Genomic DNA, 131710 nt, shown 5'->3' on the forward strand with positions numbered 1-131710 from the left:
CGTCGTCATCTCCCTCCCACATTCAGATTCCTGCACCTTGATCTTCTCCGTCGATTCAGTCTACGCAGGTACCAGTCCCCTTCCCTTCACTCTCTTTCTCTCTCCCTCTCTCTCTCCCCTTTTCAACCCTTGCCGCCGGCCTTCTTACTCCAGCCAGACAGTCGCTTGTAGCGTCGACCCAGGCCGCCTTCCGTCTCTCCCTTGCTTTTGGTTTGGGTCAACTTCTGGTTTAATTAACGTCTTTATGGTACGTATTCTTCAGCATGGCTAACTACGCCTGTTCCATGTCTTTCTTTTACGGAACAAAATAATTATGTTGTCTTCAGCATTTTCAGATTTATAACGGGGCTAAAACAGGACACGCTTAATCACGCACCCTTGGTCTCCCTTTTTCTTGAGTAAACACATGTTTATGTTTACATGAACAAAATTTCATATTAGGGATTTATGACATTGCATTGTCCTTAGTTGATGCCGATTCAGTTACAAGGTCTAGCATGATTCACAGCTAAGTGTATTAGGGAGGATTCATACTAATTAATATAATAAATTGAGTTTTTAGGTCATTTTTCTTTGTTGATCTGTTTTTTCTTTGATGTTAGCTTTAATCATGGTCAAAGATTTATAATGGGGTTTTCCTATGCCTTTTCAAAAGAAAAAAGGTTAAATTGGTTACTTCTGTTTATGAAATGATCTGCTAGATTTTTCTTATGAAAAATGTTTTCGTTAGTGGCTTTGTGGAGAGGCTCATGGTATCTGTTCTTGTTATGTTCCTTTAATGTTATTGATGCAAATGGATGGATTGCTGTTCCTTGAACCTCTGACAATGTATGCTGACTGGACTCTTTACTGGTGGATTAAGGACTTGTTGGCAAGGTTGATTTTACTCATTCCCTTCAAGTTGGACCGATTTTACCAAATATCAACCATGCATTGGGGCTGTTCTACTGTTGTACTTTATCATTGTGTCTTAAGAAAGCATTAGGATGTCCCTTTGAGATTCAATTGGGTCAGTAGTCAGATACTCAAGTTTTTCTATTTAAACACATTCTTCTAAAGTCATCCCCTATTGGTTATATGTTTATTTTTTCAGTGTGCTGCCTATTCTTTTGAATATGATATATTCATGCAGTTTCTTGATACGTTTTATCTGATGGTATTGTTAATTTGGTTTAGATATGTTTATTTTGTGTTGACATATGAAATGCTTATGTTGCATTACAATCCTTACAGTACTCGTTCAATATGTAGTGGAATGATGTCCAAGAAACAAACTCCTTATCTCACATATACACGTATACAAGAGAATGATATTCAAAGCTGTAAAGTAAAGCTCCAAGAGCAAGGAGTCAAGAATGTCTTACTACTACAAAATGAGAGAAATTTTTACAGTTAATATTAATGATATAAACTGTCTTTTAAATAACATTGTTGAAGTTAAATGTCATGTAGCACGACAAGAATGATATTTACAGAACCAGTGGATAAGAAGGCTTTTGTGGTTTATCTAGTGTATGTATGTGGTTTATCTAGTGTTGCATGTGGTTTTATCCTCCTGCTTTATTGCTCATTTTTGTTATGTGTGTTGCTTCGTTGAAGACTTTTGTTGTGAGCGCAGCTGTGATTATAGTTGGGTTTGTTTTGTATCCTAGCATGGAATATGTGAAGAATAACAAGTGGCTGATGTTTTATTCCACGGTTTTACCTACAAGCCAAGTTCATGAAGCTGCTCCTGCAGTCTGTGAAGGCAAGGAAGTAATAGATGAAGCATCAGTGTGCTTTCTCTCTGAACCATCTTATGCTAAGAAGGAAGTACATAATGAAGATAGCAGTATGGAAGGAGTCTTAACGTTTGACTAAAGCTTTCTCGAGCATAAACTATGCCATTGTCCAAATGATATATTTCATTCTGTTGAAATTGTAAATTTTTCTGTGTTGAGTTATGGGCTTTCCATAGAGGGAGAGAGAGCGAGAATAGTGATTTAAGAAACTCTATCTATAGATTATGTAAATCTGCAAATATGTTTCCTTATTATCAAACTAAGAAATAATTTTCTGGAAATCTAGAAATATATTTCTTTTTCATCAAACAGAGAAATAAATTTCAGGAAATTTATTTCTCAGTCATCACACATACATCAAAATGAGAGTTGGAAAGATTTTTCTCATCCCTCTTTTCCAAGAAATTTATTTCGAAAAATATTTTTCCAATTCCAGGTTTCCAACCCGTCAAACAGCCCCTCACTTACTCGCCTCCGTGTGACTCTACTCGGTTGTGGACGCAGCATATGTGTCTACCGAGGGAATTGCCCTTACGCACGTGCACCCCCGTGCGCATCCAAACGCTACGCGTGGGGAACCCAACTGATTCACCACTGATGGACTTGTAATTCCAAAGGGACTGATGACCATGATGCATTTATATGCTTCGTCGCTGCACCACCGCGCTACACATCCACGTGCATTGCTTTCTACTTAACTTAGCATCCGATTGGATCCCACATGCTTTCCGAGCAATGCCTAAACTGGCCAAGCAGCATCTCCTTCTACTGGCATGGCCGGCCATACACAGTCAGTCCACAACATTCTTCCACCACCAAATCGTCAATATCCTTACTGACTATGCCCTGGGCAAGAGAAATTCTACAGCCATCCCCTTCATTTCCTTTCAACTGAGCCTACATCTGTCTGATTGACGCACCCGTCACGTCGCAGCTACCAGCCTTATCGGGTGTTTTTCCTCTAGTCAATCCTCAATTTCTTTAAACTTTTCTGTCATTGTTCGCACTTTTCTTTAGTAAAGTCTGGAACATCTCCGAAGACCACTAAGTCTCAAATTTCCAAAATGTGTTGCCAACTTGTACTTTACATGCTCCTTTCCTCAAGTCATGTTAACACCAAGGGCCACTGCCCTCCTGAACAATCTTTTTTCATGTCGGACCCCTCTTTTTTCATGTCGGACCCCTCACCCTATTTGCCTCAGCGAGCGGCTCTCTTGGCCTTTCTGCTCTTGACACCCAGATACCATCTTCGGAGCGTATGATCTCCATCTGGCCAACACTAATGTGGTCACTTGAACTCATTTTCGACGAACATGCTCAAAACGTAGGGCACCAATAACAAGCCAATGTTTTTTCAGAACCACTTGTTGATTGTCTTCGCAGCTTTCTCATTTTTCAAGTTCTTTCCGAGAAATTGTCTGCTCTGATACCACTTATCACGGGCCGACTTTTTCAAGCATTATTTGGCCCCCGTGACGCCGAAGGTTTCCCCAATCCTTCGGCCAGCCTGACTCAATCTCAATATAGCAAAAGCTTTCATCTATTTTTCGGGACTCTGGACTAGACGAGGAGTGCTATGCATTCGACACACAATCATCCAGGTTTATTCCATAGTAGACCATCAGCAAGCCATGGGCATGAGACCCTGTCAGAACATTGTCATTCCTCCAAGTGTCTATCTATGTGACCATGAGGCCCCGCGTGACTCTACGCATTTGTAGACGAAGCATATGCGTCCACCGAGGGAATTGCCCTTAACCCATCGCACCCCTTGCGCATCCAAACGCTACGCGTGGGGAACCCAACTGATTTCCCATTGACAGACTTACACTTCCAAAGGGACTAATGACCATGATGCATTTATATGCTTCATCGTTGCACCACCGCGCTGCATATTCACATGAATTGCTTTCTGCTTGACTTAGCGTCTGATTGGATCTCACATGCTTTCCGAGCAATGCCTAAACTGGCCAAGTAGCATCTCCTTCTACTGGCTTGGGCAGGCCATACACAGTTGGTCCGCAACAAACCCAATGCCATGTCTTAATTGTTGCATTCCATATCTATTTCAGATCCTTTCCAAGTCCTATACCAATAAACTTCTTATCATATGCCTCCACCAACCTCTCCTCTCCCCCCACCCTCCCAAATACATTTACTTTATGGGGCCCTCAAATTAATTTTTTGGATTTTATGTTTAACAAAATTACCAAACTAGCCTTCAGGCGCCTCTTTTACAAAAAAAAAGCCCTCCAGCTAACCACTTCCCATAAAAAAATAAAAAAGAAAGAAAGCCACCATTGGCTCATGGCTGGGGGTGCTACGAGAATATTGATCTTTAGTGGCACTCTTCAAATGTCAATAAAGCATTTGTGGGGTGCACCACAAAAAACACAATTGAAAGTAGAGTGAATGATTCCCTTTTTGTCTGCATGTACCACAGGATAATGTGCCACTGAAAACATATCAATGATGTGCGCCATTGCAGAGTTTTTTACAGCTGCTAGAGTATGTCATTAAAGTGGCTTTCAGTGGCATTCAAAAAATGTCATGGCAAAGAAAAATGCCACTGAATGGTTTCCTATGACAATGAATAAATTTCATTGAGAAGTATCAGTGCGACACGCATTTAATATACCATTCTCGACAATCTAAGCACCACTAAATACCATTCAATGAGACACTCTATATGCCATTATTTATGTTTGATGGTGGATCAAAAGTGCCACTAAAGATTTTTCAATAGGACATATTTATATATGCATGCCGTTAGTGATATTTTATGACAACCCAATAGCGCCACAAAAAACCTTTCACTGCTTCTAGCAATGGTTTTCTTGGTTTTTGCTTCTTATCCAGGTGGTCTATTACTTACCAGTCTCTCTCACTTATATATATATATATATATATATATATATATATATATATATATATATATATATATATATTCCTACTGAATCCCAGATACTATCAGATGACTACATTTTTTTAAAAGTTTTGCCAAAATTATTCATTAGAATGATACTAACCATGGTTTAGTATGCATGCATCTTTTCTTGCCCTTTGTTATGTAGCTTTTTGCAGAAAAAAGAGCTGCCAGGCCTCCCTTTTCAGCCAGCAGAGAGAGAGAGAATGAGAGAGCCCTTAAGTTTGTCTTGCTGGAACATTTCCATATTGTTTAAAATTCAGATTTTATATATGCTACTTCAAAAAGCAAATCTTTGTAATTGATAGCTGCTTGTATTTCCAAAGTTGATTTTGGTTTTTCCAAATAGAATTTATTTTGAAAGTGCAAAAACGAGAACCTCCATGTTGGTATGAGGCTTAGCCGTCCGTTGTGCCTTTATTGAAAGTAACTAAACCGAAGCTATCTTCATTTTTGATTTATTTTCATGTTCACTTAAAAATTATCATCAACTCTACAGGGTAGTACATGGTAAAGATTTTAGAGTGTCATAAAAAACTAAAGTTTTATAAAGCGAAGAAAATATGAAAGAGTAATTCTTTGAAATAAGAAAGCCATTCTAAACCCTTCCAAAGAATATAACTTTTTGATAAAATGGCTAGGGAAATGTTTTGGATAATTATTTTGATTTTGGAAAAGCTTTTCAAAAGGGGAGTTTAAACTCTTTGAAAATCTCAAAAAATAAGGAAAATTAGAGTTGGTCTTTCAAAATCTTTTTCTAAATATACAATCAATTTGGTTGGATAGTGTTTTCTGTAGAATATTAAGTAGGTTTAGAGTTTTACTCTAATTTCTTTACTACTTAGTTAAAGCTCAACATGGTCTTTGCATAACCTTCATGGAGGAGTGTTTGGGATCATTCATAAATCCCAATAAGTGATTGTGTATGATTGCATAAAATTCCATATGGTTCAAAATAAATCATTATTTCTTACCACTACATTTATCTAAAAGCATACTTACCATGACATGTATCTAAAGTTTTATTTATTGAGACTATTCAAGGAAAAAGTTTCAGAAAATTGATTGGAGCTATAGGCTACTAAGTATAGCCTCAATGCTGGACATATTACTTTGGTTTTGGCTTGAGTGAAGTTGGCAGATGGGATTGTTTTGGCTACGAATCGAATTTTCTTGAATAAGGTAGGGTTCGGGTTGAGGTTGAAGTTTCAAATCACAGATTGGATCCGTGTTTAGACTTGAAATACTGATTTTACATCCAGTTTTGGATTTAAAGTGTGAAATTGAGTTCAACAGTGATCTAAATTGAATTATGATCCAGGAGATTGATTCTTGGGCTAGATTTTGGGCATTTGGATTTGCACTTTGGGTTTGGATTCGGATTTTGGTTTTTAAATCTAATTTGGATATGAGGGTGATTTTTTAGAACTAGAGTTTTTTTTTTTGTTTTGGATTAGATTTCAATTTCAGGTCCAGTTATGGATCTTGGACTGAGTTATGGATCTGCTGTCTTATTATAGATCTAAATTTTGGATTTAGATCCAGATCTAGTTTTTGTTTTTTTATGTAGATCTGGGATTTATATTTGGATCTAGATATTAAAATTAGACCCGGATCTAGATCTAAATTTCTATTTTGGATCTTCATATGAATATTTGGATCTGGGTCGAGATATTGGGTTTGGATTTATATATATGGATCCAAGGTTTTGTTTGGAGGTAGTGCCGGGATTTGGATCCAGATATGGATCTAAGCTGTGATTTGGGATATGGTGCTTGGATTTTTATCTAGATCAGGATCTAGGGATCGGGTTTCAACCTAGATCTTGGATTTAGGTCTGTATTGAGGTCTGAGGTCAGGTTTTCGATCTAAAGTTCACATTTGGCCATTTGTGTGAAAATTTGGACGAACTCAAGATCTATATTTGGATCCAAAATTTAGATGGCTGTTGGGCTTGGGTCAAAAGTTTGCAAATTAGATCACAATGGACTCGAAATCAAGTTGACAATCAAATCCAAGAAGAAATATATCAAAATGAGTATACATTGAAGCATTTGAAGCTCGAATTTGTTGAAAATGAATATAAAATATGAAATTTGAGAGAAAGAGAGAGAGAGAGAGAGATCAGTTTAGGAAGGATGTTTAAGTGAGAAATCAAAAAGAGAGAGGGAGAGGGAAAGGGAGATGAGATTAATAAAAGAGAGAGAAAATGGTGATTTTAAGAAAGAAATTCAAGAGATAAAGAGACAAAGAGAGAGAGAGAGAGAGAGAGATAAAAGGACAGAAATTGAAGAGAAATAGAGATTATTACAAGAAAGAGAGAAGATATTTTAATAAAAAAGAAGAAATATAGAAAAAGAGAGAAAATTTGAAGTGAGAGAAAAAATTGAATAGAGCGAAAAGGTAGGGAGACGAACAAAAGTGAGAGAAAGAGTGATTTTAAGAGAGAAATCGAAGAGAGAAAAAATAAAGAAAATCAAAGATAAACAGGGAGAAAAAGAGAGATAAATCGAAGGGAGAGAAGGAGATTAATGAAAGGGAGAGAAAAGGGATTTTAATAATGAAAAATAAGATGAGGAAAGAGATATTAATGAAAGAGAGACAAAGAGATATTTAAGTAAGAAATCAAAGAGCGCGAAAGAGAGATTTTGAGAGAAAAATTGAAGATAGAGAAAGACAAAGATTTAAAGGAAAGAGATCAGACAAAGAAGGAAAGAGAGAGAGATTAGTAAAAGAAAGAGAAAAAAACTATTTTAAGAGAAATCGGAGAGAAAAAGAAAAGAAAAAGAGAAAGGAAATCATATAGAGAGAAATTAATAAACGACAGAGCATAAGAGATTTTAACAAAGAAATCGAAGACAGAGACCGAGGGAGAATGAGATTTAAAAGAGAGATAAATTGAAAGAAGAGAGAGTAATAAAAGATGGTACAGAAAGTTTGGGGATATTTTAATTTTTTTAGAAATTAATATTGTAAAAGATTAATATAAAAGAGAAAAAGTTCTACCCACCATTCCTAGGTAGGTAACCGAGATTTGCAATGCAAATTTTCATTGGTCTAGACCATTAATGGCGAATCCATTTCGTTGCTAAAACTTGAACTTGAGTAACGATTATCGTTTTTGCTACTAATATATTTAGTGTCACAACTTTTATTAACAAGTCTCCCTTGTTAGAGTATGGAGAAAGTAACTAGATATTTTAATTTTATATAGCAATTAAGTTTGTAAGAGATTAATAAGAGACAGAGAGAGAGAGAGAGAGAGAGAGAGAGAGAGAAAGAAATTTGGAGAGAGAAATCAAAGAGGGAGAAAGAGAGATTTTAAGCGAGAAGCTAAAGAAATAGAAAGATAAGGATTTAAAAGAGAGAGATAAATAGAAGAGAGGGTAAGATTAGCAAAAAAAATAGAAAAAATTATTTTAAAAGAAATCAGGGAGAGAAAAATCAAAGAGAGAGAGAAAGAGAGATTAATAAAAGAAAGAAAAAAAGATATTTTAAAAGAGAAATCAAAGAGAGAGATTGAGAGAAAAATATATTTGAAAGAGAGAGGTAAATTAAAGAAAGAGTGATTAATAAAATATGGAGAAACTAATGAGACATTTTAATGTTTTGATGGAAATTAAGACTGTAAGATTAAGAAATAATTTTAGCAACTTACAAACTTCATCATTTTTATGTATGCCAGAGAGAAACTTGGGCTCCCTTAAGAGCTTAGGCTAAGTCTACCAAGGCTCCTTAATGACTATTTTGAAACACTTACGAAACCAATTTTTGGGTTACCAATACATAGATGTATGAAAAGAATTTTTATATATCTTAAAACATTAAAGGAAATATCTCATTCAATCTTAAGGAATAGAACATTCCCCTCACATTGTTGAACATGGGATGCAACTTAGATTTAAGTATCTAGAAGAAATTGATGAAAGAAGTTTTCTCATGCTCTTTTTGTACTCTAATCTCATCAAGGATGCACTTATCAAGGAAAATCAATGGTATCAAGAGGTTAATGAAGATTAGAAAGTGTTTAAAGATGTAGTTTACAAGAAAAAGAGAGAGAATTATAGATTTTAAGAGAGACGTTGAAAAAAGAAATTGAGATAGGAAGAGATATTAATAAAAGAGCGAAAAAAACTCAAAAGAGAAATTGAAGAGAGGTGAATGATTTAAAAGAGAGATAAATAGAAGAAAAGAAAAGAGATTAATGAAAGAGATACAAAGAGACATTTTGAGAGAGAATGATTAATAAAAGCAACAAAAATGAGAGGTTTTAAGAAAAAAATTGAGGAGAGAAAGATCAATAAAATAGACAGAAAGAAATTTTAAGGGAGATTAAGAACGAGAGAGAGAATATTAATGAAATAGAAAGAAAGGGAGAAACAAAATAGCGAGAGACATAATGAGATAAACAAAATAGCGAGGGACATAATGAGATAAACAAAAGGGAGCAAAGTCGGATATTAATAAAAGAAAAGCGGAATTAAAAGGTTGAGATAAATGAAGGAGAAAAAGAAAGACATTATTAAAATAGAAAGACAAAGAGTTTGTAAGAGAGTTGAAAAGAGAAAAAATGAGAGAGAGAGAGAGAGTGATGTTAATAAAAGAAAAAAAAAGATTTAAAAGAAAAGAGAGACAAATCCGTTAGTGAGAGTGTGAGAATAATAAAAGAGAGAGGAAAAGAAATCCTAAGAGAGAAATCGAAGAGAGAGAGAGGGAGGGAGAGAGACAGATCAATGAAAAAGATCTAAAAAAAGATTTTAAAGAGAAATGAAAGAGGGGAAAAGAGAGATCAAAGAGAGAGAGATTAATAAAAAAGGGACAAAAAAAAAATTTTTAAGAGAGAAATTAATGAAAGAAAGAAAATGAGAGATTTTTAAGAGACATGAAAGATAGAAAGAAGGATTAATAAAATAGAGAGAAAAAGATATTTTAAGAGAGAAATAGAAGAGAGAGACAAAGGGTGATTAATAAAAGAAAGAGAAAGAGAGATTTTAAGGAGAAATAGAAGAGATAAAGGGAGAAATTAATAAAACGTTGAGAAAAAAATTAAGGCTTAAAAGAGTGATAAATCGCTGAGAGACAAAGAGGGAGTTGAATAAATTAAAAGTGAGATATAAAAAGATTCTAAGAAAGAAATGAAAGAGTGAGAGAAAGATTAATACAAGAGTGCGAAAAAGGGATTTTAGGAGAGAAATTGAAAGAGAGATAAATCGAAGAGAGGAGAGAGAAAGGGAGACTGGGAGAGTAATAGAAGAGAGAGGAAAAGTGTAAGAGAGAGATCCAAGAAAGACAGAGAGATAGATTAGTAAACGAAAAAGAAAGATTTTAAGAGAGAAATCAAAGAGAGAGAGAGAGAGAGAAAGAGAGTGAGAGAGAATGGAAGAGAGTGGGAGAGTATGAGGGAGAGAAATTGAAAAAGAGAGATTAATACAATGGAGAGTAAAAGGGATTTTAAAAGAGAAATTGAAGATAAAGAGAAATTAATAAAAGGAAGAGAGGTTTTAAGATAAAACGAAAGAGTGAGAGAGACCAATAAAAGGGAGAAATATATAAGTTTTAAGGCATAAATAAAAAAGAGAGAGAACGAGCGAGAGAGAGAGAGAGAGAGACTAACAAAATAGAAAAAAAAATTAAGAAAGAAATGGAAGGTTTGAGAAATAGGCTTAAAAGAGAGAAATTAATCAAAGAGAGAGAGAGTGAGATTAACAAAAGAAAGTGACAAAGAGTTTTTACGAGGGAAATCGAAAGAGGGACAGAGAGAGAGAGAGAGAGAGAGAAATAGAGATTAACAAATGGGATAAAAAAATCTAAAAGAGAAATTAAAGAGAGATATATGGATTGAAGAGAGCGAGAGATAAATTGAAGAGATAGAGAGAAATGAAAGAGAGAGATTGCGAAATGGAGAGATCAATAAAAGAAAGAGAAAGAGAGATTTTAAGAGAGAAATCAAAGAGAGAGGGAGGGAAGAAAGAGAGAGATTAAAATAGAGAAAGAAAATGAGATTTTAAGAGAGGGAGAGATTAAAAAGAGAAGGGGACATAAAAAAATTTTAAGGGAGAAAACAAAGAGAGATAGAGATTAATACAAGAGAGAGAAAAAGATATTTTAAGAGAAAAAATCAAGAGAAAGAGATAGTAATAAAAGAGAGCGAGAAAGAAAGATTTTGGAAGAGATAAAAGAGTGTGACATATATATATATATATATATATATATATATATACATGAGAGAGAGAGAGAGAGAGAGAGAAAAAGAGGTTAATAAAAAGGGATTTTCATAGAGAAATGAAAGAGAGAGAGAAAAAGAAGATGAATACAGGAGAGAAAACAAGAATTTTTAACATAAAAGTTTGATCGAGCAAGAAAGCGGAAAAGAGAGAAATTGAGAAGAAATAGATTAATGAAAGAGTGAAAAAGATATCTTAAATGAGAAATTATAGAGAGTGAGATCGAAAACAAGGAGATTAATAAAAGAGAAACGAAGAGAGATTTGCATTAATAACAAGATATTTTAATTTTTGATAGAAATTAAGATTGTATGTTAAGAAATAATTTTAGAAATTTGTTGAAGAAAGGAACTTGGTCTCATAGAAGAGCCTTGGCTAAGTCTCCAAAGCTTCCTTAGGGGTTGAGTTTGAAACCCTTGTGAAACCAGTTTCAAGTTATCAATATATTCATATATATAAATATTTTTGCATATATATGTAAATATTTTAAGAAAATATTTCATTTAATCTTTGTTGTTATAAGAATATGCCCCTCCATCATTGAGTATAAGAGGAAGCCTAGATTATGAGGAATAATCATATGCTCTAGAAGAGGTTGATTAAAGAAGCTCTTCTTGTGCTTCAATCCCTTCGAGGATGCGCTTCTCAAGCAAAATATCTCTTTAAGACTATTAATTATATGGTCAACAGTATCAAGAGAATAAAGATTAGAAAATCATTAAAAATGTGGATTAAAACTATTTGTAAAGATGACATGGAAATATGTATTAACTTATACAAATTCATAGGGATTCACAGGTTAGACAAACTCCAACAAAAAAAAAATCAACATAATATATGAAAATTATTCTCATTCTCAAGCTCTTACAATCGTCTTTCATTCATTCACAAATGGCAAAATCATCCATTCACATGTACTGCATACCATCTATTTCGTAGAGAGCAATAAAAGAGAGAAAGATCTAAATCTTAAGGCAGAAATCAAAAAGAGAGAGAGAGAGAGAGAGAGAAGAGAGAGGGAGGGAGGGAGAGAGAGGGAGAAAGAGAGATAAATCGAAGAGAGAGAGAGAGAAAGGGAGACTAATAAAAGAGAGAAGAAAAGTGATCTTAAGAGAGAGATTTTAAGAGAAAAATAAAAAAGATAGTTATATTAATAAAAGAAAAGAAAGACATATTTTAAGGGAGACATCAGAGAGAGAAAGAGACAAAGAGAGAGGGGGAGAGAGAGAGATAAAGAGAAAGAGAGAAGAAGTAATAATAAAGAAAAAAAAGAGATTTTAAAAGATAAATTGAAGAGAGAAAGGGATAGAGAGATTATTAAAAAAGAAGCACAAGAATTTAAGAGCGAGAGGGAGAGTAAGAGAGATAGAGAAATTAAAAGAGAGAGAGAGAGATTAATACAATAAAAATAAAAGGGATTTTAAGAGAGAAATTGAAGAAAAAGAGCTTAATAAAAGGGTGACAGGTTTTAAGAGAAAACAAAAGTGTGAGAGAACAATAAAAAAGAGAGACATAAATTTTAAGGAAGAAATCAAAAAGAGAGAGAAAGAGAGAGACTAATAAAATATAAAAAAAAATTTAAGAGAGAAATGGAACGAGAGACCTGTAACAACCTTACCCACTCCCAGGCTCTTGGTTCGAGGGATCCCAACCCACCCCTAGCAGTTTTGGTTTCAATTTTAAAAAGGATAGGAACCAGGACAATCATCTTATTAATAGTCTTCCATTATAAGTCCTTGAAGATCCCTCACAATCTTCGATACGGGACTAAACTTCTGGGGTGATACAGAAATCAAAAGAGGGATATATATATATATATATATATATATATATATATATATATATATATATATATATATATATATATATATATATATATATATATATATATAGAGAGAGAGAGAGAGAGAGAGAGAGAGAGGGATTAATAAAAGAGAAACAAAAAAAATTAAGAGAGATATATGGATTGAAGAGAGGGAGCGATAAATTGAAGAGGTAGAGAGAATTGAAAGAGAGATTGCGAGATTAATAAAAGAGACAAAAAGATCTTTTATGGGAGAAACTGAAGAGATAGAGAGATCAATAAAAGAAAAAGAAAGAGAGATCTTAAGAGAGAAATCAAAGAGAGAGGGGGAGAGAGAGAAAAAAAAAAAAGAAAGATTAATAATATAGAAAGAAAAAGAGATTTTAAGAAAGAGAGATTAATAAGAGAAGGGTACTGAAAAGGATTTTAAGGGAGAAAACAAAGAGAGATAGAGATTAATACAAGAGATTGAAAAATTGAAGATAAAGAGAGAGTAATAAGAGAGGGAAAGAAAGATTTTGTGAGAGAATAAAGAGTGCCATATTGAGAGAGAGAGAGAGAGAGAGAGCAAGAAAGAGAGAGATTAATAAAAAGGGAGAAAAATAGATTTTCAAAGAGAAATTGAAGAGATGTAGAGATTATTGCAAGAGAGAGAAAATATATTTTAATAGAAAAATAAAAAAATAGAGAAAAGGAGAGAGAAATTAAAGTGAGAGACAAATTGAATAGAGTAAGAGAGTTTAAGAAAGAAATCGAAAAAAGAGAGAGATTAACAAAAGTGGGAGAAATAGTGATTTTAAGATAGAAATGGAGGAGAGAAAAAGAAATAAAGAAAAGTCAAAGAGAGAAAGGGAGAAAAAGAGATAAATCCAAGGGAGAGAAGGAGATTGATAAAAAAGACAAAAAAGGGATTTCAATAATGAAAAAATAGAGGAGGAAATAGATATTAATAAAAGAGAAAGAGAAATTTTAATTGAGAAATCAAAGAGAGAGAAACATAAATTTTAAGAGAGAAAGATAAAGATTTAAAAGAAAGAGATCAATCAAAGAAAGAAAGAGAGAGAGACTAGTAAAAGAAAGAGAAAAAATATTTTAAGAGAAATCGGAGAGAAAGAGAGAAAGAGAAAAAAAGATAAAAAGAGAAAAGAAATCATATAGAGAGAGATTAATAAAAGACACTGCAAAAGATATTTTAAAAGAAATTGAAGATAGAGACTGAGGGAGATTGAGATTTAAAAGAGAGATAAATTGAAAGAAGAGAGTAATAAAACATGGTTGAGAAAGTTTGGGGATATTTTAATTTTTTTAGAAATTAAGATTGTAAAAGATTAATATAAAAGAGAGAAAGTTCTACCCACCACCCCCAGGTAGGTAACCGAGATTTGCAATGCAAATTTTCATTGGCTTAGACCATTAATGACGAATCCATTTCGTTGCTAAATCTTGAACTTTAGTAACGATTATCATTTTTGCTGCTAATATATTTAGTGTTGCAACTTTTAATAACAAATCTCCCTTGTTAGAGTATGGAGATAGTCAAATTTAAGTCAATTTGCTGAGCATCTAACCAGTGGAATCTCTCTCTCTTTGTAAACTGAAACGTGTCATATCAGCTTTTATTGATCTGTTGAGAGGACCATCAGATCTGACTCGGTAGAGAATAGTAAAGCAACAGATGCAGTTCGATTTTTTCTTCCTTTTAACTTTTGTACACATAGTAGACAATGAAAAGAAAGACTTAAATAAAAAAGAAATTCAAGCAGGAATTGCATTCTGCAGTAGCTAAGGAGGCAAAAGTTGCAGAGATGGGCTCAACGACAGCACATTGCTTTATCAATGTGAGCAGCAACCAACTTGATGAATACTGGATTTTATTTTCCAAAAAAGCTAAAACTATAAACCAGAAAAACAGCTTTATAAAATTTCGTATGGTATTTTATTGACATATAAACAAACACATTTAGATCTTATTCCTTTGTATGATGCGCTAATCGTGGACCGGTAAATTTTGTTGTGGAAAGGGACAACAAAGAGCAAAAGAGGGAGATAAAATAGTGAGAAAGAAGAAATGGAAATGAAAAACAGAGAGAGAGGGAGAGAGAGAGAGAGTCAAGAACATTCGCCAGCCTTTTCCAGTTCTAACTATAAAAAAGTCACATAACTGATTAGTTTAGATGGCCAAATTTGAAGATCAATCAATAATTATCTGGTATAACTTTAATTAGGTGTACTTATCTTGGTCAAGAAAATGATTGCTAATTGATGGACAGCCATATGATATTGTTACAATATAAGTAGAGAACGCAATGGGAATGTGGTTCAATCACATGAACAAACTAACAATAATGTGTAATAAGGTTTGTTACGCTTAAAGAAATGTTTGCTATTAGACTCTTAAGCAGGAGAGCGCTTTCTCCAAAAAAATTGTGGAACCAGCTAACTGAACGTAGGAATGAAGATGATGCACATCAGACTTCACGGGATGCTGACTTCTATATTCTTTGTGCCAAGCTTAGGACATGCAGTTCATGGACGCCTTGAAGATCATGAAGAGAAAGACATTATGAAGGGAAATTCAAAAAAGAGGGCAGACATGTTGATAACCACCTATTTACACATGTTCAATGGGTAGACTATTGGTTATGTAAGTTATACTGCAAGGTTTGGTGGTGTTGAAACTGACATCTTGGATGTGCATAGTCATTCATGCATATCTATTGACATCTTGGCCTTGAATTTTCCATTTATATGAGATGTGATGCCTGTGGCTCATAGTGCAGAACTTGTTTGGCTACCTGGCATTCAACAGTATATTCATAACATAAAGAACTTCAAAATTAATGTGGGGGAATGAGGAGAAGGACTTGTTTTCAGCTACACATAGAAAGTGAAATTTTACCCTCTATTATTGTCTTGGGAGTTAAACCTTGCTGTGACATGTCAACATGAAAAGGGGAAAAAATTGAGGGGTGTCATGTCAACATGAGAAGTGCTTCGCTAAGAGTAACATGGCAGCCATGTGTAAAAACAAGGTGCAGGGCCTCGCCATCCAGCCAAAACTTCTTGGTGGTTGGGGCCCCTGAGGCAATATTTCTTTAGTGAAGAAATCTCATTCCTCATGGGTGGACTCCTTTTTTGTCACTCAAGTGTCTCCGTTTTTGCTCTCTCTATCTCTCTGTCTCTCTCTCTCTCATACAAACTTCTGTCTCTCTCACATACACATATGCATGTGTGCATGCATATTCACACATACTGAGTAAAGAAGAAAAAATTGAACTCGGAAATGTCAGATGGAAGTTTGAAGTTTGATGAAATGGATAGAAAGTACTGCAGTTGCTGCTTCAGGCCATGCATTTGTTAAGCTGCGCAAACTTGCTCCATAGATTGCACTTACAGAAAAAAGATGAAAATTGGGCCATGTTCCAGAAATAAAAGGAGGCTATGTCACCCAATCAGTTGAAGTTACCATATGGAATGAAGACACACACACATATATATATATATATATCACAAGAACAAGGAAAGTGGAAGGCATATATATATATATATATATATATATATATATATATAGAGAGAGAGAGAGAGAGGTAGTAGACATTTAAATGCCAAAGGGATAAGGAACAATTTCAGCCATTGATCTCTTGTAGATCAATAGTTGATAAAGTGTGAACTAATAATAAATTTCGATGTTGACCTATCATCTTTTTCTCTTTGCTTTTCTTTCAACCACGGATCAGGAAAAGATTAATTTGTATTCTATTCAGGGCTGCAACCAGCTTGTTGGAACAGAAGGTGGGCCTCATCTTGAAAGCCGAAGACAATTTCAAGGTGTTCCGAATGAAGATATAATGCTGAACTGCATATATAGATCATCGAGTAGCATGTGTAAATATGTATACGAGACTTTCTATTCAGCAACAACATAATTGCATAAAGTACAACTAGCTTGACTAAGAAGCAGCGGACAAAAGCACATTTTGGATGCACTTTGGTGGAAAAGAAAATGCCTTTGCCAATGTATAAAGCATACATTTTTTTATCAATAATTGAAGATTTCAACAACAGTGACTATCCTAACCTTAATCTAACATAAATGGTAAAAGAATAAGCACCATAAAATTTTATATATTCACGACCTCAATCTACTATTGTTATGTAAACAATGTGGTCATGAAATCCATAGTGGATAATTGTTGGTTTAGGTTCATTCTTAGGCTTGGTTCTCCTAATTGGGTGTCAGTTTCAAGAACGACAGTTAAGAGAGATGTCATGAAATTATATGAAGATGAAAAGAAGAAATTGCTTCTTGTCTTCAAGGGTGTTGAGAAGATTGCTTTGACTACAGATATGTGGACATCAAACCAACAACTTGGATATATGGCATTAACAGCACATTTCATTGATAAAGATTGGAAGATGCAACATCGTATCATCAACTTTACCGAAGTTGAGCCACCTCATACTGGGGTAGTTTTAGCAAATGTAATTGCTAAGCATCTTGCAGGAGTGGGAGATTAAAAAGAAAATAATATCTATTACAGTTGACAACGCTTCATCAAATGATGTTCTTGTCAGAAAATTAAAAGAAAACATGGAAAAGAGCGGCATCAACTTGTATCATGGAGGTAAATTTTTTTCATGTGCGATGTTGTGCACATATTTTGAATATAATGGTACAAGATGGGTTGAGTGCCATTAAAGATGAAATCATTAGCATTAGAGAGGCAATTAAATATATCAAAGTGTCACCTTCAAGACTTCATGGTTTTGCAGCTGCAGCTACAGAGTTGGATCTTTCAACGTCAAAGAAGTTAGTGCTAGATGTACCAACTAGATGGAATTCAACATATTTTATGTTGGAAAGAGCTCTTGTATATAAAGATGCTTTTGCAAGATATAGCATGGAAGACCCAGGTTTGGTATGGTTGCTTGGACCCGAGGATTGGGAAAAAATTGCAGTGATATGTATTTCTTTCAGGTTGAGGACGAATCAAGTGAATATATATCATTAGAATGATTCAAGTTGCCTCTTGGTAATGCTTTTTTTTTGTTGTTTTGTTTTCTTTTTTTTCTTGATCTAATGTGATTCTAGTGTCTGTTTCAGTTGCCTCTTGTAGTTTTCTAGTGTCTGTTTCTTTGATGTCTTTCACTCTTTTTTTCTGTTGCTAAGTTTGTCATCCATAGTTTCACTGTTTTTCTTGTTGAAAGCTTAGAAAGCTTTAAGTCAAACTAGTTGATATTAGTATTCCATCTCCAATGCAGAACCACGCAGGAGAGCTTTTTTTTCTTGCAGATCTCTCACTCTATGGATTGCTGCCTAATCTGATGACAGAACATTGCTACTTTACCTGTTTTGTCTCATCCATTTATTGGCACCTATGGCATAACTTGAATGGGCATCCACACACTTTTTTGCTGTCACAATATCAGATTCTATGACTGCTGTTCCTTGTTGAATCTTAGAAGTGTAAACATTGGTTTTGTTAGAATATATATATATATATATATATATATATTCCATCACATAGTATTGTTTTGAATACATAAGCATGTACATGTGTAGATCTTTTGCATGTTTGTGTTCTTTCTCACTGTTGTTTGTGTTCTTTCTCACTGTTGTTGGTGTTCTTTCTCACTGTTGTTTGTGTTCTTTCTCATTGCAGTTGTTTGTGTTCTTTCTCACTGTTGTTGGTGATAGGAAGCTGAGTAAGGTAATGGTTTGTATTCTTTTGCTACTTCGGTACAAATGATCAGTTATCACTAAGCCATGCTGAATCATGTCTAAAATTGTAAGTGTCTTTTGTTTTTTGGGTCATGGTTTTCTCCAGGTTGTTCAGGAAAATGTTAAGGAGCTGCTGTATTATGTTGTTGCTTTTCTGCAAATGACTGAAGAGCAGGTAGGTTTTGATCTCACAAGTGAATCCATATTCTATACTTTACTCAAAGATCCAGTAAGAGATGACAAGACTATCAAGGTTGGTTGAATATATAAGTGTTTGATATTACCTAAAGATGGTTGCTAATCTCTTGTGTGGGTAGGTGTGGGATGCGGTTATTGGTGCTAAACAATATACGTTTGAGGGTCATGAAGCTCCTGTTTAGGTACTTGCTTCAAAAGGGTATGTTAATCGACATACCCTCAAAAGGATGCTGAAAGGGTATGGCACCTGCGTGCTTCAGGTATGTTTTTTGGAATCGAGATGCAGATTGTGCCATAAATTTTGCTTTTTCATATTAAGTGCTCATAATACCTTTGGAATGTTTTTTCTTCTCCCCTAATGCTTTTTTTTTTACTTTGTTTCACGTTGATTGCTTCCATGTTCTACGAAGAAGTGATCCACCATTTGTCTCTTCGGCATCTTTCCTGCAGCAAGGATTCTCTTCATTTGTACGATAACTATAGCTTGGTTAATTATGTTGTTACAAGTTGATTATGATATCTTCACATTCTTTATTGTCATATTATATGGCTTGTAGATGATTCTATTATTTATATTTTATTAAGCTCAGTCATATTGTGCGTCTGGTTTAATAATTTCTGTTTCTATCAGATGGAAGAAATAAAAAATGTTCCAAATGTAGTTTCATCGAAAGGGTATGTTAATCGAGCCTTAAACGAGCTCGATAAGGATACGAGTAATAATTGAGCTCACGTGTTCGAGCATTAGTCGAGCTTCACGTATTCGAGCCTTAGTCGAGCTCACGGTCGAGCTCGAGCTCAACAAGTATGGATGACTCAACTAAACGAGCTTATTGAGCTTAATCAAGCCGAGCTCGAGCTCGAGCTCGACAATTGACTATCGAGTCGAGTTCGAGCTAGGATAGTCGAGCTATAATCGATTTTGAGCCGAGTCGAGCTCATGTCTTACTTAGTTGAGCCGAGTTCGAGCTGACCGAGCTTGGGCTCGACTCGGCTCGTGTTCAGCCCTAGTTACGGAGACAGTTCAATATGATGTTGGAGACAAACATTATTCGACCGTCAAAGGCACTGTTCGGACCCCAGTGTTATTCCAAATGAAGCATGGCGGCTCGAAGTGTCTGTGTATAGACTACCATGCATTTCATAAGGTAACGGTCAAGAACAAATACCCATTGCCACTCATTGTTGACTTATTCGATCAGTTGGGGAATGCACGAATCTTTTCGAAATTGAACCTTCAGTCGGGTTACTAGCAAGTCAAGATAGAAGAATAAGATGAATGAAAGACTACTTGTCTCACTCATTATGGTGCTTATGAATTCCTCGTTATATCATTCGATTGACTAATGCCCTAGTGACCTTCTCAACATTGATGAATAAGATCTTCTACTTGTACCTTGACAACTTCATGGTGGTCGATCTTGATGATATAATGGTCATTAGTGGCAGCATGGATGAGCATGTCAGTTATTTGTAGATAGTGTTTCAAGTATTGAAGGAAAATGATCTGCACGTGAAAAAGGAGAAGTGTCACTTTGGCCAACAAGAGAACATATTTCTCGGCCATGTTGTTGAAAAACATAACTTGGGTTTGGATGCAATCTGCTCTGAATGCTTCTGAAGGTTTGAAAAGAACTCTTGTGCCAAGGGATTGGGCTAAATTTGTATGACCACTTAAAATAGGTTTATACTGACACTTCTGACTTTGCCATTGGCGGGTATTGATGCAGGAGGTCCTCTAATTGTTTATGAGAGCCAAAAGCTAAAGGAGGTAGAGAAGTGCTATACTACGCACAAGAGAGAAATGACTGTTATCGTACATTGCCTTTGCTTATGAAGGCATTATCTGTTGAGAGCTTAGTTTGTCATAAAGACTGACAATCTTGCCACAAGCTACTTTCAGACATAGAAGAAGTTATCTCCAAAGAAGGCTTGCTAGTAGGAATTCTTGATCGAGTTAGAGTATAAGGGGGGAAAGACCTACATCATTGTTAATGCATTGAGTCGAAAGGCTATAACTTGCAGCAACTTAGGTAGAGTCCTTCGAAGTACAACTAGAGGGTGCTCTTCTCAAGCACGTTAGCAAAGGGATGCGATAGGATACAATACCTGGTGGCCTTGGCCGAAAAAGAGAAGACTCGAAGGTTATAGTTGCAAGATGGACTCCTCCTCACCAAAGGAGTGTCACCACCCTGGCCAAGAGCACACCCTAGCACTCCTTGAACGTGGCTATTATTGGCACAGATGTGAGATGTGTTGCAGCATATGTGAAGATGTGTCTCATCTGCTAGCAAGATAAGGGGTTGAACTAGAAACATGTTGGCCTTTTAGAAGTGTTGCCTATTCCAGAGCATCCATGAGAAAGCCTCTCTATAAACTTCATTGTGAGTCTACCAAAAGCAGATAGCTTCAGCTCTATCTTTGTTATTGTGGAAAGGTTTTCAAAGTATGCTACCTTTATCCCAACTTCAAATGAGTGCCCCATAGAGTACACAGTAGAGTTCTTTGTGAAGAATATAGTAAAGCACTAGGGCATGCTGATTAATTTACCCACTTTGATTACATATCTCTTCAAATTTAGAGGGCACTGACTCACCGGAAAAGGTCAAGGCATAAAGGTACATACGCAGGCTTGCATGGATCTAATTGTGTCTTCATTCTAATGTCTTCTATCATTTTCTTCATTTGTCGGATCTTAAAAATTTAAGGACATGTTACATTTAACCTTCAAATTTTAGCTTACCGGCAGCTCCATGGTTGACACAATGTTGCCAAAATAATTTTTGTAATTTTTTTGAAAAATTAAATCGAAAATATCAACATTATTTAAAATTAGAACAATTATTAGTATTTTAAATTTTTAAAAAGTTACATGGCATGCTCTTGAACCAGCCACTGGATTGAATTCATTTTGTCCAAACTCTTGTCCATTTAGCTTGGTGTCCAAAATTACACCCTGTTTTCCACAATTTTCCACCCACAGACAAACAGCTAGACGGAGCGTATCAATGCCTTGTTGGAACAATATTTGTGTCACTTCATCAGTGCAAACCTGAAAATTAGGTGAAGCTACTCGATGTTCACCAATTCTGCTACAACTTGCAAAAGAGCGAGCCTTCTGGGCACAGTCCATTTGAAATAGCTATGAATTACTGATGCCACACACTTTTGCTACCCCTGAAATGGGAAGGCCTACATTTGCCTACTGGTTTGTCAAGGACTGATAGGAGCAGACGGAACTCGTCAAGGAATTCTTGCCTAAGGCTGCCAAAAAGATATAAAAATAGGCTAACAAAGATTAACGACCTGCCGAGTTCTGAGTTGGAGACCAGGCCCTCGTGAAGCTGTATCCTAATCTCACTAGTATCTTTCATGGGTGACATTGTGCTTTAATCTGGAAGTATGAAGGGTTATTCACTATGGCCAAGAGGATTGGGAAGTTGGCGTACAAGCTAAGTCTGTCGTCAGACTTCAAGGTGCATCTAGTGTATCACATATGTAACTTGAAACCATTTTGTGCTGATGTCGATGATCTAGAGCGAAGCCAACTGTAGTGGGAGTCAATCTTACAAAAAGCACATGCAGGTAAGTCTGCAGCCGACAAGTAGCTGGAGTAGATTTTTCGACACAAGATCAACTATATTGGAGAGCCGAAGAAGTATTTTGTCAAGTAAGCATATGAAGAGCAACTGGGAGTATGCGTTTTGAATGAAGCAACGTTACTCAAATGAAGTCAGAGCATACCATGACGCAATGGGCACCAAGGACAGCGAATGATTTTAAAGGAGAGAGCTTAATTTCCAGTGTCTATGTTTGTATAGTCTTTTCTTTTGCTTAGAAGAACCATTTGTATATACATGTTTACTTGTATGGGAGTACCTTTCTACCAATCTGAATGTCATGTTTGGGATTTCTTATTTTGGCTGTTCAGCATGAGGATCCTTGTATAAGCCCTCGAGCACCCTTGAAAGTAAAGTTGAGTCAATCTACTTGCTTACTTTCTTTTGTGATGTACTGTCTTTCTAAGTGAATGAAACAGCTCATTGTAAGTTGTTCTCCTCTTTGTCTTTATTTACGCACTCTTTGTTTTCAAGTTATTTGCATACTTGCTTACCCCCTTTAAGCTTGCGGTGGTTGGGAGGGCCGTCGCACCGCTAGGCTTGGGCGCTGGGCCGAACCGCCATCGAGTACCCGGTACCCGGCCCGGTCCGGGCCCAGGTTCAGGTCATGGTTTTTCACGTTGGGCCTTAACCCGTTGTGCCGGGCCTGGCCCGACATCGTAACGGGCCAGATCTGGTGTAACCAATCGGCCCATTGGGGCCCGTTCGGCCCATTAAGTCGGATGAGTTTGAAGTTTGAACGAAAAACATTTCGACACATCACTTACGGTTTTCGTTTGGAATTTAGAAAAAGAAAGAGCTAAGTCACTGCCACCGTTACCGCACCGCCGCCAGTCCGCCACAGCCACCATCGACCTTTGGTCTCCACCACAGCTTGAACGTTGTTCTCCTTCAAGTAAAGGTGGCATTGATTCAAATAGGGAATCAAAGAAAATACTACTGGAAACTTCAAGTTTCTTGCTGGATTTTCAGAAACATCATTTAGCAGTAGCAGATTTCGAGTTCTCTTTCAAACCTGAGCAAGTTTTTCAGTTTTTCGCAATTCTTCATTCAGTCGGTGGTAGATTCAATCCTAAGATTATTTATGACAAGATCCCTAACTTAAAGGAATTAAAAACCCTATATTTAATGTTGAAAATTGCATGTTACTGCCGTCAAGAGGGAGGAGAACATACACAGAGAAGCACACCTGAGACATGTACCTTTTACCAGCGAAGCAACGGTGCTGAGGAAAAGGCTCTGCCGACCAAGACGTGATGTGAGGAAGAACATCTCACGAAGCTGCTGCTGCAACGAAGCGAGGAAGACGAGAGGAGAGAGACACCCAGCCCGGCTATCAATTTAGAAATGGGTCGGGCCGGGCCTTAAGCTGGGAAGACGAGGCCCGGTACCAGGCCCGGCCCAGCCCATTAATGAACAGACCGGGTAGCGGGTCGGTCAGATCCGGCCCGTTTTCTTAATGGCGCTTCTAAATCGGGCTGGGCCGACCCGGCCTGGCCCAATGCCCTGGCCTATGCGTTGCACGGTTTGGCGAGAACAATTGCCCCGTGACAGATTATGATATAATTAAATATGGAACCGATTCGACTCTAACCAGAGTTGGCATATATCCCGATTAATGAAAAATTGGCGATAGGATCGAAGAATGGTAGCCCAAATTGTGGCGGTGAAGGATAATCCCTTGATCGCAAATAGTTCACTTCTCCCAAGTCAATTTCATATGAATTAATGATGTGAAGTTGTCCAAATCCAATCAAGTCATAGCATGTTGTTATGCATGTTCCATGTTTGCTAAAAACACTAACAATCTACTACTTTATATATATATATATTCTTCAACACATACATATGTGTGTGTGTGTATATATATATATATATATATTATAGTGAATGGTGACTCTAGCTTATCAGAGTTACCCAGCCATCTAACCAATGTCATTCATCTGAAGCAAATTGATGGTTGAGAGAAAAATATGGGAACTAATACTAAATGACAAAGTTACCCATTACTTTTTTCTCATTGTTTTTTTCTTAATTATCAATTATGATGGATCGAACTACCCTAGTTAGATGGCTGAGTAACTCTAAAAACCCAGAATCACTATATATATATATATATATATAGTGAATGGTGACTCTACTTTTTTTGAGTCACCCAGCCATCTAACCAAGGTTTACCCATATGAAGCAAATGGGTGGTTGAGAGAAAAACATGGAGAAAAATATGGGAACTGATACTAAATGACAAAGTTACCCATTACTTTTTTCTCATTATGTTTTTCTTACCTGTCAATCATGATGGATCGAACTACCCTAGTTAGATGGCTGAGTAACTCTAAAAACCCAAAATCAATATTTAATATATATATATATATATATATATATATATATATATATATATATATATATATATATATATATATATATATATATTATATATATATATATATATATATATATATATATATATATATATATAAAAGGTGGCATCATGAGTATGTAAACCAAATCCAAGGATAAAATTAAAACCTCTCATGCAAAAAGCAATTAAAGAAATGAGAGAAATGGTCATCATTTTGAGTAGGTTAAAACCAAAACAGAAGGATCTGTCAGCAAATAAAACACCAATTCAGTTCGACGACAAGGCTTCAATTAATTCCAATATCCAAATCAAACAAGTGAGAGAGAGGGAAAGAAAAGAGGCAACCAAATGGAAAATTGCATGTTTAACCAAATAATTAATTACAATTTGTCACCGGCTTTGCAAACCAAACAATTTTACAAAATTTATCTAAAATGAAACACAAAACAGCTCAGTAATTACATGATATAACAGCACCTCTTTTTATGTATAACCTTCCCTCAATACGGTCTGTTAACTCCTTTGTCTTCAAGCTTTAAGAGGCAGGTGATCTGTTCCTTTAGATACCGTTTGGTTGCAAAAACAATTGTTCTTAGAACACTTGTCCTTAGAACAAGTGTTCTAAAGACAAAGATTCATTGTCTATATAGACAAGTTGTAATTTTGTCCAGTGTTTGCTTATAAAGACAAAATTTTCAACTTGTCTTGTCTACCGTTTGTTTAAATAACTCGATGAACAAGTTAACACATAGAAGAGGTAGCAGCAAGGCCCATAGGAGTCGACAGGATGTAGACGCCTCCTTTCTCATAGCCGCCACCAATCGTCTTCCTAGTTTGCAAGTCCTGAAATGAGCATGAATCAGGGTCAAAAATAATATGACAGTGTAAATCAGTAGTCAACTGTTTAACCGAGAGTAAATGAGATGGAAATTTAGGAGCATATAAAACATGTGGAATAGTCATAGACTTTGAGAGTTTCACATCTCCAGAACCCAATATGGGTGACAGTCTACCATCTGCAATTTTTACATGACGTGGCTGGGGAAATTTATGCAGAGTAGTAAAAGACTCGTGTCTGCTGCAAAAATGTCTTGATGCTCCTGAATCAATAATCCACGAAGTACCTGAGTCAAACATGGAAGGACCCGCTGAGAAGGCTCGATCAGTCACCGCTGTAGCAGCTGAAGCCTGTGAGGCTTTGTGTGCCAAAATTTGCTCATACTCAACTCTGTGAATGCTAACTGTCTCTGGAGCTATACTAGGCGAAGAGTCCTCCACTGTAGGAGTGGCAGTCTGTGCAGAACCCATAGACGAGTAAGTAGAGCTCTTGCCCTGTTTGGTGACCATATTTCTTCCTTGTGACAAGGAGGATGGGCGACCATGTTTATCCCAACAGCGATCCTCTAAATGACCAATCTTACCACAATAGGTGCATTGGAACCTCCCACGGCCCCCAGTTCCACGACCTATACCTCTTCCTCTTGTACTATAGGTGGAGCCATGACCACGACCACCCCCCACAGCAAGTGCAGAGGCAGGCGTCACACCAGCTGGTTGAGACAGACTAATAGCAAGACGGCTAAGTCTGTTGTACGCATCAGAGAGGTCAGGAATTTCACTTCCAGTGAGCATCTGATCCTTAGCAGCAGCATATTCAGGAGAGAGACCAGCAAGAAACTTTGCAACCATAGTAGGTTCAAAGTGTGACTTATAACACGATTTGCACGGAGGACGCAAGAATTTCAAACGTTCATAAGTGGCTTTAACTGTGGCAAAGTATTGAGATAAATCCTGACTTTTCTGTCGGAGATTGTGCAATTCTTCTTCAACTTGAAGGATTTTACTCACATTCTTATCTTGAGAATATGTCTGTCTAAGAAATTCTCACATCTCCTTCGCAATAGTATAGTACGTAATAGTAGAAGCAATTTGAGGTTGAACACTATTCATAATCCACGACATTACCATGTTGTCGTCCTCTTCCCAGGTTATGTACTTCCCTAACTTGTTAGTAGGCTCATCCTCTTCAATTATGTGTCTCTTTCGATGACCTTTAACAGACAACATAAAGGATCTGGACCACAGTTCATAGTTGTGTCCATCTAATTTAACTGTAGATCCATAAGAGAAGGGATTTCCACCTCCTTTGTGATCGTTACCACCCTCGGAATTTCGGCTCTCAGCCATAATAAATCACAGCAAGGATAAGAATACCAAGATAAACTGTATATAAGCAGCAACTTCACGAGGACAACAGGAATAACACGAAACGAAGGAACATGCACACGTTTCTTTCACATCCCCAAACAGCAAATAAAAGTAGCCTGCTGAAACCACACCAGAAACGGACAGAGAATAACTTGCTGAAAATAGTGACTTGCTGAAAATAGCCTGCTGAAAAACACACCAGAAAATAACAACTTGCTGGAAATAGCTTGCTGAAAAACACGCCAGACAAGAACAGGGAATACAGCCTGCTGAAAAACACGCCAGAAAATAACTTGCTGAAAAAAAACCTTACAAACAAGGTCTGCCGCTGCTTCTACCATTCCCAACCTCAACTCTTAAACAGCACGTCCATATCTTTCGTAAAAAAAAATCAGCAAAACATGTTCTGCGTCACCAAAACTTCTGATCATACCTTACACCGCAGCCACTAACAGCATAACGTTCCACTCAAATACTCTCAACAGCGTCCATCAACAGCCCATAACCTTGTCCACGCACTCCACTAGAGGATCTGATCACGCCTTCCACATAGGCGAGATCAGGTCCTCTTCCACGCAAGAAGAAAAATAGGGGAAACCAGCGATCACGCCAGCAACAACTTGAGATGCTCACGTACAAGAAGTCTGAGACGATTGGTTCATGCCAGCAGACTTGAAGGTTCACGCCAGCAGACTGAATCAATACCGCAACAAGGAAGGCACGAGAGGAGCACGCCAGCAAACTTGAGTCGATCACACCAGCGTAGGCTCTGATACCATGTTACGTGATGAAGAAGGGGAGAACGAGAGAGGGAGAGAGAGAGAGAGAGAGAGACGAAAAAGATATATTGATCTCGTGCTCTAATCTCAACTTAAAGGGAGATTAGGGCACGGCTGAGGCAGTTACAAGAGAAGGACAAATAAAATATTAAAAGGACAGAAAGGAACCCTAACTCTTAAATAGTCAAATAACTACCACATTTAAAAACAAACTTTCTAATTTCAACAAATAGCTCGGGTGACATCTAATAAATGGCGATTTTTATGTTCGGCCACGTCATTTTGGGGAGGAGTATAACTACAGGACGTCTCATGAACAACACCCTTGCCCCGCAGGAAGTCATCCAGAGATTGGGAGACATACTCCCTGGCATTATCAGTACGGAGTGTCTAAACAGAGGTCTGAAATTGATTTTCGACAAAGGCAACAAAATTTTTGACAACGACAGGAACCTCACTGCGTTCTTTCAACAAATACACGAACGTACAATGGGAGTAGTCATCAATCAGAGTCATAAAGTAATGGAAACCACGACAAGTGGGTACTCCCGAAGCACCCCAAACATTAGAGTGAACCAAAGCAAAAGGACGAGTGGTTTTATTGAGAAAAATAGGGTACGAAGCCCTAACATACTTAGCAAACTGACACACTTCATATGTGAAGGAGTCCATGGAAACAGAAGTAAACAACCTAGGAAACAACTTCTTAATCAACTGGAATGGGAGATGTCCAAGACGCTCATGCCATCTCATAATGCTAGACCTGTCCTCCACGCCCGTCGACTGTCTGCTAGTGGCTGAGATGAGAGCAGAGGCAACCTGTACGGGGCAGTCTGTAGAGGCCATCAATAACCGAACCAATCCCAATCTTCCTCCCCGTCACCAAGTCCTGCAGGGTACAATGATCAGCAGAGAAAATTAGATTACAATTGAGTTCTTTGGTGATACTACTGACAGATAACAAATTCACAAGAATATTGGGAACATGAAGAGCATTATGCAAAAGATATTTATTTAATAAGGACAAACTTCCTTTTCCAGCCACAGAGATCGAGGACCCATCAGCCATAGATACGCGTTGCTGCCCTGAAGACAATTTGTACTCTTGAAACATCTTAGGGTTCCCTGTCATATGATGAGTAGCTCCACTGTCAACTACCCAATCACCAAGTAAGGGATTACCTTGATCACTTGTGGCAACAAGAGCTTGGGCTAACTGAGCTCCCTCAAACGTGGAGGCATCCTCCTTAGTAGTAGATAACCGGCTGATGTAAGCTTGTAATTCTTTGATTTGGTCAGAGGAAAGCTTCGGTTTTTCAACACTGGGAGAGCTAGTATCAGCCATAGGAGGACCCCGCCTACCAGAGGGAGGACGACCATGGGTGAGCCTCTTCTCAGGATGAAGATCCCAACAAAAATCAACTGAGTGTCCCAACTTGTTACAATGACTGCAACACTGAATGGGACGCTACCCAGTCCCTGGAGCACGGCCAACAAAAGCAGAGGGTGAACTACCATGACTGTAGTCAATATGCATCACGTGACGGCGTTGTTCCTCAGATTCCACCCGGGCATACACCTCCTCAATTCCAGGGGTCTCGTCACAGTTGAGAATTTGACTCCTAATGGATTCAAACTCATCACGCAGACCTCCCAGAAAAATAAAAGTGCGGTCCATCCATTCTTTCTGCCAGTACAGTTCATGATCAGAACCACAATGCCAATCATCATTCACATGATAATCCAGTTCCTCCCATTTAGTCTTCAGGGCTGCATAGAAGGATGCCACAGACAAGTCACCATGTTTAAGAGAATAGATGTTGTGTTTAATCTGGTATGTACGCAGGACTCTCTTTTTACGACCATACATCTTCGCAAGCACAGTCCACATGTCATATGAGGTCAACTTTCGCAAAATAAGGGGCTGAATATCAGCAGAAACAGAACTAATAATCCAAACCTTAACTTGACTATCTTCCAACGCCCAAGTCGCCCATCCAGGATCAGTTTTACTAGGCGCAGGTTTCTCCCTCGTGATATAGGGCAGACGATCGCGACTAGTGATCCCAATTTCCAGCGCAGCAGACCAAAAGAGATAATTGTCTTTGTTCAGCCGAATAGAGGTGACTTGAACAGACAAGTTTTCGCTCTTGGTATTGCTGCCCGTATCAAAGTTAACATCGGTCTTGGAGGTCATCTCTTCAGCCATAACAACCACAAAAGAAATCCAACAGTCAGAGAATACCAAAAAAAAAACGCAGGAGGAGGACCCGGGCACTATGGCACTTTGCCTACAATGGAGGACGGGCAGCAGCAGAGTAGCGGGATTCCCGGCAAGCAGTCACAGGGCGTGGAACAGGCCAGGCGACTGCGGGCGGCGTCGAACAGCGAGTGGCGTTGGCGCAGCGGTGTCAGACCGGCGGACGGCAGCGGCGCACGCCAGGCAACAGCGGACGGCGGGCTGCGTCAGCAGCGGGACGTAGGGCGACGTCAGCGGCGGTGGGACGGCGGTCTACGTCGGTGGCGGTGGGACAGCGGGCTGCGTCGGCGGCGGGGCTAAGAACTCCAGCAAGATCAGACTTAGGGTTCAAAAAAAAAACTCTAAATCACACACGAACGAAGAAGCCAAACAGCACGATTTTGGCTATGATACCATGTAGAAACACGCAGCGGAAGAAGAGAAAGGTAAACAAACACAAGATTTACGTGGAAAACCTCGGGATTAGGTGAAAAACCACGGGGAAGCTCTAACCTAGGGGCAAAACCGCAACCCTAGGAGAGAGAAAACTTAATTCACTTAATCAACAATAACAATAAGTCATTAGAATAAAAGATGGAGGAAGAGAGACCCGCCTAGGGAACCGAGCCCGTCCTCGGTTCCCGCACCCATGGGTACCGGGTCCATATCCGGACCCGGTTCCCTATTACACGGTATTCTAACATAACTTAACAGCGAAGGATATTATAATGGTTGGAGCAGATATGGCATTTAACTCAGGAAAATTCAACCAGGTTTGTAACAAGAGACCCTTAGCTCTAATCAGTATATCAATGATCTAATCTAACAAGTCATTCCTTCCACAAGTCGAATCAAGAACCAAGATAGAAACAAATGCAGAGAATCATCTGGCCCAGATATGCAAACCTGATTCTTCCCAATCAAACTAAGTAATGAACAGAAGATTGGAGACGGTTATGAGCTTTTATAACATATAATCGAATGGACCTTGGAATTTGAAATGGCAATCAAGAGCCTAGGATAGGTCTAACAAATTCTAGTAGGTTTCTCCTGTAAAGGTTCAGACTTTGAACATCTTATTTGTCTGCATTTCAATCATTTCCATCATTTGTTCCCTTCGTTTTGTTGTCTTTGGTAGCATGTTGTTCTCATACTGATTGTCCCATTTGCAAGGTGACAGCTTTACAAGTTTTATTTCTTTGTCCCTCTCTCATACATGCTTTTATATGTGTTCTTAAGATATGAAATCTCATCATGATCCACCAATATCATCTGTACTGGAATACCTTCAATCATCACGACCTCACCTGCCTAAGTTTATGAAAATGCTTGATTGTGATGTTTTGGTGTTGGCTGTAAAAATTTCAAACAACAAAATGTTATAGATAACTAGGGGTTTCAACAGGACAGATTCGGATCAAGCTATATCCATTGGGAGCCATATGTAACTAAATGAAACACCAGAAAATCCACCTAGAGAATCTGATGCATTTGCATGCCTAGCCATGAGTTTTTTTTTAACATTAAATAGTGAATGAAGAAAACAAAAAAAAATGCCCCTTTTACCTTAATGCAGAAACTTTTAGCATGCTGAAGATGATGAGCCAGAAAGGCATTATCAGTACTGAAAAGTTTAACAGCAATTTGCTTTTGAATGCAGGTAACTCTCACCTATATCTCTGCTTCTAAACTTGACTGTGTCCAAACTATTGAGGAAAACAGAATCAGGAGACATGATGTCAGGTGCCATTAACTTGTACACTTCTTTTTACAGAGGAAGCAAGTTGATCTTTCAATTCAAACTTTTGTGCTACAGAAAATAAAAGCTGCAGTTAATTGTGGGAAAAAGGTTTCTGATACATAACGGATTTGCATTGTGGACTTTGCACATGATGAAAGTATATGCTTCATCGTTACAGCAATAGGACCCCACATTCCCATAATTTCACATCAGCACATACAGTGAAATACTAGTACAAAAAAGATAGGGTTTTCTATGAACTAAAAGGTAGAAAGTAAACCATCCTAATATTGTAGCCTATAATATCCATACAAATCGACAAGCCACCACCACCTTCTTGCCATGCAGAGTCTAATATTTGTACAGTTGATTTTTAACACTTTACCTTCAAGATGGTGCCAAATGCCAACCCTACCAAGCACCAAGCCCCACATGATTAATCACTTCATAAGTGCAGGCTACCTCCAGAAGGCTGTAGATTTTATCAACAATATGACTTTTCCAGATAACACTTGTGTCTGAACATTGATGCCAACTGCAAGAAGAGCTCATGGATAAGAATAACTTGCAGTGGAGGCAGGAAAGCACATTCTTCACATTGATTTTGAAATATCTGTGGCATTCCTGCAGCTTTCTGAGATTTATGCTACTTGTTAAAATAAGGACAAGCATCATAAATAAGGAAGCTGAGCACAACCTTGTTAGGCTTAAAGCTACATTGATCTTCTTCATCAGACAGAACTTCAGGGTTTGATAACTATCCAGCTTCCTTCATCAGATAAGTCAATAAGTGTAGCATTTCATAGATCTCTTCAATCTGATAATGAGTCTTGTCTTCTGGTGCAAAGTAGTGTCTTCTGTTTCTTATCTCAATCCAACTAAGTGCCGGTTGCTTTTTCATTCCCCTCTCCTTTATAAGGACTCGTAGCTGACTAACATGCTTCCATCTTCTAGCACCAGCATAGACGTTTGATAGACTCACATACCTCGCAACATTTGTAGGCTCCAAACTGAAAAGGGACTCAGCAGCTTCACTAGCAAGGTCCGCATTGCCATGGATCAGACAAGAACCAAGCAGTGCACCCCACATGCCCACATCAGGTTGAGAACTGATGCTTTTAAGCAACTCAACTGCTTCATTTAGACGACCAGACCTCCCAAGTAGATCAATCATGGCTGCGTAATGGTCTGATCTAGGACGTACTCCATAGTGTGTCTCCATCAAGATCCAATATTGATGCCCTTCTGATACTAAACCAGCATGGCTGCATGCAGCTAGAACACCAAGAAAGGTAACGTCATTTGGTTTCACACCTGATGTGCTCATTCTATCAAAAATTTCCAAGGATTCTCTTGCACAACCGTTCTGTGCAAAACCAGTTATTAATGCATTCCATGAAACAATATCTCTTTCGCACATCTGTTTGAAGTGTATTAAGGCTGAGCCTATGCATCCACACTTCGCATACATGTCAATCAAAGCATTTGAGATAAAGGTGTTGGCCTCAGGCATTGTTCTAATGATGTGTCCATGAAGCTGCTTGCCACATTCAATGAGGCCTAGACTTGAGCATGCACTTAAAACACCAACAAATGTAAATGCTGTAGGAGGAACAAACTCTTTTTGCATTTCAGAAAAGAGCTCCAATGCCTTTTCACCTTGATCATTTTGAGAATGCCCAGTGATTAATGCAGTCCATGAGACCTCATTTTTTACTGGCATGCGCTCAAATAGCTGGCGTGCCTCTTCTAACTGATTTAACCGAGCGTAGCTAGAGAACATTGAAGTCCATGATATTACATCTCTTTCCTCCATTCTATCAAAGACTATCATTGAAGTCCTTAAATCTCCGCATTTTCCATAAGCATCAATGAACGAATTTAACATGATCAGGTTCAGCTTAAGCCCCATAACCACAACAGCACCATGAATCTGCCTGACCCATTCCAGAACCTTGAATCTGGAACAGACATTTAGTAGGCTAACAAGCGTGAACTTATCAATCCACATTTTTTCTTTCTGGAAGCTGCGGAAAATACCAATGGCGCCTTCCCAATTTCCACATCGAGCAAACCCGGATATCATTGAATTCCATGTGACTACATTCCTCTCAGGCATTTGGTTAAAAAGCCCTTGTGCATCGACTAGCAGCCCATTTCTTGCATACCCACCAATGATAGTGTTCCATGTATATGCATTTCTCTCAGGCATTTCGTCAAACAGTCGGCGGGATGATGAAATTGAGTTGCATTTTGCGTAGACTTCGACCAACCGGTTAGCCAAGAAAACATTCAAATCAAGCGCAGTCTTAATAAGAGCAGCATGGACTGATCTGCCCAGTTTGAGATTGGTCTCTTTGATGCATCTATCCAGCAAGTATGTGTACAGCGAGCCACAACCTTTCTCACTAGCATGAGACTGCATTCCTCCTCCCAATGCAAGCTAAGGAGGAGGCAGAAAACTAAATTAGAGAGGTAGAATAAAATGGAACTAATAATAATTTTACATATCGATCTAACAAAGGTACGTCTCTAGGAAAGAAACCTTTAGATAGTTATTCCAAAGCATACCTTATCAAACATCTTATATGTGCTTGGTGTCCTGAAAACCATTTCTAATCAATTCATTGCTGGCAGTATCAAACATGTCGTGGTTAACTTTGCTCTTTGAGTCCTTACTTCTTAACTATTCCACAATTCGTAGTTCTAACACGAGGAGCCATGTTAAGGGGCTGAAGATATGACCTATTCAACAATAAATCAGCTACTTTGTGACATGTGACAAACTCTGTTGTGTATACACACTTGCACTCTTACCAAACAATCTTTTATGCTTGCGTTGATTTATTTTTTCCTTGATCTTTTATGTATAGTTGTATGCTTCATAATTCTTTTGTTTTTTGTTTCACGTCAAATATTTTTCTTTCTAGGTCTAAAGGGTGCCCCATGTTCTTTGTTTAACACGCCCCCTCGTGTTTTACTTTTTTAGATGAAGCGACATTTTTGGTATTCAAACAATGGGCATTTCCATCATTTTATGTGAAAAGTGACTTTTGTTTTTTATTTTGGGTTTCCAAAAAGTAGATTTCACTTTCTATTTTTGGTGACGACGTCAATGAATCCAATAACTCAATTTGGATTAGAAATCCAATCGAACCATTCCAAATAAATTAATATCTAATTAAGAAATTGAATCATTTTCGGATATAAAAAACAGCACTTGATTGGAGTAGGATTCAAATCGATTTACTTTTAAATAAATATTCTATATTGAACACTCTTACATTTTCAAAAATGGTCCAGATTTGGTTCAAAATTCGGATTCAGATGTGAGTTTTAAGATTTGATTTGTGAATCTGGATTTCATAAATTTCTTCCCTTATATTTGAACTTTAATTTAAATATATGTAAATATCCAAATGAAACAGATACAGTCAAGAGTATATCTGATTCAAATCTAATCTATTTACATCTCTAATTTGTAAACAAACTGCCCACTATTAGGGCCTAAGGATCCAGCTTAGCTCATAGAGTTGGCCAGTTGGGCTTAAGAGATGTTAGCTGCCTTTGACCAAAGCACACAAACGGATCATTAGAATCTCGTCCCCGAATATGCACAGATATTAAGGACGTCCAAGAGACGACACCTTTGTAAACCATATCATCGAACACTTTGGTTACCTACTTGGGCCTAAGGCCCGCCATCGGGTTGGTTACAGGTATCAAACCCGAAACGGGCCAGGCTGGGACCACAAAATCGCCGTCGGCTTCTTCGGGCTGGGTACTAGCAGCCTCATAACCTATATAATTCTAAGAATATAATGGCAAAATTTGCATTAACCATTAAGTGATGGCTGTGATAAAACAGTTTAACGACGAAAAACCGGAGGAAGTGTTCAAGTAAAGAATCTCAATGATCAATAAAAAAAGTTTCCCACTGGGCTTTACTATCAAACTGCAAAACTAGCTTTTGGAAAGAGGAGCTCATCTGCTCATTCAGAAAAACTCAAAACATCTAGTTCATTCTCCTAATCAGCTCATTGATCTTGTCTTCGCGGTTCCCAGCATCACCTCCCTCCACGTAGTGGTTTCTCTTCTTTTTGAGGCCACCAGATGGGGCACTAAGTTTAAATGGCCACAAAAAGTTGTTGGCTTCTTTAAAATGAGGTCCCACAGTCATTATCTCGTGAATCAAATCTTCAACACAGATAATGCCATACTTGCCTAGAGCCTGAAATAAACAGAAACTTCAGGTGAAAAGAAGAAAAAAAAAAGAAGAATAGATGGCAATGACTGTGAAACACAAACACAAGTTGGTCGCATAGGTACCTCTTCCACAATGGAATTGTCTGTCAATGGGATCCGCTGATTATTCGATTTGCCATAACCTCTCTTGTAAATAAGCTCTTTTACACTCTTCAAATTAGGGTAACTGTCACATGAGAGAAATTATCAAACATGCAATAATCATATCATTTGCATTATCCAGATGCAAATGAAAACATACCCGTATGTAACATAAGGCTCAACCTTGTGCAACATATTCATCGTGGCCTTGTTTACCTTCAGGAAAACGCCATTGAATATCTGCATGAAAAGACACCGTCAAAGTCACAGCAAAGTCGTCTACATAAGCAGAAAAGTTGAGACAACACTCCCTATGTTTTACCTGTCTCAAGCGCAACAACTGCAAAATCTTTCTTGTCTTGGGATGCATAGCATTGATACTATAAAATGCAAACACAATAATCTAGGATTAGATACATTTGAAATGAGTACATCACATCAACTCAGAATTAAAGCATATGCCATTCTGGTTTTTAAGGAATCATAAGACCAGTCCAATGTCCCCTGCCAAGGAACAAACCAAGTAGAAACCAATTTTCCAATTAAACCCCACAAGTGTAACTGAACTCCACAGCCCTGGGGAGGCAGCACTTGACGTTTAAAGAATATAGTTATAAAAGCATTAATCAGTTCAAAAGAAGAAGATTTAAAGTCACGGTTAGGTAACAAAACTCTCTAAGTTGTAACTAAAAGATCAATAGTTCCTTCCAGACTAAAAATGGTCGGCCAGGATTAAAACAAACTCTTTGAACAGAAACTACAAGTCCAAACTTCATAAATTGAACCACTCGTCAAGTAATAAGCTGTCATAACCAAGTTAAACCACATCAATATCTTGCTCAAACTTGGCTGGTTGGATCTACATACGGAAGTAGGAAAAAGATTGTAAAGCAATAAGCCACTACATTTCATGCAAGAAAAAAAGTAACACTCACCCTCGAATACGGATGATGAACAGCAGTTTTGCTTCTGGATTGACATAAAATCCACCTTTCAGTTTTGCCTCTCTCTTCAACCTAACGAGTTCCTTATCCTATTAATTCAACATAAGTATCCTATTAGGTCTCGGGTAGGTCGTTTGCAAAACATACATTCCCAAAAGTAAAGAAGAATGGTTTTGGGAATGATAATCTCACGTTCTCCTCATACTCTTTTGCATATGCTTGAGCCCTTTTGAAAATCAGCTTACGGTTTTCACTGTTCTTTTTCCTCTTTGCTTCGATCTCTTGCTTCTTTGCTAAGTTCCATTCCTCAAGTCTCTTTCTTTTCTTCAAAACAGACTCTGGAATTATTACAGCACCTTTCTTCTCATCCTCACCCATCTATAAAAGGAACATAAACTCAGAAACAAAATTCACATCCTCTTAGTAATGAAATTATAAGATTAGCATCTGTCCTCATAATTCTTGAAACAAGTGTACTTCATCAACAAGCTATTAAAGAAGGAAACTGCCAGGACATCTTAACAGTGTAACAGCATACAATTAGCAAGAACCAACATCAAGGAAAATTATAATACAAATTTACATACACTATAAACTATAAAGTTCTGTGGGAGCCAATAACGTTAAAAGACCAGGGTTACTTAAAAAATAACACTTCACGGAACTAGTTGATTCATTTACAAGACTAAGAGTAAGCAATTGTGGACAAGAGGAACTGCAAACTACGGCAAAGAATCCGCAAATGCAAAGGTAGCCTCTAATATGGCAAAAAATCGATTTACCATTGCATTAAAAAAAGGTTTCAGAAATCACTTCAACCACTACACAATAAAAAGCCAAAACAGGCAGAGGAACAATGGAAGTTTATCATTCCTTTCTATTTCTCGCAATTTGAAGCTCAAGATCCCACACAAGAAAGAAACAAACTTATAACAAGAGAAATGGACACTCTGCCCTCATTCCATTTTTTTTGCATCAAGGAAGAAAATAGAAATGAAATAGAAGAAAAGAGAACACAAATTTTCGAGTATTGAAAGGAAAATCCAGAGTTATGAACAGCAGTTCGAATAGTGGTAGAACTGTGGCTCCCCAGATAGCACGTCTGTTGAAAAGGGTCCCGAGGCAAGCTCCCGAAAACTGACCATAATCGTTTTGTATTGGCCCCAAACAAGTTTTCTCTTGAACACTACATTATTAGTCTGGGCTCACACTTCTGCTTCACAAAGGTCGTGAATGAACACAAAAAAAATACTTCAACGGTGGCTGGAAACAGAAACATAAAACCCCAGAAAGAGCATGAGAAACAACTCAACACCCATTCCATGGCAATCTATTCAATCTATAATATACATTGCTGGAGAAAATGAAGGCTCAAAGACCCTCTTCAACCAACGAGAAAGGGAGGACTCTGAGCCCTCGACTTCAACTGCCGAAGAAAATAAGGCTCAGAGTGCTCGGCTGAAGAAAAATGGCAGGGGGAGAGAGAGAAAGAGAGAAGAAGCAATGAGAGGGTAGCAGCCTTCTACTGACGGTGGGAAAATGATGGAGGGAAAGAGATAGAGTTACCTTTCGCCGCTGCTGAGACGCTGCGCTGGTGAGAAAATCCCCACAGGCCACAGCAAGCCGCTGTTGAGAGGAAAAATAGTACCAAGAGGAAGAAGGGAAGCGAGATGAACGATGAAGTGCGCGGACCCTTGAACGAAGCCCTAACCGAACAACAAAAAAAATACCCACAAAAGGGAGGGGTCCGAATTTTTTTCTAGGAGAATTTTCTCCGAATCCGACTAACGTTTTCTCCTTGTTTGATAACGTGGGAGGAAAAAGCGTCCACTCCCGCAACTCTTTCCTAGTTGCACAGTGTCTTTTTTCCTGTGCATCAAACGCCCATTACAGGGAAGGCGTTTTCTGAATTCTGTAAACTCTGAAAAAAAAAAAAAAGATGAACTTAGCTTGTGTACATGGGAGTAGCACAATTAGGTCAGGGTGATCGAAGATCCGTGGATTCAAAATCGAACCCTCCCTCATCTAAGTTCATGGTGTTTAACATGTCAAATCTATGCTATTAAAATCCTCATTTTGAACAAATTGAGGATCTCCTAAAACACCTCTTTTTATGCAGTCTTAGATGATGTAAGATCTGATGTAAGATCTAATGCTATCCAATGCAACCTTGTTAAGGGCCAATTGAGCATAAGCAGTGAATCTCCAATTCAAAACCTAGGCTACTCTTCCTACATTGTAAATGATGACAAGCACACCGGACACCCAAGTTTAAAAGTGTCTTATACTCATAAGTCCACATAAGTCCAATAACAGCATCGGATCTCAAAGGCCGAACATATTTAGTAAACCCAAGAATCAAACTCTCCCATCCAGCGAGGCAACCGATTCTTGACAAAATCACCCAAGTTTTGGGACTTAAATGGACCGGAAGGTCCCATGTCTGCAAAAACTTAATCATGGACCTGGGGATCCGGCCAACCCTATGTTTGAAACCCGAGCTCCGGCTTAACCTGGACCCACACAGTTACAATACAAAAATATTTTTTAAATATAAAATAATGTTTGTAATATAATTTGTTATTTTTAATAATAAAATATATATTATTAAAAAAATAAAAATAATATTTAAAAGTTTAAAAGTTATCGAACACAATCGAGCCCCTGTTGGATCGACCTGGAACGGTTTTTTAGGCCCGAGCCCAACCAAGCCGGGTACTGGGTTCCCGTCCCGATGCCCAGGTATACATGTAACCGTTTTCTTGTCAAAACTTATCTCGAACTTGTTAGAATTTTGTTCTTTTAATATCTTGAATAATAACGTTAGAGAATACACGAGTGTCTTACGCCTATATTTTCTGATGTCTTGAAAAAGTACCACAAGAATTTACACTTTAGGTGCTTTGTTGATTGCCGGAGACGTTAACATCTTCAACAATAAAAACCGATAGATCATGACGTCCACCTTCCAAAGGGTTGGATTTGCTCAAAAGGTTCAGAAAATATTAACATCTGATTGACACAATTGGAAGGACTAGAATTTTTAAAAATGATATAACATCGGATTTAAATGAGAATGATTTACATTCTGTCTTAAATCAGATTTGTTTTTGAGTTCAGTCTCAGCTTTAATTTTTAAATAACGTCCTGTATTTAATTTCATACATTTCGAAAGTCAGCTTTCAATATATAATGGAATGGTTTGGACTCAATAGTTTATTTAAAAGTCGAATTGGGTTGTGAATTTAAAGTAGGAATTAGGAATGGCATCAAATTAAAATTTAGAATTCAAAGTACTCACTTCATTCATATTTGAATAAAATTTGAACCTAAATATATGAATGCTTTCTTCATTCATATTCGAATCAAATTTAGACCTAAATATATGAATATCTGAAAAATTAGATACCACAAGTTGATAGATCCCATCCGTTTACATCCCTACAGTGTCGCCGTTCCGAAAAGGAAAAAATTGCCTTGTAAGTGCAATGAACTCCATTAGCTTAAAAAAAATAGGATCAAATTCATTTTGCAATTCAAATTTTAGTAAAACAAAGAATTCCAAGACTCGCAGACATGAAAGAATCGGAGTTTTCAACATAGCATAGGCCAAAGCATACATAGGACCTCAGCGACATACTAGCAGCAGAGTTTCTGCTCTCTAAAAGACTATTTGGCAATAGGAATAGTATGTTACTGTTTCATGTATTCATGCTTACGCTAACAGTTTGGCACGATACAAAAAGATTGTTTGGCAATAATAATAGTATGTTTCTATTCTATTTATCTAAAACAATACATACCGTTCCTGTTGCCAAATGCCTCCTTAAGAAATGCATCTAAGCCTCGCCATCTAACAAAAGTTAGAACTGACCAACCATTGAATGTACTTTGACTTACAGCATTCAGATTCTGTAAATTAGATCAGATACATGGCCAATAAACATAAGTCTGGTCAGTGTAATCAGATTGCAATTGGTTTGAAAAAATGACCAGCCGCGTCAGGACTCGGGCATCCGATCTTGAGCTGATGAATCTAACCAGCTGATTACATTTGCACGAGGTAAACGCATCAGTTTTGTACCCAATTTGGGAAGTAGAGCGCCATAAACAGAAAAACCAGGCTCCTCCATTTGTCCTATCTGATGTTAATAGATAGCAATCGGAAAAAATAAATATGAATCAACACATAGATTGCAGCTGGCACTTCCCTTATCAGGGAAAATTGTTAGTTGACAATGTTCAAAGGAGAGCAGGCAATACATATGGAGAAGATGATTAGGAACCATGGATGGAAATGGGAGATCCAGAATTCCATTAACCTTTAACAGTTCAACCCCCTTTCCATGCAGCGCACGGAGCCATAGTTTTTGACAAGTCTGATTCTAACCACTATCTACAGGAAAAAATACTGATTCTGATCCCGTTTTGGGAGAAAGCAGATCATCATCAAGAGTCTAGCTATCTTCTCCGAATGTCACTGGTGAATGGTTAAAGCGTCCAACTTAAACAGATGTTAAGAAGATGAATCATCAGAAGTTTGTTAGCAGATCCTTAAAACATGAGGATTATCTGTGCAGGTTTGATTTGTACAGGCTCCGCAGTACGTATGCACATCTTTGAAACAAAGAAAGTGGAACCAATCTGTCATTAAAAGTCAGTCATCCCATTATTCCAAAAAAAATGTAGCCCACCTTGTCAACACCCTGTCAAGCCTTCGGCAAATCAGTTGTCAGCATCTCCACCCACGTCAGATAAGATAGCACCTCTTGACTTGTTAGTTCTGCAGGGGAAAAACCATTGTAAAAAGATAAGAAAATAATATGCCAAACTTTGGTACTTAACAATATCTCCTGTTTACCGGTGTACAGTTGGAAATGCTTTGTGTTTCCCACTTGTGGACTGGGAAGGTGCCTTCTGGTTGTCAACTTGATTATCTGCACAAAAATGGGAATTGAAACAAGGCTTGAGGAATATCATTCATTGGCATCACCAACTCAGGTAAAAAAAGTTTCATCAACCGAAAGTAGTCAGTTAACAAAGCACACATACCGAAAGTAAAAATTTTACATCTTCCTGATTCTCCAATCCATAAGGATGATATACACGGTTTGTTTAGGATCCACGATAACTAAAGACAGCCTAGAGAACAAATTTTAGGTTCGTTCATTCAAAAATCAGATGGATCAACTGAATCACTCAAATCTCCCATACGTCAAACCAAAGAAAAAGAAAACGACCAAAGGACCAGTTTCTCAAACATGTGTAGCAAACTTGCAATTCTCAGAATAAAATAAATATTTAGAAAGAAAAAAATAAAAGAAGCATAGTCTGTATGAGAAACTTAACGACATACACTTAAATAAACCATGAAACTAAAATATCATTGGCAGTGAAGGATGGACGAGACACTGACCAGTAAAAAATTATTTCTACTGAATATACTCAAGAAGAGGAATCAAGTAATCATTTAAGTCATATAAATGATTTGCATGACGATTCTCATTTTCCAGTATCTATGTGCCATGATTTCTCAATGTGATTATAACTTACCCCATCTACAAGGTGAGTCCTTGATGAGTCCTATTTCCCCACTCCTGTTACTCCAAAGTCCAAAGTCCAAACTAGACCATCAGAAATCATTTCCCAGTTTGCCCCAAAAGTCTCGGCCAACTTACTTTGCCCTATTCGATTCTCACTTTGCCCCAGAAGGTCATTTCTTCCTTCCTTTAGCTACACTCTATACTTCTTGAAACTGTTAAGCACTGAGTTTTTTCCCAAATGTTCCTGATATTTTTCTTCCAGGGACATAGCTGAGGCTGACTGGAACATAAGGATATCCCAGAGATAATATAAATTATCCTGCTTGCTACTATTTATCACAGATACAAGTATCCACTGCCAAATTCCATAGATAGTCGGTTGCTTGTTTTTGCTCCTAAACCACATTGAGAGAAAAAGCCATCCAAGGCATATCGTAGAAATAGGATTTGGGAATCAAATTGGCGCATTCAGCAATACAGCGGCTCAATCAGTTATAATCAGAAAATATATTTAAAAAATTAGATTTTTTTGAAAAAAAATAGATGAAAAATTATATAAAAGTTAGTTAAAATAAGAAAACTCTTAAAACATTTAAAAACAACTAAAAATTTAACATGTGGCATTCTTTGAATCGGCCACTGAATTGAATGAATCAATTCTGATTACACTGATCCAAAGCATGGAAGTCTCAGTTGCACGATATAGCATGAAAGTCTCAATTCCATTGTGTATAAAAATGTTTCTTCATGTGCATTTTTTCCATTTGTGGATATAAGGCAATATAATATAACTTTTATGTTTTAACACAGAACAAAACAACATTAATGACACTCATGAAATTTTTTATACTGCTAAAAGTATTGAAAGACACAGCTATTCAAGAAAAGTTTTACCTTCCTTGCATTGGAAGAAAAGTTTTACCTTCCACCTAAATATGAATTTAGCATCCTAATGTTCATGTACCAGAAAAAACATTCTACGATTCAAAATTTCTAACAGCAATTTGGCTTTGCAAGCAGATAACTCACCTACAGAGGTTTCCAAGCTACTGAGAGAAACAGAATCAGAAGACTTGGAATCTGATGCCGTCAATTTGCGAGCTTTTCTTTGATTGGAGCAAGCAAGTTGATCTTTCAAAGCCTCATTTTTACCCTATGAAGAAAACAGAGGCCTCAGCCAATTGGAGGATATGGCCCTTAGACATAAGACTTACATTATCAACTCATGATATGATTGAACTAGCAGTACAAAACAAGTATCTTTGTAACAGCAGTGCCCATGACTAGCAGTAGCACCTTCACATCTTGCATTGACACACTACCACAAGAAAAGAATTGCCTTTGACATGGCAAAAAGGGTCTAAAGACGAGCCACATACTGACGTTATTATGTATCCATGCAACTACACAAGCCACCATCAGCTTCCGAGTTCTGACCATAGCAGAGACAAAACTTCATAAGTAGTGCCTTGCTACTTCAAGATGGTGCAAACCCTACCCGACCCAGCATCTCTGACATGCACAGGATCATGTTCATATATAACTATGAGATGGAGTTCACAAGGTGTACAAGGTGCCAAAATGGTATTTCTAGCAGCATTTTCACAAATTTATCCCCATATGTTCAGGACCATCCAATATATAGGAATTGACTGTTGAATTATAAACCCTTCAAAAAACCATGAATTTATAGGTTTTAAATTTTAGGAAAATCTTTAGACTATTGTCTTGTAAATAAGATACCCATTTCACATGTTTCAACCAAACGATTCATGAAAAAGTTGGTCTGAAAATGAGCACGTCAATTACATCTAGTAGTGTTTGTGTGTGAACCTGCAAATAGCAGTAACACATTCTCTATGGGTACAGAATCACCTTTTCAGCTGAAAGCATAGTTGTCAATTGAACTGTTTGTCTCTGCTCTGCTGACACACAAGACAAATGAAGAAATTGTTATTCTAAATTTTACAAGTGCAGACAAGCATGCAATAAGTATAGATACCAGAAGCAGGTTAGAAAAAAAATAAGAACAAACGAAATGACAGAACTGGACAACTAGAACAATGAAAGAGATGCATAGCAAAAGTGAGCACTTACAACTGCCTACTTTAAAAAACTAGCTGACATCCAACACATACCTTTCCTATTTATGCATTAGTTATTCTTGGCCTAAGAAACATGTGGACTTTCATTTCGCCAATTCAAATGGCTAAAATGGTGTACAATAAATCCTTTAGCAAAAGAGTGTTAGTTATCTCATGAGAAACACAAAACAAGTTATTTCCACTTTAGGCAGATATCTGAAATGTACCCAGGTAACACAAGTGCTTATCTGTAGCAACAAAAAATGTGTGAGGTCCTATGTAAGTCTAGTTATGTACTATGGTGAATTTCTCAAAAAATATCTTCACCCATAGAAAGGAAATAGAAGAGATTCAAAAAACAGAGGGAAAAGGGAAAGATGTTTTTATTTAAGTTTCGGTCTCTCATATCCTATGTTGTCAAGGCACCAAGGCACTGCCTGGCCACCAGGTAACGCCTAGGGCCTAGGTGTGCCTAGGCAAAAAAAGGCATCCGATTTTCTTTAATTAATTTTTTTAGGTATGTCAACTATTTCATAAAAAAAATATGTAATTACTGACTGAACTGTAAGCTTCTGTTCCAGGTGTGCCTATCACCACTAACACAGACGTGTAGTACAAAAATGTAAAACATGCAGAACTGTTTTGCTCTTGTTTACATATTAGAAAACTGTTCTGTTCTGTTCTAGCCAATACCTTAGTTTGATGCACAAAAGAAGGCACATCATTCTTGTTTACACTGGACACAATACATACTGGACACAATGCCTGCATTTCTTAGGATGAGATCCTGTCAGAATCCAATGCCAGACACATACCTCAAACATTCTGACTGTAAAACAACAGTTTCTCTAGATAAAGTACCGCAATAGAAAAACTAAATATGAATTCTGGTGTAAATAACTGTATATGCTGCTATGAATTGGAATCCATTTTATATAGGACCTTATAGACTATTTCATTTGAATCCTTTCAAACAAAGATCGTATCAAATCAGCACATATAATATACATTACAACAGACTGTACATATAACATACAATATACATTATAACAGCTTGTACAAATCAGTACATACCTTTCCATGGACTAGGCGTGCTGATGCCTAGTCCAGCCTAGGCAAATGTGCATACATGTGGGAAAATATGAATGTGCATGTATATACACGTGAGCAAATGTGAATGTGTGACTGTTTTTGGTAAAAGCCAATTGCTCTATGTTCTCTTTACATGGAATCCAGTGTTACAAATAATATATACTTATCAAGTAACTGTATTTACTTATAAATTATGCCAACTATGTAAACTGATGAGCAGAAAGCAACCCATGATATCAAAAATTGAAACATTCTTATGCAACCTCACAATAGTTAAATCACATTTGCCACCTCAAACTTGAGCCAGGATTGATTCTAAACAGCTAAAGGGACAAGCCCAAATAAGATATGTTCATTAAATCACTCGGGCTCAATGCTGACAATCACAACCTAATTTCAAGCAACTCAAGTAAATTAGTAAACTGATTACATGCTTGTTCTGTTTGTTCAGTTCACCTTCCCAGCCCTAATTTAACATTAGAATTTAGATGACCTGAAACAGGAAAAGCATGGAAAAAGAAAAACTTTACATATGTTTGTAACTCAAGAAAGCCCTTCTTTTAATAAATTCCCAGAGTTCCAGGTGACAGATTAGTATCATGCAAACAAATTCACAAAAATTACAGAAGACTAGTGTTATAAATTACCATATGCGTTGCCAGAAAATACAATGTTTATAACAGTGAACTGTCCAACATTTAACTAAAATTTTTCCTCAATGTGCATAGAATAGTAGCTTCTCTCTCATGATCAAAGAATTATGGCTAATCCTATCGTGAAGGCAAATTGTAAGTAAAATATTCATTATCATAAGAACAGAAAAGGCGATTTGCAGAAAGCAATATTAACACAGAAGAATTTCCAGAGGTGATTGGCAAAGAATACATTTTCAAGAAGAAAAATTAACCACCTCTAGCAACATCTTTGCATTTCTTCTTGTAGCTCCTGTACAGTTCAATTGCGATAAACGCAATAGCATCCTTTGCACTGGACTCTGGAACTCTCTCAAGAGGTATAGAAATGCGAGGCATTCCTTTAGACACCTGAGCTGTTAGCTTTGCAAATCTGGCACCTAAACGGTACAAATGCACAAAAAGAAGATATCAGATGCCACCTGACTGGTTAACTATGATCTGTTTGAGCACCATGACGCATACGAGCATATGAACTTAAGCCGCTCTAAGCAACAGATATGTACATTTGAGGAATAACTAGCAAACAACTTAGCAATGATATCATCCTCAATCAACAAAAATGGAAAACAAGGGAGCTAAATTAACAGATAGATCAATCCGAACCTGAAGGAAAAGGAAAAGTTCTATTATCAGTTTCCAGAAAAAAACCTTTTAACTTGTCAACCCTCTCATTTTTGCTTGAACGAATTGTCACAGAAATTAATAAAGCATACTTCAATTCACACAAAAAATAGTTCAGCCACCAATGACAAGTTCAGCAAACAAGTATAGCTGACTGCTAGTAATAAAGTAACTTGCAGAAAAGTGATCATAAACAAGACATTAGTTAGAAAAATGATCCCCAGGGCTTCAAGCTAGTTCTCTTTACATACCCTACAAAGTCAGATGTATAACAGGAAACAACACAGTAATATAACTGCATAATTCATCTGCTAATCTATTGTCCTTTTGTTGAATTGATGATCAGAGGGCAAATAATTGAAAGATATTCCTGAAAAGAATAGAAGAAATACTGGTAACTTCAATCCATACTTATAAACATGCCAAATTCTTGAATTATTGAATGATAAAGCTACATATCCACATACAAAAAAATTCCAAGGAAATTACCCTACTCCCAAAAACTTGAAATGCCCTGGTGGATTTTGGTAACTTTCAAGTTTAAACTGTCACACAACTTCCAAGGATTGCCAAAGAAATTATATTTATCAAAACAGACTTTTCGCCTTTCCATAAAGTCATATCAACCCCCGGTTGCAGTCCTTTCCTTATCAAGGCAACAGCATTAAATGCTACCTGCCTGCCCCATAATGCATGAGCTGAACTTTGATTGCAAAGAGGGAAACCTCCTTTTAGTATATGATTTATGAGACCATTTCCACTATTCTGGAGAGAGAGAGAGAGAGAAGGTTGCCAGCCACAGATACTTTCCAGAATTTCTTTCTCAAAAAAGAAAAGGTTTCCGAATTATCATGAGACATTCTTTTACTAAGAATATTCAAAGAATAAGATCCTTGTCTTACTCCCAAAACTTTGAGATGCCAAGGTGGATTTTGGGAATTTTAGAGTTTAAAATGCCATACAACTTCCAGGGATGCCAGAGAAGCTCTACTAATTTTAAAAGGGACTTTCAGCCTTTTCATAAAGCCATATCAAATAAAATGGAAAAAAATAGATATGTATCCGTGCAACTACACAAGCCATATCAAATAAAATGAAAGTGCCACATAAAGCTATATTTATCCAAGGATCCCGCTTTTCTTATTTAACTTAAGTAACATTAAATGCTTAAATTTCTATTTATCATTCTGCGATATGGTTTACATGATTCATACTGATACTTTATGTCTTTTATCATCTTTGGACTTTAAAGGTTATGTTTTTATACTTATTGATGTTATTTAAGTCAATTAACTCTGTCAACTGGTCTTAAAACCTTTAGGCCTTCACTGACTTTTCTGACTTCCACTGTTGACAAATTAGATCCCGACTTTTGCAAGCTTAATAACCCTGACCACTATGCCTAACTCTCTTGATGGAGTATTTTCTTAAAGCACTTGCCAAAGATAGAGGTAGACATGGGGCCAAGGTGGTCATACATACATGTACATACTATGTACACATAATATGTATGTCTCGTGTCTATGTCACTTGAGTGCGGGGTGCGGGTGCTGGTGTGGGTGTGGATGCAGCAATTTTTCATAAAAAAAGATTCGGTGCGGGTGTAGCAAGTGTGTATATGTCTGTGTGTATATATATATGTACATAAAATTATAAATCATTATATATGTATATAAAATTATAAATCATTTGTTACATAGTTATTTAACTGTTTGGTAGCCTTATTTATTTATATTTATATATAATTTTTGTTGTATTAAAGATAATTTAGTTATGTACAAATTTAAAATGGTTAGTTTTGACCAGGTTGGGTTGACTGAACCGAAAGTGCTGTGTTAGCACCAACACCAGTGTCAACATGGGTGCGGCAGCCATTTAGAAGCACCCATGTGACATAGGTGTGAGTGAGTGAGTGTGTGTGTGTGTGTCTGTTAATATTGGACTCAAAAGATAGGATGTTTTAATCCAATTGAAACAAGCTCAAAAGTTGAACTTATAAATCCAAATTGAGTTAACAGTGAAAAGAAAATGAAATATCCTATACACTACAATTCCTTTTACACCAAATAACAAAGAAAATAAAAGAAAGAAATTGACACATAGAATTTTGGGGGTTTGCACTTATGGAACCCGGCTGCACCAAGTCACAAGTATGGATAATATTTTAAACAATGAAAATGAAAAAAGCAGCAAATTTATCTTCCACAGATCCTTGGATTCTTTCGACATTTTAACAGACATTGCAAATTTTCACCAATGTTTTTGTAAAAAAGTTAGCAAACAACCTCATAATTTCTTAATGTTTATTTTTTATATTTTTTTACTTTTTCAGTTCTCAAGATTCTTCCGACAAAACAAACTTTTCAAATTAATGCCTGAGAAATATTCACCAATAAAAGCTGGTTTATTTATTACTACGGCTGCACCCAGTTTATGCTACTGTTTCATATGCAACATTCTAACTGTTACATCAGCTTTTGACTAAGGTATAACCTAAACTGGCAACATCCTTCCCAAGCTATTCAAGGGATCCCCTTCCTCTCCAATAACAAGACGGTCCTATCAGGTCGTCAACTACTTTAAAATCTGGGTCCTATATAACATATAATTGTGCAAACACAAGACAGGAAGAATGGGAAAAGGAGTAAGAGCAATACCATCCGACTTTGCAGGTCCTTCCAGCATAAGCTTAACATTACTCGATGATATAGAACTCACAAGATAATTTAGAAAGTCAAGCCATGAACCACCAACTCCAACATCATCTTTCTGAATAGGAACAGAAAAATAGTGAAACACCTTAGTTCCATAACCAGGAAAGCCATAACTAAGCAAGTTGTTCCTCAACCAGAATGGATCAGTATCAGTGCTACCCTAGAAGTTATAAAATGAAAGTTTATCAAATGAAACACCAAGTAATGGCTAATGAAATAGCTAGATTTAGACCATTGTTTTGAGATGGACTTAAAATCCTAGTGAGGTTGAATGCCTGCCACTTTCAGGCAGTTTGATACATAAAATCTTATGGCTTTCTAAAAGAACACAAGGAAAGAGAAAAAGCACTTAACTGTACCATTTCTAAATAAGTCACATAAGAAAATAAACTTCTTATCTTTGCTTAAAAATATTTGCTATTTAAATGTTTTGTATATCTTTTATCATGAAATCTAAGAGTGATGACCTGTCAGGTTCATGTGAATAAAAATAAAAAAATAATTGTGTCATTGCATTTGAACTTTTGAATAGAGTTCCATGACAGAGCCTCATACAATGGCATGGTAATAATTCCACAGAAATATGCCGAAGCTCTTCAAACGAAAGTGGCTTATCATGCTTATAGGGGAAAAGAAGCAAAACCATCATCCTTTTTAATGTGTTTCTTCCATGTATTTCCTGCCAACTGATAAAACTAAGACTGGCATATTCCAAGAAGACAAGGACATCCTTTAGGTCATAATTACAGATATACAAAAGATGTGTGAATCCATAGGAGATGTGACAAGAAGGCTGTAAAAAGTTGTAAGGAGGGGATGATCTTGATGCACTTGTGTAAGTGAGAGAAAAAATGCAGAAGGCTGTAAAAAGCAAGACATCAACAATAAACTACATAAAAATGAACTTGAAGAATGGTAACTCAGTGAGAAGGTCATTATAATATGCCTTATAAATTTACAGTACAGAAAATGCGCACTGAAATAAAGTATAGGAAGAGAGGCAGAAATTAAGATAAAGAGACAAGCGGTAGGAAACTTAATAGGTGACAAGGAATTAATTAACAAAAACAAACTACGAAGCACGACAGAGGAAGCGTGAGCTTTGATTAACATAAATCAAGCATCACACTAATGAGAGACAAGTCCCTCTTCGGAAGAAGAGTTTCCTGCATGTCGGCAGTTGAGACAGCTACTTGTAAAAAACATAAACAAGAAACGCTATCATACTATTTCGTGAACAAATAACTAAGAACATTTGCCTACAAAAAACCATGAAAAAAAAAAATCTACCCTGAGTACTTCCCAGAACAAAACAAGATAGAGAGAGAGAGAGATGTGAAAAAGAAAAATTACTCACCAAGTCTTCAAGATGTTGAACAGTACGGATGGCTTGGAATGTGTTGGAATGAAAATCTGTGACCTGTACGCATAATCTTGATTGGTCTAAAGCACGAACGTGAAAAACGTACTCCCGCAAAGGAATAGAGCTTGCACTCGACCACTCGGGTTCACATTCCCCAAAAATGGCCTCGAATCCCTTAAAATTATTCGCCATCGGAGCTCCAGAAAGCAGACTGTCAGGCTAATAGCTCAATCGATGGATATCTGCATTCCAACCGCCTATATAACAAGCATCAAAATGCAACCAAATGCGTCATGGTACAGCAAATAAACCTTGTCACTTGGATCAAATGAAACCTACATCAAGGAATCAAAAAAAAAAAAGCATAAGCAAGCGAATCAAACAAGACAATACCCAGAATGGCAATCCAGTAAAACCGATGAATGTGAGAGATGGGACTCCCAAACCAAGATACATACATGGATTTCAAATACATTTACACATACAAACAAATTTAACTGGGAAAAACTTAACAAGAAGACAGAAGAGTATAATATGTCACAACCTGAATCAGAAGCGGAAAAAGTACAAAAACAGAGGCAAGAACAAAGGGAAAGCATGCAGCAAACATGCTTAGAAACGAGAGATAAACCTTCTCCAACTTGATATTAGTTCACCAGAATGAAGAAAAACCATTTGGGTCGTCTTCCGCGAAAGAGGGATGGAGGCAATTGGAGCTTTATCATATCAGGGAATTCGTGTTGTTTTACTGCGCGAGTGATTGTAGCCGCCTTAACGAGTGTACATGCGGAGAAGGACGTGTGGGGCTTTAATGCCGGCTGCGTGATTATTCCGTTCTGACGAGCGGTGAAGGCATTTTTGTTTTCCTGTAAAAAGCAATTTTGTTATTCTTCCGATTTATAAAGTTTTTTTTTCTTTTTTCTCTTGGTTTTTCATGAGGTTATAATGTGGGGTTTGCTTGTCAGAAGGTATTTTTGTCTTTTTCAGAAAGAAATTAATTTTTTACTCTTTCAATTTTATCCCCTTTTTTTCCTTTTTTCCCTTTGTAGAACCTGACGGTTTTTTATTCTTTTACCTTTAATGGTTACACTGTGACTGCAGAAGGTATTTTATAGTTAAAGCCAATTTTACTGTAATGGTATTTTTTCTTTGTGTGAGGTTTCACTCTTAAGGGTTCTTTTTCTCCTTTTCCTTTTCAGGTGTTTCTTTTTCATTTTTTTATTCTTTTATTTGAGCCATTTTCAATTTTTTTCTTTGGTATTTCTATTTTGGTGTGGTCACTTGTCCAAAACCCTAAAAAAAAGTTATTTTTTGAATAGAATGGAACTACATATTTAGCGTTTTTAAATAACAAAAATAATTTTTTTCTCCCCTCGAGTTGGGACCACATACAAAATATCTTTTTAATAAAATGAAACAAGAAGTTCCCCTCAACATCAACATTGACGGACGCAGGTTTTATAACTAAACCCAAAGTATATGTTAGAATTGAAATGGCTCAATTACTCTTGCTGGTTAAATTTTTTTGCAAAAAAAAAAAAACTTTCCTTAATAAGTTTCAAAATGAAATATGATTTTTTTCTCTCATAAAAGTATCATAATGTTTCTCCAATAAAAGGTGGAAACATGTCACTTCATATTATTTTCATGAAAAGCATTCTTGAGTCTGAGTGAGGAGTAAAAGTATTTCATCGTTTCACCCAAATTAGATAGGAAGCTTCCATTTTGGTTGGAGGGAAATGGATGGAAATTAAAGAAAACAACAATCAATCAAAAAAATGAAAGCAAAAAAGTTTGTTTAGTTGCAAAGGGAGGGAAAGGAAAAAGAGCTCTAATGTAAATCTAATTCATTTAAAATTGAAGGAATTAAAAAGGAAACGAAAAGTTTATTCCTTTTTACCGTGTATACCATTTCCACTCGCCTGTAGAAGAGACATCAACCGACCTTGCGTGGCTCTTTCTCTCCCTCTTTGCCGCTGGTCAAGACTTCAATAGGCATTGGGCTTGTCTCTCTCTTCCTTCCCGACACTGCTCAAGACTTAGGTGATATTTTACAATGGCTTCTTTACCAAAATCAAGTTTTTATCATTTTTATGTCATCCAATTAGTGCACCTGAAAATTTATTTGATTGATATAAATTTTTATCATATTTATTACTATAGAATGAAAAATGTCGATATAGGATGTTGTTTTCGCCATAGTTTAACTTAAACTATGTAGTGATGACCTCTTTTTTTTGCAGCATAAAGAGTTATCATTTAAAACGAATACTAGCCGCTTATCAACCTCCACACCATATGTTGCGCCAATCCCTTAGGAACCTCGAGTCTCGACTTGACCATGCTAGAAAACAATGTATTGAAATTTATTGCTGAATCTTGCAGTTCGCCATCGGGTGAACATTCGATTTCATTGCTTGTCCTTGCTGCTTGCCAGAGCACCAATGCTCTCTTTCTTTCAAAAACCCTATTTTCTTAACCCAGCAATTACTTGCAACCAAAGAATTACCCACTGTTGACAGTCTAAGCAAAGCGAGTTACCACCAAAACCTCCATTATTGACCCAAAGAAAAGAAACAAACAAACACAAAAGAAATTAACTTCACATTGGTTGCAGTGTGAACATTAACCAAGAACAACATTTTGATTTACGTGACCACAATAAGAAATCAAGACTGAAAAAACAATGTTAAAGATCAAAGGAACAACGTATAATATCTATCACATTTCCAAAAAGAAAAAATCAAAATAAACTTTTAGGGAAAAAGTAAAAAGGATGATATGTAACATTGTTTTTTTACAATCTTAAATATAGCTTTTTACATGGACTTTGATTAAGATGATCAGTTTGTTTAGACTGAAGATTACAAGTTTATTTAAATGAGGATCTTTCAAAGCACACTTTTTGATACGGTTTGAAATGTAAGAAGTGAGACTATATAGTGACATTCTTTATTATCCCCTAATTATCCATACCTTGGATTGAAAGACCTTTAAGAATGTGTTTTGATGGATGAAAACAGATGGGGGAAAACAGAATAAAGGTGAGGGAATTTGGATGGAGGGGAATGGAGGATGAAATGGAAAGAAAGTTTTTTTTTTTTTTTTTTGTGTGTAGGTGAGAGCTAATAGAAAAGAAAGGAAGAAAACGAAAGTTACCCACTTCCCCTTCTCAGGTTAAAAAGAAAAACTTTTTTGAGAGTGACAACTTTAGAAACGAAAGTTACCCACTTCCTCTCACCCCATTCGCTCCCCCACTTACCGTCCTTCTCCACCCTTCAGTATGTTGATGATTTTCTTTTGTTCGGCAGTACTTCTCGCCAGCAGGTTGTGAGAACTTGGCTCATCCTTCGGGTCTTTAAGCTCATCTCAGGTCTTTCTATCAATTCCGCCAAATGTCACCTCTCCTTCATTCACGCGGATCCGGCCACGGTACTTCTCGCGGAAGCTTGTTTTGGGTGTAAGGCTACTAGTCTGCCCATGGACTATCTGGGGCTTCAGATTACGTTGTCGCCTCCTGCTCCTTCTTTTTGGGATGGGGTGGAGCAGAAGCTTACGGATCGCCTTCAGTGTTGGCAGGGAAAGCTGCTTTCTCTTCCAGGTCGGATTACTTTGGCTAAGCACTGCCTCGCGTCGGTTCCTCTCCATGCTTTGTCTGTCTTTCGGCCTCCTGTGGCTGTCTTGCGTAGGTTTGATAAGCTTATTCGTAAGTTTGTTTGGGATGGTGATCGACCTTCAGATCGCCTTGCGCCTTGGGATGTGGTTGTCTTTCCGCGTCTTCTTGGGGGTGCTGGGGTTACCAACCTTAGTCGGGCTTGTGAGTCTTCCCTGTGTTCTTGGTGGTGGCGGTTAGCTACTGAACATTCTCCCATCACCCAGTTCATTAGTTCAAAATTCGACCTGCCTTCCCCTAGCGTCTGGCATAGTTCTATATCTCACATCTCCCCTTCCCACTTTTGGTCCGACATGCTTTCTGTCCTTCCTCTTTTCCTTCGCCTTGCTGACCTCTCATCGTTCACGTCCCCATCCTGACCCCTTTCACCTACCCGTGAGTTCACTTTTTCTTCTTGCTACCTGGCCTCCTTTGGTCCCTCTGTCGCGTCACTCCCCCCTCGGTCTCTTTGGTCTCCTGGCCCATCTCATCGAGCCATTGCTTTTGTCTGGCTTCTTCTGACTGGCCATATCAACACTTTTGATCACGTACAGCGCCTTGGCATCAGTTTGGCTAACCAGTGTCCCTTATGTCTTGTTGCGACTGAGTCTAGGGTCCACCTTTTTACTTCTTGCCCTTTTTTCTTTAGTGTCCTTGCTTATACTTGGCCTTTCCTTGTTAGTAATCTTCCAAACCCACCATCCATTCGTCTTTTCTTCCTCTTTTGTCCTTCCCCCCACCTGACTGCTTCTTGGGGTCATGTCTGGAGGCCGTGGCTCATTTCAGCTTGGTGGCGCATTTGGGTGGAGCGCAACAACAGGGTCTTCAGGGGCATCTTCTCTTCACCAGATTCTGTGGCTCGTCTTGTGCAAGGGGATATCCAGTTCGCCATTCGGATAAAGCGCCGCCGCCTGACTGCGGTTGGGTGACTGTGCCGTTTCGTCTTTCTTCTTCTCTCTTATTTTTCTGTGCATTGTATTGTTTATTTGTTCCTCCTGCTTGCGTAATTTTGTTCTTTGCGGATTGTTTTTATATTTAGGGGACCTCTTGTCCCAAATTTTGTTATATATTCCCATTTTATCGGCTCTCTCTCTCTCTCTCTCTATATATATATGGTTCTTTTTAGTTTTATTTCAAAGTTAATCCCAATATTTTAAGTATTTTCCATAACATGTCTCCATTAGTTATTTTCTTTTTTTTTTTTACATTTTTTGTTAAGACATTTTTTGTTAGTGTTACATATAGGATTAGATATTTAATTTGCTTTTTCAACTACAATTTTTGCATATCATTTTCTAAGTTAATTACATTTTAGTTAGTCAATTTTTGATATTTTATTTTATGTTTTACCATATTCGAAATTGTTTTGACTTAAGATAAAAGAATATATCTGCAAATATATTTGAGGATCGTAAGGGCAATCTTGTAAATTAAATTAGATGTTTTCATTTCCTTTCCTTCCTATGAAAACTTGCTTTTATAATATAAAAAGTTTTTCTTTTCTTTCATTTCCATTTTTCCCCCTCATTAATCTTTTTCTTTTTTTTGTCCTTCTTTAAAATCGTTTCCTTTCCAACATTGTGTAGCGATTGGTAAAACCCTTCTTCAATTGCAAGAAAGTCTTGGGGAAAAAGAATCACAAATTCTCTTAAATATTCTTGGACATCGGAAATGACCCTAATGGCATGCTCAAGGGCCCAGCTCGTCCTTCACTCGCACCAACGAGTTTTCCAACTATGTCTTAAGTAGCTCTTATGCCATCTCACAATAATTTTATCTATTGACTTCCAACTTTGAAACAATTTGGATCAAAGGACATTGCCTCACTTGTATAGTTTTATCTTAAAAACGGCTGCTCGATTTAATAGGTTATTTTTTTCCGGTTGACTATATCAAGTTTTTTGCGGATGAGTGATGAGCAATTGGAGAAGGAAGTCCAAGATTTTGTTCATTATTCTAGAGTAGGCAACATGTTTCCCGTTGTGTTCAAGCTATCTGGTCGACATGGTAGTGGTGTGCCATTGTTGTTCTACATGATTCTCTGGTATAGGGGTGGAGCCAGGATTTTCTTCAGGGGCGGGCTGACAATCCAACATATGAATTCGGATAGAGCCAAACTGAATTCTAATACATAAAATACATTATGCAATTAAAAAATATTATGTTTTTCAATGAAAAAAAAAAATCATTGGTTGGGGTGGGGCCATGGCTTAACCCCCTCCGCCCTATGTCGTGTCAGGACACGACATGCAGAGGCCACTCAATGGCTACAATAACATAATTTCAATCCCATGCAAGGCATCCTCAAACATGTCACTTACATTCATAAGCACAACAGTTACATGCACATCAATCATGTACATTTCCATCACATACATTTCAGTTTCAATACTATCAGTGAATTTACAGTTCCTGTGGGTGCAAATACAGGCACGTGCACACCGCGGGCGGCCTACAGTCGAGAGACAACCCTCGTGATTATGTTGGAGAAGCGTTGATTCATGGCTATAATGATCATTTGCGTATGATGGGTTAATTTTTGAAGCAACAGGGAAGCATGGTAAAAATTGAGATGTTGTGGGGAAAATTTAGAACCGTTGTTGCGAGCACGTGGCGCATGCTTTTGTGAATGAATGTATTTTGGCGTTATTTAGGGAAGAATACGTATATTGGATGTATCTTTGGGGTAGACGCTTTAACTATAGAAAGCATGTAAGAAGTATTAAGGATGAAGTGATTGAAGCATTGTGTTTTGACGTTAGTAGCATGCAACGGCAAGAGGTTGGGAAGTGGCCTATTGGAGAGCTTGTACGTTGACACTACTAGTCGACACCCTCTTGAGGCGATGACACGCACATTCATTCACGGAACAATCAATCAATTCACATCACAAATCCTAGGATCTCATGATCCTAGGAACACACATTCACACACTTGCCCAGGCAGGGACTTGCCTGGAAAGTCGCCATACATGTGGCGTGCTCACAACACTCTTCAAAATGCCTTGAACTTCGAATCAGGTAGCTCAAGGTCGACGGGACGTGCCCGGTGCACCTGAAAACATAAACAAAAGATAAGATTTCTACTAGTTATCATCCTCAGGTTCCCATGTGCTCTCATTCAATCCATGGTACTGCCATTCCACCTTTACTAAAGGAATTCTTTTCGTGCGAAGCACTTGCTCTCTTTGATCCACAATTCTAATAGGCCTATCTTCCATCGTCAAATCATCTTGCACTTGAATACCTTGAAAATCAAAGTACCCACATCTGTTCTCTACGACGAATGTCGGCATAGCTTTTCTATCTATTCTAAGCAGTCAACAACTTTTTCCTTATCAATTGCACTTGGTCGGTGTAGTGTTTCAAAACTAAAGGGTTTTCGATCTTATCATCACCCAATTCGGTCCAACCAGCTGGCGATTTGCACGGCCTTCCATACAAAGCCTCAAAATGTGTCATCCCAATACTAGAGTGGTAATCTTTGGTAGGTATGGATATACAACAAGTTAAGCTTACTCGGGCTTGACTCAAAATCACCTATGTAAGCTCAACTCAAAGAGTGATTCCTTCAATAAACAAGTCAAGCTTGAGCTTGAGCTAAAACTTGAGTTATAAATGAGTCAATTCAAGCTACACCAACTGGACTCATTGAAGCTCGACTCAGATCATGTCTTCCTTGTTTGTTAATCTTCATGGTACGTTGGTAATTTTGATGAATTTTAATACACTTTCTGTGTTTTTTATTTGCATTTAATGAAAAATAATATGAATCAAGTGTTAAGAGCTTAAACTAGTTGAGCTTGAGTCCGGACTCAGTTTACCGAGACAAGCTTGAACCTGCCTCATAAGGCTCGAGTCAAGCTCGAGCTTAGCAATATGTGACTCGAGCGGAGATTGAGCTGGCTGAGCTCTTGCTCACTCATTGTACATTCCTACTAACAGCGCGAAGGAGACAACCAACTGGATTCTTATTTGCCCTAACATCATTGGTCACAAAGGTTTTGAAGGCTTCCCAAGACTTGGTGGGCATTGCCTACTCACTTAGACAATGTTATATCTTCACACATAACTCAGGCTGAAAAAAGGGAAAGTTGAAATAACTTGAAGCTTATTTTCTAAACTAGCATTTTCATAGTCATTCTTAAAGACCTGTTTGAATAGAGAGGTCTGCCATGACAGCATTTTTTACAATCTTAGTCTCCTATATAGGGGGAGAGCCCAGGGGCCCCGCAGGGACCTGACCCCCACTAAAAAAAAAACATGTAAATTTTAGAAAATTTCACTTGTTCTGTATAAAAATTTTGAAAATTGATATTTCGGCCCCTGTCAAAATTTAAAAACTTTAATTCGGTTTCCCTCATGAAAAATTTCTGGCTCCACCCTTGCTCGTATATGTGCCACTCTAAGACAAGATTTAATGTTGTTTTTAAGAATCTTCTTTTGCATTTTTATCATCGTGTCTCTATTGCATTGAAGAATATTTAAAACTTGTTCTTCACCAATATGGCCACCATTTTAGTGGAAGACATGGTATAGTGTACCTAAAACGTCCTGCTGGAGGTTGTGCTTCCTCCTTTTATTAAGGAAAAAATGAATGAACAAAGAATGAAGGAGAAAAAATTAACAAATCTTCCACAGGTTATCTATCCTTGATGGAAGATAGGAAACAAACAGCAACATCTTTAGAAGGCTGGTCATTATATATTGTTAGAACAGGAAGAAACCTGCTGATAGCAGAAAACCCCCCTTGGGAGAGCTCTGTGACCTTCAAGGCAGCTATTGAGCCAACGATTCCGATTCTTGTGATTGGAGATGGCAAAAAATTCTGTGGGTGGTTGGTGGAGCTCTCTTCCACTCTGCACAAAAGTTGATTTAAAGGAGTTGTATTTGAATCAAATCTGTTATCAAGGGGGTCATAAAACTAGACCCTGCAAACTTTTAGTAAAATAGTTTAAACAAAATATAAGCATCCACATATCTTTTAAAAATATTTTAATGTAAAACATGCTTTAATTCAAGTTGTTTTTGTGAAAGAAGAGAAGTCGCACTATGAAAATGTTGACATTATATAAAGGGTTCACCCTTGCTTATTATAAAAGGACTATTAAACTCCAAGAAACAATGAACTTATTATATCTTTCAACCAACATTTTCTTAAGGTTATATCTGTAAGGTTAGATTGCATTAGATAAAAAAAAAATTAGTCGGTTCCATAAGCCGTCTAGTTTTTGTCCCTGATTTAAGGGCCTCAGATATATATATATATATGTGTGTGTGTGTGTGTGAGACTTATTTTAACAAACAGGAATGATTTCTGTCTCCCACATATTTTAACTTATGTGCAAACGTCAAGTTACATACAATGTGCAATTAAAAGGTATACAACTCTACAAACTTTTCATTATACAAGAAACATTTTTACTATACCAGAAACAACATCGAAAAGCTTGAAGCAATGTTATTACATTTTTCTTTCGAAAGCTGACAAGCAATGCCAATACATTCAAATGAAGAGGAGGGAAAGAGAAATACGAACAGGCATTAGACAAAACAAGGAATGTGTTGTTCAAATTGGTGTTGTTGAACAGGCACTTCAGCAAAAGCTTCAAACAACACTGAAACGAGAAAGGATGGCCTCCAATGAAATTTGTCTTCTTTGAAGATGAACAAATTAAGTAGTTCCGTGAACCACAGAATCGGACGTCTTCGTTCCTGCATAAATTTCTACACCTAATTTACTAAATTGGCGTTCCACATTCAACCTCCACATCTACTCATTCTAGAGAACAAGGATCCATGATTATGCAACTGCTTTCCATCTATCCATGAGTTCAGCAAGAGTTCTATGAGAGTCTCCCGCCACGCCGATCGACGTCGGCCGGGCACGCTCCTTGACATGCTTGTCTCCCATCCACAGTCTCAGTTGCCTATCAATCTCCTCGCCCTTGATCAGCTCTCCTCCATTAGACCCTCTCCAACTCCTTTCCCAGAACTCCAGTCCATAAAAAACAGAGAATGCACAAAAACACAGCAGCAAGATTTACGTGGTTCGGCTTAGATGCCTACATCCACGGTAGAAAGTGGAGAAGTTTTGTATTATTTTCACACATTGGTCGAGAGTACAGTTGCTCTTTAAATAAGATTACAATACAGCAGTTAGAGTGACAAGGAAGGCAAGTTGGAGTCTTTCTAAAAATTAAACTTCCTTAGATGACTCCAACCTTCTTCTCAAACGGTCCTTGATCTCCTCCAATCTTGCGTGACAGTCCACTCCTCTCAATGGGAGACATGAAACTCCCACCTTTATCATTTCTCATTCCAAAAATGGCAGCTCAGATACCAAATGCAACAAATGATAGGATCTGAATGCACATTTCTCCCTCCAAGTTCAGATCACCACTTAATGATACCGATCTTGGCATTGGTCCAATGGATGGACTTCTTCTCACTCGCTGAGTTTCGATGACCATGGCCTCCATCAGTTCATTCACAACCTCTGTCATGGTAGGCAGGGACAAAACCTACTTGAGCCAAATATGGCATTTAAAATAGTTCCTCAGCATCGTCCCTAGTAAAAACAAATAGTTCCCAATGAACCTGGCCCAAACCCCTTTTATCTCTTGAGCAATGTTCATATATCTGCCTTTAATCATACGCAAGTTTTGACAATCTAGAGGCTCCAAATGATTTGGTGAAAAGTCAGCAATTCTTTTGTAGCTGCAAGAAGACCGTCATCTCATTTCTCCAATCAACTCTCTTCAAGGACTTCTTCTTTGAAATTTTGTGGAGTTCATCTTCAACATATTAGCAGCCAGTTTTCAATTATGAGAACACGTGACGCAGATTCTTTCCTGTTCTTGCAGACGAAGAACCGATTGGCACTATATAAAAAAAAAAGACATTCACTGACTCCTGGGAAAAAAAGCACGTCGCTAAAAGGCTATTTTTACCCACGTCCGGCTTTAAATGTGGATGAAAGCAGCCTTCACCAACACTTGACGCTAAGATGTTGTTGAAGTTGAGCTTTTACAGACGTTCAATTCTAAAACGTCGATAAATATGTCACTTTTATCAACGTCACAGAACAAGACATCGGTGAAAAGTAGCATTCCCCATGGCCAGCGCAACTCCTCTCCTTTGCAAACGATCAAGGGTGGGAAGTCTATTGTGTTCAGAAACATAGACAAACCACCTTGATCTAGGATGACATTCCTTCCACGAGATAATTTCTCTCGAATCACTAGGCATAGTGGTGCAATCTAAAATCTTATACAAATATGCAAATTTAAGATTGGTAGCATCATTACGGTTAACCAAGAGAGCATCAGGTTTGTTTGCTAGCATTTGTTTATGAGCCTGGGCGTCGGGCCCAGCCGGCCCGGCCCAGCCCAGGCCTGGGCCGGGAAATACCTAGCCTGGGCCAGGCCGAGACCCGGGCTATCGGGCTGGATTGGGCTGGGCCCACCCTTAGTTTGAACTCATCTTCAAGAGAAGACATTGTATAGAGTACACTTTGTCTTACATGGTGTTCTGTTCCATGCAATCAAAACACACACCTAAAGTTGAGACAAAAGAGTCTCAAGACAACCAATCTTGCTATAATGAATCATCTCTCCCTCTCAAGCATGCCGAACTTGTTTAAATAAGACACCAACCTCATTTATCTTAACAACACATTGAAAAACATGAAACAAGATATGGTGTTTTTATAAATCTATCTCATAGATGTGTTCCTAAGGGTGTGTTTGATAGCCTTGGATTTGAAATCCGAGATGATTGGAGGTCATTGTGAATCTCAAATACAAGGATTTGAGGTCAAACCATCTCCCATCTGCCCTCAAATATGAAGTTCTATACATAAACTGAGGATCTCAAAGTCTATTTTTCATATGATGGTAAAATCCGGTGGGTCCCATACAGATCTAAAATCCAAGGCTATCAAGCACACCCTAAGAGTTTTCATGAGGGACCTTTCATCACACTTTTTTCATTACTTAAACACACCATGAAGGTGAATGTGGAAAAGTTCAAATTTTTAGTTTGATTAAAAGTTTAACCTTAAGCTTTTATTATAATGTTTCACTAAAAGAATGACTATAAATAATTTCCCAATTTAAAGGAGTTGCAGAGAACAATGTTGGAAACAATCTCCTAAATAAAAGAAACTATAGAAACTAAACAGTAATTGCATATATTCAGCCTAATTGTCGCCGTGTGTTTAGCTTTGTCCTCCTTTGTGATGAACTAAAGCAAACTATCAATCAAGTGCTAAATTCGTCGACTAGCACTGGAGTTAATTTACAGTCAAGTCATTATAAAAGAAATCAAAGTATCTCATTCAATTCCCAAACTTATGATTCAACATGGGATATCATAAATGTTCCTTAAGCAAAGTGCAACAAAAGTCCAACTAGGGTTTGACTCAAAGTCATTTGATTAAACTTGGCTTGAGCTCGGCTCGTAAGTTAAACGAGTCGACTTCAAGCTGAACTGATAACTCGAGTTTGTAAATGAGCCGAGTTCGAGTAAATGGCTTAAATAAAAATGTAGAAATTTTAAGCACAAAATATATATTAAGGGGCATAAGCTTAAAGCAAGTTGAGCTTGAGTTCGGACTCGATTAATTGAGTCGAGTTCAAGTTCACCTCATAAAGCTTGAGCTCCAGCTGAGCTATATGTGATTCGAGTTGAGTTCGAGCTGGCCAAGCTCGAGCTCGACTCGCTCATTGTACATCCTTATTCACGGGGTGTCACATGCATATGTCTGCATCTCTTGAGCGTAGAGTATGCTTGTGTTTGATAAACTGGGATCTCAGATCCAAGGCTAATTTGTGATCCGCTTCATGTAGGGCATAGAGTAAACAAACACTATATATATATGTGTGTGTGTGTGTGTGTTTGACTCTTACGTAAAAATGAGGATTTGGGATCCTTAGTTTGTGGCTAAAACCTCAAATATGAGGTTGGATTTTGGGGGGGAGGGGCTCGAATCTAAGGTCCCCTCATATAAAAGCGGATCTCTGATCCATTTTTAACAAACACCCCTAAGAGAATAGTATCGTTCTTGCAATACTGATCAAACCGGATTCATAGTCATGCAGGCTTGAGCCCGATTTGGTTACCAATGTTGTTAGAATCGGACGACTCGAATCAAATCACTGGCAAGACAATTAGATTGAATGGCCAATACAAGAGTGCGACATTTCAGCTTTTAATTATTTTCTTAAGACTCTGAGATTTTAACTTTCATATATTAAATCCAACCTTCAATTAAAAAAAATTAATAATCAGGACTCAGATATTAAGGTTATCTTTGTTTGGTAATTCGAACGCAGAATTCTTTCGACTCAATATTTCTGAAATATGAATGTATAACTTATTATACCAGAGTAAACTATTTAAACTATAATATGTATCTAGTAATCAAACCTCCCTTTTTTTTCTTTTTTCCATAAATGATTTTTACTATTATTGGGTGATTCAGAACTCATTCAACTCAACCAATCGGTGAACTGATTTTACAGCATTGGTATCATTTAAATCATCCATTCTAGATAGATCGAGATCGAGATCGAGAGAGGTTGAGATAATCTCAGATTCTCAACTCAATCTGGAAGCCTAATTAGGATACCCAGTTAATCTAACCCGATCCAATCCACATCCATTTATGTTCCAAATTGTGCCTCGTAAGTCATAAGGAGCCAGTGGCTGTTGTCATCATCTGCATTCCAACTTCCAAGTCATTGATGACTTTTCAAAGTCTTTTAACCACTCCTGGCGCTTTCAACTTGGACTTGGACCCAAGGTCTTATATATATATATATATATATATATATATATAGAGAGAGAGAGAGAGAGAGAGAGAGAGAGAGAGAGAGAGAGAGAGAGGTAAGCTGGTAGATTCCAGACGGTCTCATAGATGAAAACCATACCGTTTAATTTCTTGCTAAAAACTGTTTTAAACAAACTAAAGACATCCTAATATGTTTACAAAGACTAATTCGATTCCAAGCATACTTTAGTTCAAGTCATTTTTATGAATGATGATGAGCCATTCAATTTTACTAATTATAAAATAATTAAAAATACAATTAAACTTGAAAAATGATTAACATAATATATGTTTTTCATTAATTTATTCTTAAGATCATATATGTAAGCCTAGATCATAAAAAATACACCATAATCATTCCATTTAAGCAGTTTGGTTTTTGTACATGACCTAGTGGTATGGGACCTATCAATTACCATATATATATTTAGGGAAGGGGTTCTTCACTCACATTTGGGAAAATAGGGTTTATGCTTATATTTTTGAAAATGTTCAACTTGGCATATGCAAAAATTTTGAAAAAATTGTTTGGCCCCTGTACAAATTTTAAAAATACTTTTCGCCCTTCTTTAAAAAGAAATTTATAGGTCAGCCCATATATATATATATATATATATATATATATATATATATAGAGAGAGAGAGAGAGAGAGAGAGAGAGAGAGAGAGAGAGAGAGAATGAGAGGTTGAATTGTTTGCAGTAACATTCTACCTAAAGAATAAACAAACATGGAAAGAAGAAAGCCACAGCCTTCTGTGCTGAATTTGGGAAATGAAAATGAATGACATCCACAAATTCCAGAATGACGGTTCCATATTGGCATATTCAACAATTCTGTCCCTGTCGATTGATATCACAGGCATCAGAAAAAGCAGATAAAGGAGTCTCATGACTGCCGACTTATTCAAGTTCAAACCAAAGCTGTACATATTCCGTGTGGACCACCACTGCTTGCTGTTCTCTGTTTTTTTTTTAGGTAGTGCGTGGGCTTAGGTTAATAAAATAAATGCAAAAAATGTGAAAAAAAAAAATTGAGTCAACTAATGCCAAACCGCCAACATAAGATATGTACGAGTGTGCACGCACCCACCCACATGTACACACCTAATTTTAGGTTCTAATTTTTTTTTCTTCAATAAAGTAAGAGTCATTTGGTAAAGAAAACAATATATAACTATTACATGAATATAACCCAAAAATTGGAACAGATTCGATATAAATGTTGAATAAATTTACCCCAACTTTTGAAATAGACTCCAAGTGCATTTTGTGACATCAATATTCATAAGCCAGTTTTTTTGTCTTTTATATAATAAATAAAGACGGGAAGATTATAGTAAGAAAAAATTTTCATTTACACAACAAGATCAAAAAGAGACTTACTCGTAATTATTTTTTTTCACACATTTTTTCATGAAATTATCGTGCGAAGCCCAAAATGGATTTGCATTAATTTCAAACATGGATAATGTTAGCTGTAATTTTGTTTAAGAAATTCCTTTTTAAGAAATTTATTGACAAAAATAGACAAAAAATGCTCTTATAATTATCTACCTAAAAAAAAGTAAAGTTGGGATCCGAAACAATTTAATGGATGAGTCATAGATCCAGATCCAATCTACCTTACTTAAAAAAGCAACAATATCCTTCATAATGGATCCAACCCATTTGCACTATACAAGAGTTGCTGCACTAGTCTTGTGTTATCTTAACCAAAGAAACATACTTAATTAGGGAAAATATCTTCATTGAGAGACAACAGGTTTCCGGGTCTCAATTTCGATCCAAACAAACCAAGCATAGCCCGAACTTCGTTCAAGCTCGGCGAGTCGAATTGGGTCGAGTCGCAACTATCCTCACCGAGCTGTCGCTTAACTAAGCTCGGTCTGATAAAGTAGGCTGAGTTGACCGTGCTAAGACGTGACTCGACCCAGTGGGCCAAACGAACTGGACCCAGACCTGGGTTTGATCCAACCAAGTTAATGATTTGCTCTCCCTCTTTAATAACTAAAATGGGGCAGGTTAGTCATTATTGTGAAAGCGAGGGATGAAGGAGGCTGCCCGTTCTGCAAGCAAAGGCGAAAAACACGATTAGATTTTCGGAACGGTCCTTGATTCGAAAAAAAAATTCTCGCCCGGGCGCCGACGCGGCGAGGAAGAAATCGACACGAGGTGGCGACCGAGCGTTGAACGCCTCCTCTCCTCTTCGTCGTCGAGATTGTTCGTTGGCCATTTGGTGGTGTTTCTGCAGGTACTCCGTCAATCATTTAATTTTTCTGGGCCCTTTCCTTTTGAAGTTTTTGATCCTTTGTGTGGGAAAATCAGTGTGCCGATCATGCCGGTCGTCTCGACAGAAGGGGGTCTCGGATTCACGGGATTTCTGTCTCAATTGGTATTCAGTGTTTCTTGATGAATTTCTAGGCCTAGAAGATGGACGAGAAAGGACAAAAAACACAAATTGGTGATGGTTTTTATTGTTGTTTAGGATAAAGCCTTCGTCCATTTTCGTGGTAGTTCCTAATGTTGGTGTTGTCTTCCTTAATTGTGAAATTTTGCTTTCATGCACGAGCTCCTGAATGTGTTATTGCTGATTGATTGTCGTATTGATGGCTCCTTTTGATCATTCTTCTTGATTGGTTTGTTGGAGCGGTTTCATTCTCATGCTAGTAAGCTCATTTGACCTCTCTATTAATGTTGATTCGTATGCACGTATATTTCGTTTGTTTCCTCTTGAGCTTAAGAAAAATGGATTAAGAACTTAAAGTTAAAACCCTATCACGCTGGTGGAGATTTTGTGTATTTAGTTGCTTGCTCCATCGCAAACTTGTGCCATTTTGTTCGCATCAGGAGAATCACATGTTTAGTTTGATCCGCTAAATATTCTCTGCTGAATTGCTCTTGGGGTTGAATTTGGGTTTGTGCTCTAAAGCCATTGTGCTCTCATGGTCATCAATCTGTATCTGGTTGACTATGAGTAGCCTTGGCTAAGTCACAAGGGGCCCACCCGCACCTGCATCAGTGTGGGTGCGGCCTGACACGGCATCAAATGAGTTTTGGCCATTCTGAAAAATGTTTTGACCGAGTTTTCATTGATATATTGATTCAAGGTAACCTTGATAAAAAAAAGTTAAAAACATAGACAAATAAAATTACTTATATAACAAATAGCATGTGTGTGTGTGTGTTATATATATATATATATATATATATATATATGTATATATATATATATATATATGCTCTCGCTGCACCCGCACCAAATTTTTTTTGGAACTTGCCGCATCCCGCACTCGCACCCTGCACCCGTGTGACATAGCTCGGTGGGGGCTGTTGGGTGATTAATTTAAGAGTCAATTCGATGAGTACCTTAAAATACGAACTAATCATATAGTTAGCAATAATAAGAGTGCTCCCTGTTATCCTTGGTTTTTTTATTACTGATCTCCTGTTCGTGTTGGTTCACCTCTTCATTAGCAAACTCATGGATTAAGTTTACAAGTTTCTGATGTTGCCTTGCTCTATTCATCTTTCACATGAATATGCTACAAGAATTATTACGTGTTCCAATCCAAATTTTCATTGACTGAGATGCACATTTTCTTTTTGCAACTATGGTGCAGTTGTGAGACATTGATTGGTTGGTGGAAGTATGTCGACTATTGCGCCATTCATTGAAAGGGCAACAAGTGACATGCTGATTGGTCCTGACTGGGCAATAAACATTGAGATATGTGATATAATCAATGCAGATCAAGGGTATCAACTCTAACACCTCTATATTCCTTCAATGTTCTGGACCTTTTATAATATGCTATTCAATTAGCTTACTAGATATCTATGTGAATGCTAGTTGATCTTTTTGGTTGTTCATCATATTTCTTTAGAAGAAACTGGAAGTGCTTGCTCGATTCACGTTTAAGTAACAGTAATGTAGCTTGTTGTTGTGCCTGAACTCTAAACATTTTATGCTCGATACCATGGTAAATATAAAGTTAGACGCATATATGGAAGCAAGTAAATATTTTACTTGTTGCGATTTAGTCTAATAGGTGAATAGACATATTTTCCATGGACATTCCTTGTCAAATCTATTCCTTGTTGTAATTAATTGTTGACGGTCTTGCTTGATGTGAGTGGACTTTAATGGATTTTTTTCCTTCTTATTTTTGTTGCAGAGTTGTTTAATTAAAATTTCATAATTCTTAATTTGGTTGTGATTCCATCAAGATGAATAAGGTATAGGCCTACCACATGGGTAGAATTCTATTTCTACCTCATATCATTTTTGTTCTCCATGGTGAATAAGAAGAAGAAAGGCAAATGAGAGAATGAAGTAATGAGCAGTCCAGCAAGATCAAGATGCATAATTCCTTGTTGATGAACCTTGTGCCACCAAAAAGCAATTGAATATACTGTGATCACTTAAGTTCTTTAAAGAGCTCAAGTAAATCTTTTCAGCTCCAATCTATGTGAGTTAAATTATATTTTTTTTCCACATAAAACTGACCCAAATGGCCCATATGATAAATCTTAACCTACCTCATAACTGTTTTTGTCTCATATGAAGAAAGGGCTGCAAATGAGGGCAAATAGTAATATGAAATATGGGCATACAAATCCTTGAATATTTTTTCTCAATCTTTCATATAAACTATTTTCATGTCCTATGTACATGAGTTATTATGACTGCTGACTGCCCTTAAGGAGTACACACATCCTCACTTTTTGGACTCTATGTTCAACAGTACAAGTATAGTACGTACTTTGATATCAACTGTAACTATTTGGGTCAGACTGAACAAGTGCCTTGTCTGATTGATTTCAGTCTGCTCCCTATCCAACTTCATTTCATACATCAACTTTTGACAATTGATAGTATAACACAAGTGTATAAAAGTTTTTCGGAATCTTCAATATATGACTATTTTTAAGTCCTTCCGTAGGATGTTATACAAATGTATGGTGGAAAGCTCCAGATAAGAGCACAAAAGTGAGATACATGCATAAAAAAGGGAGAAGAGAATGGGCTACAAAAGCTTCTAGATGATGTGCTCAAAGCACTAATAAGGAATCATGATAATACTATTTCATTGCTCAATTATGTGCAAGAGAAGCATAAATTATGATGAAGACAATAACTAGCTCTTGTCCAGTGCACTATTAGTACAAAGCTAGCTGTTGGGAACTGGCTAATATCTATCTCTTGCCCATCTACATATCACCAAAATCCTAAAGCCGAAAAGGAAACTATGGAAAGGAACAGTAAACTAAGAATGAAAGTTCAACATAATATTAAACAGAGGAAGAAAGAAGAAGAACAATTCAATTGATGAAGAAGGAGATTACAAGAGGAGATGATTACAAACGACAAAAGGACTACATTGCATTGCTCAATTGGGGAAGCTCTAAACCTATTTATAGTTGCTAAGTAGGTGAGAGTTTATATTAATGTAGGTTGGTGGTTACACTAATCATGGTGGTTGGGAGTAGTGATTCTGGACTTCTCTGAGAGCATGTGAAATATCTGATTGAGTTAAATACCATAGCTTACATGGTGCTTGCAACAACACTAGCATAAGGAATATGCGACATATACTGCTTTTCATGACTAGTTTGTGGAGAGGCTTCAGTAGACAACTTTCTGAGCCGAGCATCTAAAGGCAAGGAGATTGGAGAAGCCTTCAACATTCCAAAGAGATGCAAGACTTTCTTGATATATGCTTCCTGGCTGAGATATACATATTTCCATTCCTAGTATCTTCTTTGCTGCTCCTAGGTCTTTCACCTTGAATTCTTTGCTAAGCAGCTGCTTTAGTTTATCAATTTCAAACCTTTCCTTGGTAGCTGTAAGCATGTACAACAACAAATAGATCAAGGAGCTATTAGGTAATATATTAAAGTAAAAACAAGAACCATAGTTGCTTCTTACGAAGTTGTGGCTAAACATGAAGGAGTCGAATCTCTGGTACCATTGACTTGGAGACTGCTTCAGCCCGTATAGTGGTTTCTTCGGTAGGCATACATAATCTTCTTTCTTTTTCGTGACAAAACCTTCAGGCTGTTGCATGTAGATTTGCTTGTCTAGGTCTCCATGCAGAAAAGCCGTCTAACATCTAGTTGCTCTAATTCCAAGTCAAGTTTTTCTACTACAACCAAAAGTAAACGAATAGAGGTATGTTTAACGGCAAGAGAGAAGATGTTATTATAGTCAATGCCTTCTATTTGATTGTAGCTTTTAGCAACTAGACGTGCTTTATATTTAATCTATTTGTTGTCAGTCTCTTTCTTTTTGAAGACCCACTTGCAGTAGTCTTATACTCTTTATCTTTTATTTCGGTCAAGGCACTAAGACCCATGGTTTGTTCTTGTGAAGAGATTGTAACCTCTTCATGCATAACCTGCACCCATTTGTCAGAATCTGGACTTGAAATGGACATACTTATGTTCATTTCCCTCATCTGTCTCCTTTGTAGCTAACAGAGTACAAGCAAGGCCACATTCAAAATATCTTGATAATAATTGAATTGTTCTCCTTTGTCTATCTCTGGTGATAGAATATGGTTCTTCTTCTGGAATAAATTCTACTTGATCATCATCTCTAGATCAAGGACTTGGCTTATCATCTAGATGAGGAGAATGACTTGGCAGTTGGCCAACAGGTGATTGATCAGTCTGCAACTCCACCTGCTCATTAACGTCCTTTTTTTTTATCCAGATGCAATTATCTTTCTCGTGGAATACATCTTAGATTCATTAAAAGTTACATTTCCTTCAATAATAATTCTAGGACTTTTGGAATCAGGACACCAAAACCTATATCCTTTTCTCCCTGAAGTATACTCGAGAAATATGCATTTCTTGGACTGAGGCTCAAGTTTCCCTTTATTAGAATATATGTACGTTGATCATCCAAAAATTCTTAAATGAAAAATAATTAATGGGCTTACCTAAGGATACTTCTTCTGGAATTTTAAAATTTAAAAGAGCAAAAGGAGAGTAGTTACTAGATATGTTGCTGTAGATACGACTTCTGTCCAAAACTCTTTCTACAGATGTTCGCATTTAGCAGCATACATCATCGAGGTCCCTCTAAAAGAGTTCGATTCATATGCTCAACTACTCCATTTTGTTGTGAAGTTCCCTTCACAGTTCAATGTTGAGTGATTCCTACCTTCTTGTAGAAGGCTTCCAATTTGAGTGAGCAAAACTCAAGACCATTATATGTTCTCAACCGTTTCATTCTTTTACTTGTCTAGTTTTCAATAAGGGTCGTCCGCTGCTTAAAATAAGTCAAAGCTTCTAACTTCAACTTTAGAAAATAGACCCAGACTTTCTTTGGGAAGTCATCTATAAAGGTGAGTGCATAGCTTGCACCACCTTTAAATGGTACTCGAGAGGGACCTCATAAGTAAGAGTATACAATCCAACGTACTCCCAGTGTACCTTTTGTGCGATGGATGATAGTGTCAAAGCTTACTCTCTGTTGCTTGCCAAGGATGTAGTACTTGTAAAACTCTGGCTTCCCGTTACTCTGACCATCAAGTAGCCATGCATGGAGAGTATGGTCAACCCTTTTTCACTCATGTGTCCTAACTTCGTATGCCACAACTTGGTATTATCTTGACTTGTTGTAGATGTCATGGCAGCTCCAGTAATTGTAGATCTGAGTAGCGTATATAGATTTCCAGATCTAGCCACTTTCATGAGGACCAAGACACCTTTGCTCTTTGCTGACTTTAAGAACTCCACGTTCTGTATACTGGCACCTTTTGACTCTAAACCACCAAGAAAGATGAGGTTTTTCATAAGTCCTACGACATGTCGAACATCTGTAAGCGTTTTGATTATGCCCTCGTGCATTGTAACTCTAACCGTTCTTTTCTAATATTTTGCATAATGAAACATTTCCCCTAAGAAGAGCTCTACCTTCAACCGATTCGTACGTAGAGAATCATTCTCTATGGGCCATGACATGGTAGGAACTGCTAGAATCAAGGATCTACTTATTAATCAATCACTTGGACATGGCAGCTAGTAGGACAAATTCATCTTCCTGTGCGATGTTGGATTTAGCAGGCTGCTCCTTTTCATTTTGCTTCTTCTTCCTGTCTATTAGTTTGTAGCACTCCTCTATTATATGACCTTTCTTCTTGCAATATTTGCAAAACTTGAATTTTTCTCTTGATTTGGTCCTTGATTTAGATCTAATATTTGTTTGCTTGCTCCCTAGGCCTTCTTCTTGCAGTCCAAGCTTCCGGTTGGCTTTGGGCTGATGTTTCAGTAAGCTCTTTATCCATAAACTCTTTAGAGAAAAGAGCTGCTTTCACCTCTTCTATGGAAATCGTGTCTCTTCCAACACATATGGTCTCCCTAAAATTCTTATAAGAGGGTGGTAGCGAGCATAACAATATGACGGCCTGATCTTCATCTTCAATCTTAACATCACAATTCTCTAGATCCATGATGATAGACTTAAACTCATCTAAATGAGCCTTTGAAGACACTTTCATTCATTCGGAGGGACCATAACTTATGTTTTAATTTTTAAATAAAGCTTACTTGCGAGCATCTTAAATTTAGTTGACATTTTTTAACTCTAGTAGGACCAGCAGGATAAATGGATCATATCGCAAACAGGTGTTTAAATATTCAGATCAGAGTATAGCCCAATGGGTTGGATTGGATCCAAAATAGAAAACAAGTAACCCAATTGCCCAAAAGGTCTGGACCAAGTAAACTGGGCGGGATAAAAATGGATCTAATTAGGATCCAAAAAGAAAAGATCCAAAGCCAACCATTGGGTTGGGTTGGTCTGAATGGAAAGCAATGTTGGACTAAAAAGAATTGATGTTGGTCCAACAATAATGGATTGGATTGTAAAATCTTGACCCAAATAACAAAAAAGGTTTTATTAGACTAGATCTTAAGAAAGAGTTGGACTAGATTAAAGAAAATCAAGACCTGTTAATGGCTCCATTGTGGGTAAAAAATACGGATTTAATAAATTATTAGAATCCAAATAAAAAAACACTTTCACCCTTTTCTCTCTCCCTCATTCTCTCTCTCACCCTCTTCCCTTCCTTTTTCCCTCTCTCATCCTCTTCTTTTCCTTTTCCTCTCTGCACGTGTGATGGCCCCTCTTTTACATATTTTCTCTTCATTTTTTCTAATTATTTTTTCTCTCTCCTTTACATTTTCCTCTTGTGATGGCAGCTCTTACCTTTTTCTCTTCTCACCTTGTTATTTCTCTTCCTCCATTGCTTCCTCTTTGCCTTTCTTCATTCACCATAGAAACACCATGAGACTGACAAACACTACAAGCAATGGACAGCCAATGGTTTGATGGTCTCCGGTGGTGCGAGAAGTGGAACGCCTGGCAGAGGACACACAATGAATGACCGGCGTATAGGTGTGGCTCCAGTGAATGAAACTGCAGCGGACAAGGTGAACTATGACAAGGCAAAAAAAAAAAAGCTGTTTATGTGTTTTCAATAATTATCGATGGAGTAAGAGGCCTGCATCGGATGTAGAGCAGCAATGGTGCCAATAGGAAAGAAAAGGACCATGATGTCGGACGAGGGAAAATAGGGCACTAGAAGAAGAAAAAGCTATGGTACCAGTTTTTTAGGGTATTGAGCAGAGGAAGGGAGAAGAAAGAACAATTCTATTGATGAAGAAGGAGATTAGAAGAGGAGATGATTACAAATGAGGGGAAGAGAACTACACTGCATTGCTCAACTGGGGAAGCTCTAAACCTATTTATATAGTGACTAGGATCATTCTAGATGTGATTAATCGCTAGGTAGGTGAGTTTATCATTATTGTAGGTTGGTGTTGGAAGTAGTGAGTCTAGAGTTCTCTACATTAATGTTTATCTGGACACTTCTCTAATAATGATTGTAAAAGAATATATATGTACATAAGATTATATGATTGTAGATGTCTGCATATGCAGTATGTTGACATACATATATATTATATGTGCACATATGTATTTGTTTTTTAACAGTTTTATCATCAAGCCGAATCTCTATAATTGTGTTTAAGTTTTTTGAGAAAGAGCAGAATTGGTTCATCTTTGCAACAGAATGTCTGTTTTTTGCTTCTTCTATCCCGCAGTTATGTACTCATCATAACTCTCAAGTCCATGCATCTAATTCAAGTGTTGTATTCTTCTGGTTTTTTGTGTTTCTTAAGATTAAGTACTTCTGTCAGAATTTGGTTTGGTATTTGCTTGTAACCTTATTCAACAATTTGCAAGTTTGTGTCATATTGCACTTTCTCATTGCCTTTTGGTATCTCTGGTTGAATGCCAAATTTCTTTTTGGACTCCAGGCAGGCCAAAGAAGCCATAAAAGCAATCAAGAAGCGTCTTGGAAATAAAAATTCTAAAATACAAATTCTTGCTCTTACTGTGAGTATTTTCTCCCTTTTGTATTCGCTCATTTGTTTATTATCAGTTAATTGACTGAATAAAGGCTTCCTATGTTTTGTATTTTGCGACAGAGTATTTAGATATGTGGCTAAGTTGGATGATCAGCAGTAGATTGTAGCTAGGGCTGCAGACAAGCTGTCACAACTTGTGCTCAAGTGAGCCCAGAACTTGTTGACCATACTCCATCAGAAGGTCAACAACTGGGTAGCTCTGTCCTACCTGTTAGTGCATGGCCAACCTTAACACACACACACAGAGAAAGAGAGAGAGAGAGAGAGAGAGAGAGATTTTAAAACCCTGTGACTCAGGATTGAACTAGGAGGCAATTGCGCTTGTGACTCAGCCTGGTTTTCAATTCATTTTTCGAGAATATTGATATACGTATAACGGCACTTTAAGCACATTATAACATTGATGTATGATATACTAGTGGTCTAGTATTATAATATATATGTATATATAGAATGAAAATGTTCTTAATATATTTGTTACAATTTTTATAGTCAGAAAAGCACCTGGGCAGGTCTTTCTGACTAGACTGGGTGGCCTAGGTACCTAGATAAAAAAAATGTTTTACTTTTTTCTCCTATGTTCTTCTAGTTTTACCTTTTTCATTCTTCTTCCTTTCCTTTTTGACCTATTTTCCTTTTTATTTTTCTGTTCCTTCTACTTCTCCTTCTTGTCAAATTCCCCTTCATATACTGTTTTTGGACCCACCTAAGCGCTGGCTAGGCCTTTCTGGAGGGTCACTGCCTAGGGCCCCTAGCGCTTTTGATTACTAGGCTACAACTAAAGCATTACTAATTTACTATATGTATATGCATCATTTATGTGTAATATAGAGTGAAACTTTGGAAGAAGATGTAAACCCACCCATGATATTTAATGTCATTTGCATAGCATGTTTGTGTAACATACATTATACACATTATGTATGCATGAATGACTCACTAACTGGGACTTGGGCTTGCTCAAAAAAATTTGCCTGATTTGGGATAAACTCCGGTGACTTGGCATGGTCATTCCCTAACCCATCTGAGCCTTGTTAATAACTTAATTCCTAGTTTTCCCTTTCCTTTGTCCAGGTTGGGAAAATGAGTACTGGTCAGCCTAGTCAACTTAGTTAGCAAGGCTTAGTTTCTAAGAACTGGCCATCTGTGCTTCAAAATGAAAATGTTCTGCTTCAGTTTATATGACTGTTGGCTCTTCTAAAGCATGCAATGTTACGTAATTTTTAAGTTTGGGAACTTGATAGTTTTTGGTAACATGTAAAGCTACACAAAGTTAAAGATAATACATTTGGTCTACGATCCTTTATTACTTAGGGCAGGATCACAATCAAAATAAGATAAAACTGAATTATGACTTGATTGGGCTTAAATGGGTCCTTTGGTCCAAAATTGAAGATGGCTCCTAGTTTGCTGGTCCTGGTCGGGCTCCATCTATCTGTTTGATTTTGATCCTGCTAAACAGTTAAAGTGTTGGGTGAGCATGGGACAGGCCAGTCTTGAACTGAGATTGAACCTGAGTCATTTATGAACACACTTGGTTCTAGCATTATAAAGAAGAAGATATTTCATTCCACTTGTTTGGATAGAATTACCAGGTCTCATCAAACAAGTACTACTGAAAATCAAAGAACTCAAAGCAAATAAGCCTCAAAACTTATCACTCATCTCTTACTAGGTGTTTGTCACAGTGCAACCTGTTTTAACAGGCTGTGATCATTGTAAGATGGTACTAGCAGTTTACCAATAGAAAAACAACTGATGATGCATATGATGGCACATAATAACTCTTTGGTTTTCCTTCTGTGGACTCAATTACTGCAGATGAGTGAATTATTTGAAATAGCCTATGCATCACATGTTATCAATTAGTTTAAAACTTTTATGCTGGTTTTCAAGCCCATCTAGTGCCTTCTTGGCTGGTATGTTTTACATTTTCGAGCAGTTAGATGGGCCAAAAATAAATAATGATGATAGTGGTGATTTCCCTGTGTCTTGGACTCTACACTGTTTACTTTTTACTGGGTCTTGGTGTAGATATCTGGTCTCTTTAGGTCTACAAGAGCCATTTATTGCTTGCAGCCCGTATGTAAATGTTCTCGCATGTGTGAAGTCCTAGTGCCTTTATGTATGGATTGACTCTAAGACTGATGTACACTTTTGGTCGTGCCCTAGGGCTATGATCTACTGCATTCTGGGCACAAATTGTGAATGAAAGTAAAGTGGTTAGTAGCTAATTTTTTGTTCACTCTCACCACAATATTATGACAGCTTATAGTTTTCCTTTCTCCCTCTCTTGCATTCATTAACTTGTGTTCTTCAAAGCTTCCATGAAATGCAAACTGCACAATTGTGATCAAAAGCTTGTCGCGTTCAGTTAGGACCTTCAACACCATACAGGCTGAAGGAAGATTGGCCTAAGAGAGTGATGATATTAATTAAAGATAAGAACAAAAACATGACCAAGAATATAGTGATGGTGAGGATAAGATAGGGGTTTGGTGCATTAAGCCCATAATTTTGCATTTAGGGAATTCTCAGATTTTGGTGTGATGGATATGAGATGGCAGCATGCGATGCCACCACAGCCTGTCATGTCTGAGAATTGAGTTCTTTGAAATGTGACCTTAGTGTGTATCATAGACACAGATTTCACATTGTTAAAAAAAGAACAAGCAATCTTGACATTGAAAAGAAAAGAAAGAACAAATGTTGAAGAGAAACATTTTTTGAAAAGAACATGAAAATAAATTTATTTCATTTTTATCTTGCTTTTCCGTTTTCTCTTTTTTTTTTTCCATTAATATATTATCATGGATTCAACTTTAAACTTAAATAGATTGTTTATCATTATCAAGACATTATTTTTATCATTTTGCCTAGTTAGTTTTTTATAACTTCTTATTAGTGTCCCATTTATTTTATTTTTACCTAATTTTTAGTTTTTTTTTTTAATTTTGCCAAGACTTTCTTGTGGAAAACAACTTTACTGAAAAATACCCGAGGAAAATCTTGCCATATCAAGAACAGTATTTATGGCTAGGGTGTGTGCGTAACATAATGGTTTTTTTATGATGAATATCTTTTGCAGTTATTGGAAACAATTAGCAAGAACTGTGGAGACTATGCTCATTCTCAAATTGTTGAGCGCGATATTTTGCCTGAAATGGTGAAAATAGTTAAGAAGAAGGTGATATCTCTCACTGATGATTTCTAGTTTGTGTTTCCGTGTTGGCTCTTTGATTAAAATGTAGTGCTTTTCTGTAATTTTTTATGTTATGCAGCCAGATTTGCATGTAAAGGAACAGATATTATCTCTTCTGGACACATGGCAGGAAGCTTTTGGAGGTCATGGTGGAAAGTATCCACAATTCTATGCTGCTTATATGGAACTCAAAGTACTAAGTCTCCAACACTGACATCCACTTTTACATGCTTTTTCTTATGATGGTTTAACCATGTGAAACTTTACTCTTCTGGTGGGATCGATTTGTTTATCTATATTTCTCCTTCATGGTTTATGCAAGTTGTCTTGTGGTCTTTTGTTGGTTGTTTCTTTTTTTTTTTCTGGGTCTGAGGGTTTGGAGGGGGGGGTTGTAGTTTCTTGTAGAGAAGGATTTAAAGAGGGCCACACATTCAAGTTATGTTGTTCATACTAGTTATCCAAGGTAGTTATTTCAATCATGTTGCATTGATTACCCTCTCCTGTTCTGAAAGGTTGTATGGATACTGAGACAAAAAAAAGTCATTTTTCATCTCGTTTCAAAGTAACAGTTTCTAGATTTTAATGATCATTTCTTTCAGAATGGTCGTTCAAAAAGCATGACATTTGTAAGGTACCAAATTTCATAGGGATCTTCAAGGCATTAGTTTGTAAAGAATGCTATTTTCTGTGACTCTGAATTATGCTCACATGATTGAACTTTTCTGGAAGCTAAACAATCTTGACACTTTAATTAATTATGATGCAGAACACACACACCTGAGCTTTTTCTCAATCACGCTGCACTCAAGTTTAAAACTTTGTGATGTTAGTCTGAGGTTTCAAATCATGCAACAGACTTAAATGCTCAAGTATCTTCACAAAGTTGCTTAAGATTTTATACCTGGTGAATCAAAAGGCAAGCTCTGAAAGAGAGATGAAGGCTTTGATGTTGACTTCATTTTAAATATCTTTATGGCTAAGTGATGTCAAAAGATGATTTTGATTTGGATTGCAGAATGCTGGGATAGATTTTCCTCCACGAGTAGAAAATGCAGTGCCTCTATTTACACCTCCACAATCCCAGCCTGTAGTACCAACCTCATCTCATGTATCAAGATACGAAGAGTCAACTGTCATGACATCCATGCCATCTGATGCGTCTGATCTCAGGTACAATCCTAGTTACACCTTGCATGCCTTACCTGTCAAAGGCCTTTCTGTTTTTGAACTTTGAAGGTGCAATCCTTTTCTTACTGCATAGCTGTTTAGGCTCAGATGCTGTTTTTTCCTTTTTCAATATGTTTTTTTGTGTGTGTGATCTTTTTTTTCTTCAACATAGAGTCATAGACATTGTAAGAAAATTTGTCAACTATGTGGTTGTGAACGTATATAATTGTCATCCCTTTAATCCTTTTCCAATTTGTTTCATGCTGAGTTTTTTTCCAAGGAGCCCACAGGATTTGGACACAGATATCAGTGTTTGATTGATATTTCACTATGCAAGGAGTGTTAGAAGCTGCAATGAGTGTTGAGTGCATGGTGTTAGGCAGTTTAGAAATGGGTTACTCTTTAATTCCAATTAAATCCATAAATAGTTCTTATTTTCTTGTGCAAAATGAAGCACATTGAAAAAATTACAAACAACCACTCAATATTTGTGCCATTAACAAATGAATGCCCAACTTTTCAGGGCTCACAAATGTGCACTGAAGTTTTCCCTGTATTTCTCAAATTACCTCTTATAATAAAAAAATATGAAGCTAAAGGCATATTTTTTACCATTGTCAAAAAAAATGTGTACGGGTATTATACGGCGAGGAAAAAGATAGGTATAATACGGCAAAGTTATATATCTCGGGAATAAAACGGAAAAAAGACAGCAAATTTTTAAAAAATAATTAAATAATCCTGATAATTATATAAAAATAAAGTACATGAGAAATGAAAAAAAAACATTGAAAAATGACTAGATAAGCAACAAATTAAAATTAGATAGTGAAAACTAACAATTCAGAACTCACTAATTATGAGACCCTTCGCTCATCTGGAGCCTTCTGAACCAGACCTTATTAGAGCAGGACACAGAAATACTGCCCTACACATTGTGATCAGGTTGCCAGAAGAATTCCTCGTGATTCCAATTAACAGTATGAAAAATGAGCCTCCAACACTCTAACAACCAATTGGTTAAGCCAACTTCTGTTCCCACTAAGACGACACCCAAGGATATCCCCATGTGGATATCACACAAGAAGAAGCCAGCAACAGAATAATCGCAACAAAAAATTTATCTTGATGTTGCAAATTACAGAAAATATGGGAACTTGCTTATTGCTATTGTAACTGTAATGACTGTATAAAATCTAGGGAAAGGAAAATCAAAACTCGAGAGTGAGAATCATGAGTCATTTTCTCATGGATGTTCGTTCATAATAGATGCAAACAACACAGAGCCCTCTCACCATTAATGCTCGACTAACCAACAAATAACATAATAAAAGTAAAGAGTTAAACTGTTGTAAAACAGAGCCCTCTCACTGCTTGTCCGTCCGGCGACTCCCCTTTTCAGTCGAATGAATGAGAACGAGAAGGAGACGAAGGAGAGGACAGCGATTTCGTCAGCCTCTGGCGACTCCCGTCGACCCCTCTCACCGCTCGTCCGTCTGGCATCCCCTCTTCAATCGAATGCCCTCGAATGAGAAGGAGAAGGAGACGAAGGAGAGGATCGATTTTGTTTTTAAGTTTTTAACCTAAGCTCTCTTTTCTTATCTAAAAATACATTTTTGCCATTAAAAGGGATGATCAAGTTTAAAAGAAAACCAACTTTTCATAAAAATTACACGTTGTGCCATTTTTTTTACTCGTGCCTTCAAAAAAAGGTGAAAGAAGTGTATAAGACGCGTTTTATATGCTTTTTTATTTTTTTCAAAAAAACGCGTCTTATTCCCATTTTATTCGCTGGAAGAGTTTTTGGTGAATAATACGTTTTTTTTTTACAATGTTTTTTACAAGATTACCCCTCTTGAAAACAAAATATCTAAATAAATAAAAAATATAAAAACAAATAAAATTGTTGTTCATGGTGCCTCGCTGACAGCAACCCTCGCCAGATAGTGAGGGTTGGTCCTCATTGTCTACAATGATTTTTTTTTATTATATTATTTATTTATTTAAATATTTTGTTTTTAACAGGGGCAACCCTCTGTTTCATGTTTTTTTATTGGAAGCTTTGGTTGAAGAAATATAGGTAAAACTTGGTCAGACGTGTTAGCCCTGAAAGTTTAGGTGGTGATTTGTGAATGGTCCAAACGCTGAGCAGCTGTTTGTAATTTTTACATGTATAAACTATGGAAAGTACTTTATTTTGGATGTGAGGCAGATGCCTTGTCGTGATTTTCAATTTTTCAAGTCTGTATTTATGTAGATTTTTTTTAACAATGTTGATAAGACTGTACTTTTATGTAGAATATAGAGTATAGAGGTGCTTGCTGGAGAATAAATTGTCATTGGACGTAATTGAGGACTCTCAGGTCCAAAATCAATCTGGGCCTATTTCCACATGCTGCTAATAGACAAGGAAAAAAAAATTACAAAGAATAAGATGAAATGGTCTAAAATGGTTGTGATAGATGGAGACTATAGTAGTGCTGGAGCATCTGCATTTCCAATGGTAGACTACATATTTGCTATGAATATCTGGGAATAGTGACATCTTTTATATTTGCTGCTGGGAAACCATGACATCCAGAGTTGATCAACTGCTTTTTTTTCTAATATTTCTCCAAATACACAAATAGTATTTGAAGTTTTTATTGAATGTAAGCTGAGCAAACTGATAATTTAAATTCAATAAAAATAAGATTAATTATTTAGAATATAAATTTGCTATGATAATAAAGTTTGTTTGTGGTTCCAAATAATGATTCCTAGGATTAGTGTTGCTAATATCAGTATGTTTTGGCCAGTAAGCATAGTATTGGCTTCTTGCTGATACAAGGTAGTGCCTGTATGGATTTATATTCTTTTTTCTATTTGTAATCAATTTAAAATGATTTAGAATATTTTTTAATTAAAAAATAACAAGGGAAATACATGCTAATACAAAATGATATGTATCATTGACCAAACCAGTATGTGGCAATATCCATATTCAACATTGCTTTGGATGTTCATTGCAATAAAGAGGTTGTAGTTGTGTTTAATTGATGTTGACATTGTATTAAAATAGCATGCACATGATAAAATAACTAGTTAACGTGCACATAATAAACAAATAGAAGGTAGTAAATGTGATTTATTTAGGGAAAAAGAGGACTTTGTTAAACTTCTATTCAGTAAGTTCAGTAATGCTGGCATGCCATGCTGAAGTTGAACAAAATGGCATCAGTTTCACTAAAGAAATGGAAGTTTTACATTCAACAATATCTTGAGCCATAAAGAACCTTTTAGAATTCTTGTATTTGAACTGATAAAATTCTAATCATGTCAATATATGGATAGATTCTTCTTACAAAGCATATATCTTTTGTGAATACTGTATAACTGTCATTTGTGCGATTAGTTGTAGAACCATTAATCAGTACTTCCTGTTCCTTCTTTTATTATTTATGATTCCCCAGGCAGGAGCGCTGAAAAAATTGCTGGTCTCTTTTTCACTTTTAATTTCTTGCAATCTAATTGCCGTCATCTTGAAACTTTGTCTTCCAATACCATTTAAGCTTTCTTCAGGTCTTGTAGAATGTGGTATATCACCATTGAAGCCTAATAGTCTATTTCTTATCTTTTTTTCTGTTTGTGTCAATTAAGTTTTATGCTATATGAAATTAGTGGGCCAGTGGCTCTTTCTAATGTGATCTGTTATTGTTCATTCAAGGAGCTTGTATTTGACTGTGTTGTCCCTATATCATAATGTAGTTTGGCAGAAATTCAAAATGCTAAAGGAATAGCTGATGTACTAATGGAGATGCTTACTGCATTGGATCCTCGTAATCCTGAGGTAGGATTAGCTCCCAATCATGTCAATTTTTTCTTTAAATTTTCTTGGTTTGTTGCCAATCCAACTATTTACTCAAATACCAATGGGTTCAAAGTGCTACTCTTTGGATGTACACTAGTACACTTCTGTTTGGTAGTGTTGACTTTTCTTGTGCTTTTAATGATATTATTGGAGGCACTGAAGCTGATGCATATATGGATATAGTTGTTCTTTAACTGAAGAAAAAATAAACTTCATTAAGGCTGGGTTTGGGTCTGAGTTCTATGATTATGTGCTCAAATGGTCACTCTAGTTGAGGCCCAGCACAAACTTGTGGGTGGACCAAGTTCTTTGAAATTCCTTGAAAACGTAGAAGTGAGAGCGTGCACATCTCGACATAATTGCAAGGTAAGTAAATTTTGGTTCTGTAACCTCCTAACTCCTGTTGTTGGCTTCAACCTGACTGTCTAACTATGTGTGTTATTGGTGAAACATCCAACCAAACTCCATGAAACCCCTTCTATGTATCTCAAGCATTAAGATGCTGCCGCAAGATTTGAATGTCAAGCAGGTGTGGCGATGTGTTAGAAAATGTATATAATTATATATATATATATATGTAGATACACACACACACACTTATTTTACTTATCTATGTATTATTATTATACATGTATGCATACCTAAGCATGTACATATGTGTATGAAGTAATAGCTATCTATATGTATATGCAATGTTATAAAAGGCGTAGTGTATAGCGTATCGCATATCGGTCAGGCCGACCTATACGCCGTATCATAACGTATGGCAAACGTAGCGTAACGTATCGTAAAATTAATTTTTTAATTGAAAAAAATATTTAACGTATCGATAATATCTCCCCAAATCGATGAATCCTCGGTTATTTTTGATGAAAATGGGAAAAATCTCTCCCTTCCACGTCTTTTGGAGTCTTTAAATACAAGAAGAAAGAGAGGGAGGAGTGTTTAAAATTTTAAAAATTAAATAATTTTTGTGTTTTTCCACTTATCATACAATAAGGTGTCTGTATCGTACGATACAGGCGATATGATTACGATACACGAGCGTATCGTGTATCGTAAGCATATCGTATAGGTTTTTTAGACCGATACGATACGTATCGTACGATACGGATAACATTGTGTATATGTATAACATGCATTGTATATAGGTGACTGGAAGGGTATTTCTGTAATGCTCATATAATCAAGCTCTTTAGCTTCAGAAGACAAAAGGAACAGATGAAAAACCTGATTTGGGGCTGCTCCATCCATCACTTGTTTTGGCCAGTTGATGAACATCTCCATTGCTTGCCATTGTGTCACTAGAAGGGTCCAACAGAGAGACGAAAAGCTCTGGGTATCCAACTTTTTGCTAAAAACAGAAAAGGTAAGTCCTTTGGGTTGGGTCTGACTCAGGCCCCCACCCAAATTTATCAATGTGTGTCCCAGTACGTACACCTAAAGTGTGGTGTGACAACACAGGCACGAGGTCATATCCCCATGGCCATGTTACTTAGATGTAAGCTTTGCATTTGCTTCCAATGCAGCTAGTCACATTTGTGGTGGAAAATATATATGGTAAGATGGGGGACAAGTTCATCAGGAGGATAGATCAAGTTTAAGAGACAATGCTGGATGGATCTTGCATAGGTTTATTTATGTCCATTGTCCAGAAACATCAAAGGAAATTTGATGTTAATGTTAACAATAAATGAGGTACCACAATAAGAAATTCCTGGTCCACATTAGTCGAAGATTGTTTAATGCCTGGTTCAATCATCCTGTTGTTTAGTTATGGCCAAATAGTTATTGGCTTTGATTACCTTAGATTTTTAGTGCCTTACCAGGTCCAGGATTGAGTAGATGGGAAAGATTCTTAATTGGCTAGTTTTGGCATGTATGGGACTTGCAAAAGAATTGCAAGTGTACATTGTGAGATTAAATTTAATGAAAGGAGGGAGGAGAGAAGTGAAGAGCCAAAGCAAAAATGCCAGCCTTATGTGATTGAGTTGATTATTTGCTGGTTAGTCTGGTGATGTTTTGGGTTTTGCCAGCCTAATGACCCAAAGCTTTTCCCACTATTTTGGACTTGGCTTCATTAAATATCATGTATTAGATGTATAAAGGAAAAGCTTTATTTAGTTATAGAAGGAACTGTGTTTTTCTATGCTGATGATAAAATGCTATTTTTAACATTATTTTGTGCAACTATGATTCCACTTGGCTTTTTGTTACTTGGAGTTGGAACGTTATTATGCTTTTAATATCACATAAAATACAATGACTTTTACATTTTTCTTTTAAGCACATCTATGTGCATGCATATGGACATCTGTGCATATACGCACACCTTTTAGTGTTTATCCATTTTTCTTTTCTCCAGATGGAGATCCCAATGATTATTATGCTTACTATGTAGTTAAGAACGTGTGGCTTGTGTCATAGTCAATCAGAAACTTTTTCCAAGTTGTACTCAAAATGCCAAATTTTCCTATCCGTTGTAAAGATAATTCCTTGTATGACTTGGACACTTCTCAAGTTTTTGCTGATGAACAAAGCCGTGTAGTTGCATGGTGCACCATTGAATTTTTCCTCCCTTAACCTTTTCCTTTCCTCTGTGCTGGAGGTCGTTTGTTCAACTTGGAATGTCACAATCATTTTTTATATTTAGCGAGCCATGTAGTGTCTTAGTTTTGGGGGAAAAAAAAAACTTTAAAGGCATGTCTTGGTTCAATGTTTTTGAAGTCATTCACACATTCTATATCTATTTTTTTATGTTACATAATTGTGTGTTGGGATCAAGATCTGCATAGTTACTCATTCTACAACTATTATCCTCTTGTTTTTATATATGCTTTTTCCATTCCATAGTCTGACGCAAGTGTAAGTAAGACAAATTGGTTGCCTGGTCATTTATCTTATTCACTATTTGTCTTCTTCTTGTGCTAACTTCATTTTCCTCCATGTGCAGGGAGTGAAGCAAGAAGTGATTGTTGATCTTGTTGAACAGTGTCGCAATTATCAGAAGCGTGTTATGGTTCTTGTAAATAGCACAACGTAGGGACAATTGCATGTTCAGGTTCATTCTTAATAATAGTAGAATAAACTTCTTAGTGATTGAGACAAGGATATGGTATTCTGGCAGGGATGAGGGGCTGCTTGGCCATGGCTTAATGTTGAATGATGAGTTGCAGCGGGTATTAGCCAAGCATGATGAGATTGCAAAGGGAATTCCTAGTGGACCAAAAGCACCAAAGACATCTGTCTCTCCTGTTAATGTTATCCATGAGGAAGATGAATCTGAGGATGATTTTTCCCAACTCGCTCATAGGTAATTTTTACATGGAAACGCTGTTACTGCCAGCTGGAATTCCAGTATAGGGTCTCAGGTGGACTGCTTATTTAATGTGCCTTGAATCTAGTGGGTTGATAAGCACTAGTTTGTGTTCCACCAAGTGTTTGCCTGTTATACATTTGTATTCATTTCTTTGCTACTTGTTATTTTTATGATCTGTATGTTGTATCTGGATCTGCAAAACATTTTACAAACCTCTCTGTGTGGTCATGCCAGGTCTTCAAGAGATGGTACACTAGGACAGAATAGGTCTTCCACTGCAGTGAACGAGCACACAAGGATCAGCCCGCTACTGCCTCCACCTCCATCTCAGAAGGTGAATAAACCTGGTGCTAGTTCTGTCGATTATCTCAGTGGTGATACATACAAATATGAAATGCCTGAAGCGCCCAAACCCGAGCAACCTGTGTTGCCTCAGTCTTTGCCGAGCACCAATTCCAATTCTGGCTCGCAATCTCCACCTGCACCTTTTGTGTCTTCTCCTCCACCTCGCAGCACTGAACCAAGCACCACATCTTCATTTGAAAACCCATGGGGTAGTGATGGACCTTCAGTAAACTCGAAGGACGATGAGAAGCTTCCAGCTGTTTCAAAGGAGTCATCATCAACCTGCCTACCGCCACCCCCTGCCAGGTATAGTCAGAGGCAGCAGTTCTTTGAACAACAGCAGCAACAAAAGCAGTATGGTTCAGAATTTCCTAGTACGGGATTAATAAGCAAGACACAGAATCTGTCGATAAATCCATCAGGCACACAAGAGTCATCAACACCATCTAAGCAAGCTAAGCCTGAAGACAATCTATTCAAGGATCTGGTTGACTTTGCCAAGGCCAAATCTTCAAAACCTAGGAGTCCTAGATCCTCTTGATATGAGTCCAGAATTTCAGCTAGTACAGTTATTGTTTCTTGAGTTGAGGTGGGCATTATAAACATGTTTCTGGCTGTTCTTTTATATGTGACAAAGAAAAGAGAACCTCTGCTTTGTGGTGTATGGTTATTATGTGGATGCGTTCATCACTTGAATCTACTAGTGTTCTTTGCTTGTATATTTGTGAATTATGACATTGTTGTTAAGATTTATAGATTTTCTAATGAAATCTTGTCCAGTAGTTGCAGGCTAAAGATTCTAAGCAACCTGTTTGCCGGCTGGAAATTTAGAGTATTTCAAGAAAAAGCTAATACAATATAAAACTTGCTTTATGCCTAATTTGAGATCAGGTGGAACCCTTAACCTGTAGGGTTTTGGCAGTGCAGAACTCGATAAAAGTCTCGCTGAGATAATAGAATCTTGCAGAGCAAAATCATTCATACCCCTGTGAAAATGTAACTTGGAAACAAGCAATTCGTATTACAGGCCGGTTCGTGGAATAAAACAAGCATGCCACATCTGCATGTGTTCACGCACGCATAAACACTTGCATATATGACATGCATGAATTCATGCATGTGCATGTAGTCACACATGAACATATGCACACACAAACAGACATACATATATGGCACGCATGATTCATGTATGCATGCGCTCAAACACGCCAACCCTCCTGAAAAAATCTGTTTCTCCAGGTAAGGAGGTTTGAGACTTCTCACACTTTAAAGCTATGGACACAATAGTTGTATCTCATGAATATCTAAACTTTATAAAGCTGCTGGATATTGCCTGATATGACTAAATATTTAAAAACAATTACTAAATACAACATGCAATATAAGCATTAAATGGCACAGTGATGGCTAATGGTTTTTTGGGGTCCTTTGGCAGTAACAACATCATGTGAGTGTTTCATAAATCTACTTCAGAATTGGAGTAAATTCATAAGACACTTAGACACTTATTTGAGTATTCCATGTATTTATCCTAATTTTGGTGTGGCTTGCGACACACTTACACCATGTTGTTAATACCAAACAGCTCCTTTAAGACCCTGAAATGGAGCAGCGACAATGTTTCTTATGTCTTTACGTGTTTGAGAAGGGGTTATAAGACAATTTGTTCCTTTAAGTAGCGATCGGATCCTCGTACTTCTTTTTGTACGAGTTTTCATCATCTAGTACCAAAAAGGAAAAGATAACGTACCAAGATGCGAGGAGAGAGAAAAAAGAAGGGATGTGGCTTTTGGTGCCAGTTTAACTAATCAGAACTATCTTAAGATCTTTGAGAGACATTGATTGAAGCACGTTACGATGTGCACGAGTTACAGATAGAAACATCACATGCATTTGTTTTCTTTTCTTAATCCAATATGCAAGTTTGTATTGCAATTACCATTGAATTTCATCACTATGTGAGTGGAGAAAGATGAGATGCTTCTTAGAAGATGAAAGTCATAACACGTTTTTCAGCACAAGACAGTGACATGCTGAGTTACTTGCAGCTCAAGGAGATTCTTCTCACTACAACATTTTTTATATTTCCCATTAGCCCCAGCCATCGCCGGAGACCTTTAAAGCCATTGGGAAAAAGAGCTCCACAGTGGCAGAGCCAATGTAGGTTCTCCATGAGCCCTGGCTCCACCTCAAATTTTTTTTAAAAAATTCACATGTATATTTTATAAAATTTCACTGTATTCTATATAGAAATTTTAAAAAATGATATTTCAGCCCTAATCAAAATTTTAAAACTTTAATTTGGCCCTCCTCATGAAAAATTTTTAGCTCTGCGCCTCTATCTCAATGAATGGGCCAAAATCTACATACCCATAAACCACACATATGAGAGAAATAGATCTCCCAGATGCGAAAATGATATAAAGATCAAACACGTTGGGAGAGCGGATTCTTGGTTGATGTCTGGCTACTTTTGGCCATACAAGACATTGTGTGAATGTTAGAACATGAAGACTTTTGATAGAAAATTCTGTAGAAAATACGAGCTTTGGGACTTTTGAAGGAAGCTTCTTTCCTCCACATAATCTTCTCAGTGTAAATAAAAGTAGATCTGCATCCCCTTCAAAAAAAAAAGGCGAAAAAAAGAGGGTGGGAGGACCGTCTCCTTCCATATTTCCCTAATGTTGTAGAAATGGGAAGTGAGATTCAAATTCTTTTTAATTAGAATGATTCTATTAATTTTATCTTTGGCAGTCCAGAATACCAGTATATATCTGTAGGCATGAATCGGCTGAGACACATTGTATCAGTTTCACAGATCGGTCTGAATCCTAGAGGAACTCAGAAGTCAGACAACCCATGTCCTGAAAAAAAAACACCAACCTTCCTTCACCGTGTTTGAATGGGAGAGTACTGGAGAGATGATTTATCCACTCCTCTATGCACAACGACACAATCGGGACGCGTCCAGATTCACTAGAGAGAGAGAGGGGTGTGTGAACACATGGAAAATATGCAATCACGAGGGTGGAAAAGGGAAATCGAGGTAAAGCCAAACTTTGCTTTCCTGTAAAGCTTCTTCTTTTATATGTGCAGTTGATATTATTATTATTATTGTGCCTTCCAAAGCTTTTAAGCCTCAAAATTTCTATGCGGACCAAACACAGTTGTTTGCAAATATGTTTTGAGAACTAGGATGTCAAGAAATTCAATTTAGATCCAATATCAAATCGAGCCGTATAAACAAAATAAGATATGTGATAAATTTTGACATTCGGTTAATAATTCGGATAGGATTCTATTATAAGAAATCACATTTGATCAGTTCAGAATTTGGATTCGGATTTAAGTACATTTTGGTCAGATTTAGATTCCGATTCAGATATATTTTTAAATAAATGTCCTATATTTAATGTTTATAATATGGTTTTAAAATCAGATTTAGACTCGTATGGATATAATTTTAAATAAATACCATATGCTCAATGTCCATAATAGGGTTTCAATTTGGTTTAAAAATCATACTCGGATTCACATGTTAATCTAAAAATTGGACACAGATTCAGTTCAGATTATAAATTCAGATTTCAGATTCGGATATAGTATACATTTTTTTCATCCGAATTCAAATATGAGTCTGAACCCAAATATATAGATATCTGAAAAGGCAGATGTGGTAAAGTATATATCAAATTCAAATCCAGTCTATTAACATCCAGGTTGAGAACACACTATTTTTTATCCAAGAAGCACGATATAATTATATCAACACCCATAACTACATTGTATTTTCTAGCTAAAATAACAACATGGTGTTTCCAAAAGATACATGTGTGTACACATTAATGTTTCTTATCAAATGGCACCTTCTGTTCACCAGTTTCCACCCAAGAAAGAAAGAAAATCTTATCTCTGGGCCCCAATCTATATATAGGGTCCACACGTCTTCAATCGCACCGCCTACCGCCGTGTTTGTAGATTATAAATTCAGTTTCCACTCAAGTGTACGCTTCACTGCCTGCATTCCAACATTAATTCTGATAAACGTTCAGCTTATACTATATATATATATATATATATATATATATATATATAAGAGAGAAGTTTGCAGCAGACGAAAACAAGAAGTGCAGATTGAAGGGAGAAATAAAAAGTGCCTTGAGAAGTATAGAGTAACTGGTAGCGCTGGCAGCTATATGTTGTCTGAATGAACTAAAGATATACTATCTCTACAACCAAACGCAGAGACAACCCTGGTCCCTGGACTTTAGAGGCAGGAGAAAGGTGATGAGAGAGAGATAGGGGCATGCATTCGCCCACATGCATAACATGTACACATGAATCTATCCTTCACAATAAATGAAGTTTTTATTTATTAATGTCACGGTTGACATTGGCCGATACTAAGGGCTGGCTTCACCTCTTAATTATTCTTGTGGTTTTGATAACCAACAAACATCAGGCCCATGCAGACAAGCATACGTCTCATCTCGTCTATGGAAATGAATAACTTTAGTCTCGTTTTGTGGATTTATTTTTCTGATTCTCTTCTCTTTTAAAAATCTACCAATTCCAAGTTTAATAAAAGAGAGACAAAAAACTTGGCAAGAGGGATAAGAAAAAAAAAAGTCCTAGTCGGCTGTTTGGCAAACATGAGTCTTAGTGGGCTGTTTGGCAAACATGACAAATTATAACTGTCCAAATTTGTCTCAAAAGTTAGGAGAGATTCATGAAACACAATAATAGAGTATTATATGAACGATTCATGTTAATGTTGCTAAACGGTTCTTAAAAATGCATTTGAACACAATAATTTATGAGCATGCCCTAATTTTTAGAATAGATTCACAAAACATAAACATCAGCAGGGGCATAGATGGGTGGAGCTTGGTAAAAATCTAAAACTTTGAATTTACATGTTGGACCTCAATGAATTTAGGTCCAGTTATACAGGACAGCTCTACGAGCCTCAATACTAATTGAAATTTTGTTAATTATATATTTAGTGCTCCATAGAAAAAAAAAATTAGTTAATTGAAAATTTGTAATTATATATTTAGTGCCCCTGAACAACAGTATCCATGTTGCTAAATGGACCAATTTTTCAGTTCTCTGAAAATAAGTCTTGCAAATTTCTATAATAATGTAACAAATTAAAGCAACAGAACACAAGAGGTCCTTTTGTTCAATCCTGATTTAGGCTATGAGAAACAAGAAAATGTGGGGTTCAAAGCACGCACCTGAACGTGAGCAGCACTGGAAGAAGCGACGGATGCTGTCGAAAATTTTTTCCAGAGCCTGCTGCTTGATCTTATTCTTTGACTTCCTGTGTGCTGCCATTTTTTTTCGGTCCAGATAGAAGAGCAAGAGGAAAAGAAGAAGAAGAAGAAGAAGGATGAACTCCTCAACTGGTGAGCGGCTTCTGAGTACTATATATGGAATTCTAAGGTGCATCTCCAATGTCGTCAAACTCATATTTTTCGTAGAAATTTCCCTGGGATCAGAATCTTTCGGCCGTCTTTGCCTCCGGGGGGAATTTTTCGAAGCATCTCCCATTAATTTTAGCACGCAAGGGGCAATTTCTTTTTAGTTAAACTGCATTTTTTTTTTGTTTTGTTTATGGGTATTTTTCATCCAAAAGTAACTTCCTTTCTCCGTTCTTTTCCTTGGACATTTATTTTTATCTCCAGTAACAATAAAAGTGGATTAACTTCAGTGCATCTTCACCTTCAACTTGATGTCACACTTTATCCTTAGCGCAAATATATAATTTTGGCTAATAATGGTCGGGCGCCTACCTCATTGCTGATTGGAAGAACGGTAGGACTCGAGGCGCAGTCCCACTCTGTAACCAAGTTCAAAGAAAGATCATGGAAAATTCCAATGGCATATTGATGCAAGCGTAGGTTCACGAATCTAAACTTGCAACTTACGACACTAACTAAGCTACAAATGATTGAAGTACGAGTGAAAGACTCAAAAGAGAGAGCGATTGTTTGAAACATAGTATAAAACATTATTTGGTGCAAAGAACATGTCCTTGAAACGTACATCCATAAAATGCATATTCCGAAACGGCCATATTCTTGTTGTAGAAAAAAAAAATTATACTTATATTTTGCATTTAAAAATATATATAGTTACATCCTAATTTTTAAAATAAAAACATGATTGCATTAAAAAACATGTATTTCAAAAACAGAATATATATATATATACATATATATATATATATATCAACTGACTAAAACCAGCCAATATCCATTGCTGGCTAAATTTAAATTTGTGAAGTTAAAATGGGTGGCAGAAGGCCATTTCTTAACGGTAAATCATTAGCCTCGGTTTCACCACACAATGCACCATTCACGAGAAATTTAGCATCACAAAATTAAAAAAAAAAAAAAAGAACCATCTGATGTTGACTGATTTCAAAAGAGGGAGAGATTGAGAGAATTTTATATTCGATAAAGCAAAGAACAACAACAAAAAAGAGGCTAATCCTGCGTGCCTTCTTGAACGAGTGGAAAGTCAGGAACTAAATCTGTGAGGCTAGCTTCTTGCAAGGAGGCCCACTTGCGGAGAGAGTCCATAGCTGCGAAGAGTATATTGTTCACGAACGCGTGCCTCCTTCAGATTCAGTAAGATTTGGCAATCTAGCAAGATCTTTGATTTTGTTTTTTGGCATCTCAATTTTCAGCGGAAAAGAAATTGAAAACTCATTGGCATGTATTTACAAGCATTCGTTTTTCTTTCATGTATCTAATGATGTTGACATTTCCGGAAAATTATCTTTGTTGTGCTAAAATTGTGTTTTATCTGAATATGCTTGAATCTAGTGTTACTAATAAATGTAATTAAATAGATATTTACTTGCTAATTTAAAGTGTTCCATGACAAATATTTTGAAATCATTCTTTGTTAAGTTTCCGATAATTTGTATGTCATGATAATTTAAAGTGCTTAGAATCAATATTGTCCATGCATAATTTTTGGATTTGACTACACGAAAAAAGTTCCATGAAAGCTAAACAAAAACTATCCGGGTGAGTAGGAGTGCCCACTGTGAAGGCCCTTCACTTCTCTCTACATTTAGGGTTTAAGGCAGCTTCGAAACCTAGTGGACCTACGATCTAAACACCCTTCAACTTGGGTGTCTAGCGCACTTCCCACTATTTGCAATCCAGAAAATATAAATATAGCTTAGAATTCAAACTGGTGATGCCCCTTAGGGCATTAAACAAAAACTTCTTTGCAGTAGGACCCAAGTTCTTGAGACACTAGGTTTAATCACCGTGGACCCCGTCCCAACTCAGCTTGCACACAGCTCTACCTATTTGATTTATATCCAGGTTAGTTTTCAGGCTTCCTTGGCGAAGGACCGCCCCCCATGCCTACATGGAACTTGGACCTCTCATGTACAATTATTTTATTTTATTTTTGAATGAAAATATTATATATATATATATATATATGTATTATATATAAACATCCTAATATGTTTATGAATAGTAATTTAATATAAAATATTATTTAGTTCAGGTAGTTTTTGTGAAAATAAATGTGAAAAAATTACAAACAAGTGCTCGACAAAAATGTAAATAACAAGAAGCTCACTACAAGAAAAAAAAAAAGCATTTACTAATGCAGCTACTGTGTTAGTAAAGTTATCATCTAACACACTTATTGTGTTACAAAATCTGTTACTAAAGGCTACAAAACTGTCGTGCGTCAAGTATAATTGTTAGTAACGAAATTTTGTAGTCAAATACTCACTAGCAACAGCTGCCATTCGTTAGTGATGATCTATTACAAAGACAAAATGTGCCTTACCAATTACTTAAGATTTTTTTACTCCAGCTTCTGAAATGAGTTTCTTGTTTTTCAATACCTCGGGAAAGCCACATTTAACGAAGACAAATAATAATAAATATAATGTGTGTGTGTGTGTATATATATATATCATGATTTACAGTGTTTGGGTTAAAAGAGACAAAATATCATGAGTAGGTTGTTGTTGCAGAGGCGACGCCCTTCGAACGTGGCCCGAAGTCTTCTAAGACAATGCTTGTTGTTAGAAATCAACAATATGTTCTGAAATCCGTCCAAACCACCAACCATTAAGAGCTGACAGAGGATGGCATCTTCAGGAATGACATTGCTGTCCTCCCACCACTGTACTCCCTGGTCAAGGGGCAGTCCTCTCGAGTCAGTAAGCAGAAAGGCGACCAGCTTTCTACCACTAGAAGTTATAGAGGCAACTTGAAGACGAGGCAACTTGAAGACAAGCTTGATCTGTCAATATAGGGGGGCACTTGTCACGAACAATCCCCATAGACAGCCAAACCTATAGGTTTTTCCTGTCATCAACAGAATTCCTTAAGATAGTATAGAAGCCATCGACACAGACCTGCCAGATGCCATGAGAGTCTTGTTGAGGAGTCATGGTTTCTTTATTATGGATTGTGGAATTGCGTCTACACTAAATTCTTCATAGTATAATGTGAAAACAGATTTTCCAGCACTTCATAAGCCAACCTCTTTTGAAACTACAAGAGAACTAATGTTTTAATTCCATGACAATGGTGCGTTTGGGGAATACACTTCTTTTGAATTTAGAAGCAACGAACTCCCAATTTTTTGAAGAATGCGGACAGGAAAGTAGAACGTGGTGAGCAGACTCTTCATCTTTAAGGCAAAGAACACATCTGTTAGCTAAAGAAATGCCACTTTTCTTTTGTCTATCGAAGGTAAGGAGGCGATCACTGCAAGCCAGTCAAACATACCACTGCGCTCTAGGATGAGCTTGGGGGAACTAAATCAACCTCCTCCAAGGCTCTTCATCATATTTCTTTCTCACCACCTCCCACACGTCAAATGTTTTGATGTTGGATGCAGAGAGTTTTGCCAGAGAAGGAGGTCTTGCTGTGGTTCTAATTTAGGTCTCTCCATACCCAATCGGGATAGAAAATCCTTGAAGTTGTCAAGAATAGGCAGGTCAGAGTCAAGGACCTGCTTAATGAAAAATTTCAACAAAAATTCAAAAGCATATTTTCCAACAGCTTCAACAGAGAAATGAGGGGAGAACCACCCCAGTTGTCCGTCCAAAACCGAATGGAGCCAATACCAATAGACCACCTGACTTGATCTTGAATATGAATCCAGCTCTTTCTAATACCTTTGAAAAACTAAGACTCCTTTTTGGAGCACTTTAAGGTCAGAGGCTTTGGAAAGAGAAATATTTCTTCTTGATAAAATTCGCCCAAGGAGCCTCATCCTGGCAGATGTGCAGCGTGATGCAACCAATACAAGCTTTGTTCCAGTCATCTAGATGCTTTAACCCAACCCCCCCCCTCCAGCACCGAGCGGCATAGAGTCTTCCATGCAACCAAGTGCACACCTTTCCTAGCTTCTAGGCTGCCCCAAAGGAAGTTAGTCATAGTAGCTTCAAGTTTATGCTTAATATTCTTAGGGAGCATAAAGATAGAGTACCAGTAGCTAACGAGGCTACAGAGGACATACCTTATCAAACAAAGACGCGATGCATAAGAGAGGAGCTTAGATGACCAAAGCGAAGCTTTCTTTCCATCTTCAAGTCTAGAGAGTCGCATAAGTTATCCTGCATATTACCCGCAAAGAGGGAAATACCCAATTAAGGAAGAGGCAGAGAACCTTGGCGCCAATCAGAGTTGTTAATGAAGGAGAGAGGAGTTCTAAGTTCCCCCAAGGAGATTGCATGAGATTTTTATGGGTTAACACATAACTCATAAAAAAGCTTAAGGGTCTCAAGAGCTTGCATAACCTCATTGTAAGAGTGATGATCCCCTCTAGAAAAAATGATAAGATCATCAACAAATGTGAGAAGAGAATGACAGGCCCCTACCCGAGGGATGTAGGGAGGGGTCAGGGACCCATTCTAGCGTCTGTACTCTAAATTTCTAGAGAGTTCTTCCATAACAACAAGGAATATATACGGAGACATGGGGTCTCCCTGCCTCAGACCTCTTCACATAGGGTGAAATTCACTTGGAATCTCATCAATGAGAACAACAAAAGAAGGAGAAGAAATACACATCATAACTCTCAACCCAAGCCATGCTGAAACACAAGTCGATAAGAGCATTCTTGAGAAAGACCCAGCTAACCCTATCATATGCTTTGGAGAAGTCAATTTTAAAACAGATATTACTCTGATGCAGACCCTCAAGCGAGTGAATACATTCATGAGTGAAGATAATATTCTCTTTGATTGATCACCATGGAAGGAACGCACATTGGTCCTTGCCGATGACTTTCTGCAGACATCTTTTCATGCAGTAGGAGAGGAATTTAAATATAATCTTATACAACACGTTGCACAAAGCAATAAGTCGAAGATCATCAACTCTGCAGAGACCCTACTTTTTGGGGATGAGGGCAATATAGTTACGATTAATTTTCTTAACCAATCTCCCCGTGGATAGGAAGCTATTTGATAACCTGCAGTAAATCATGACCAACAACACTCCAATGATGCTGATAGAAAGAAGTTGGGAAGTCATTCGGACCCGGTGCACTATTCTCATCCATGGAGAAAACAACACGTTTCACCTCGTCGAGGGTGGCCAGGAGAAGCAAGGTGGCATTATCTTCTTCCAGCAGTCGTGGTCCATCAGCCTTCTTATTCAGACAATAGCCTGAGCCCTCTGTCCGTTACAAAGAGATAAGGAGGCGATCCACCATATTTGGGAATGAGATATCTACGATTTGGGCGTTTCCTCAATCAGCACAGATTTGGGCGTTTTCCCATATCGACGTCATCTTCTCCATGATCGTTGGAATCAATACCAACAATATCGGCTGGAGGATTTTTCGTAACTCCCTCATAAAGATGTTTCCATCTAAAGGTGTTTGTAACTCTATATAAATAGTGAATAACTCCTGTAAATGTGTGTGAAATAATATGAAGAAGTAAGCCCTTTTTTCTCTCGTGGATGTAGGCTACAAGCCGAACCACGTAATATGTTGCTTTCCTCTACTTCTTTCTCATCCGCACTCTCTGTTTCTTCATTATATTTGTTTTAACATGGTATCAGAGCATGGCTTTCCTGAGCATCTGGAGTTGATTCGTGTGATTATTCTTGTTCTTTCACAAATCAAAAGCAGAAAGGCGATTTTTTTGGAGTCTGACTACTTTCGGTGTTAAATACATCTGATTCGGAGATCAAAACGTGTTTTTGATCATTTGAGGAGACAGCTGACGAGATTCTAAACATTTTGAGCTCTTACTCGCCAAAAACCGTTGAGAAATAAGGGAGAAATCGTTTTTTTGAGGTCCGCTTTCTGTTTTTTCCAGTGTGAAAGAGGGATTCCGGCGAAACCCGAAGAACCCGGTGTCGTGTTCTTCGTTCTCCAGCGAGTCGGGTGTGTCCTGACAATTCAACCTTCACCGTGTCAGTGCCGGCTCTTTCAATCTGCCGGCAATACGTTAAACACGCGGTCCCTTCGCCTTCGACTTGGCCTTCGATCCTTCATCGATTTCTTTCATTGGTCTTCATCGATTTCATTGGCTGTCCTACTCTTATTTACTATGACTGACAGCAATCAATCCAACAGCTCCAACAGTATGAAAGAGGCAGGCGATCAAGGTCATGGAACGCTGAAAATCACCTCCATTCTCCTCAACAACACCAACTATCTTAGCTGGGCTAAAGCTGCTCGTCTTTTCCTGAGTGGACGATCCAAAGTGGGATACATCAATGGTCGAATCTCGCCTCCTCCCAAGACCAATCCTAACTATGAGGATTGAATCTGAAAGAGATATGGTAATGGCCTGGCCTACGAATTCCATGGAACCTCACATTTCGAGTCTATTTCTGTATAAAGAAACTGCGAAAGAAATATGGGATACATTGAAGGAGATGTACAGTGAGCAAAACAACCTTGCTCGTGTGTACCAACTTCAACTTGATATTGCCAATCTCACCAAAGCCGGCAAGCAGACCGGTCTTTATTTAAACAAGCTCCGCAGCTTGTATGATGAGTTTGCACAATACAGACCGGCCACTGCTGATGCCGACGTTTATCAAAAAAGGTTTGAGGATGACAAAATTTTCAAAATTCTTGCTGGTCTTGGACCTGATTATGAGAATCTTCGCAGCCAGATTCTCATGACTAATCCCTTGCCAAGCTTTAATCAAGTTTGTCAAGCAATTCAAAGAGAAGACACTAGAAAAAAGGTTATGAGCCCGATACCCAAATCAGAGTTATATGAAGAGGGTCCGGAAAAGATGGCGTGCATAGCTCGGTCTGAACAAAATACGTGGAAAGCTGATTCAAAAAATCAAAGCGGTAGAAACAATCTCCAATGGAATCGCAGCAACCTCAAATGTACTTATTGCAAAAAAACCGGACACTTTCGAGAAAGATGTTGGGAGCTCGTCGGCAGACCTGTAAGAGAAAAACCGGCTGCCCCTTCTCATTCTCCTCAAGTTGATCTTGTTACAAAAGATGATTTAGAGAAATTGTTTCAAAAATTCTCTAAAACAAATCTAGTATCTACTCATCCAGTTGGCAATACCAAGGAAGGTAACAATCTTGTTCTCTGTACTCATTCTAATAATTCTATATGGGTTGTTGATATGGGTGCAACTGATCATATGACGAATGATGCATCAAGGTTAACTGCGATTGATTGCATGAACAAAAAGCATTCACAGTCGACGGATCACATATTGCTGTTGATGGAACTGGAAAATTTTCATTCTTTGAAAACACATCATCTTCAGTCCTTTATGTTCCTAATCTCTCCACTAGTTTGATGTCAGTTAGTAAGTTGACAAAGACTTATAATTGTCTGGCCGTTTTTTCTCCCAAGAATGTGATATTTTAGGATCTAGAAACGAAAAAGGAGATTGGTAGAGGACGAGAACAAAATGGGTTGTATCTGATGGAAACTCCCGGTGCTAGCTTTCTCATACATACTAATATGGAAAAGAATAGGCAAGAATACCAAATGTGGCATGCACGACTTGGGCACATTTCGGACAGAAGCTTGAAGATGCGCATTCCTAATATCGCCACTGACAAACAATCTTGTGATGCTTGCGAATATTCCAAATCTACTAGACTGTCGTTTCAATCATCTATTGAACGATCCACAAATTTTTTCGATTTAGTGCATTCTGACGTGTGGGGACCAGCTCCTATGGAATCCTATATGGGATACAGGTACTATGTGTCTTTCATTGAAGATAAATCTCGCATGTCATGGATATTCTTTCTTAGAAATAAAAGTGAAGTTTTTAAGACTTTTCAAGACTATTACAATCTTGTTTACACTCAATATGGTGCAAAAATTAAGAAACGTCGATCTGATAATGGGGGGAATATGTGAATCAACAGTTTGATGAATTCATCAACAAAAAGGGGATTCAACCACAACTTACTTGTTCTGGAACTCCTCAACAAAACGGGGTGTCAGAAAGGAAAAATAGACAGCTTCTTACTATCGCTCGTGCTCTCATGATTCACATGAATGTACCTCAAACGTTTTGAGCAGAAGCGATTGGTACTGCTTGTTATCTTGCCAATATAGTTCCAAGTTCTAGCATTGAAAATCAAGTTCCCCTTGAAGTTTTACTTCAAAGGTCGATTTTTGTTAAGCATTTAAGAATTTTTTGGTGCAAATGCTTTGTGCATATACAAGAAAAATTCCGAAATAAACTTGAGAAACGAGCCTTCAAATGTATTTTTCTTGGGTACTCTAGCAAGAAGAAAAGTTATAGCTGTTTTGAACCAAGATCAAGAAAGTTTTTTGTGACTCGGGATGTGAAATTTTTTGAAAGTGAACCTTTCTATGAGGCACCGAGTCAGGGGGAGACTCACAGGCAAGATCAAGGAACCACTCTGACAGCCCCCACTTCCTCTATTGCATCCACCGATCCTGCTGTTTCCCTTCCCCTTCCTCTTGTTGATGTTTTTCAAGTTCCAGTTGTTCAAACCCAGAACCAAAACCAGCAATCTAGTAAACTTAGTGAACCTATCATCTTAGAAAACCCAAATCAAGATAGTAATCCAAACCAAGATAGCAATTCCCAACCACCGGTGTCACACCATAACCAAACTCTTGAACCGACACTTAGAAGATCAACTCGTCCCTCTAGACCACCGCCAAAACTAAAAGAGTTCTATACATATCTATCAACCCAACACGTTCATTCCATAGACAACTACACTACCTTTGATACCTTATCCAAACCATACCAGTCATATATTCTCAATACCTACTCTCATCATGAACCAAAAAACTACGATAAAACAAGCGCGAATCAAAATTGGCAGATTGCTATGGAAGAAGAGTTGTCCGCATTAAAGAAGAACAAAACTTGGGAGCTAGTACCGTTGCCCGAAGGGAAGCGAGTCGTTGGATGTAAGTGGGTTTACAAGATAAAATATCATAGTGATGGTTCTACAGAACGATACAAAGCTCGTCTCGTTACTAAAGGTTTTACTCAAACCAAATGAGTGGACTACAATGAGACCTTCGCTCTTGTCGCTAAGATGAATACAGTAAGGATTCTCCTATCAGTAGCATCAATCAAGCGGTGGAAACTAGAACAACTTGATGTCAAGAATGCATTTCTTCATGGAGAGCTCAATGAAGAAGTTTACATGCAAGTTCCTCAAGGCATACAACATAAGAAAGGGTATGTGTGCAAACTAAAAAAGGCACTTTATGGCCTTAAGCAGTGCCCCCGAGCTTGGTTTTCACGCCTAAGTGAAGCATTGGTTAAAATTGGGTTCAAGCGTAGTAGTGCTGATTATACCATGTTTGTTACTATTAGATCTTCAAAAGTAACCATTTTGCTTGTTTATGTAGATGACATCATATTGACAGGTAATGACAAAGATTTCATAGCTCAAGTCAAAATCTATCTAAATCAGCAATTTGAAATCAAAGATCTCGAGATCCTACGATACTTCTTGGGTATAGAAGTGACGCATTCCGAAAATGGAATCTTTATATGCCAAAGAAAATACACTTTCGACCTCTTGAAGGAAACCGGTTGCCTGGGTGCCAAGGTTGCAGACACGCCCCTTGAAATGAACTGCAAATTGAAGAAAGAAGTAGGGGAAAACATAAAAAACATTCAGAGTTTTCAAAAGTTGGTTGGAAAGCTTATATACTTGACTGTCACTCGACCGGATATCACATATGCTGTCAGCCTAGTAAATCAATTTATGCACAACCCGAGGTCAAGACGTGTCGAAGCTGTTCACAGGATCTCAAGATATTTAAAAGGAACTCCAGAGCAAGGAAACTTGATGAAACGAGATCAGAAAATAGATGTAACTCGATATTGCGATGCTGACTGGGCAGGGGATCCAAACTGCCGAAAGTCTACATCAGGATATTGTACGTTTGTCGGAAGAAACTTGGTAACTTGGTAAAGCAAAAAATAGTCAGTGGTGGCTTGATCGAACGCAGAGGCTGAATACAGGGCCATGGCGTCATGTACATGTGAGTTGATATGGATAAAAGCATTGTTCAAAGATATGAAGATTGAAATAAGGGAGTCTATGAAGCTTATGTGTGACAACATTGCTGCAATCTACATTGGAGCTAATCATGTTTTTCATGAACTCACTAAGCACATCGAAGTTGATTGTCACTTTATTAGAGAAAAAATACAAGATGGAACTATTAACACACCACATGTCAAAAGTGAATTTCAACTTGTTGATATCCTTACAAAATCTCTTGGTAGGGATCGCCATATATATATTATACGCAAGTTGGGGCAGATTGACATCTGCTCACCAACTTGAGGGGGAGACTGTCCGTTACAAAGAGATAAGGAGGCAATCCACCATATTTGGGAAGGAGATATCTACGATTTGGGTGTTTCCTCAATCAGCACAAATTTGGGCATTTTCCCATATCGACGCCACCTTCTCCATGATCGTTGGAATCAATACCAACAAAATCGGCTGGAGGATTTTTCGTAACTCCCTCATAAAGATGTTTCCATCTAAAGGTGTTTGTAACTCTATATAAAGAGTGAATAACTCCTTTTAATGTGTGTGAAATAATATGAAGAAGTAAGCCCCTTTTTCTCTCGTGGATGTAGGCTACAAGCCGAATCACGTAATATGTTGCCTTCCTCTGCTTCTTTCTCATCCATACTCTCTATTTCTTCAGTATATTCGTTTTAACACCCTCTTCAGAACCAATAAGGCCACAGAAAAATTCATCACAGATAGATCTAATGTGATTCACATCGTTGATTCTAGTCCCCTCATGTTCCAAGGCAGATGAGGAATTTTTCATTCTACGACCTTTGAGTATTGCTTGGTAGTAAGCCGTATTACGGTCTCCTTCAACCATCCACTTGACACGAGCTCTTTGCTTCCATAAGTTGTCTTCATCTTCAAGGGAAGCTTGCAATTTTTTTCTAATTAGAATCTCGTGATTTCTGCCACTGTCTGTAGAAGTCAATTCAAGAGATTGAACTTTGTCAAATTCATCCCTTATCCACACAATTCCTAGCCCAACTAGAGAGATTAGAGCGAGTGAACTCCAGTTTCTTAATCATCATCATAAGGGGGCATCCAAAAACTCGCAAACTCCAAGCCTCTTGTACAAGATAATTGCATTGTGGTCTACTGGCCCAGAAATGGAAGTATCTGAACTGAACAAAACGTTTAGGAGGGTTAAGAATGAACCGAGTGGACACTTTGAGAGTGGAGTGGTCAGAAGTCGTTCTGGGAAGAATACGCAAATTAGTAAAACTGCCCCATTGAGCCTTCCAGACATTATTAATAAATGCCCAGTCTAGCCTGCACAAAATTTCACTCGCACCATATCTGTTGTTGCTCCAAGTGAACCTGCGATTAGGGTTAGACAATGGGAACAAGTGGCAATTCGAAGCAAACCTATTAAAAGAAGAACAAGAATTAAGATTAGGTTGATGGCCGGTTTTGTCTAATCTGTCAAGCATAGCATTGAAATCCCCTACTAATAACATCGGACCTTGGAAATCAGATAATATGTTCTGCAGGTACATGAGTGCCCAAACTCTTTCAGTATAACGCAGAGGAAGATAAATACCTCCAACTAGAAAGTTGACATGAGACTGTTTATCAGTGACATCCAAAAGAATCCAATACCTATGCATATTAAGGACCAACACAGAGTATCTTTGTGGTTTCCACCCACAAAGGATACGTACCACACCATCGCACATATCAGCATTAGACATAGTAGCATATGAGCCAAGCAAACCAAAATTAATGTGGAGCCATTCAACATGAATAAGGGTGTCAAAATGAAAAAGCTATCAATGGCCTCTTGCTGCACAGTAAGAAGCAAGTCATGCTAGCAGAATATCTAGCTAAGCCATGAATATTTCATGCTAAACACTTCATTGAAGGGGATGAGAAACTGTTACCTGGTCAGAAACATTACCTTCTCCAACACCAGTAGGAAGGTCACTGATCTAGGATGGTCGGGAGGTGTCTGCAGGACTGCAAGGGCCTCTACCCTGCCATGGCTCACGTGCTTACGCTTTCCCGCTGGCCCCGTTGGTTCCGAATCGGCAAAACTGTGATTTGTGATATCCTATTAAATTTCCTATGACCAGACAATCTGCTGCCCCTACCACGGCTTTGAGTGATTCCCCCTGTTGAGAAAACTTTAAAGTTACCGGCTTGTGGATCAGCGGTATGAACCTCCTCTTGGACATCATGGGGAGCTTTAGTTAGAGGCTGAGGTTTGTGCTAAGAGGGCGATTTGAATGAAAAGCCAGGGGGTATATCAGTAAGCAAACTTCCAATCCGATAGAAGGGGTTAGCCATGTTAGTCTGGTTCTCTGTCGCGTCCCAAATGATGTCTTTGCCTTTAGCTCTCCTTGTGGTAATGTCATTTCTAGAATCATGGTGAAACATATTCACACGAACTTTATTAGTTTTATCCTCAAGAGGCTTGACGTCGTTGATGGTTAAAGGACTTCTCGTTGGTTCTTCATGAGTATCATCTAAGTCCATTAGAGCAGAGAATTGATTCTTGGATGTAGATAAACCCTTTTGTTCTACCATAGGCCCTTTGCTTGAGCTGGATGCCTTTAACGAGTTTTTACATTTTGCCGCCTCATGCTGGTAATTCCCTTGTCCATGAGAGTCATGCTTGGGCCATTTGTCGGGTGGGTGAGAGTTGACACCGCAAATCCTGTAAAACCGTAATCTCCCTTCATAGAATAAAGGTTGGGCGAGGGTGTGGCTATCCTTTAGCACAAACTGAAATTCAGGGGGAAGTGGGGCACTCAGAGGAAGCTCAACTCTAATGCGGGCAAAACCTCCTCTATTAATATCTCAGGTTTGAGTATCTGTTTCCAAAAGTTTACCCTGAAGACCCTTGGCGATGCTGTTAAAAATCTGCGTTGTCCACATGTTCAGAGGCGAATCCGTAGTGGGGCAGAGAGCGCATGCGGCATGTTGAGAGGTTGCCCTGGCTGCCAACGGCAAGTAACAAGAGTCCTGCCTCCAACCCTCCAAGCTCGCTTCTGAGTGATGCAATTTAGTTGTTGTTCATCCTCAACCCGAATGAGGAAGGTGCCACCAGTGAGGATGGTGAACTTTGGGTTGGCTTTCCCTGTCCATTGCCTGGTGAGTTCCTGAAAGACAAAGGAGAAATTGGTGCGCCCATTTGGGGAAGAGCCTTGTAACCGAGCCAAAGCTGCCCATTGGAATGGGTGATTCATCTCATCATAGGCTTCTTTAGGAATGAAAATTTTGAATCTGCCATCCTGAATCTCCACCTCCAAAAGATGCTCTGGTTGGCTGCCAGCAGAAATCCCTTCAGTAATCAATGAAGCCCATGAACGAATACCATGCCCCTGATCCATTTGAATACCAGACGGTGTGGGGGAGCCTCGAACTGGTATTTTTCCTTTTTCAGAAGGAAAAGAAACTGATCCTTGCAAAGGGAGGAAGTCCTCATCAGATGCCATAGGCATCTCCATGGCCCACGGTCCCCACGGTCCCTCCCCCACCCAACGCTAGGGGAAAGGAACGCTCAGCCTGCCTAATCCCTGGGACCAGCCAAACCCTAGCAGAGACTCAAAAAAATAAATAAAATAAAATAAAAAATATCAGTTGTACACCAAACTCTAGAAGATATATGTGATAGTGGGAGTCCACAAAATACCCATGTGGAGCCTTTCATTCTTTGATTTATGTGATAGAGGGAGTCCACAAAATGGAATGATCCATCAAAGCAAAAAACTGATGCCAGCGTGGTAGAAAACACAAATACAAAGATTAAAGAAGGAAGAGAGAGAGAGAGAGAGGACTTGATCTTTCTGCTTTTGATCATGGATAATGCTCCTACATCCAAGACGGTAGTTCTTCCAGTTTTGCTTTTCAACTCTAGAGGCCCAATTTCTGATCTTCTCAACCCATACTCCTGGATGTCACCAACCATTCTTTGATCATTTGAAACTCGCCACTGCTAGAGAAAGTTGTACACCAAACTAATTCTCTAATGCACCTTTCGGTTTCGTTGCTAAATGATGCGTTCTCCAAGCTTTCCCTTGTGCACTCCAAGTTCGAGTGTGAATATTCATCTCAGTTGCACTCTGATCAACTCGACTACATAAAACGGGTTTGTCACGGTTGAATTAGTTAAACAGAGTTAACAAGTTCAATGAGTCGACAGGTTAAACGAGTTAACGAAAACTACATATGGTCGAGTCGAGTCGAACTCAAGCCTGTATTATAGAGCTTGACTCGAGTTTTTTAAGTTGAATCAAACTCGACTCAGCTTGTGTGCAGCCCTCACTTACTGGCCCGACCCTCACTGCCACCCTTTTTTCCTTCGTTCTCTTCGGTCATGTTCACCCAAGCAAGGGTGGAGCCAAGGGGGCCGGTAGGGGTCTTGCTTCCTTTCAAAATTTTCTCTTTAAATTTTACATATAAATTAAAAAAAAAACATTAAATTTGGCTTCACCCATGCATTCAAATCACAGGAGAATGTATGGATAGACATTGCTCTGTCTCTTTTCTCGGATTTTGAAAAAGTTATTTCGGTCATTCACTTCCGTATCCTCCTTAACATTTTCTGTCAAGGAGTGGTCATTTGAGAATTAAGTAAGAAACTTGAGCGCCTCTTTGTTACATCTCAAATGTCGGGCGCCTTCTTGTTATTCGCCCAATTGTTGGGCGCTGTCTTGTAATTATTTATGAATGGCTTTTTACTAATGTTACAAGAGTCACTAAATTTGTGATTATTGAAAGACACATTCAATTAGATCAGGAACAAAGACGAGATGACTTGAATATGGTAATTAAAGTATTTCTCTTACAAGCTAACCTTATTGATATAATCTTAAGAATGGGTTGATAGAAACCATTTATTAAGTTTTCCTTTTTTGGAGTTTAATGGTGCTTTCATAATAAGCAAAAATCAACGCCTCCTATAACATCAACATTTTGATAGCAAAAAACTCCACATTTTTCAAGAAAACGACTTCAATCAAAGCATGCTTTATAATAAATAGTTTTTATAAATATATTAAAATGTATATATTTTGTTTAAAATATCTTTTCAATAAAAATTTGAAGGGTCTGGTTTTTATTTAATAGTTTAAGACCTACCAATTACTATATATGTATATGTATGTGTATGCAATTTTTCCAATCTGACATGCCAACCAGAGGCATTATAGATAGAAACATGTGCTTCATTCAGAAAATCAACTGCTAGGGTACAGAGACAAGAATGGTAACAATGAATTTGCAGGAAGACAGTTCTTTTTGCAGCATCCTTTTTTTTCCAAATTACAAAGTAGGACCAACACTCAAGAACCAAAGTTTCTTTTACTCAAGATTTCTGAGCATGTTGAGATCAATGGCAATCAGATTTGCAGGTACCACCACCTCACAAATCTAATGGAGATTTTAGAAAAAAAGAAAAAAAAAAAGAATTGATCACATAATTAATGATACAGTTCCCTCAAGTGGGTTGGGCCATGGCAGCATCTTTGAGAGGACCCCAGCACTCTATTCTGTTGAACTCTTTGGAGTTGGAGTGGAAATAGACCCACACCAAGGAATCCACCAACTCTGGGTGCTTAGAAAAGAGGGTTGAATCTCCATGGATCACTGCTTGCAGAACCTATGCTTGGCAATTTCAAAATATTTTGGGGCATACATGTTAGTATTTCACAGTAAAAAAAATCGTAATAATTCATAAGCAATATTATTCATCATTATTTTTCTTCTAAATACATCGAAGATGGTACATCTCCATGTTTTTGGACACAGAGAAGTTACTCTTATGGGTTGTGTGGCATCAGGAGAGGCAGATTCATGAAACAATTCATGAAACAATAACAAGTTGTTTCAATAGTCAAACAGCCCTCTTTATAGTGGGAAACCTGATCACAGTGATCTAAAACTACAATATATGATCATAATCAAAACTATTAGGTGAACTCCCTTTTTAGTTCCAAGAAAACTTCTCCTAGCAAGTATGGTGAGTCTCTGCTTCACAAAAGATCACAATTACGTACCATCGAAATGGATTCTCATATCTAAATACCAATCTCATTTAATTGTATTTGTGTGTGCACGCATGCATAGAATTCTCACCAGGGGAAGCTCTTTCCTGAAGATGTGGTATCTGAGCTCGGCGGCCAAGTCAAGGAGAAGGTGGCCGCCGCTAACATGGCAGTGGACGTGCAGGCTCATCTCATCCCTAAACTTCTTCCACTCCGCCACCACGTCGTCCCTCTGCAATTTCTTGTACCATCCCCTCAGCTGCACCACCCAAATTCCATTTTTGCATCTTCAAACGTAAAACACACACACACACACACACAGACACATATATATATATATATAAGATATTTAAATTTTTGGATGGAGAAATCATCTGGCCTCTAACAGTACGATACGTGATACATGATACACCTATACCATACATCATGTGGTATATTTAATCACACTTGTTAGATGAATGCATTGGGTGACTGTAATTGGATGAAAATCCGGGTGAAGGATTAATTCACCTCTATATATATATATAATGGAGCTCAAATTGAAAAATTGGAAGATGATTGTATATATATATATATATATAAAGAAAAGAACTAAGAGCTTTTTCGATGACATAGCAAAACCAGGTTTTGAAGCCAAACTTCCTTTTCCCTTCAAAACCAAGATCTTTGAGTGTTTAGTGACATCAAAACTATGTTTTTGAAAAACTCAATTTTAACAAAAACCAGGTTTTGTAAAACGAACTGAAAAACCAGATTCTCCAGTTCATTCATAAAAAAATAGATTTTGGGTGTGTCGCTCAAACAAACCAAACTTCAAATCCCATAAAAAATTTTAGAAACTTTAAAACCCATGAAAAATTTGGTTTTCATGAAACCAAGTTTTTTACAAAACTGAATTGAATAAATAGAAGTCATCAAATGCGGTTTGAAGAAATGACCTGCTTTCTGTTGACTGTGCGCGAGACGGAGAGGGTGAGGTTGGCGGTCAAGTCGCAGTGGGTGAGGGTGTAGGTTCGAGGGGCGAACTCTGGGTGCACGGCCTTCTCCTTTCCCAGACCTCCCAAGAAGAACACCTTCAATTTTGATGCTTCGAACCCCGTGTTTGCTCCCAACAGCCTTGCAGCCTGTTACAAATGGAACAGAAAAAATAATTAATCATAACATATTTTAATTAACCTGTGAAACGCTGATCAACTTGATGGCAAACCAATTCAGCTGCCAACTTATTTTATTCAATTGAATAAAAATAAACATTACCATATTAATTTTTTAAAAGTAAATTAAAATTATATAAGGAAACTCTCTAAATTGTTTTTGAAATAAAATAATGAACCGCTTTTGAAGTGTGGATCCCTGAGAACCAGACTGTGAAATGATTCAAATGAATAGATTGTGGACCCATTGAAAAGTATTCACAGGCTCTGGAAGAATGGAGGGCCCATAAGCAGCAATTCCTTAGAAAAACATCCAATTCTTTGGGTTTTCCAATGGAAGCCAAACAGTAACATCGGGAAATGTCTCCACCTTTTCAAAGGAACATTATCCTGCCTTCCGGGATTTCCAGATCCAAGGAAACAAAGTCAGAAGGAGAAACATTTTCTAAGCAAGGGATTAAGAACCCTGGCCAGTTAGGAGGCAAAAAGAGCAGGAGCCAAAGATCTGCCTCAACCTAGGCAGCAATATCAAGATAAATCTTCCTGGTATTGAGCTGATCCAAACAGCGCAGAACCACATAAAGGAAGTTGAACAGACAGAAGCAAATGCAATTTTGTCATCTCAAAATCATACTGCATCAATCTGCAAACACATTTTGATCTGCCTTTTTGTTACAGTAGAAACAAGGTTGTGGAGTCCTCGACAGAACATTCTGGCTTTACCTGTCCTCAGATGCATCTACTTGTCTGGATAAATGGGATAATATGGGATATTGCATTATAAACCACAATGCAATATTTTCCCAGCTTATCCCACTTTCCTGGATAAGTGGGTACTTCCCAAACTTGTCATACTCGATGAAAATCTGCTCTTTGAGAGCTGCATTCTGTTCCTACATCTACATGTAATTGCAGAAAGCAAGAACCCGAGTCAAAGAAACGTAGAGAGAGAGAGAGAGAGCGAGATGAAGCGACTGACCTTGAGAAATAAGGACCCATCTGAGGGCTTCCTTTCAGAGGGGAGGAGGAGGCAAGAAGGCTTCACTGTTATAGCGCTCCACGGTCTTGAAGAAACAGCCATGGGAGCAGCAATGGCTTCCCGGGATCTCCCTTTTCTTGCTCGCCACCGCCTACAGCAATGGTGAGAAGGAAATCCATGGTCCTCCTTGACTCCCCAGATCGACCTTCATCTTCAATCTCAAGATTTCATGTGAAGTGTGTGCGTCCTCTTCTTCTCTCTCTGTTCTTTGAGAAGTAGATGGATAAGGAAATTCAGCGGGAAGACAAAGGGGAAGATTGAGGTGTTGGATTCTTATTGGTGGTCAAGGTTTCTCCTTCGGAGGTGGAGAGCAGAGCATGATCTTTGGTTTTTTCCTTCAACGGCGAAATGTCCAAAGCCTACCATCGAGTTAGCTAAAATCACCTAATTGGCCTCCTTGGATTATTCATGATTCAGCTCTCTTTGTGCTTGTGTCCTTCGCCGCTGGCTCAGTCAATGGTGATAGGTCTGGACCAACTTTGTGTCCTTCGCCGCTGGCTCAGTCAATGGTGATAGGTCTGGACCAACTTTGTGTCCTTCGCCGCTGGCTAAGTCAATGGTGATAGGTCTGGACCAACTTTGTGTCCTTCGCCGCTGGCTCAGTCAATGGTGATAGGTCTGGACCAACTTGCCTATGGATCAAGCCGCCGGCACCCAAGCCGGTTCACATATGCATCGACTGGCAAAATGCCGATATTTTGTCGAGTGAGTAAGAGGTTAACAACCCACTATCCGAATAAGCGCCAGATCAACTCCCCCCCTCCCTCTACCCTTGTAGTCCTAAATTGCATCTGGACCTAGTTGGCATTACTTTGTGTATCTTATTCTCAAACTTAATGGAGTGTTTGGCAGTAGGTTCACTAGAATACTATTTTGTGAATTATTATGAAAAATTCATGAAACACTAGAGCATAGTATTTTATGAATGCACTTCAATCTTTGAAATAGATTCATGAAACATGATGTTATGTGCTTGAGTCTTCGATAAGAACACATCGACCTTAATAGAAATGTTGTTTGTATGTTTGAAAGTAAGTCAGGCGAGCAAAGATGAGGGTTGGGGATCAAGCTGCACCGAGCTGACCAGGGTAGGCATCATGCTATCCGAACCAATTTACGTCGCGAGGCTAAACCTGGCTTGACCCAGTGTAACCAAAGTTGGCTCACTTGTTGACTGAGCCAAGTGGGTCAAGTCCATGGCCGGTCCTATTATATATGACACCGAATTAAATGGCAGGGGTTGCCCTTTGATTTGGGATTTGTGGTTGGAATTGCTGGTCCGACTGTGTGGCTAAGATGAGGTCGAGCCGTATGAGAAGAGGACGCGGGCCACGTCCTCCTGCTTCTATGGTGGCTGGACAGCGACCCACTAGAGCTGGACTGAGGGAGGCTTTTTATAATCAGTTATAATGCCGTGGGCTCCATGCTCATATAGTAGAGGTGAGGTAGAGCTAAGGGCACTGAGTCTGCGAGGAGGCTTTTTGTAATGAGTTATGATGCCGTGAGCGCCGTGCTCATATAATAGAGGTGAGGTAAAAGTAGGATCACTGGGTTTGGGAGGAAAAATCTCGGGGCAGAAACCAATTATTGCAACAGCTTACTCAGCATACATTCCTTTGATTTTTTTTTTTTAAATTTTATAAGATGTGTAAAATACGGCTGATGTGAGGTGAAAAAGGTTACTATATCATTTTTTATACTTATAAAAATTTAATATCTCATGTGCGCAACATATATGTGTTAAATTATTTTTCCTCATATGTGTCTCCTGTGTTTGTTTCCTAGTGTTTTGTACTGATTTCCATAAATCCGAACCATATAAATATATACAAAATATAAGAAAATATAAAAAGTAGAAAAAAAAACTGGACAATTCAATGTTTAAATTGGATTTAACGGCTCAAAAAAAAGTTAAAACTGTAGACTTTTTATGTTTTTATGATTTAATTTCTATTTCCATCTGATTTACATGATTTTTTAAAGTCTATAAATCCTAACATTTTTGTATTCATCTATGTCGTTACCTTGGAAGAAAAAGTTCATAATAAATAAAAAAAATGATACATATTTTTGTTATTTAGTATCAATTCTCATATTTTCTCCATGATTTTCTCTCAACCATTCATATGCTTCAAATCAACTGCTACAAGAGATAGTCTAAGTCATCGTTCACTTATATATATATATATATATATATTGAGAAAATTAGATGGTAAAATAAGTAGAAAAATGAAACCAAACTGTATTTTGAGAAGACCAAAAATCCTTTAAAGAAAGAAAGTTTTTTCATTCTAAACCTCATGCCTTTTCAGGGGTATTTTGTTTTTTTTAAAAAAAAACAACTTGGCTTCTATTTTTTTTCAACTTAACCTTCACTGATTTTCATAAAATCGATGGCCCAAATTATTATCATCTACTCATATATATATATATATATATATATATATATATATATATATATGAGTTGACATAGTACATGTACTTTTCTAATGCATGAAATAATTTTTATAAAAACCTAAAAACTAATGATCTATAGATTTTTGGCTATCACAATCAGCTTTAGGCAGCAAAATCTCATATGTGGGCCAAGAAAATACCGCCAATATTAGTTTTTCATTTCACAGAAAAGATGCCCCATATTTTGCGACTCCTCCTGCTTGTGGCTCCTCAAAATTTGGACCGCCATCTTAGTTGATGACGTGGGTTGCATCTCTTTCACTCAAACAGCCTCATTCTTATACCAAAATCAGCAACTTTCCTATGATGCTGAAAGAAACACGTTTTATGTTGGTATGTCTTCTCTTCGGTTTGAACTCGGGTCGGATATGAAGCCGAACTGTTTCAAGAAAATCTGATATGAAAAAAAAAATTAAATCCCATTAAGAAAGCGGATCAGATTTGGATTGAAGAAATAGCGTCGATTCACATTCAGATTTGGATTCAGTTTTAAGCAAATATCTAATTAGGTTTAGAGTTGGATTCGATTTAATTTTAGATAAATATCTCATATCCAATGTGCATACAGGTTCAAAGTCAGTTGATTAATGTATCATAATGCATGTGGTTTTAATTTGGTTGTATATTCAAAGTCAGATCCGGATTAGAATGTAAATTTGAAAGTAGGATTTGGATCAGATTGGGATCGAAAAATTAGAAGCGTATTCAAATATGATACGAACATCTTTTTTCATTTGTGTTTGAACATGAATTTGAATCTAAATATGTGAAATTTTGAGAAATCAAATAAGGCAAAGGGGCCACCAGATTCTAGTCCGATCTGTTCACATTCGGTTCATAGGTGCAGGTACGTCAATTTTTCTCATGAAATGGCCCTTTTCTTTTCGTGCAGGAAAGTGCTTCCTCCACCATAAGGTAGCGTTTGGATGACCCACTCAAAAATTTTGGTTTCTATGAAAACAAGATTTATAAAAAAATCAGTTTTTTAATCAGTTTTAGGAAAACTGATTTGTGTGTTTGAGTAATAGGACTAGAACACCCCTTTTTTTTTTTTTGAAATAATCTAGGGGATGTCAAGTTATCACTCCCCAGATTTTGTCAAAAATCTTTTTTTATGTCATCCAAATACGCCTGAAATAACATTTTTGTAAGCAAAACCATTCTTTACCTCAAAAAATTGATTTTTGAGTGCCATCCAAACGCCTCCGAAGTGATTTCACATTTACCATTAACAAAACCTAAGTAAAAAAATCTTTTTAAAATCTAAGTGCAAAATCGACTAACGCAATAATACATCATTATTATGGGGAAAAAAACACCTTAACCTAATGACTTTTGTATTCTCTTTGCAGTAATTTTAGATACTGTTATATGTTATGTCTTGCACAAGGAATACGGGTACTGGTACGGAAATTTTTTAAATTACAGACATGGAGACACGGCAATGTTGTGTTTGTGTGTGTGCAAAATTCATTTAAAAATATGCAAATTTCTAGAATAAAATGGAAAACGTCACAAAAATACAATAAAATTACAAAAATTCCACAAAAAAATATGCAAAAGTTTACATAAAACCTGCAAAAATCAACACTGCCATGTCACCATACTCATGTTGGCATATCGGGCATGCCAACAAGGATACTGCAGTTTTCAACTATGCCCAGCAGCGGAGTCACATATGGGTAGCTGCCCACACCAGCCCCTCAACATTTTTTTTATTTTCAATTAATATTTTTTAATGTTTGGTTTGTTATATATATGAATGTTCTTTCGAATACGAAAATCTGTGAAAGGTGCTCTTTCCCAAAAAAAAAAAAATCTAGCTTCGTTCCCCAGTGGCTATGTCTGTGTTACTTCTTCAACAGTGTATCAGCCAACGGGTCGAATCAGTTGGGCACGACTTCAATTCGAATCAGCCACTTCAGACAAGACTGGTGTTAATGGAAAACCAGACTTGGAACCAAATCAGTACCACCCATGAAAAGGTAAGTCCAAAGCCAAAATCATATTCACAGCTGCACATCGAAACCCCGTTCAGGTGGCTTCCATCTCCAATTAGAAACACTTGCAGATCCCCATTGCTTTCCTGCAATGCTGAAAGTCGATCACCGTCAACTTAATAACCATTCAGCAACTCCAACCGCTACTGTTCTCCTGGAAAACTACTTGAACATATTAAAAACGAAAAAATCCATCCCTCCTTTCAGTAGTTCCCAGTTGTCGCTTTCTGAATAAGTGATTTAATGAATATTGAAAACACCATTACTTGGAATTATGTGATCCCTCATAAGGACGCTTGGTAACAGGAACACTACTGCATTGGTGTTTCATGAAACCACCATAATATCATGAACTTGAACCGTGTTCCTGCCACAACTTTTCCATTTCTCACCTGCCCAATTAGCTCTGAGCTGATTGAAAAAACAACACTGCATTACAGCAGCAAACATAACATTTGCCTACCGAAGACGATCTCCGGGCCAACGCCATTTTTTCACCTGCCAATAACTCGATTCAGATGTAGCTTCCACTTTGCAGTACCTCTACATTGAGATACTCAACAAACCACTAACAAACTCACCCCATCAAGAAAGAAAACCTCGCCCCCTTCCGTTTCGGTGCCCTTTCACAATCGGAAAATGACAGGAAAAATGAAGAATTACAAGAAAGTGTCACGGCTATCAGCAGCAGCCAGCATAAAGCAGCGAGGTTCTCGTCGTTGTTGCTCATGTATCTTTTTTAATCAATTAATTGTCTAAATTAGTTGTCTAAAATTAACATTCAAATTACTTAATGTAATAAACAAAAAAGCAAATGAATTCACCCCAGTGCAACAGCAGAGTTCAATCTCTCTCTCTCTCTCTCTCTGTGCGTGCTTGTGTGCGTGTGTGAAAGAGGGAGAGGGAGAGAGATTTGTCTTTTTATATCTATCAGTGATAAAACCACTAATATGCAAGAATCGTTTTTAAGCTCCCAAAACACCTGCACACACAGAGAGAGAAACAGAGAGAGAGAGAGAGAGATTTGTCTTTTTATATCTATCAGTGATAAAACCACTAATATGCAAGAATCGTTTTTAAGCTCCCAAAACACCTGCACACACAGAGAGAGAAACAGAGAGAGAGAGAGAGAGAGAGATTTGTCTTTTTATATCTATCAGTGATGTAACCACTAATATGCAAGAATCGTTTTTAAGCTCCCAAACTGATAGGGAATGACAACATTTAGAGACTTGCTAACTTTTACAGTCAGAAACCCTAAAATTTCCCTCCTGCTGACCAACAAAACATTACCATATAGAAAATAAGAAAAGCACAAAATTAAATGCAGAACACAATATTACATTTCGTAGGGGAGGAGACAAAACCTTCGTGAAAAGAACCAAGAAATAGTGAAGAACAAAATGGACCAACCCCTTCTTTTCCCTTTGGGTGGAGTCTGCAAAAAAGAAGATTACATTGAAGACCGGTCTTCTGGCCTCCACATTGATTTCTTGACGCAGAGAAGGCCCTCTTTATCCTGGGAATAAGCCATGCGGACCTCCCATTTCATCGATTTAATCAACTCCTTAATCTGATTGATGATCTCAACATTGTCACGAACAATGAACGTGCCCTCTGGCCTCAATATGCGGTCAACCTCAGCAACAACAGAAGTGACACTGCACCTGCATTAAATATTTCAGATCTGTATGAGAAAGCCCGCAGGGCCGCAAGGCCACGGCTTTGGAACTATGCTAGGAAATGGTCCTATTGTAGATTCCACAATCGAGGATCTTTATGCTCATACCAACATGCATTAGCCAAAGGACTAACATGTGTCCTTGGACTACCACGTTCATAGACATCGACACAAAAGAAAGAAAAATAATTCATACGAAATTTTTTGTACACCAAAAAGGAAGTACAAATACGAAATAAAATGGTCAATCTACCTAAAGAAAATCCGCAACTGTAAAAGAACGAGAACAGTTAATGCGAGAAAGAAAATGGGAATTTCAAAAGTGAGGTAAACTAGTAAAGAATGTAGTTGAAGTCTTTAAGACAGTCTAAATGCATTTTCCAAAAGAAATAATCACTGATAAAAAAGACAAAAATATCACTGTAAAGTACACCTAACAAAACATGAAGACCACTGACACCAGGATAGCGAGAGGTAATATCAAAGATTATAAAGAGAGCTTAATCAGAACAAATACAGGAGAGCACCGGATAAGTTTTGACAAAAACAAGAATATTGATATGGCAACCATAAAGATGAGAAAATCAAGATTGATTGTTCAAAATTACATCAAAAGGCAAAAATGAAAAACTAAGGTGCCACAATAACACCATTTTGGAAAAACCGATGGAGATTAAACCTTGAGAGGTGTACTTGTTAAAATATAAATCCTTCACCAGCACGTTGAAGAGGAGTCTCTTAGGATTCCACCTCCTTGTAGAATGTGTTAAAATATTTAATGTCCTTGTAACATGTGAAGAGTCTCCTAGGATTCTATGTTATAGTTAATATCCTTGTTATATGGGAAGTCTCCTAGGATTCTATGTTGTAGTTAATATCCTTGTAATATGTGAAGTCTCTTAGGTTTCTATGATGTAATTAATGTCCTTGAAGCTTGTGAAATCTCCTAGGATTCTACGATTGGAGACTCTTAGAATTCTGAAAATGAGATTATAAATAGAGGCCGTGCAAACCATTTTGGCTACGGCTTCTTCTCCTCAGTTTCTTCTTGTTTTCATTTTCTCTCTCTCTCTCTCTCTCTCTCTCTCTCTCTCTCTCTCTCTATCTTCCTGCTTGAGTGCTGTTTTCGGGTTACAGATATTGGTGCTACATTTCTATCATGGTATCAGAGCGCCAGGTTACGTTATCTCTACCAAACGAAATGCCCAAACAGGTCTGATCTGGTTAGAACTCTTTTCTCATCTTGTCTCTATCCTGAATTTACTTTTCTCTTGCGCAATTCTTGTTCCTTTTTTCTTCTTGCTTACCAAGGACACATCTTGTTATATCGTGTCTTCTTTCCCTCTCATCTTCTACCTATATACCATTCTTTTCTGCTGTCATGGAAAACCTTTCGCATTCTGGCATGTCCTCAAGTTTTCTTCCTCACCTTATTACCGAAAAACTCAACCATGAGAATTATCTGGAAAAGGCAAATCATGCCTTTCATAAGAAGTCAAGGCCTCTTTGGACATCTCGATGGTTCAACAAAGGCTCCACCAATATCCGTCTTACAGGAAATAAAAAATGAGGCAGGAGAAGTTATTGCTGTTCATGAAGACAACAATCCTGAACATGCTATGTGGATGAGACGTGATCAAAGTCTGGTTGCGTATATTTTGTCCACTTTATCTCAACAAGTGTTACTTTCAGTTTCTGATGATTGTACTGCAGAAGAATTATGGGAAACCCTTGCTGATACCTTTTCCCAAATATCAGAAGCTCGAATTATGTACTTAAAGAAAGAATTTCAGAATTTGAGCAAAGGTTCAACGTCTATCATGGATTATTTGGGGCGTATTAAGGCCGTCGCAGACCAACTTGCTGCCTCAGGGAATAACATTTCTGATAAGGAAAAGGTGCAGCAAACCTTGAATGGACTTGGGCATGATTATCATGCTTTTATTACAGCTCTTGAGGTCCTTCCTGTTCTGCCTTCCTTCAACGAACTACAAGGTAAACTTCTCCAACATGAAATGAATATGAAAAGAGTCATTGAAAGGACTGATCAAGGGAACTCCCAAAATGTGTTGGCTATGAATGTAAAGTTTGGTAAGAGCCATGGGAACTCCAACCATGGTGGTCGTGGCATTCTACCAACACCACATAACCAAGGTATGTCTCCTTTGGATACTTCAAGAAAAATACCAATTTGTTTTCAGTGCAACAAGAAAGGACACATGAAGGCACAATGTTGGTTTAATCCTCAAAATAAAAACAAAGGAGTAAGACATGATTATAAACAAGGAGGACAAAGTTCTAAATCCACCGCTGAAGATATGCAACAGCTATTGATGGCCGCATTCTCAAAGATGACTATAAAGCAAAATGAGCAGGGAGAATGGTTCTTGGATTCAGGTGCAGCTACCCATGTGACAGGAAATGCAGGTAAATTGACTAACTTATCCCCTCATTACGGTAGAAGTTGCATTATAACAGGTGATGGAAAATCTCATCCTATTACACATATTGGAAATGCACATATTCCATTGTCATCCTCGTCTCTATCACTGTCTAATGTTGTTCTTGCTCCCAATATCAAAAAGAACATCATATCCATTTCTAAACTCATTGATGATACAAGCTCTTCTGTTGAATTCACACCTTCTTCTGTCTATGTCAAGGACCTCCAAACGAAGAAAATGTTCGCTAGAGGGGAGCGTCAAGGGAATATGTACGTCCTCAAGGAATGTCTACCCAAGGATTCATCCACTTTTGATATAGGATTGAAGACATTTTCTCTTTCTCATAATGCGTCATCAGTGCCAAGTTCTTGCCATTTTCAATCAAAAGTAAGGGGCCCTAACCAATTTTTGGAGTCTGATTTGTGGCATAGTCGGCTAGGACACTGTGGTCGACATTTCATTGAAAAACTTGTCACAGATAGTCTCATTCCAAGATCAAGTTTACCTCTTACTTCAAGTGTCAAAAAATGTTCAAGTTGTGGACTTTGTAAGAGTCATGTTTTACCTTTCCATAATATAAATCAAAGGGCTTCCAAACCTTTTGAAACTATTTTTTCTGATGTATGGGGGCCAGCCCCTATTGATTCCATGTCTGGGTCAAGATATTATGTCTTATTCATTGACTCTTACTCACGTTTCACCTGGATTTACTTCATGAAACACAAATCAGAAGTACCTCACATATTTCGAAACTTCTATGCCATGATTCAAACTAAATTTTCATCCAATGTGGTGCATTTTCAATGTGATGGAGGGGGAGAATATTCCTCGCTTGATTTTATTGAATTTCTACGTGAAAAAGGGATAACTAGACAAATTTCCTGCCCTTACACACCACAACAAAATGGTGTAGTTGAGCGGAAACATCGACATATAGTTGAAAGCGCCATGAGCATGATGCATGATACTAATGTGCCCATTTCCTTGTGGACTGAAGCCTTCCATACTGCTGTATACATAATAAATTGTTTGCCTATGACACTCTTGATGTCTAAATCGCCATATTTTACACTCTTAGGCAAACAACCTGATTACAAGAACTTGAAGGTTTTTGGTTGTGTATGCTATGTTCACGTTGATGCTGCCTTGAGGAACAAGTTTCAAGACAAAGCTATTCAATGTAGATTCGTTGGATATGCTGATGAATATAAAGGTTTTCGATGCTATGATCCAACAACTAAACGTATCAAAACTTCAAGAAATGTCATTTTTGATGAACATAGTTTTGATAATACAAATGAAATGCCTATGACCATTGAATCTTATGATCCCTGGACCAGTACACAGTTATTCAATGCAGATCCTGTTATAGAAAATGATGTGCCTCAAAGTGAAGATTCAGAGAGAGCAATACAACCGTCGGATATGGCTCAAAGTGAAAATCAAGAAGATCCAACACAGTCATTAAGTCATCACGAAAACAATAATGAACAGAGCAACGATGCACATCGGTATTCGGGTCTTATCTACAGTCGACGACTAAGGGACAGAGATGCTCACAGTGAAGAAGACAACATGCCCCACCTTAGAAGATCCCAACGCATTCGTCATCCCATTCACAGGTGGGTTAGCTATGATTCTTTATCACTTGATTTTCAGTTATTCATGGCAAAAGTTGGCAAGGAGGAAGAACCTACTTCATTTGATGAAGCATCAAAATCACATCATTGGAGAAAGGCTATGAAAGAAGAAATGGATGCCTTGCATGAATGTGGAACATGGGAGATCGTTCCGAGGCCACACGAAAAGAACGTAGTGGGCTCCAAATGGGTATACAAAATTAAATACAAACCTGACGGCAGCATAGAAAGACACAAAGCAAGGTTAGTAGCAAAAGGGTTTACACAACAATATGGAGAAGATTATGATGAGACATTCAGCCCTGTGATCAAAATGGGAACAATTCGCGTGATTATATCATTGGCAGTTGAATATGGATGGAGACTACATCAAATGGACGTGAAGAATGCTTTTCTTCATGGTGATTTAAGGGAGGAAGTATATATGGAACAACCTCCAGGATACACGAAAGGAGACTCTCATGCATGGGTTTGCAAACTAAGAAAATCTATTTATGGACTTAAACAGGCCTCACGTTCGTGGTTTGACAGTTTCTCTTGCAAGATTCAAGAATGTGGTTTTCGGAGATGTCCTCTAGATCACTCTCTTTTCATTTATCGAAAGGAAAACATATTTACTTTACTTCTTATATATGTTGATGATATTGTTATCACAGGCAATTCAGAAAAACACATAGAAGAAGCTAAAGTTTTGATGATGCAAAACTTCAAAATGAAAGAGCTTGGTGATTTACGATTCTTTCTTGGAGTGGAGATTGATAGGCACAATAATCGCCTCACATTGACACAACAGAAATACACGTTGGATTTGTTGAAAAAGTCAGGTATGTCTGATTGTAAGCCTGTTGGAACTCCTAGTGTTCTAAATCAAAGACTAAGTGCTCAAGATGGGGAGTTATATGAAGATCCTACGCAATATCGAAGTATTGTTGGGGCACTTCAATATCTTACATTTACTAGACCAGATATTATATATGCTGTGAATCAAGTATCCCAATTTATGCATGCACCTAGAGATACTCACATGGATGCTGTCAAAAGAATATTAAGATATCTTAAAGGGACAGCAGGAGATGGCTTAGTTTATGGTAAGAGTGAAAATATAACTACTGGACATCAACTTATGACATTCACAGATGCAGATTGGGCTGGAGATCCCGATCAAAGAAAGTCCATTTCTGGTTTTTGTATTTTCATTGGACGTAATCTTGTGTCTTGGAGTTGTCGAAAGCAAAAGGCAGTAGCAAGATCCAGCACTGAAGCTGAATACAGATGCATGGCTGCAGGTACTGCTGAAGTTACATGGGTTAGACATTTGCTAGAAGACATTGGAGAAAAGATTAAAACATCAATGTTAATGTGCGATAATCAAAGCGCTATTAACATTGCCTTTAATCCCGTACAACATGGTCGAACAAAGCACATTGAGATTGATCAACACTTTGTTAGACAAAAGGTGGAAGACAAGGAAATTCAGCCTATTTATGTTCGTACAGATGAACAAGTTGCAGACTTATTTACAAAAGGATTAACAAAGGAACGATTCTGGTTTCTAAAAGGCAAGTTGTACATGGTGCAAAACCATGCACAACTTGAGGGAGGGTGTTAAAATATAAATCCTTCACCAGCACGTTGAAGAGGAGTCTCTTAGGATTCCACCTCCTTGTAGAATGTGTTAAAATATTTAATGTCCTTGTAACATGTGAAGAGTCTCCTAGGATTCTATGTTATAGTTAATATCCTTGTTATATGGGAAGTCTCCTAGGATTCTATGTTGTAGTTAATATCCTTGTAATATGTGAAGTCTCTTAGGTTTCTATGATGTAATTAATGTCCTTGAAGCTTGTGAAATCTCCTAGGATTCTACGATTGGAGACTCTTAGAATTCTGAAAATGAGATTATAAATAGAGGCCGTGCAAACCATTTTGGCTACGGCTTCTTCTCCTCAGTTTCTTCTTGTTTTCATTTTCTCTCTCTCTCTCTCTCTCTCTCTCTCTCTATCTTCCTGCTTGAGTGCTGTTTTCGGGTTACAGATATTGGTGCTACATTTCTATCAGTACTGGGGCGTCTGATAACACCGGATCTTAGAACGGGGGGTCTAATTTAACAAGAGGTCACCTCATATCCATAGTTCTAAGTTTCTAACAAACTACAGATTTGTGAACCATGGCCTTAAGATCACCATTTTGTCTCAAATCCATGCATTTCAAAGAGGGGAGATGGGTCTGACTTGAGATACATGGATTTCAAGATGCACAATTTACAAATCCATGGTGTAATCCTTGGATCGTTCAAGCATAGGATTTTAGATCCTCGTTAGAAACCAAGGATTTAAAATCTTAGAATATAAGATCCTAAGATCTTAGATCTCCTTGAACACCCCAAAAGTTGTTTCCCCTAATTGAATATTTACTTCATCTAAGTGTTCAAGTTTATTGAAGAAGCACACTAATTAAAATACAGAACACGGTTAAACAAATCAAACTCAACAAGATTCTCAGTGCATGGGAGTGTGTATATTGAAATGTGTGAAAAGGAAGATGGATCCAGTCACTTACTTCTTCAATTTAGAGAAGAGATGATCTGCATGAAGGAGGTCGTAGCTTCTGGGATAGGTGTTGAAAGATTCACACCAGTCATGATATATGCCAAAAAGACCACGCTCATAAATGATAGGAAGTGTGTCTGCTGAGTTAACTGGCACCACATTCATAACCCACAAGTTTACATCTTTCAGGGCAGCAGCAAAGCTGCAAGAAAAATTCCAAATTGTGGTTAGCAAATCAAAATTTTACAACTTAAAGAGGTCAGGGAACCTAAAAACAAATGACCAGACGCACGTGCACACCATTTATACTACATCTTATGACTTATAATTACTGATGATCAAAATGTATAAAGGGGGGAAAAGTTCTCATCCAGATATGGCAACATAATCTCTGTCTGTCAAAATTTAAACACAGTGACAAAACTTCTGAATGACAATCTCTGAGATCCAGTACTCAATATGCTTCAGTATGGGGTGAAATTTGTGTAAACTAATTAGTACTCAAGATGCTGCTAAACATGTCATTTGACCATCATTCTTAATATATCAGGATCTAATGTAGGCATATTAACTATGAAGCCCATCAGCCAGGGGCGGCACTAAAAATTTTTCATTAGGGGGCCAAACCATAGTTTCAAAATTTTAACAGGGGCCGAAATCTAAGTTCTCAAAATTTCTGTATGGGCTAAATGAAAATTTTGAAAAAGTACGTGTTTTTTTTTTTTAAATTTGAGGAAGGGCCATTCCCCCTCAACCCTCTGGCTCCGCCCCTGCCAACAGGCATGACAAACAGAACAAACATCAAACTCAGAACATTTTCACATAACATAACATTTCAGAAAAGAGGCAAAAAAGTTACCAGTGGCAACTGGCAAACAATAAGCAACTGCTAGGTTTGCCATTTTACAGAGCAGTTTACAGGGTTAATCTGTTTTTCCGTTTCTTTTTCCTTTTTGAAGGAGCAGTGAAAGCATTTTATTCTGTGTATCTAATTGAATGGAGTGCAGTTGCTATTTAAAGTAGAAATGCAACCATACCAATAATGAGACCAAGATTATTCTCTTAACGTTACTTGAACATTAGATGTGTCGGGTGTACACAGGGGGCAGAGAGAGAGAGAAAGAGAGAGAGCATTCACTTACCCTCCATACACAGCTCTCATGTCCATGACATTCCTGATTCTTGACCAGTTGATTCCCAGACCCTTCAAGTACGATTTGGACACAACCCGTTTCCAGTGTTCATAATCTGAAGTGAAATCCTCAGGTGCAGCCTTGCCATAAACCCCAGTTTGAGTAGACAGCCAATAAGGTGGATTCTCCAATCTAAGGGGCCATTCTTCAGGCCACTTTGACCCTCGCTCTGTTGAGGCCACTGGCACCTTGTGCATGCATGCTTGCAATGGAACATACCTATGCATGCCAAATTACAAATTAACATCAAAAGCTAAATCTTCAATTCAAATAATAAATAAAAGCAAAGAACTGTCAATGACAATACCATGCTGCATTTGGCTCATCTGATTCCTTGCACATTGGAGGTTCACTCACAGGTCTGTTCTCATAGCAATCATTAGAAGTAGGCTTCTTAAAAATTGCAGCACCAACTTGGTTCACTCTGTCATACTCAACTTTCTTAAGATCCCAGCACATGTCCTTTGTTAGCTTCTTCATGGCTATCAAGTAGTGCAGAACAGATTTATCAGGTATGCATAACATAAAGAGACATTTTTCCTATTATCAATAATAGAGGATCTCCTAATAGTTACAGATAATCAAACCCTGTATTCCTGAACTACAATAAAACCATCAGCGAACTATATGCCCCAGATTTCAAAAGGTGATTTTATGCAGTCACAGAAAAGCAAAGCCTCTAATCAGTTGATCAGCATGCAGTGTTTGAGAACCAAACATGTATTCTGTAAAGATATGCACAGAGAGAAGCATGAACAAGCATACCCTTCCATATCCCAGCATCTTCTTCATTCTTCTTGTTTTGGTAAACTGGGGTAGCAGACCATACAAAATAACCACCCGGACGTAACACCCGATTCAACTCAAGCAAAAGCATTCCACCTGTAAGGCACACATAATCAGGTCCTTTTTCTTTTATAGTCGAAGGGAAGGCAGGTAATATTTTTGGCAATCTCATAAAAATGATATTATGAAAATCTTTCTAGAAAAGAATAGAACAAGGAGAGACAACAGAAAGAAAACTTTAAATAGACAGAAAGGAACCACCTTCAATGTGCCAAGGAACCCTACAACGTGCACAGTGGACAACATCAAATACCCTGCTTGGGAATGGCAACCTCTGGGTGCCCATAACCGCTGATATTGCTGGAATTCCCCGCTCAAGAGCAAACTGCACCTGAGCTTCATGCTCATCCTTGGGAGCAAATGACATTGCAAGCACATCATTGTCAAAAAGATAGCCCCCAAAACTGGCAACTCCACACCCTACATCCAATATCACACGAGTCCTTTTTCCCCATGCAATATCAGGCTTAATCTGCAAGTAAAACCATATCATCAGCATGCTCTACTTATCTGGCATCCCTAGTACAAAGGGGAATAGGTAAAAACACTAAGAGTTCTGCAGGTCGACTAGCTGGGATAAAGGAAAAAGAAGTGCAGAAAAATAAAAAAATTAAAAAAGAAAAGTTAACCACCTGAAAGTATGTCTCTAGTAAGCACATCGATAAAACCAAACAAACATATGATATGCACTAACAAATGCAGTACATTTTTTTATTTAACTAAAAATGCAGCAATTGTAGCTTCGGAAAGTCATCAATGAGGGGTTGATTAAGATAGTTCCTATCCTAATATAAAAAAGAAAAACAAAATTCGAAAAAAAAAATTATATCATTGTGGATAACAAATGGCGAAAGGGCATAATTGGCCAGGACTAATGGCTGAAATAGATTACCTCCTGTATAAAGTCAATATAATGCTGGGCCCCATTCTTGAATTGAGTTCCACCACCAGGGAAGATGAGATGATCTCCGCTAACTTTTACCCAATTTTGATGGCCTTTTACTTGAGCAAGCTTGGTGTGTGGAACGTTAGAATACCATATCTGCAACAAGCAAATAAAACTCAACTTTTGTATCACTTCAAATCACTGGATTAGTTAATACACTGACAGGTACTGTCCTCTTTTCTTGGTGGTGAACAGGAAAAGACTTGATAATAAAGCATGGAACTATTTCTATAACAAAAACCGAAGCTAATGCTTGAACGAGCATACCTTGTCCCTGCTTGTAGGCCACTCAATTGGCCTTCTGTATCCTTCAGGGAGAGGAACAAGGCAAGTGGGGGCTGGATCAGGACAATGCCTCTCCCTATGTTCATAGTGTTTTGTTGATGGAAGACGCTTAATTGCTTGCTCATTGTCAAGACAGGGAATGTAATCAGGACCAGCAGTTACATTACAAAGTTTCCATTTGTATCCATCGGACCCTCCTTGTGCATCATTCTCATTCTTTGACTCTGTAGCCTGTGTCTTCCACGTCCCAGTTTGTATGTTTGTCTCGTTCAAGATTTCAGATTGTGCAGCATCTGGGAGAACCTCACCTGGACTCTTTTCTTTAACCTTGTCCTCAGATGGAGATTCTTGATTTTCGTCCTTAGGAGTTTCATCAGGACTATCTTGCCCACCAGCACCATCACTTTCAGACTGCTTCTTGGAATCATCACTCTGATCAGGTGCTTTCTCTTCATTATGCTCATCCACTTTGTCCTTTAATTCAACTTTTTCCTCCTCTGTGACTGGCTCATTAGATTTTTCTTCAAGTTTCTCCTCTGTCTGAGGTAGTTGTTGGTCACCACCTTCAACCTCTTGCTCTTGAATCTTCTCCCGGTCATCTCCTTTATCTGTGCTCTCATCAGACTCTTGTATCTCTTTCTTGCTCTCCTTTTCTTGAGTCTCCTGCACTGGATCCTCTTGAACTTTTTCTTCTACTTCTGGGGCCTTCTCTTCTTGAGATGGATTGCCATTGTCTCCTTGAATTGCATCTGAAGGAAGATCCCCAGGAGTATCTTCAAAAGCTTGTGAGGTATCTGGAACGCGTTCTTTTAGCTCTGATTTCGTTTCAGTTGACACACTAGTAGTTGGGACTGGAATAATAGACGAGGATGTCATCATCCAAACACCAACTAGACATAGAGCCACAAAGACAACCAGTGTCACTGTCGAACAATAGGATGTCGACTTTCTATCTGTTCGAGGGTTCTTCCCAAAAGCCATTTTTGCATCAACAAAGTTTAGAGACTCATAAAATTACCCAAAGCTACCTTGCCAAGCCTGCGGAGAAAAGCACAAAATAGCACTTTACAAATTTTATACCAGAAAGAGCAGAGAAAAGATACAAGAAGCTATTGTCTATGGAAAAACCACTTCAAAAATCACCGACTATAAATTTTACACCAGCAAGAGCAGAAACAGCAGAAGATACCCGCAATATTATGGAAGCAAAAAGTTCAAAAACCACTGAAAAAAACCAAATAATAGCTCCACACAGTTAGACTTGAACAACTGCACAAGGTTGCCTGAACATTCATGGTACTCAACAACAATACTCGAGCAAGTATGTGCAAATAACAAAATTATTCTCAAGGCCCACTTACAAAGAAGGACTCGCAATCATTCTACATATGAAACAAGACAAACAATAGAGATTTACTTAAGCAAACAAACACGAGCAATTTTTCTACATATAAAACAAGACAAACAGATGATATAGGGATTTACTTGAAGTCTTGAACACATAAACTGCAGCAATTTTTTTTTCTCTTTCTCGAAAGACCTAACCAACAAAACTTACTCCTTATCAGCTCCAAGAATCTATTTAATAGCTTATCAGAAAGTTTTAAAATTAGACACCTCAAGAGAACTAAACACAAGAAGAAATTTCCAGAATCTACTTATATGAAATGCTGAACAAAGATTTGAACGGAAAATATAAGCCTTCAAATCCAATTATTAGTCACAAGAATTGGTATTGCAGAAGTAAATAAAACCAAAAATATTCACAAGAAAGGAATCAACCACAGCGTCAATAATGTCCACAACAACAAGGAATTGAGGTTGGGCGAGACAGCTGGAATAATCTTAAGCCGTGACAATCGGTTTTTTATCCCATGGTAGTTAACCAGGGTTAGGCTATCGAAGAAAAATTCAGAGAATTAACGACAACTTTGGGGAGGAAGACTCAGATGACCAGATCTGTACTTGTGCTGCAGAAATCAGTCAAAAAGTTAGCAGTAACAGCATATACTATCATAGTAGCCACTAGCCAGATCCAAGAAACTTCTATAGAGGATTTTAAGGACCGACTCTATCATCGACTAAAATGCATCTAGCAGTATTTTGCATCTAATCTGAACTGAATTGAACATCAGAAACTACTCTCGTTCAGCTCAAACTACACTTGCGAAAGCGGTTCAGATCTGGTTACAAATGACATTTTCAATCCACATGACCGCAACCAGAAGACGTTGCATTGCTGTCCAACGCAAAAACGAACCTTCTGGATAACTAAATCCAGCAAAATCAACTTCACTGCACCTCATAAATTCACAGCCAGAATCAATAGGACCAAGAATGAACTGACATCCCCCAAAGCTCTCAGCTTACACGATCTACAAGCATGGACTGCACCATTTCGCAAGTAAAAACAAGAAAAAGCTAAAAACACACATCCAGGCAAGTTACGCTCGCTAGTAGTCAAAGAATCTCGGATCCCGGAACACACGAACAAGTCAAGCTCAAGTCTATCGAAAGCCGGAATAAGTAGACGGATCTCCACATAAGAACCCCACTAAACCTCAAGAAACGACTCCGCACACATACGACACAGCTGAAATCGCGAAATTGCCAGCTCCCGCCCAAAAGACGGCGACCTGGCGCGTAAAGAACTCAAGAGACCCATGATTACAAGAACGACTTGACGGAAAACCTCCGAACCTTCAGATCCAGGAACCGGAAATCTTGCAGACAGGCGGAAAGTTAGGGTTGTTCTGAATCTTACCCTCCGGGTGGCGGAGCTCCGACGTGTTAGATCTCGAGAGCCGACGCGGACAAAGAGGACGAGAAAAACAGAACCCCCCTCGCTCCTTATTCGGCAATCGCTATTTATATAGATGGTGGGAGGAAGTGATGAGGTCACCCGGTTTTCCCCCGTAAGAAATTTTGTTTTTCGTCCCACTATTTACTTATAATTACGTGAAAAATATTTTTTTAGTAAGATTATCCTTTCAGAAAAGCTAAGTTATATTCTTATCCCTTTTAGTTAATATTTCTGTTATCTCGGCAGAAATTTACGCCATGGTTTTATTTGAGAATTTATTAACAAAATTAAGCTTTTATATAAAATCAAAGTTTTGTCTTGATGCATTTACGAACCAAATATATAACTAAATCTGGATATTTTTCTCGTTCTTACTATTTTTCTTGAACTTAAATATGTCTTTTTTTTCCACCATAATTTTTATCTTCATGCATTTATAAACAAAATTCTTTTTCTTAACTATTTTTCTTTAATTTAAATATGAGTTTCTTTTATACCTGAATTTTTGAACGCGATGGATTCGATCCGACCGAAAAGAACGGGACAGGTCACCGGAGCCAAAAGTCAAATTACTAATACGCCCTTCACGTCGCTGCTTTCCCGAACGCGGTCTCCGCCAGCCGGTTCCGGGAGAAGTTTCCTTTTCAGAAAATTTCAATTTGGTGCCTATATTTTGATATAATTTGGGAATCCGACAGTGGTAATATGAACAAAAGTAGGCCGTTTGCTCAGCACCGTGGACCTCTCATTTTGAAAAAACCGTTGGATGGTTTTTGTTTTCTTTTATTCTTTTCTATCTTCAGCAAAGACTCCTGACTTTCAAGTCCTACTAAATATTGTTGCGTAGAAATAAAATGGCGTTAATTTATAGACTACCGATTAGTAAGGTTCTCTTTGGTATAATTGTTAATAGATTTATAAAATGTTTTTTAAGTTGTTTTATGAATATGCTTTAATTTTTTATCATATTTATAAAACAGTTAAATAATCATTCTGTTTATCTTAAAGGTCTCATATCTGAAAATTTCAAAGCCTAAGGCCTTTTCCTGTAATTATAACTGAAATTTTCGGCTGCATTGAAAATGTTTCCTTTTCGTATTGCCATCCCGAGCCTTTAGATATGCGGTTAACATTCCATGAAGCCATATGCAAGAGACTGTGAGTAAATGCGCCATAGTTTCAATCTTTTATGTTGTTTTAAGTAAGTTTGACACCAACAATGTGATCCGCACATTTATTTAACAATAAATCCATTTTTAATAACAATTGCCAAAAATTAGTCACTTAAATGTATTAATTTTTTCGCGACAAAGAAGTTGACTAAGTGTGTGTATATACAGGGGCGGAGGGAGAGGGTGGCCGCTTAGGCCATGGCCCCATCCTGACTAATGAAGAAAAAAATTATATTGAAAAAAATAAATTTCTTTAATTGCACTATGTATTTTTTGGATTTAAATTCAATTTGACGCTATCCAGATCCAGAGGTTGGACTGTCGACCCGCCCCTAAAGAAAATCATGGCTCCGCCCTTATGTATATACATATATATTATTTATTTATTGTTGTTATTCATGAATTGATTGTGTTAGGAGCAATTATTGAATTGAGTGACCCTACATGCTTAACTACAGCCACAAAAATGTCAAACATTTCCTCAAATACTGGGCATTGGTTGCATACTAAGGAACTCAAATTCTTGCTTGACACTTTAGTGAAATTCACCATTTTGTTACCTTTGTAAACATCAACACAAAAAGGATTTTTACTTCGGCCTCAGATCTCGGATCTCATATTTGAGGCTATCAAACACACCCTTAGGATGTCCAAACCCCCTTCTCTTCAAACTCCGGATATGAAAAGTGCTAAAGTCCACCGTCAAACTTCGGATCTTGATGATCTCAAATCACTTTGGATCTCCATCTTAGGGTAAATAAACATAGATTTAGAGTATTTATTTGATATGTTTCAAAAAATTATATTGCTATCTAATAATGCCTTTTTTATATTATAAAAGTTACCTTGCATCAATACTTGTGATCATGTATAATTAATGGTGATAATTTGGTGACTTGTTTCATGCTCTTGCATAGAAAAGGAATTAGGTTAGAAAAACTTGCCTTGGGGCTTGGTGGATTTGAAATTTTTGCATGAGATGTACTTTTGTTTAGTTTTTCATTAGGAAGATTTTAATTACTCTTAAAGGACATGCTTTCTTCCACAATCTTAAATCAAAAGCTTCTCAGGTGAGTGAGAGTAATATTATTCTACTGAGCTGCGGCCGCTAATTCAGGTAAGTTGATAGCCATTTTATTTAA

At 37.6% G+C, this 131710-nt stretch overlaps 6 protein-coding genes across 15 annotated transcripts; 1 reads left to right on the forward strand and 5 right to left on the reverse strand.

The window, feature by feature from the left end:
- Window positions 1–28350: 28350 nt before the first annotated feature.
- LOC116252101 (pentatricopeptide repeat-containing protein At2g21090-like) lies at window positions 28351–35347 on the reverse strand. Of its 3 annotated transcripts, none has more exons than XR_007575207.1 (3): window positions 34176–35347; window positions 31990–34047; window positions 28351–28513 (listed from the first exon to the last, which is right to left on the reverse strand). XR_007575207.1 is itself a non-coding variant. In XM_031626170.2 (2 exons), the coding sequence occupies exons 1-2, from the start codon at window positions 34215–34217 to the stop codon at window positions 32362–32364; spliced, it is 1728 nt and encodes a 575-aa protein (XP_031482030.1). In that variant the 5' UTR covers window positions 34218–35347; the 3' UTR covers window positions 31649–32361. The 3 variants fall into 3 exon arrangements, 1 of the variants encoding a protein (XP_031482030.1); XR_004172067.2 differs by lacking the exon at window positions 28351–28513 and having other exon boundaries at window positions 31649–32139; window positions 32302–34047; XM_031626170.2 differs by lacking the exon at window positions 28351–28513 and having other exon boundaries at window positions 31649–34047.
- A 150-nt stretch (window positions 35348–35497) lies between these two features.
- On the reverse strand, window positions 35498–38810 carry LOC116248478 (60S ribosomal protein L7-2-like). Its single transcript, XM_031621286.2, has 7 exons — window positions 38462–38810; window positions 37088–37273; window positions 36887–36984; window positions 36274–36331; window positions 36112–36191; window positions 35934–36036; window positions 35498–35835 (listed from the first exon to the last, which is right to left on the reverse strand). The coding sequence occupies exons 2-7, from the start codon at window positions 37271–37273 to the stop codon at window positions 35620–35622; spliced, it is 741 nt and encodes a 246-aa protein (XP_031477146.1). The 5' UTR covers window positions 38462–38810; the 3' UTR covers window positions 35498–35619.
- A 2257-nt stretch (window positions 38811–41067) lies between these two features.
- LOC116264981 (uncharacterized) lies at window positions 41068–51838 on the reverse strand. 6 transcript variants are annotated; one of them, XM_050080282.1, is made up of 9 exons: window positions 51639–51838; window positions 51002–51342; window positions 49588–49699; window positions 46525–46686; window positions 44314–44363; window positions 43468–43591; window positions 41757–41832; window positions 41590–41678; window positions 41068–41539 (listed from the first exon to the last, which is right to left on the reverse strand). In XM_050080282.1, the coding sequence occupies exons 2-8, from the start codon at window positions 51197–51199 to the stop codon at window positions 41621–41623; spliced, it is 780 nt and encodes a 259-aa protein (XP_049936239.1). In that variant the 5' UTR covers window positions 51200–51342; window positions 51639–51838; the 3' UTR covers window positions 41068–41539; window positions 41590–41620. The 6 variants fall into 6 exon arrangements, with proteins under 6 accessions (XP_049936239.1, XP_031501360.1, XP_031501344.1 ...); XM_031645500.2 differs by having other exon boundaries at window positions 41068–41512; window positions 51639–51837; XM_031645484.2 differs by having other exon boundaries at window positions 41068–41678; window positions 51002–51264; window positions 51639–51836.
- A 14699-nt stretch (window positions 51839–66537) lies between these two features.
- LOC116262548 (TOM1-like protein 4) lies at window positions 66538–87618 on the forward strand. Of its 3 annotated transcripts, none has more exons than XM_031642018.2 (11): window positions 66538–66745; window positions 66820–66955; window positions 68115–68250; window positions 74830–74908; window positions 78029–78127; window positions 78222–78335; window positions 79158–79312; window positions 83057–83138; window positions 86113–86198; window positions 86287–86472; window positions 86713–87618. In XM_031642018.2, the coding sequence occupies exons 3-11, from the start codon at window positions 68144–68146 to the stop codon at window positions 87362–87364; spliced, it is 1560 nt and encodes a 519-aa protein (XP_031497878.1). In that variant the 5' UTR covers window positions 66538–66745; window positions 66820–66955; window positions 68115–68143; the 3' UTR covers window positions 87365–87618. The 3 variants fall into 3 exon arrangements, with proteins under 3 accessions (XP_031497878.1, XP_031497889.1, XP_031497870.1); XM_031642029.2 differs by having other exon boundaries at window positions 66820–66886; XM_031642010.2 differs by lacking the exon at window positions 66820–66955 and having other exon boundaries at window positions 66539–66745.
- Window positions 87619–107571: 19953 nt separating this feature from the next.
- Window positions 107572–110803, reverse strand: LOC116248984 (protein STAY-GREEN, chloroplastic-like). The gene is made up of 4 exons (XM_031622060.2): window positions 110493–110803; window positions 109298–109483; window positions 108451–108618; window positions 107572–107974 (listed from the first exon to the last, which is right to left on the reverse strand). Exons 1-4 carry the CDS (start codon window positions 110592–110594, stop codon window positions 107813–107815), a joined length of 618 nt encoding a protein of 205 aa, XP_031477920.1. The 5' UTR covers window positions 110595–110803; the 3' UTR covers window positions 107572–107812.
- A 5328-nt stretch (window positions 110804–116131) lies between these two features.
- On the reverse strand, window positions 116132–129494 carry LOC116255629 (probable methyltransferase PMT26). The gene is made up of 9 exons (XM_031631504.2): window positions 129358–129494; window positions 126576–127631; window positions 126255–126404; window positions 125564–125834; window positions 125282–125398; window positions 124824–124998; window positions 124466–124735; window positions 123334–123525; window positions 116132–116676 (listed from the first exon to the last, which is right to left on the reverse strand). The coding sequence occupies exons 2-9, from the start codon at window positions 127572–127574 to the stop codon at window positions 116463–116465; spliced, it is 2388 nt and encodes a 795-aa protein (XP_031487364.1). The 5' UTR covers window positions 127575–127631; window positions 129358–129494; the 3' UTR covers window positions 116132–116462.
- Window positions 129495–131710: the final 2216 nt, after the last annotated feature.

Source organism: Nymphaea colorata, chromosome 1, assembly GCF_008831285.2.
Source record: "Nymphaea colorata isolate Beijing-Zhang1983 chromosome 1, ASM883128v2, whole genome shotgun sequence".
In the NCBI taxonomy this organism is placed as follows: Eukaryota; Viridiplantae; Streptophyta; class Magnoliopsida; order Nymphaeales; family Nymphaeaceae; genus Nymphaea; species Nymphaea colorata.

Coding starts and splice junctions, on each gene's coding strand:
- LOC116252101 (XM_031626170.2), bottom strand. CDS start 34,217: ATGGTTTTCAGGACACCAAGCACATATAAGATGTTTGATAAG. Junction 34,048..34,175: donor CATATAAGATGTTTGATAAG/GTATGCTTTGGA, acceptor CCTCCTCCTTAG/CTTGCATTGGGAGGAGGAAT.
- LOC116248478 (XM_031621286.2), bottom strand. CDS start 37,273: ATGGGTGAGGATGAGAAGAAAGGTGCTGTAATAATTCCAGAGTCTGTT. Junction 36,985..37,087: donor CAAAAGAGTATGAGGAGAAC/GTGAGATTATCA, acceptor TTGAATTAATAG/GATAAGGAACTCGTTAGGTT. Junction 35,836..35,933: donor ACAATTCCATTGTGGAAGAG/GTACCTATGCGA, acceptor TGTTTATTTCAG/GCTCTAGGCAAGTATGGCAT.
- LOC116264981 (XM_050080282.1), bottom strand. CDS start 51,199: ATGGCGAATAATTTTAAGGGATTCGAGGCCATTTTTGGGGAATGTGAA. Junction 46,687..49,587: donor AGGACCTGCAAAGTCGGATG/GTATTGCTCTTA, acceptor TGTACCGTTTAG/GTGCCAGATTTGCAAAGCTA. Junction 43,592..44,313: donor CTATGCTTTCAGCTGAAAAG/GTGATTCTGTAC, acceptor TTTTCTTCATAG/GGTAAAAATGAGGCTTTGAA.
- LOC116262548 (XM_031642018.2), top strand. CDS start 68,144: ATGTCGACTATTGCGCCATTCATTGAAAGGGCAACAAGTGACATGCTG. Junction 78,128..78,221: donor TGAAAATAGTTAAGAAGAAG/GTGATATCTCTC, acceptor TATGTTATGCAG/CCAGATTTGCATGTAAAGGA. Junction 83,139..86,112: donor TGGATCCTCGTAATCCTGAG/GTAGGATTAGCT, acceptor CTCCATGTGCAG/GGAGTGAAGCAAGAAGTGAT.
- LOC116248984 (XM_031622060.2), bottom strand. CDS start 110,594: ATGGCTGTTTCTTCAAGACCGTGGAGCGCTATAACAGTGAAGCCTTCT. Junction 109,484..110,492: donor ATGGGTCCTTATTTCTCAAG/GTCAGTCGCTTC, acceptor CATTTGTAACAG/GCTGCAAGGCTGTTGGGAGC. Junction 107,975..108,450: donor TCAGGAAAGAGCTTCCCCTG/GTGAGAATTCTA, acceptor TGCCAAGCATAG/GTTCTGCAAGCAGTGATCCA.
- LOC116255629 (XM_031631504.2), bottom strand. CDS start 127,574: ATGGCTTTTGGGAAGAACCCTCGAACAGATAGAAAGTCGACATCCTAT. Junction 124,999..125,281: donor AGATGCTGGGATATGGAAGG/GTATGCTTGTTC, acceptor ACTACTTGATAG/CCATGAAGAAGCTAACAAAG. Junction 124,736..124,823: donor GATGAGCCAAATGCAGCATG/GTATTGTCATTG, acceptor TGGCATGCATAG/GTATGTTCCATTGCAAGCAT.